This window comes from Apodemus sylvaticus, chromosome X (assembly GCF_947179515.1).
Source record: "Apodemus sylvaticus chromosome X, mApoSyl1.1, whole genome shotgun sequence".
In the NCBI taxonomy this organism is placed as follows: Eukaryota; Metazoa; Chordata; class Mammalia; order Rodentia; family Muridae; genus Apodemus; species Apodemus sylvaticus.
In genome coordinates this window covers 117,754,646-117,898,824 of record NC_067495.1, presented here as the reverse complement: position 1 = coordinate 117,898,824, position 144,179 = coordinate 117,754,646, and the positions used below count along the sequence as shown (strand labels likewise).

At 40.4% G+C, this 144,179-nt stretch overlaps 3 protein-coding genes across 9 annotated transcripts; 2 read left to right on the top strand and 1 right to left on the bottom strand.

The window, feature by feature from the left end:
* The first annotated feature begins 53,240 nt into the window (after positions 1 to 53,240).
* Positions 53,241 to 142,226, top strand: Cul4b (cullin 4B). Of its 5 annotated transcripts, none has more exons than XM_052171738.1 (24): positions 53,241 to 53,337; positions 91,867 to 91,938; positions 105,898 to 105,972; positions 111,427 to 111,600; positions 112,328 to 112,897; positions 114,732 to 114,847; positions 123,434 to 123,537; positions 124,221 to 124,290; positions 125,253 to 125,326; positions 126,089 to 126,251; positions 126,404 to 126,493; positions 126,791 to 126,873; positions 127,579 to 127,646; positions 128,084 to 128,202; positions 129,029 to 129,221; positions 129,741 to 129,845; positions 130,367 to 130,477; positions 131,205 to 131,290; positions 132,442 to 132,549; positions 133,679 to 133,792; positions 134,624 to 134,729; positions 135,874 to 136,046; positions 138,203 to 138,355; positions 141,039 to 142,226. In XM_052171738.1, the coding sequence occupies exons 3-24, from the start codon at positions 105,912 to 105,914 to the stop codon at positions 141,132 to 141,134; spliced, it is 2,937 nt and encodes a 978-aa protein (XP_052027698.1). In that variant the 5' UTR covers positions 53,241 to 53,337; positions 91,867 to 91,938; positions 105,898 to 105,911; the 3' UTR covers positions 141,135 to 142,226. The 5 variants fall into 5 exon arrangements, with proteins under 5 accessions (XP_052027698.1, XP_052027695.1, XP_052027697.1 ...); XM_052171735.1 differs by having other exon boundaries at positions 131,205 to 131,296; XM_052171737.1 differs by lacking the exon at positions 91,867 to 91,938 and having other exon boundaries at positions 131,205 to 131,296.
* C1galt1c1 (C1GALT1 specific chaperone 1) lies at positions 53,249 to 58,428 on the top strand. The gene is made up of 2 exons (XM_052171741.1): positions 53,249 to 53,337; positions 56,191 to 58,428. The coding sequence occupies exon 2, from the start codon at positions 56,196 to 56,198 to the stop codon at positions 57,144 to 57,146; it is 951 nt and encodes a 316-aa protein (XP_052027701.1). The 5' UTR covers positions 53,249 to 53,337; positions 56,191 to 56,195; the 3' UTR covers positions 57,147 to 58,428.
* Positions 70,647 to 83,045, bottom strand: Mcts1 (MCTS1 re-initiation and release factor). 3 transcript variants are annotated; one of them, XM_052171743.1, is made up of 6 exons: positions 82,752 to 83,041; positions 81,461 to 81,613; positions 80,883 to 80,980; positions 77,834 to 77,967; positions 72,428 to 72,495; positions 70,647 to 70,853 (listed from the first exon to the last, which is right to left on the bottom strand). In XM_052171743.1, the coding sequence occupies exons 1-6, from the start codon at positions 82,760 to 82,762 to the stop codon at positions 70,772 to 70,774; spliced, it is 546 nt and encodes a 181-aa protein (XP_052027703.1). In that variant the 5' UTR covers positions 82,763 to 83,041; the 3' UTR covers positions 70,647 to 70,771. The 3 variants fall into 3 exon arrangements, with proteins under 3 accessions (XP_052027703.1, XP_052027702.1, XP_052027704.1); XM_052171742.1 differs by lacking the exon at positions 82,752 to 83,041 and adding an exon at positions 82,127 to 82,323; XM_052171744.1 differs by lacking the exon at positions 81,461 to 81,613 and having other exon boundaries at positions 82,752 to 83,045.
* Positions 142,227 to 144,179: the final 1,953 nt, after the last annotated feature.

Below are 144,179 nucleotides of genomic sequence, written 5' to 3'. Positions count from 1 at the left end.
ATTTGGGTATGGACAACTGTGGCACAGGGTCAGCTCCAAAGTGCAGAAACTGGAAGAATCCTGTCCTTGACTGTTCCTTGGTTCCTGTGTCCTGATGACTCAAGGTGGGTCCCTCTTGGGCCAGGAATTTGAGCAGAAGTAGTGGTCTTACCTATGCTCACAGGTGAGTCAGCACTGCTGGGAGACCAGCTCTCTCCCAGCAGTATTTATGTAGGGAGCGCTGTGACCTACATGGTGTTCTTTTTTTTTAATTGAATATAATCTTCATTAACATTTCAAATGCTAAAACCTTTCCCAGTTTTCCCCCTCCCCCAAAACCCCCAACCCCTCCTCCCACACCCTGCCTCCAAATATATGCCCCTCCACCCAACCCACTCCCACCTTCTCCACCCCCCCTCGATTTCCCTTTGTTGGGGCATCTATTGTGCCTTCACCTGACCAAGGAAAACTCCTCCTATTGATGCAGGACAAGGCATTCCTCTACCACAGTTTTGGCTGGAACCTTTTGTTACCCCTTGGTTTAGTCCCTGAGAGTCCTGGGGCATCTGGTTGGCCGACATCATTGTTCATCCCATGGGCCTGTAAACCCCCTCAGCTCCTCTGGACTGCCCTCCAGCTCCTCCATTGGGGATCCCACACCCAGTCCAGTGGTTGGTTGCTAACATCTGCCTCTGTATTTGTAAGGCTCTGGCAGGGCCCCTCCAGAGACAAACATGGCATGCTCCTTTTGGTATACACTTCTTGTCATCCATAGTAGTGTCAGGGTTTGGTGACTGTTTATAGGATGAATCCCCAGGTAGGGCAGCCTCTGCATGGCCTTTCCTTCAGTCTCTGCTCCACACTTTTTCTCCTTTATTACTCCTGTGAGTATTTTGTTCCCTTTCTCAGAGGAACCAAAGCTCCTCACATCAGTCCTCCTTCTTCTTGAGCTTCCTGTGGTCTGTGAATTGTAACTTGTTTATTTTGAGCTTTTAGGCTAACTTCCACTTACTAGTGAGTGCATACCCCACATGGTGTTCTTAAAAGAATGATTCTCTACCACCAAGAGAGTAGCCCTGCTCTAGAGCTTAAGAGATCTATCTGCACTGTGAGTTTCTTATGGGGGGTTAGCTGAAAGTAAATCTAAGCATATCTGCTTGTAAGATGGTCTAGAGACCTGCTACAGAAATACCCCTCACCCCTGGCCTCAACTGAACCCATCTAGTTACAAAAAAAAAAAAAAATAGGTCAGGACGAGTCAGAACTCCCATCATTACATGCATTGTATATAAACTGCCAAATGATAAAACACTATTGTACCTCTTTTGCAGTGGTCAGGTGTGTATAGTATTTTGGACTTAACTTTAGAGTAGATTTTCTACCCCAGACTTCCAAACCTATAAAAATTCTCATCTATTCATCAATATAATGAGTTAATATGATATTTTGTGGAGTGTCAAGATGGTCTTAAACATATTAATCAAAAGACTTAAAATAATGCTCAAGTAGAGAGTATGTCCTTTTCATGTAAACTATCCATTAAGTTTTTGTTGATATATGATTTACATACAAAATATGAAGAATTTGTGGTCTTTTAAGATTTATTTACTCTATATTCATTTTTGTCTGCATCTATGTGTACCACATGCATGCAGGTGCCCATAGAGGCCAGAAAAGTGCATCTGACCTCCTGCATGTGAAATTACAGACATGTGAACTACCATGTAGGTACAGGGAATCAAACTCAAGTCCTCTTCTAGGGTAGTAAGTGCTCTTAATTGAATCATCTCTCCAGCCTCAAGAATTTAGTTTCAGCAGTTGTAAATGTCAATGTTACTAATATGTAAAACTACATGTACAACTATCACCCCTGAATGTGCATTCATAGTTTTTTTTCAGTTAATCTCTTGCCATTCCAAAAGCTAGAACTTTCTAGTTTCTTTCTACATAGATTTGCACTTGCCTAAATCTTGGAAACCATACTAGTGGAATCATACATCATTCATTTTTATATACCTAGGTTCTTTTGTGCAAATAGTACAAAGGGGCTTGATATGGTAAGCTGTTTTCAATTTTCCCTATGAATAAGCACTAAATAATATTCAAGATCTGGCTCTTACTATTTACTTGAAGGCAATAAGGAGAGTGAGATAGTACTTGAGGAAGAAATGCCATCCAAGACAGCAGTTAGTTGAAGTACAATCACCATGCAATGTTTATATAAAAGAAAGTGATTCTCTAGAAAAGGAAAAGGGTTAGTGTGCCATCAGGAAAAGTTGGTTGAACTTGGCTTCACATTATTTGGATTTATCCTCCCGAATAACAGCATTGATTTCTGTGTTACATTATTTCCCTATCTGATGTTGACATAGTGAACAAGGCAATATTGTAGTTTGTGCATTTGGTCTTTTTAATAGCCAGACCACACCTATCATCAGGTCATGAGCCTTATTTTTAGTGCTATCTGTTCAACAACTTTAGGATAAAGATCTCCTTTAAGGCTAGCATAGAACAGAGTTTCTACTCCAGTCAAAAGCAAACACTAGGCTCTAAAATCTTTATGACAAGTATTGTTTGTATGCCAACTACGTATGATAGCCACATGATTTGCCCACATCTTATCTTCCACCTATGTATCATACCAGAAAAATAGCACATACCATGGGTAAAAATTCAAGTGATTGTATAATACCACTCATAGGGAGGGAATTACCACACCACTTACCATATACAATATAGTTTCTATTGCTTTAGGACAGCTGAACAATACAGCCCTAAAACCCCTTCATAACCATTGGATTTCAAAAACTAATTCTTGACTGGTGAGATGGCTCAGCAGGTAAAATACTTGGTGCACAAGCCTAATAACCTGAATTTAATGTCTAGAACCCTTAGTGAAAAGAGAGAACCAGTTCCTGAAAGTTATACTCTGGCCTCCATAGCCACACTATGGTGGACATACACTAGTAAGCACATGTGCACACATACACACAATAATATTTTTCCATTAATTTATTTCTTTATTCACTTTACATCCCATTTGCAGCTCTCCTCTCTCCCCAGTTCCCCCCAACAGAGCCCCTCCCTCACAGAGCCCCACACACACACCCTCCAATAATAATACTTTAAAAGATCTAATTCTAATTTCAAATATTTTAGCCAGAATCCCTTCCAAAACAGAGTCTGGGTCAGAAATCTAGCATTAATCATCCATTTATGTAAACCCAAGGATATGTAAAATCAAGGATAAAGAAAAGGAAAGGGGGTTATTGTAGAAAGCAAAGACTTCAGTGAGATGCAATGCATGGTGTTACCTTTCAAAGCTGGAAGTCACACACACACACACACACACACACACACACACACACACGTACATGCACTGCAGACAAGTTTGTGAAGGGAGAAAAAAAATGTATCTGCCTGGCTTTCTACGTCTTTATTTCCATCACTCAAGGTTTATATCTCAGGGAGCTGATACATCTTTCCAGGATGCATCATTTAGTTCTTTGACAGCTTCTCACAGATCTAGACACCATGTCTATAGCGTGCAATTTAATTCAAGTGTCCAGTGAATGAGAGCTTAGCACTAAGAGACTCAGTATGTAAAACATGAGGACCACTCAAACATAGGACTCCAATTAAAACTACCATGTGTGTCTGGGTGTTCAGAAAATATGCCAAACCAGAAAGATAGGAGAACAATCTAGAAAGTGAACAGCATCTTGGAAGAGAATCTAAGAAAGCAGAAAGTTTGTGCCCGATATGGAAGTTTGGACTACAATAAGAAAAGTAGGGGGTGAAGAAAAGACGACGAATTTAGGATGTATTTTAAAGAAAAAGCCAACAAAACAGTTTAATGTGACAACAAAATTGAACTAGATGTGAGGAATCAGAGACAGGGAGAATTCGTGGGTAACTCCCACATATTTATAAGCTGAGTAACTTGACAGAGTAATGTATCATTTCTGAGACATGAGATATGAAAAAAATGAACTTGGCAGGAAGGGAATCAATATTTAGTTTAACAAAGACCAAATATTTGGTTGGCTTATATTTTTTAATTAAAGAATTATGTACAATAACCAAGGGTTTATTCTTTGATTCAGCCAAAGGCCGTTCTTGCACATGGATAAGACCAGCCACCACTTACATGATATTGTTGGAAATACATGGAATATCCCCCCCACCCACCAAGATCTCCCTCTACCTACCGGTCCAATGTCCATCATCTATATTCTCACAATCTATTGTTATTTAGCAAACCATTCAAAATTTAGCAGCATTTGTGTTGGTCACTGACTGACAACATGAAGTTGAGCCCAGTGGATAGGTCTTTCTATCACACAATGACAATTGGGCAAGCCCAACTGGAATCTAGAGGACCTACATCCAAGTCAGTGGTTCATTTATATTGGCTGGAAAGGTTGTGTTGACAATATGCTGTAATTTCAGCCAGGCCTGAAGACCAGGAAGCTGAGATCTTTTCCGTAGAAACCTCTGTATATTCTGACTTTCAAAAAACATAACAAGCCCAGAAATAGGAAATTGAAACCACTGGTTTCCTAATAATAGGCCCATAAACTGACATATACTATCACATTACATGGGTAAGCATATTCATAGACCCTAGATACAAGGATAGATAACTAGATATCATCATTTCTCTATAGAAATAATGTCAAAACATTAGGAGGGATTATTACTTTGAATGACATGGATTAGAAAACATACCCTGGTGATAGCTAATTTGCCCTGGTAATGTACATCTGAGGCACATATGGAAGACAGCTAAACCATTTGTTCTCGGTTTATGGTATTTATCAGTTGAGTGTCTGGTGTTCATTAGCTTTCTCTTTTTATATATAATATACAACTGGTTTTATTTTTTTCTATATTCTTTGTTTACATTCCAAATGATTTCCCCTTTCCCGGTTCCCCCCTCCCCATAAGTCCCATAAACCCTCTTCCCTCCGCCCATTCCCCAATCAACCTCCTCCCACTTCTCCTTCCTGGTAACCCCTACAATGCTGCATCAAGCCATTCCAAGACCAGGGTCCTCTCCTTCCTTCTTCTTGAGAATGATTTGATATGTGAATTGTGTCTTGGGTCCTCAGAGCTTCTGGGCTAAAATCCACTTATCAGTGAGTGCATACTATGAGTGTTCTTTTGTGGTTGGGTTACCTCACTTAGGATGATATTTTCCAGTTCTAACCATTTGCCTAAGAATTTCATGAATTCATTGTTTTTAATTGCCACATAGTATTCCATTGTGTAAATATACCACATTTTCTGTATCCATTCCTCCACTGAGGGACATCTGGGTTGTTTCCAGCTTCTGGCTAGTATAAATAGGGCTTCTATGAACATAGTGGAGCATGTGTCCTTATTGCATGCTGGGGAATCCTCTGGGTATATGCCCAGGAGTGGTATAGCAGGGTCCTCTGGAAGTGTCATGCCCAGTTTTCTGAGGAACCGCCAGACTGATTTCCAGAGTGGTTGTACCATCTTACAGCCCCACCAGCAGTGGAGGAGTGTTCCTCTTTCTCCACATCCTCATTAACACCTATTATCTCCTGAGTTTTTAACCTTAGCCATTCTGACTGGTGTGAGGTGAAATCTCAGGGTTGTTTTGATTTGCATTTTCCTAATGATTAACAATATTGAAAATTTCTTAAGGTGCTTCTCAGCCATTTGAACTTCTTCAGGTTCTTTGTTTAGCTCTGTACCCCATTTTTAATAGGCTTATTTGGCTCTCTGGAGTCTAACTTCTTGAGTTCTTTGTATATATTGAATATTAGCCCTCAGGGTAGAAATGATAGTAGTGATAATACCATAGCTACTCTTTTATCATATTTACCCCATGTCAGAAATTATCCCCAGAGCTACGCATTAGTTCCTCAGTCTTCCTAATAAACCTACCAGGTAGCAATGTGATACTGTCCTTATTTTATGGATGCCAAAATAAAGTCATAGGACAGTTAACTAATCTTCCCAAAACCATAAAACCAGGAAGCAGTATAGCTTAGATCCCAATCCAGATCTATATTACTCAACATGTCTATCCTCAGAACTATGATGCCATGTTGGAAAAGTAGAGGTGGGCTTGCCAGAATCAGTCTACCAGATTACAGTCCTCAAGGCCTCATCAAGACTTCGTTGGTAACAACCTAATAGGAAAAGGTATATATAAAAAGTCAGAATAGGTGGGATTCCCCATGTCAGAATGTTCCTGGCCTGTGACAGCATGGAAAGCAACAATATTCAATGTAGAGTTCCTCTTATTTTCAGAATTACTCTCTGTGTTTTCTCTGCACCCATCTCTGAACAACTGTGTAGCAAATTATTGCTCTTATTACCTCTTACAGTTGAGGAAGCTGAGATGTTAAGTAAATCACACAATGCCTTACATGTAGTAACTAGTTCTATCTCAGAATTCACTGTAAACCCTCACTCAACCATTATAAGAGTGCTGTGTATAGCTAGGTAAGTTTGGCATGGAAACATCTGTGCTAAAGCCCTGGGGGAAATACTGCTGGAAATTTGAGGGGATATCTAAAGACACCTCAAGTCCATGTAACCCATTTTATTGTTCTGAACCAAGTGTCACCCCCAGTTAGTAGTCCATTTTTAGAGTATATCCCTTCAGAGCTACTTCCTTTCATCATCTAAGGCCTCCTTAATAACCAAGAATATTGATTCTACAAGGCACAGGATATCTGAGCAAATCCATCTCCAATTATTTTCCTTTTTATTCCCAGTTAATTAATAGCTAACTATTGAGAGGAGATTTAAAGAACTGACTTCCTGATGACACTGAGCCATTAATATTTGAGCTCTCTTCACAAGTTTAATCACTGCCTAAGTGGAGATTAATAGAGATGGATCCCTTTTCTATCAAATTCCTATTTTGTAACCAACTACCCATTGAAGGCTTCTGACCTTACCAAGATGCTTTACTAGAAGCAAGTTTAAATCTTGGCCCAGTCAAGCGAACATTTACAACCAATTAACCTATTGTTAATGACAAAACAGCTAGCTGTCCAAAAATGGGGGATAGTGGCATAAGGGAGCCTACATTGCAACATGCCAGCTGAACTACTTATTCTTCTTAGAAATACTGCCAAAGAGATTATACACAGACCTTCCTAACTCTCTCTTCTGCATTTTTTTGCTTTCCACATTGTTTTATTTCCTTTATTTTTGAGATTATAATTATATAATTTCTCACTTCCTTTCCCTCAGTCCAATCCCTCCTTTATACCAACCCCTTGATCTCTTTCAAATTCATGGCCTCTGTTTTTGAACTAATTCCTGCAACAAACGCTCAGGGATCACTGTGGAAGAGAAGACAAAGATTGTAAGAGCCAAAAGAATGGCAAGTTTGCTGTGATAGTGTGTCTCCAAAGAATGTCAGAAGCTACACCATAAAGCCTCACCAACATAGTGCCTAAACATGAGTGGAATAAGGGCAACAAAAGGCCTGCTAATGTTAATGTGAGGAAGTGCATGAGGCACTTACATATTTTTAAAACCTGTCTTTATTCAGCTCCAGTCCCTATTTATTATGGTTGTTTTGCCTGCATATATGTCTACATACCAATTTCATGCTTGGTGTCCATGATGGATAGAAGAAAGCATCAGATCCCCTGGAACAGGAGTTCTAGGCAGTTGTGATATACCACATAGGTCCTGAGAACCTAACCCAGTTCCTCTGGAAGAACAGCAAGTGGCCTTAACCATTGAACTATCTCTCCAACCCAAGCCTCTCTCTATTTTAACAGAGTACACCGTCTCTAGTCTTCAGCAGGCAAGAGAACTCAGAGGATAAAAGTGCTTGCCTCCAATCAAAGTTCAATGGCCACACAGTGGAAGGAGGGAATCAACTCTTACAGGCTGTTCTCTGGCCTCCACACATATGCCATGACAAAGACATGCCAAACACAAAAATACTTTTTAGAAAAATATATGATAACTTTTGAAAAATAAAAATATATAGCCTAGAGAGGAATAAAAACCTAAAGAATAAAAATACATCACTTTGGGCCAATAATAGATTCTTAATGTAAGTTTCCAGACTGATACCCTAGTGTTAAATGTGCCTGCCCTTCATCTAACAAGTACCTTGGGTAATGCTCATCAAGTCTGTCTGTCCCTGGACATCAATGTGCCTCTAGACAGATGTTTCATGCCAGAAAGGCTCTCACAGGCCTGTTATTAAATGCTTTACTTTTTGTAAATTTGATTCTACACACATACCTGGAGATCTGAAAACTGTATTCTATCCTGGCTTAATTCTGCCTATGACCTGTACCAAGAGTAGCAGCACAGCCTGCCTTCTCTATACCCACAAATGACAGCTTCATGTCTTCTCTACTTGGCAAATTCTTTCAAAACTAAAAATCAGACCTTGTTTCTCAAGGGGATAAAGTCACACATCAATACGATTATGTATTCTCTCAGTGCAAAAAATAAAACAGCAATTGTATTTGGTATCAAGTTAAAGAAAATGAATGAGGGCTGAGGAGATGACTCAGTAATATTTTGCCATGCAAGCATGAAATCCTGATGCCAAATGCATGTAAAAAATGGGCATGGTAAATGCAAGCTTGTAATATTAGTGTTGGGGAGATACAGACAGGTAGATTCCTGAGATCACCAATCAGCCAGTGTAGCAACAAACCAATGACGGAGCCTGTTTCAAAAAACAAGATGATGGCTACTGAACAATGGCAGACAAGTTTGCCTTCTTGCCTCCATATGCATGCACAGACATAAACAAATGCAAAAAAGAAAGTGATTTACATCAATTATCTTGCTCACAACCCCACCAGCTGGAAGATACACTAAATTGGTTGGACATTAGGGCTGCTGGAGGCTTTTAAAGCCTCATCTTATAGTCTCAAAGACAATAGAGCTTTTGATGCAGAAGTAGATGAGAAAAATTGTATAGAACTTTGTGCTAGTTACTTGACACAGCTGGAGTCAGTTTGAAAGAAGGAAATACACTCGAAAAAAACGGCCTCACTGGACTGGCCTGTTGGCATTCCTATAGAACATTTTCTTGATTTATGATTTATATGGTTCAGCCAGCTCACTGTGGGTGATGTCAATAGTGAGCGCTATAAGAAAGCAGGCTGAGCAGGCCATGGGGTGCTAGCCAGCGAGCAGCACTCCCTCCACGGCCATCAGCTCCTGCCTCCAGGATCCTGCCCTGACTTACCTTTGATGGTGGACTGTGTGTGATATGGAAGTGTTAGAAATCCTAAGACAGACTTCAAAATGGATTTTAGATTCCACAGTATATTTATAGTGTGGTTCAGGAGGCTGATTAAACATACCTGGTTATTTCATTTGAAGATTTTTAACCTGTAAGTCATCTGTAATAAAAGAGTCTGTCACTCCCTAATATATCTTTTTAGACTGCTTTGTTATATTTTATAAAGGTCTTTCATTACCATTAACTAGAGCTGAGGACAAGATCAGTTCATAGAGTAGCATTGGGAGAAAGAGGCCCTTGTGGCCCTACCTACTTGCTGAGGCTCTGTAGCAGTCAATGATTTCTGGGTGCTGGAAGAGACCTTCTCTTCAGTGGAGTGGTAAGTGGTCTATATTCTTGCAATAACTCATCACCCATGCTTCTGTAGGGAACTCTAATTAAAGTTATTGGTTTACCAAAAATATAAGAACTGAAAGCGGCAGGAAGACTGGGGAATAGAAAGAGTTCGAAGGGAGTGGGAGGGGGTGAGGGTAACAAGAATTAAATGTAATGGAAGTACATTATATACACAATACATGTATGAGTACATCATAACAAAACCCATCAGTCTATGGAATTAATATGTGCGATAGAATATTAAAGTATGTTAGCCGGGCGGTGGTGGCACACGCCTGTAATCCCAGCACTCTGGAAGCCAGAGGCAGGCGAATTTCTGAGTTCAAGGCCAGCCTGGTCTACAGAGTGTAGGCCAGAAGTGATAGGTTCTCTGGCAAGTTACAGGCAGTTGTGAGCTCCCTGTATGGGTGCTGGGAACTGAACTCAAGTTAAATTCAAGAGCAATATGTATTCTTCTTTCTTTCCTTCCTTCCTTCCTTCCTTCCTTCCTTCCTTCCTTCCTTCCCTCTTTCTTTCTTTCCTTCCTTCTTTCTTTCTTTCTCTCCTTTCTTTCTTTCTTTCTTTCTTTCTTTCCTTCTTTGTTGTTTTTCAAAACAGAATTTCTCTGTGTAGCCCTGGTTGCCCTGGAACTTGCTCTGTAGATCAGGCTGTCCTCAAACTGAGAGATCTGCCTGCCCTTGCCTCCAAAGTGTGCCACCAGACCTGGCTGCAATATGTGCTCTTAACTACTGAGCCACCTCTTTAGCTCATAACAAAACCATTTTAAGAAGAGCATAAGGCAGTTTTATAATGTTTAGTTGTAAATTATGTAAAACATCATGTGTATTAGCTTGCTTCTCTGTTGCTATGGAAAAACATCAAGCAAACACAATTTGATGGGGCTTGGGGGAATCAGCTTTACACTGCCACTCACAGTCCATCACTTAAGGAAAGTCAGAGCAGAAATTCAAGACAGGAACCTGGAGGCAGGAGCTGATGCAGAGGCCATGGAGGGATGCTGCTTATTGGCTTGCTTCCCCACGGCTTGCTCAGCCTGCTTTATAATAACAGCCCAGAGGCAACAGCACAAACTTTGGGCTGGGCCTCCTACATCAATCTTTAATAAGGAAAATTCCCCTGTAGACATGCCCACAGTCCAGTCTAATGGAGGTAATTCCTCAACTGCAGTTCCTCTTCCCAGATGACTCAAATATGTGTCAAGCTGACAGAAAATAACCAGCACAACTTGTAACTTTTCTTTGCAAAGAATTGTTTGTATGTTGAATGTGAACTTAAGTCATTCCATCATTGAATCAAGATGAGTGTGAAAAGTGACCCCAGGGTCAATACAGTCAGCACTACCAAGAATGACAAATGATCAATATGAAAAATGGATAGGTGATAATTGTTACATGTTTCTATATATATTAATATACAGATTTGCTGGATAGTGATTATAATACTAGAATTGATTAAATGCAAAGAGGTCATTTTGCAATAATATCACCTATATAACAATCCAAGTAATTAATAATTGAGACTGTTAAAACTTGAACACATATTTGAGTAAGCCTTTAGAACCAACCACTAATTTGCAGGAACTACAAAAGTTAAGGAAATGTATTCAATACTATGAGGATGCTTTCAGCAAAATACAAATTGAAAAACTGGTTGATAATCCACCAATTTTCTTTAACAAATAAGCTGCAAAGAATAAAAATATAGTATAAGAACATGATTAGCATCTGATCCAAACATTCAAACAAAAAAATATATATGTCATAAGAAAAATTATCATTCTTCATTATATTAAAAATATTTATAGTGCTAGGCAGGAGAGATGGTTAGGCAATTAAAGGCTCTTACTGTTCAATCAGTGGACCTGACTCAGATCCAGGAATCCACATCAGAGCATCAGGTGGCTCACAACTACAACTGAAACTCCAAGGGTTCAAATATGCTTGGCCCATGGAGTGGCACTATCAGAAGGTGTGGCCTTGTTGGAGTAAGTGTGCCACTTGGGTGTGGGCTTAAGGCTCTCACCCTAGCTGCCTAGAAGTTAATCTTCCACTAGCAGCCTTTAGATGAAGATGTAGAACTTTCAGGTCCTCCCGCACCATGCCTGCCTGGATGCTGCCACGTTCCTGCCTTGATGATAATAGACTGAACCTCTGAACCTGTAAGCCAGCCCCAGCTAAAAATTTTCCTTATAAGAGTTGCCTTGGTTACGGTGTCTGTTCACAACAGTAAAACCCTAACTAATACACAGCACCAGGATCCAACACCCTTTACTGGTTTCTGTAAGGGCCATTTACACATAGGTAGCTCACTATATCTCTGTTTCTCTGTCTCTCTGTCTCTGTCTCTCTGTCTCTGTCTCTGTCTCTCTCTCTCTCTCTCTCTCTCTCTCTCTCTCTCTCTCTCTCTCTCTCTCTGTCCCTCTCTCTAACATACATATGGACACACACACATAAATACAAACAAATCTTTAAAAATAAGCCCACTATTTAAAAGAAAAAATATGCTAGTATTTTGTATATAAGAATGTGGTAACACTTGCTAGGAAAATGGTCCCATAGATAAAAGCACTTGCTATGCAAACCAAATGATCTGAGTTCAGATCCTTGCTACCTATGTGGCTTCACATAACATCTGCAATCCCCAGTACCATGGTAGGCAAAGAAAAGAAAATCTTGGAAGCTTCTTAGTCAGCCAGTCTAGCTGGCTTCAAGTTGAATGAAAAGCTCATTCTTTAGGAAATAAGACAAGAAATAAAAGAAGATATACAGCATCCTCCTCTGGCCTCTGCATATTCCCATGCACACACTTGTACATATGCATATATTACACAAACACACAAAGAATGCCATATAGTTTTAGTATTTTTCATGAGATGCAGTACTGTATTTACAAATAAAATTATCTACAATATCTTAGCTTGCTTCAAAATTATACAGAAAGTTATCTATTCTCATTAGTACTACTGAACAATATGTTGGTGATGCTAAATGTAAAAGAATCTTCTAAGGTGGATACATATGATGGTTAATGAATGTAAAAGTTCAACTAGTTTTCCCACTTCTCAAATTAATCTATACTTTCAACATGATTCCAATCAACATCCCAGCCGGATATGTCGTAGAGATTGATAAGCCAAGGGTAAAATGTATATAAAAAAGTGAAACAAATGGAAATAGCTTTTAAAATTGAAAAAGGACACATGAGGTTGGAAGCCAGTATAGAATTTCAAGGTGTTCTATAAAAATAACAGTAATTAATAGGGGTGTCAGAATAGACACATAGATCAGTGTAACAAAAGAGAATTTAGAAAAACAATCACATAAATGAGACGAGCTTATCAACTGGTTTCTTGGACTCCTGGGAAGTCCCTTTAACAGTCCCTTGTACATGTAGACAATAACTGTCTATGTTTGGTTTGTTGTTATTTTATTTACTTTTGGGGCAGAGTTTTGTTAAGTTACCCAAGCTATCTTTGACTTCTTCTGTGTTTATAAATGGGATCCTCTTGCCTCAGTCTCTGAAGTAACTGGGATTACATGACTAAGTAACTGGAAATACATGACTTGGCTCTACTGAATGTTTATGAAAGTACAGAGACACGGAGTGAAGAAAGTACAGTATATTCTTTTAATAAATAATGTTGGAACAATTAAACATTCATATGCCTAAGACAAAATAAAACTGTATTGACTTAAGGTTCACTAAAGAGTTCTTAGCCATTACATGAAAAGTACAATGAGAGCTGGGTGTGGTGACACACGCTTGTAATCCCAGTACTCGGGAGGCAGAGGCAGGCGGATTTCTGAGTTTGAGGCCAGCCTGGTCTACAGAGTGAGTTCCAGGACAGCCAGGGCTACACAGAGAAACCCTGTCTCGAAAAAAACCAAAAGAAAAAAAGAAAAGAAGAAAAGCATAATGAGTAAAAGAAAAATGGGGTCTAAGGAAATGACTCAGCCAGGCAAATGCTTGCCACTTAGCCATGAGGACTTGCGTTAGACACCCAGCAGTCATGTTATGCATGGCACTATACACCTGGAGTCCCAGTGCCAGAGAGACAGGAAGACAAGGATCCCTGGGACTTGATGAGCAACCACTGTAGCTGAATCAGCAAGTTCTGGCTCACTGAAAGACCCTGTCTCAAAATGTAAGGTAAAAAGCCATTGAACAAGACAGCCACCATCAACCCTTAGCCTCCACATACACTCATACATACATGTATACATACACACACACACAAAGATGTGTACACAGAAGCAAACACAATAAAAGAAAAAGAAAACGGTGTCTAATTGAGACTTAACAAAGTTTTCAAATTCTATCTTATGAGAGGCACTGGTATGCAAATGAAGCCTTTCCCTCAGGGCTCAGGGAATAATGCCTAAGAGCAGGCAGGAAGATTGTTATGAGCCCGAGGGGTGGAGGACTCCAAGGAACAGGTGTCTTCTAGACATAAGACTGATGCACATATGAACTCACAGGGACTGAGGCAGCAGGCACGAGACCTGCACAAGATCAAGCCAGGCAAAATCCCAGCATAGGGAAAGGGAAGTAGGCATTGTCCCATCACGAGCTAAGAAGTTATTTGCAATTGATAGCTGCTAGGAGCAGGAAAATCAGTTTTCCTCAATGAAGAGACACTGGATATATTAACCACACTTCAGAGTAGACCCCATTCCTAGGAGTCATTGGCCAATATAATTCAGACTACATAATTTGCAACAGTATTTTCATGCTGATTTTGTATTTAAGGGCCTGAAAAGAACAGGGAGTTGAGGAATTTTGACAGTACAGACCACTGTTTAAAATATTTTAAGAACAAATGCCTGGAGCTGTTAGGCTAAAGAAGGGAAGAACCAGAGTATGTTGATCTTCTCTCCATTATAAATTATAGAAATAACAGAATCCCCCAGGCATAATACAAGAAGCTACAGTATGCTCTGTTGTAAGTCCAAACTCTTAACAAGAGCAATTGTCTTTTCCACAGTTACAAGACAACAGATACAGGGAATAAGAAACTGGAGATTACATGAAACAGAAATGATCCTTGGGTGCTGGATCCTTAGAAGCTTCATCTCTAAAGTGAGCAAGTCCATGTATACAATGTTCAGGTCAGGTCAGTGTGCTGAGGATAAGAGTATATCAAATACTGACAGCTGAATGTCACTAAGGCATGGAGAGAAAACCTGTGGTACGGACACTTACGACACAACTGGGGTGGTCACCCATTCAAACTGTGGAATGCTTCTACAGATCATGCTTAGAAGTATAGTACAGGACTCACGGCACCATACCTACCACTACCTTGAATACATCTAGGCCCCACAGGAATGTAGCTGTCTCTAGGCATGAAGGACCTGAAAGCAGGGGTTTGTTTTTTAAAGGAAAAAGAGAGAGAAGAAACAAGGAGTTCTCCTTGTTTGTGTAGTGAAATAAAATTCAACCTGCTTCTTCTTTTCTGACAGCAGGAGTTTACTAAAATTGACAGGAGCCAGGGATGAACTATCTATTCAATACTCAAGGACTAAAATCAATAATAATATGAATCCAGCAGAATTGTGAGAATTGCTTGAGTAGTAGAGAAGGGGTTTATTAAAGTTATTCATCAGGCACTGCTACCACCGCTAGTAAATGAGAGGGAGCTGAATCTGTTTTCTGGCTTTTTGAGCAAAGTTTTCCTGGATTCATATTCTGGTAGGAAGTTTTAAAAAAAAACAGGCCCTATAAAGCCAGAAGCCCTGCAGACAGAACCTAAAAGAAAGATAATCCTATACAATAGATAGAAGACAAGCACTAAACCCAAGGAGGAAGTATGGGATGTGGAACAGAGGGTGGACTGGGGAGGGGAATGAAATCTGGAGTGTAAAAAATAAATAAACAGACAGTTGTGAGTTGCCATGTGTGTGCTTAGAATTGAACACAGATCCTTGGAAGTGCAGCCAGTGCTCTTAAGCTCTAAGCCAGCTCCTGAGAAGCTCTGCCAGTGCCTGACAAATACAGAAGTTGATGCTTTCAGCCAACCATTGAACTGAGCACAAGGTCCCCAATGGAGGAGCTAGTGAAAGAACCCAAGGAGCTGAAGATGTTTGCAGTGCCATAGGAGGAACAATGATATGAACCAACCAGTACCCCCAGAGCTCCCAGGGACTAAACTACCAACCAAAGAGTACACACGGAGGGACCCATGGTTCCAGCTGCTTATGTAGTAGAGGATGGCCTTGTTGGACATCAATGGGAGGAGAGGCCCTTGGTACTGAGAAGGCTCAATTCCCCAGTATAGGGTAATGCCATGACAGGGAAGCAGGAGTGGGTGGGTTGGTGAGTAGGGGGATGGAGGATGGGACAGGGTGTTCTTGGAGGGGAAACCAGGAAAAGGGATAACATTTGAAATGCAAATAAAGAAAATACCTAAATAAATAAATGCAATTAATTCATGAAATTCTTAGCAAATGGATTGAATTAGAAAATATCATCCTGAGTGAGGTAACCCAATCACAAAAGAAAACATACATGGTATGCACTCACTGATAAGTGGATATTAGCCCAAAATCTCAGAATACCTAAGATACAATTCACAGACCACATGAAGCTCAAGAAGAAGGAAGACCAAAGTGTGGATGCTTCAGTCCTTCTTAGAAGGGGAACAAAATACCCACAGGAGACAAAGTGTGAGCAGAGGCTGATGAAAAGACCATCCAGAGACTGCCCCAGCTGGGATCCATCCTATATACAATCACCAAACCCAGACACTATGACACTATTGCAGATGCCAAGAAGTGCTTGCCGACAGGAGCCTTGAACTCCTCAGGCTCCCCTACATTTAAAATTCTTAACACACACACACACACACACACAAACATGCACACACACACACACATACACACACACACACATATACACACTTAATCATTAAGATACAACAGCTCGGCCAGGCAGTGGTGGCGCACGCCTGTAATCCCAGCACTCTGGAATGCAGAGGCAGGCAGATTTCTGAGTTCGAAGCCAGCCTGATCTACAGAGTGAGTTCCAGGACAGCCAGGGCTACACAGAGAAACACTGTCTTGGAAAAAAAAAAGATACAACAGTTCCTCTCCATTTAAAATTCTTAAAACACACACACACACACACATACACACACATGCGCACGCAGTTAATCATTAAAGATACAACAGACATCTTTCACTGGGGTCAAATAGCAGAGAGGCAACTTTTATGGAAGGAGATAGTGATCTGCAACTGAGGAAGGACAGTTTTAACCCTTTGGGAGGCTTAGGAGGCTTCAGTCTGAAGTGTGTCTGCAGCAAGGCCAGAGGGGAACAAATAATATACTGCTCTGTCGCATGGACTCAAGTATCAGAGACATTTTCATATTTGGGAAATATTATGTTGGTATTTATAACCGTGTGTGTGTGTGTGTGTGTGTGTGTGTGTGTGTGTGTGTGTGTGTGTGTAGTCTTTTAATTTTATTCCAACATGAGGAGTCTTTGAGGAGTTTGGTGTAGTTTAGACTGTCCTCAAACTCACCCTGAGACTGAGGGTGATTTTATTATTTTATTTTTTCTTTTCTTTTATTGGATATTTTACTTATTTACATTTCAAATGTTTTCCCCTTTCTCAGTTTCCCTCCCAGAAACCCCCTATCCCATCTGCCATCCCCCTGCTTCTGTGAGGGTGTTCACCAACCCACCCACCCACCCACCCACTCCTGTTTCCCTGTCCTGGCATTCCCCTACACTGGGGCATTGAGACTTCTCAAGACCAAGGGCCTCTCCTCTCATTGATGTCCAACAAGGCCATCCTCTGCTGCATATGCAGCTGGAGCCATGGACCCCTCCCTGTGTACTCTTTGGTTGGTGGTTTAGTCCCTAGGGGAACTGGGAGGACGGGTTGTTCTTCCTATGGGGCTGCAGACCCCTTCAGCTCCTTCAGTCCTTTCTCTGGGGACCCCAAGCTCAGTCCAATGGTTGGCTACCAGCATCTACCTCTGTTTGTCAGGCTCTGGCAGGGGCTCTTGGGAGACAGCTATATCAGGTTCTGCATAAGATTTTAAACTAACACACACACACTCTCTCCTCTGTCTCTCTCATCTTTTTTTTTTTTTTTTGAGACTGTTTCTCTCTGTAACAGCCTTGGTTCTCTTGACGCTCACTATGTAGGCTAGACTGGCCTTGAACTCATATTACATCCAATTCATTCTTTCTATTTTCTGCATGTAGTTAAAGCTATTGTCCTCAGCTTCCTGCTCCTTCTACCATGCTCCATCCGCCATTAAGGACTCTCCCACTGGAACCATAAGCCAAAATAAACTCTCTGTTCCTTACATTGCCTTTGGTCATAGTGATTTATCATAGCAAGAAAAAGTAAAACAGGTGTCCTGCTCTATCATCCTCCACTGTCCTCTTTTCAGGCAGAGTCTCTCACTAGATCTGGAACTAGGCTGGTAAACAGCAAGTCCCAGTGATCCTCCTGTCTCTGCTCTCCATAGAACAAGGGTAACAAGCATATGTACAACCACCTTTACCTTTTTACCTGGGTGCTAAGGATTTGAACTCAGAGCCTCATTCTTACACAACAACTGTTCTTACCTCCCAAGTCATCTTCTCAGCCCTGAGAAAAGAAAAATATGTTAAATGCATAAAAGAAAGCACAATGGAGTACAAAAAAATTATTTTACATGTGATACAGTAACATGTGTTTCCTCACTATAAGTATGTATAACACTATAAGTAGCAATATCTACTGGTGAGTCCCAAAACTACCATAATTTAAAATCAGTAGTAAGAGGCATGTAGCTCAATAGGAGAATACTTGCCTAGTAAGCATAGGGCCCTAGATTCTAGTCCCAGCAACAACAACAAAGAAAAAGATTACTGATGTGTATAGAAGGTATTTAGAACCTCTGTAACTTCTATCATTTGGTTAATAAAAACATGTTTACCATTGGCAGTTGCTCATGTTATAGAAGAAAATGGTAGACATCAGAGAAATCAGAGAAAATAAAGCAGTTTGTTTCCATACAAGATTATAGAACCTGTTATTGTTTGGATGTGGAATACCATCCAAAAGACTTGGTCCTTGCCTGGTGGCTATAGTCATTGAAAAGTGGTTGCCAGATGCCGCGGTGGCCCAGTGATGTCTGTAAAAATGATATTTTACAGACAGAGGTGGAAAAGAAATGCCTCCTGGGAATAATGGAACTCTCTGGAAGCTGTGGAAGCTGATTATCTCACCTGGCAATTTACTATACTCTCTTACTTTCTGGCTATTTAAGATGGGCCCTTAGTTCTCAAGTAGCAGTTGGCCCTGACTTCCTCCTTTTCTCTCTTCACTGGGATTCCTAAGGCCTGGCTGATAATCCGGTCTTTGAAGTCAACTCACTGACCGCCAACCCCCCTTTTCAGAATTGTAATGCCTTGCCTCATAGTTGTTTACATAATTACTACCTTCCAACCACATGCAGGTTTTTATGGCTGTGCGTATGTATATGAGGATGGCTCGGGCACTCCGGTACTGAAAGCATTAATTTAGTCAAGAAGTTTTTTGTTTTACAAGGTAAAAGGCTAAATGTTAGATAAGGATTTCTCACAAGAACTTGTTAAGACCCAGGTGGTATAAGAAACTTCAAACTCTTTGAAGGTTTGCTGTAAACTATGAGTGACTCTGTATTCTAATCAGGAAGTTTGATGGCATCTGTAAATTGATCTTCTGTATCTGTTACTTGAGAAACTTTGTTCCTGATTGATATTGCATTTCCTTGTACCAAATGGCTATGATAATTGTACCTGCCTCACTGGCTACATCTTTTGAAATGGTAATACCAACTCTTCCTGTATAAAAATCCTTGCCTTAGAGCTCCAAAATACATTCAGTTCAAACTGCCTCTGTGTGTGTGTGGTTTGTTCTGTCTGTCATCTCAGCCAGACCTGTGCCTTCCTGGACCAGAGGACCCTGGTTATCCCACAGCAGACCCACGGTCTGTAACAGCCAGATATGGTACCATGCTCTGTAATCCCAGCACTCAGGAAGTGGGAAATAAAGATTTGGACTAAGCTGGTTATATATGGAGACCTTGTCTTAGGAAGAGGAGTGGGGGGGACTTTAGCAGATCTAGTGTATATAGTGGCATTACTAGGATGTGGTTGAAAAATAGGAAGTAGACCTAACTAAAACATGTAAGTCACTGGGGACATGCCCTAGAAAGACACCACTTGTCACCAGTTCCATCACAGTGCTCTCTGCTTCCGGGTGGAGGTGAGCAGCCTCTGCCACATGTGCCCACTACCACGATACTGTACCTTGCCTCATGCCCCATGCAACAGCCTCAGCTGTGAAAACTCAAACCATGAGGAAAAATCAGTCTTTCCTCCTTTCAGATTGTTTCTCTTGGTAACAAAAGAAAACTGAGCAAAACAGGCCCCTTGCTATAAATGTGTTCTCTTCTATGTCTGGTGCTGGGGACTGGAATTAAAGACTATGTACATGTTAGCCTGGGTTCTAACTGAACCACTAAATTGTACCACTTACTGTAACAAGATTCAATATAGGTGGTTTGTTTTGAAAAGAAAAGAAATGTATATTTCTTACGGGTCTGGATTCTGGGTAATGCAAAATCAAGGTAGAATATTTTTGTATCTGGGGAGGGCTCATTTCCTGTACTAGATGGAAATTTCTCCTTGTGTGGTGCTATAAAAAACAATCCAGCCCTCTGGGGGTCTTCTTTAATTAGAGCACTAATCTTGTTAATGAAGGTCTATGAGCTAACCATTTCCCAAAGGCCTCACTTCCTGAAAACACCATACTGGTGACAAGGTTTCAATGTATGAATTGTGGGTAAGTGGGAACACACATTCAGACCATAGCACCCACAATGCACTTGTTGGTCTGAACTCCATTCACTTAAAAAAAATAGAGAAAAATAGCTCTTTTGATAACCATTAAAACTGGGTCACATGTTCTTTGCTTTCAGTATATATGGAATGTTTCATACCAAAAGAACTTAAGGGTAATTAAATAAATGCAATTTAATCATCAGAATTCCTCAAATCTATACATTTATTCATTCATCAAGCACTTACTGTTGCCTCTGGCACAATGTATGTTATAAGAAGGCTTTAGTTAGTATATAATATATACCAAACCAGAAGAACCAGTGAGGAGGAGTCCCGTACAGTGTAGAGGGAAAGGAAGAGAAGGGTAGGAGGCGCCCAAGAAGCCAAGTAGTGGCCGGGTGTTAAGTTTTTGAAAAAGATAGGCATTAGGCACCTAGGTGGTGTCCTTCCATGGGAAGGGGAGATCGAGAGGTCCATGGGAGTGAGTAAGTGGGAATAGGGAACTGGAGAAAATTGCTGAAGTAACCACCAACGACAGCTTTTGTGGACTCCTCCACAACTACGTCCAGCCCCGTGTGGAAGGATCTGCTCAATGGTTGTTTTCCGCTCAAAAATGCACTCAAGAAGATGTCACTTAGACAAATTGAAGCAAACAACTTCCATATCTAAGCTTTGTTTCTGAAACATGAAGTTTAAGGCTCATTGTCAATCTCAAAAGAAAAGAATCAATCTGAACGTTTATTTTTTAGAACAGGGCTTCTTAAAGGAATAAAATATGGCTTGGAGCTAATGTAAATCAAATGTCAGGAAGTTGAAATTAACTTTGGTTTGTATTTCATTTCCTCTAACATTTGCTTAATTTGGAAAACAGCAACTAGGTTTCAGTAACACTGGAAGAGCACATATTCCCAGGCTAGAACACTGGAAACACATTTTCTCCCAAAGCCCATTCCAATAATGAGTTGGTAATTACTGCACTCACAGGACTGCTTTAGTAGTGGGCTGCAGGCCTCTGCTGAGAGCCAGATGCCCACATGCCAAGCCCCTCACTCAGTCACAAAAAGAAAAAAGGAAAAAAGAAAAGAAAAGAAAGAGAAAGAGAAAAGAATAAAAATCGAAAAGAATAAAAATCGAAAAGAAACACTATCCAGACTTGGTTTCCTCGGGCAAGCCTTTGGGGGAGCTTGGAAAACAAGGAGAACTTTGTTTCAGTGTCCTTCTCCTGCATTAGCTACTAGCTACAACCCCATCTGACCTTCCTGTGACTCTGTTAACCAGAACACGGTGACTTGGTGACTCGTACTCCTCACTCAGCAGTCAAGTGCCACTCCAAGAGTCCCAACTACATCTGCCAGAACTCTATAGTGAGATGTCCAATCCCTGTCCATAAACACACAATTCAGGAGGGGCAAGGCAATATCTGTAAAACAGCTAATGTCTTAGCAACTTTTATTTAAAATAAATAAATAGAACTCAAAACAAACAGTATTTTTTTCTTTAAAAAAATATCTAAGCAGAGGTAATGGATCTCCTATAAAGCCTGAAGCCCTGAATTCAAACAAGAGAAATTACACCCAAAATTGTTCCTCGAACCTCTCCACAAATTCCATGGCACATGTGTATGCATACACAATAAATGTTTACCATGCTTTAATTTAAAAATTCATTAAACTAAAATTTTAAAGTCTTCCTAATGTCTAAGATCAACAGCAAGAAAAGTTGCATTTGCAGTTTCTGAGGTTCTGAGGTTTTAGATCCTTTGTGTATTTACGAATTGGCCTACCCCGAGGAGGTTAAGAACATAAACTCAGCTGGACAAGGCGGTGTACAGCTTCAACCCCAGCACTAGGAAGGCAGAGGCCAGCAGAGGGAGTTTGAGACTAGCCTGTCCTACAGAGTGACCAGGTCAGCCAGGGCTACATGGAGAAACTGTCTTGGGGTTGGGGGAACCAGGTGGTTCTGGTGCACACCTTTAATTCCCACCCCCATACTCAGAAGAGGCAGGTGGATCTCTGTGAGTTTGACGTCAGCCTTTTCTACATAGTGAGTTCTAGTACAGGACAGCCAATGCTATATAGAGAGAATCTTGTCTTTAAAAAGAAAAGAAAAAAAAGAGAAAAGAGGAGAGGAGAGGAGAGAAGAGAAGAGAGGAGCGGTAATAAGAGAAAAGAAAAGAAGATGTTAAAGCAGAAGGACTGTAATCTCAACACTAAGTTGAGCAGTATAGAAAGATTTTTCCTGGAAAGAGAAGTAAAAGTGAGGTGGGGGAGAACAAGTCCCTGGAAACAAAGTGGTCTTAATTAATGACTCTCTATCTATCTATCTATCTATCTATCTATCTATCTATCTCTATCTCTCCCCCTCCCTCCCCCCCTCTCTCTCTCTCACACACACACACACACACACACACACATACACAAACACATACACACACACATGCTAGTTCTAAGATCATAGACAAGTTACCTCCTCTGAGAGTCCATTTTGTGATCCTTAAATGAGAATAGCCACACCAAGCTATCATAGTATTAGCATGCAAATTCAATGAGGTGTTTTGCTATAACTCCTCCTGTAGCCCTAAGTAACATGGTGACACCGTTCTACTACTCAGTCAGATCCTGGGAGCCTCCTTCCAGAAACATAAATCTGGGGAGGCTCTGAGTATCTTCAAGCAAACCCTAAATGAGCATAAGGAGTCCAAAGCCAGAAGAGAGGATAAGGACCACCTGAAAAGTGGTTTAGCAAAGGAGAATTTCTCTACTCCCACTAGAAAAGATGAGGTAGACCAGGCATCTGAGGTATCAATGAATCAGTACCCACCATAATGTTGACTTCAAGGCAAGTCCCCCAATAGACTTAGAAGAAGGAAGAGAATGCAGAAAAGGAAAGGGGGTAAATGGCAAAAGGAAGGGGGAAAGACTAAGAAAGGGTGTTAAAAGAAATATAAGTAATCTGTCTCCCTAGAAATCTATAAGCTGTTTGTATTGGTTACAAATGTATATATTCAAACCTAACCCTCAATGTGATGGTATCCATATGCAGGAGTCTTTGAAAGGTCGTCAGGTCATAAGCAATGAATCAAATTAGTGTCCATACAGTAGAGGCTCCATTTTCTTCTCTTCTTCCTCCATGTGATATTATAGCAAGATGTTAGCCCTCTACAGGCACTAACCCTGATAGTGACTTTATCTTGGAATTCTTAGCCTTTAGAACTACGAGCAACAAATTTCTGTTATTTATAAACAACTCAATCTGTGGTCTTTTGCTTACTGGCCTGGGTGGATTATGGAAGAATTCTTCAAATTCAGACTTATCTTTCACCAAACACTAGAAAGAACTTAAAGCTGTGTTCCCACACAACCACTATGAAGACAATAAACCAGAAATAAAATGTCACCACCACTGCCACCTCTTCCCAAGAGTGCAGTCGCAGGCAGAGCCACCTCTGCTATGATGCCTAAAATCATACAAGACAGAAATCTCGGCCACAGACTTGTTCACTCCTTCAGACCAGAGACCGGGACCTACACCGAGAGCTGGAGAGCAGAATAAGAAGCTGAATTTGTAGCATCAGATGATTCTAGGCTACAAAATTTGTACTGCCATTGCGGAGTCACTGGCTGACAGACCTGGAGCTCTGTTGTTGTTGTTGTTGTTGTTGTTGTTGCTGCTGCTGCTGCTCTTGCTCTTGTGTAGGTGACAGAGATAGGTAAATCCTGGGAGCTGATGGCTGCCAGTATTGCCAAAGCAATGGGTTCCAGGTTCAATGAGAGATCCTGTCTCCAAAAAAAAAAAAAAAAAAAAAAAAAAAAAAAATGTAGAAAAGACTGGAGGGATGATGCAGTGGTAAGAACACTTGCCACTTCTGTGGAAGACCTTAGTTGAGTTCCCAGAACCCACACTGGGCAGCTCACAACTACTTGTAACTCCAATATGGAGAATCCGGAGCCCTGGGACGTTCTAGGTGCACATAAATTCACATAGTCACAAATATGTACAGATGAATTTAAATAATTAAACAAGTAAATCTTTTTTCAAATAATAAGGTGGAAAGTAACAGAGGAAGACACCTAACATTTATCTATGTCAGGCTTCCATAAGTGCTAGCATAGACATATGCACTTGTACACACACACAAGCACACATGTGTACAGCACATGCACACAAAAGAGATACAAGGGATCTACATGCAAATCTTACACAATAAGATGGACATGTGTAAGCAGAGAAAAGCATTCTCAGAGGACACCAATCCCACTGACACCTTCACTTAAAATTTCCACCCTCTAGGCCTGTGAGAAAATAAATTTAACCAACCTATTCCCCGGTATTTAAAGCAATGTCAAAGACACAGAAGATTATATAATGATTACCCCCCCAGTCCCATTAAAATCAACCAATGATATCAACATTTATAAATCTCTCCAGACGTGTTTAATCCGTGTAAAAGCAATATATAATTTGATACAGTCATGGCACATATTAGAAACCATGGACAATGGGGGAAGTAGAAGCTGTGAACGATGGGAAAACTGTCAGAGCATTTCAGCAGCTAAGTGGCATGACAATGAGCTAGGCACGCCTGACAAGAGGAGAAAGATGAGAGCGATGCTTTCCAGATGGGCTTTGGGTCCAGGACTCTCCTCGGCTAGCTCATATGAAACAGTGTAGTATTTTTCTACCACCTATGTACATCCTCCTGGATACTTTAAATCGTTTCCAGACTATTTATAATACCCATGACAGTGTAAAGACTACATCAATAACTCTTGTAATGTACTATTTAGGAAAGGGGTACAAGAAAAAAATCTGTACATGTTCAGGACAGTTGGGATTTCTCCTAATAATTTTGATCTGGGGTTGATTGAATTCCTAGATATAGGAGACTGCTTTTGCATAAGCTAGTCTTTTTGCTCCTACGCTCACTTCCCAGTCATTTGTTTGAATAACTTTTGCTTACTTTTTAGGGCCCAGTTTAAGTGTTATTTCCTTATTTTCTAGCACCTTCTTTTCCCACATGACATTTTTTTTTATTTTGGGGGTGAAGAGGCAGAAAGTAGGCAGGGTCTCCTGTACCCCCAGGCTGCCCTTCAAATTATTGGATAGCTGACACTGATCTCGAACTCCTGATCTTCTAGCTACCATGTACCAGTGGGTATGCAAAGAAGCAATACATGTGTGCCCTAGGAATGTACAACCCTCCGTGAAATGCCTCGCACTGCAACCACCAGAAACTCTGAATAGGCACGATACTTCACTTGGTCTTACTTTTTCCAAGTCGCTGGTTTTTCCAAAATGTTTAAACTCATTTTGATATCCATACAGAGGTAATGCAGTGCATGAAATATCTAAGATTGCAGTAGACTTGGTAGTACATGCCTATGTTCCCAGGGTCTACAGTAGGACTAAAAGCTCAAAGTTGTGGTGGCACACACCTTTAATCCCAGCACTTTCGAGGCAGAGGTAGGCAGATCTCTGTGATCTCAAGGCCAGTGTGGGCTACATAGTGAACACCAGCAGAGCCAAGTCTGTTACAGAGAGAAACACTGCCTCAAAAAAAAAGGATGAGAAAAACAGAGAGAGGAGAAGTGTAAGTGTTAGTTTAAAATCATCCTCAGAGCCTGATATGGCTGTCTCCTGAAAGGCCCTGCCAGAGCCTGACAAACACAGAGGTGGATGCTCAAGCCAACCATTGGACTGATCACGGGGTCCCCAATAGAGGAGCTAGAAAAAGGACCCAAGGAGCTAAAGGGTTTTGTAGCTAAGTGGAACAACATTATGAACCACCCAGTACCCCCCAGAGCTCCCAGGGACTAAACCACTAACAAAAGAGTACAAATGGAGGGACACATGGCTCCAGCTGCTTATGTAGCAGAGGATGGCCTTGTTGGACATCAATGAGAGGAGAGGCCCTTGGCCCTGAAAAGGCTCAATGCCCCAGTGTAGGGGAATGCCAGGACAGGGAAACAGGAGTGGGTGGGTGGGTGGGTGGGTTGGTGAACACCCTCACAGAAGCAGGGGGATGACAGATGGGATAGGGGGTTTCTGGGAGGGAAACTGAGAAAGGAGATAACATTTGAAATGTAAATAAGTAAAATATCCAAGAAAAGAAAAGAAAAAATAAAATAATAAAATCACCCTCAGTCTCAGGGTGAGTTTGAGGACAGTCTAAACTACACCAAACTCCTCTAAGACTCCTCATGTCGGAATAAAATTAAAAGATCACACATTAAAAGATCACACACACACACACACACACACACACACACACACGCGCGCGCGCGCGCACACACACACATGGTTATAAATACCAACATAATATTTCCCAAATATGAAAATGTCTCTGATACTTGAGTCCATGCGACAGAGCAGTATATTATTTGTTCCCCTCTGGCCTTGCTGCAGACACACTTCAGACTGAAGCCTCCTAAGCCTCCCAAAGGGTTAAAACTGTCCTTCCTCAGTTGCAGATCACTATCTCCTTCCATAAAAGTTGCCTCTCTGCTATTTGACCCCAGTGAAAGATGTCTGTTGTATCTTTAACGATTAACTGTAGAGTAAGCTGTTCCTGGGAAAACGAGTTAAAAAAAAAAAAACAAACAAACATGAGTCATGAGCCTTCTAATCAGTAGCTTCTTCTTAGGTTTCCAGAACCCAGGGCATCTGGTGATACACAGATAACAGTACCAGGATTTGCAAATACCCAAGCACAAACATCCCCCTCACCAAAAAAAAAAAAAAAAAAAAAAAAAAAAAAAAAAAAAAAAAAGCACTACTAACCTACTAACTCTTACTCTGCAACCCCTAGGCAAGTTATTCTTTGCTGGTAATAGCTCCCATGTTTTGCTAGTTTTCCAACTAAATGTTTTTCTTTACCATATAACAACTTTCCCTCAAATAATTGGCCTGTTTTGTTTTGTTTTGAGACAGGGTTTCTGTGTAGCTCTGGCTGCCTGGGAAACTCACACTGTGGACCAGGCTGTCCTCGAACTCACCTCACTGAGCTCCGCCTGCCTCTGCCTCCCAAGTGCTGGGATTAATGACAAGCACCACCACACCTGGCATAACTGGCTTTTTCAATTGGCAAGTCATTAAGTTGAGTTTGGTAACAATAAGAGAAATGGCCTAACTCAGTCAGCAGCTCTCTCACTTTGCCTTCACAGTGGATGTCATCTTGTCAACCTCCCCATCTCTGCTCTAGTGTTTCTGTGATTTTCCCATTTGATTTCTTCAGTGCTGCTAACAGTTGGCTTGTTTTGTTTCATGCAGATGTAACACAGGGCCTTTGAGAGTTCCAAACCCTCTACACTGAGAAATACACTCTTGGTCCTCCCTTTTCATAGAAAAATAATTTATTTTTCTCCTGAAGAGCAGAAATGCCAGCCAAGTTCATGAGAAACAGTAAGTGACTTTCACATCTACTGGATGTGATGATCCTGGCCCTCACGGAGCAGTTCCAGCTAGTCCTAGCAACAAGGAAATTGTAGCTCTGTGTATCAGGATCATTGTTTTCAGGAGAAGTCAGCAATTTGTTGTACAAACTTTCCTGTTTTTGAAAGCTTGGTGGCTACTTTTTGAGGTGCACCTGGTTAGCCAAATGATTTATGTCTCCAGAGTGGGGATGTCCCATATCACTCTTGTCCTTGGTCCTAACTGTAATAGATTTGACTCACTACTATACCAGGAGTAAAAGAAGCATAGCACCTAGGTATAGTGGCATATACCTAGAAGCCCAATCCGTATTGGGTAAAAGCACGATTAGCTTGACCTCTAGACTAGCCTGGGCTATATAGCCAGTTCCAGGCCAGCTGAAGCTCCTGTCTCAAAAATAAAACAAAAAACAAAACCCTAGGCCTCAGGATGGGAATGGACTGGACACATAATGCAATAGTTAAAAGCACTGACTGTTCTTTCAAAGGACCCAGTTTCAATCCTGAGTGCCCTCAAGGCAGCTCACAACCATCTATAACTCCAGCTCCAGAAGATCCAACACCATCTTCTGACCTCTGCATGTACTCAATACGTAGGTTTACGAGGACACAAAATATCCACTCATATAAAATAAAAGTAAATAAATGTTTTTTAACAACAACAACAAAAATAAAACCCAAGGATAAGCATCATGGTACAAGTCATTCCAGTACTTACGAAGCAGAAGCAGGAGACAATGTCCAAGGCCACAGTGAGCTATATAGACCTAGCAAAAAAACTCAAAAAAGTTTTAAAAAATTAAATAATAATAAAAATAAAGGAAATAAAAGCAGCATATCACAGAGAAATAGAATCACAAAAATCATATTGTCATATTTATAAATACATTTTTTAAAAATAGACCAAATGATACTATAACCAAGGCACATTTCTCAAGCCTCCAGCCTTCATTTGAAAGTCCTGACTCACACAGTTTATCTAGCCATAGAACATGACCTGCTCTGCTGCCAATGTTCAGCCTCCTTGATCCTAGCAATAAAATCCAAAGAAATGATGACCAAAGTATAATAAACTTGGGATGGAGCAGTGTTCTGCAGAAAATGAAGTCTACAAAATCTATTCTTAGGCCTTTGAATTTGTTAATAGTTTACTCCTGGGTCTACCTTGTGATTGTAGACATTATTATAATTTCCAATATTGTGCTTTAAAAACCCTGGCCTGAATGAGCAGTGGTGGCACACGCCTGTAATCCCAGCACTCTGGGAGGCAGAGGCAGGCAGATTTCTGAGTTCAAGGCCAGCCTGGTCTACAGAGTGAGTTCCAGGACAGCCTGGGCTACACAGAGAAACCCTGTCTCAAAAATCCAAACAAACAAAAAACAGACAAACAAACAAACAAACAAACAAACAAAAGAACATGGCCTGGGGTTGAAGAGATGGCTCAGTGGTTAAGAGCACTTCGAAATGTCCTGAGTTCAAATCCCAGCAACCACATGGTGGCTCACAGCCATCCATAATGAGATCTGATGCTCTCTTCTGGGGTGTCTGAAGACAGCTACAGTTAGTGGGGCAAGAGTAAGAGCTGGAGGCTGGTGAAATGGCTCAGTGGTTAAGAGCACCAGCTGTTCTTCCAGAGGTCCTGAGTTCAATTCCCAGCAACCACATGGAGGCTCACAACCATCTGTAATGGAATCTGATGCCCTTTTCTGGTGTGTCTGTAGACAGCTACAGTGTACTTGCATATAATAAATAAATCTTTTAAAAAAAAAAAAACCTGACCTGAGTCAGACATGCTGAAGCTTGCTTTTAATCCCAGCATTTGGGAGGCAGAGGCAGAGGCAGATACATCTCTGTGAGTTCAAGGCCAGCCTGGTCTACAGAGAGACTTCCAGGACAGCCAGGGCTACAACAGGGAGACTGTTTCCAAAAACCAAAAAGAAAGTAGGGAGGGAGGGATAAAGAAATGGAGGAGGGATGGAGGAAGGAGGGAGGGACAAAGGGATGGAGGAGGGTCAGAAGAGGGACTGGAAGAGGGAAAGGTAACCTGCCATGATATATTCAAGTTCTCTAATTTAGCAAAAGACTACAAGCAGGTTTTGCCACTTAGTCTTATATAACTCAATATTCTGCCCCTCCTCCAGCCAAAGCACTCCTCAGTGCTTTTTCACTGCAACCGCTGCCCCACGCTTATCTTGCTGTTGGCACTAAGTCATTTCTGCACTCATTATTCATCCGTCCATTTCCCTCAGCTGTAACTCTTCTGGTACCGTCTCTGGGTAGCTCTGTAATTCATGATCACTTTCATGATTTATGTTTGGCAATTAGTTTCCTGGAATACAGTCATTTTCCATAAAAGTCATGTTCATGGCTGCGTCTGCAGCATGCCTTCAGGAAAAGCCATCCACACCTCTATGCCAGTCAGTCCAATGGCTCTCAAAAGTGTGGCTGCTTCACTTTCTCTGCCCAAAACAAAGGGGGCATGTGTTCCTACTTTATAGTGTATTCTCCTGGGGCACATAGAACACCCCCCAACTGCTGTTTAGTCCATGAGTTTCAGGTTTAAAAACTGGTTCATACAGAAACTCAAAAAAAAAAAAAAAAGAAATCTACCCATCTATATTCCCCCTATGGATGCCATAGTTTGAGGTTTTGGTGCGTGTGTGTGTGTGTGTGTGTGTGTGTGTGTGTGTGTATGTGTGTGTGTGGTGTTTTGAAATGGGGGTCTCTCATATAGTTCTGACTGCTCTGAAACTCACTCTGTAGACCAGACTAGCCTCAAAGTCAGAGAATCATATGTCTCAGCCTCCCAAGTGTGGAGATTTAAAGTGGGCACTACAATGCCCAGCCTCTTTTTATTTTGTTTAATATTTATCTACTTACTTTTGTGGCATATGAATGAATGTGTTACTGGGTGTATGCATGAGCACCACATAAATACAGGGGTCCGTGGAGGTAGAAAGAGGCATTTGATGTCTGAGAACTGGAATTGTAGATGGTTGTGAGCCACCATGCGTGTTCTGGGATCAAACCCTGCTCCTCTGAAAGAGCAGGACATGCTAACTTCTGAGCTGACTTTAGCCCAGTGCCATATTTTGTTAACCACCTCTACCTCTCTCCCTCTGGGTAAGGCTCCTCACCTGCTGTTCTCTGTCCTTTTACAATTACTTCTGTCCCCACCTAGAACACCTACTGAGAGCAATCTACTCTGCTGCTTTGGTTTTCCCCACCATCCCTTTTTCCTAGTTGTGACAGGTATTCTTGATTGTCAACTTAATTGCAACTGTAATCAGAAAGGACCTCTTTCTTGATGGTCTGTGGGGACAGTTCCAGGAAGGATTAACTGTAAGGAGAAAATCCTCTCCCCCAAGTAGGCAGCGCCTTCCTGGATATAAAGAAGTCCCAGGGGACAGCAGCGCTGCATATCTGCCAACCTTCACTTCTCATGGGCGAGCTCATCTACCCCACTGCTGCTCCTGTCACCCTTTGATGCCATCAGTACCCAGCTTCTTCTGCTTTCTGATGCGGACTGAAGATCTGTGACTCCTTCAGACTCTCCTTACCATATTGGGACTGCTGACATATCCAGCTGTTTGGTTTTCCACCTTGCCACCATTCAGATGGCCACTGTTGGACTACTAACATATGTCATACAAGTAAACTAGACTAATAAATCTTCCTTTTAACATATATCCATTCTATTGGTTTCGTTCCTTTTGAGAACTCTAATATACCAGCTTTGAGCTCCCACACTGAAATTCTAAATGATGTAACCCCTCTTACTAGTAAGCTCCTTGTGGTGTGGTGAACGGAATGTCCCCATAATCTCTTCATGCAATATCTGACATCTTATCTCTACTGAAACATGCCTGTCTCCCTGTCCTTCTACTTTACTGTCGGCCATAGCAGTTTGGGCAAACATATTTTCCCAGATTCTGGGATGCATCTTAGCAGTGTGCATGCACATCCCAGGTCCTTCATACAGTGTTAGGCCCTACAATTCAGGATAACATTCATATTTTATACATCAATGTGCTCATATCATATTATTTATCAATTATCTTTAATTTTCAAATTTTAATGTTATCCCCCTCTTGGCTCAGCAGTGTCAACTTGCTTGTCTATGCCTAGTTTCTAAATCACCATGATACTTGTCGACAAGGAGTCATAGTTTTATCAGAGGACTTCTGTCTTTTTCTGGTTTTGCTACCATATCATGCTCCCAGTTGCATTACATTGTGATTTGATCCTGTTATCGGATTCTTTTAGGAGAACAGTAGGCTGGATGCCTTAAAAGAGACTGGCCTTCTTTGCATGATTTTACAAGAACAGGATTTGCTAGTTCTTATAGGAGGGCCAGAATCACCTCCACAATCTCAGATGGTTCAAAAAATACTACTTTTTAAATTAGCATTCGAATGCCAGTTTCTATGATACACACCTATGGTAGCAGCTACTCACAAGTCTGAGGCAGGGAAATCACTTAGGTCTAGAAGTTCAGGATAATATAGTGAGGGGTTTTTTTTTAAGAAAAGGAAGGAAAACAGAGGGAAGAGAGAAAATGGGGAGAGATGGGAATGGAGAGAAAGAAAAATAATTTATAAATGGGGAGGAAGCAATAGAGAGAGAGAGGAGCAAGGGGAGAAGAAAGGATCACTATCCTCCCATACTCCTCCAGTGACTGCCATATCCCAGTAGCTGATTAGTATTCCTTTTTACCACTGAAAAGCTGAGTCTGAACTGTGCTGACACCTGTGTCATAGAAGTCATGCATCGTCTACCACCAGTAATGAGATCCTAAATGTAGGGCAAGCAGTGAACGATCTAGGTCCAAATTCCCATTGCTGTACCTGCTTCCTCAGACCACTCCTGCAGACTCTGGTCTCCAAACTGTTAGTTAAGGCCTAGGCTTGGAATGGACCCTGTGGGAAGACAGTGAAGGAAAGAAGACTAGACAGGGAAGAAGCTAAGCCATAAGGCAATCACAGTAATAGCTTCAGCTAACCCCAGTGGGAGGCTCTAAATGATGGTCTTGTATTAACTGGACTGGGCTTTTATGGCCGTACATTGATTAGTCATTGATTGCATAGCCCCTGGTGAGACAGTTTTCTTTACCAAAGGCAACCCCTACAGAAGGTTGATACTTGGGGTTGGAGAGATGGCTCAGCACTTATGAGCTCTGGCTGCTCTTCCAGAGAATCTAGATTCAAGCCCCGGTACCCACATGACAGCTCACAACCATCTGTAACTCAACTCTCAGTGGATCCAATGACCTCTTCTGGCTGAAGACAACAAGCACACACGTTGTGCAGAGATGCAGGCAAAATACCCATTCACTTTTTTTTTTTTTAATTTAAGAGGTGGCCGATACCAATGGTCATCTTCTAGACATGCTCCCATAAACTGGAGGGAAATATCTCTTTTTCTTTCTCCTATTAGGTATGGAAAGTTACACATTCTCTTCAACAATGACCATAAACATGGCTGTGTTACTAAAGATACATTGGACACAGAAGTCACAACCAGTAAAACCATATCATTAAAATGGTATTTTTTTATCAGCTGTGATTCACCTGTATATTTGGGGGACTACATTCCTGGATTAAATAGGTATCCAACAGGGACTCCATTGTGCATTTTTTGTGAGGAGACAAAGGTCTACAGTTCTCTCTGAGATAGACTGTAAGTTGCATTTATTTTCCTACTGCTATCTTAGTGGCATCTTACTGCTATCTTACTGTCTGAGGCATCTACTTGGCTTTTTATACTACAAAGAGCTCTTGCTTCACTGGAAAGTGTGCCAGTGCATGGCTTCTGCCAACTTCTCCGGGTTCCACATCTAGTTGTGTATTTTAGAACCAGAAAAGTGACGTTCAGGAAAATGCTCATGGTGGCCTGCTTTGGGGGCCAACCCACGTGTTACCACTCAAATAAAAAAGGCTGGATTTCTTTGCTGAAAAGTTACTAATTTGCCTTTTTAAAATTAATTTTTATGTGTATAAGTGGTTTTGTTACATGTAGAAATGTAGTGTTTTTCCTACAGCTCTGTGTACCATGTGCATGCAGTTCTAGCAGTGGCCATAAGAGGGCGTCTGAATCCCTAATAATGGCAGTTGTGAGATGGAAAACAAACTCAGATCCTTTGTAAGGGCAGCAACAAGTGTTCTTGTCCTGGAAAGGCTTGATCCAGCATTGTAGGGGAGTACCAGGACAGAGAAAAGGGAGGGGGTGATTGGAGAATGGATGGAGAGAAGAGGGCTTATGGGACATATGGGGAGGGGGAACTGGGAAAGTGGAAAGCATCTGGAATGTAAACAAAGAATTTAGAAAATTAAATTAAATTAAATTAAATTAAATTAAATTAAATTTTAAAAAAAAGAGTTGAACCACTGTGCAGTGGGGATGCACGCCTTTAATCCCAGCACTCTGGGAGGCAGAGGCAGGCGGATTTCTGAGTTCAAGTCCAGCCTGGTCTACAGAGTGAGTTCCAGGACAGCCAGGGCTACATAGAGAAACCCTGTCTCGGGGAAAAAAAAAAAACAAAACAAACAAATACACAAAAACAGTTGAACTATCTCTCCCTCAATTAATTAATTAATATTTTTTTATATTAGGAATAAGTTTTAGAATTCAGGAATATTCTATTTTCTCTTAAACTTTCTCTAAGTCTGGGCTGGAGAGATGGGCAGTGGTTAAGAACACTGACTGTTCTTCCAAAGGTCCTGAGTTCAATTCCCAGGAACCACATGGTGGCTCACAGACATCTGCAATGGGATCTGATGCTGCCTTCTGGTGTGTCTAAGACAGCTACAGTGTACCCTTATAAATTAAATAAATATATTCATATACATAAAATAAATAAATCTTAAAAAAACTTTCTCCAAGTTTTTTAATTTCATAGCTGAGTAACATTTTGCATCATTTTCACCCATTCCTATTTGCTGTCGAACTCCTCCCATCCCCCCCCCCCCACACACACACACTCCGTCTCCTCACTGACCACTTCTGATTGTACAATTTATCAGAGTGCTTGTCCCTAAAAACTGCTTCTCCCTTTCTTAACAATCGGTAATTACTGATTAGTTAAGTAGTTCCCCATCTAGGGGTGAGCCTTTTAAGATTTCCCCATTCACAGTGGCTTATCGACTGTTTTGTTTTGTTTTTTTTTTTCATTATAGAGGTCATTTTTAGAACAACATATCATGATCCTATAGGTATATTTCCTTGTCATATATAGAACACATTATCTCATGGCAAACTGATTTAAACAATCTTTCTGTTCCTTCTCTGATGATGGTTCCCCGACCCTTAAGTATAGGAGTTAAAGGCAAGAGGTAGTAGCACATACCTTTAATCCCAGAATTTAGGAGATAGAGGCAGGCAGATCTCTATGAGTTCCCAGCCTGGTCTACAGAGTGAGTTCTAGGACAGCCAAGGCTACACGCTACACAGAGAAATCCTGTCTCAAATAAATAAATAAATAAATAAATAAATAAATAACAGTGTAGAAGTCATGTTATAAATGAACCATTTGGGAATGGTCTGTTATTGTTTACATTTTTTTAAAAGACTGATTTATTTTCTGGGTCTTCTAAACCCACAGAACCAGCTAACCTGGGCTCACAGGGTTACCCAGAGACTGACCTGCTAACTAGGCAGCCAGCATGGGACAGGCCTAGGCCTCCTGCACCTGTGTTACAGTTGTGTAGCTTGATCTTCATGTGGGACTCCTAACAGGGGGAACAGGGGTTATGTCTGACTCTGCTGCCTGCCTTTGGGACACTGCCTCAATAGGAGAGGATACATCTAGTTTTACTGCAATTTGATATGCCATGGTTGGTTGATGTCTATGGGAAGCCTGACTTTTTTCTGAAGAGAAACAGAGGAGGAGTGGATGGGGGCAAGTGGGAAGCAGGATAAGGAACTGGGAGGAGAGAAGGGAGGGGAAAACTACAGTCAAGATATAAGAAAATAAGCTTTTTTAAAAATATATTATTTTATGTGTATGCATGTGTTCCTGAGTCTATGCTTCATGTGTGTGCAATACCCATAGAGGCCAGAAGAGGGCATTAGATCCCCTGGAACTGGAATTACAAGCAGTTGTCAATTGCTCAACATGAGTGCTGGAAATTGAACCCAGCAGTTCTTCTGAAAAAGCAGCAAGTGCTCTTAAGCATTGAGCCATCTCTCCACCCCTGTTTTCTCTGCATTTTAACAGACTGACACTATTTTCACAGGCTCACTGTGTACATTCTTGGATGCTCTGAATCCCACTATGTAAACCAAGTTAGCCTTGAACTTCTAATCTTCTGAATCAGTCTCTCAAGTACCAGAATTACAGGCTTGTGACACCATGCCCAGCTTTCCAATGATTTCTTCTTTTTTTTTTTTTTTCAGTACTATAGATCAAAGCACTGTATCCATGCCAGACAAGTACTCTACCAATTAAGCTGTATCCCTGGACCTACACTGATTTTTATCAATCTTGCTATAGCAATTATTGCATTGCCTAATAGTGGTTTTATGGGGTTTTTTTTTTTACTTCTTCTACATTAATTATATTTCTTCTATAATCCCATCAATTCTCCTGAATGCCTACATGATTTCCGGGCTCGCAGGGCAGTAACATGCATTTGCTGCAATTTGCAATGAATATGATTCTTCCTGTATGGTTCTGTGTGTCCAGTATTAACTGGTCAAGCAGGTAACACTGCACTGGCAGCTGTTAGGTTAGCATAGCACGTTTTCATGAACTCAGCCAGTAAGAAGACAATTAGCCCAAACAGGTCCAGATCATCTTACAAGCAGTGGACACAGACTCAGCACGGTATCCTTGGTAACATAGGATGACAGTGAATTAGAGAGGCCCAATAACAGATGACACAAGCAGTGGGTTCCTTCTCTGGGGAGTATCCAACTCTAAGCTCCAGCCAAGCAGTTTATACACCAGCTCCAGAAAGGACTGCATCTACAAGGATGAAGAGCTCTGTACCTCAGTGTAACCAGGAGACAGATGAGAAACTGCCTTTGGGAGCTTCCCATGAGATGGAAATATAGATGAGAAAAGACTTTGTAATAGCTTTTCATGATATTGATCATTTTGTCATGTTTCAGAAAGAATGGCAAGGTATTCCTCCAAGACATGAGCAGACTATGATTGAACCTTCGCTGTGTGGCCTAGGATATTAAAGAGGTAGGATGAGCTGTTCAAGGTCACTGGAACACCATGGAAAGAGTCATCCCCCCTATTCTCACAGCTCAAATCCAAGAGCATTAAATGTGTACATAATATAGCCCTAGGACCCTAAAAGGTGTTTGAAACATAGTAGTTGCTCAGTAAATGTTTTATTAATTAATAAGTGGATGAATGAATAAATGAATGAATGAGGGTATGTAATTTGAGTCCCTGTGAAGCAAGAACTGTCTGCCACTCCTGTCTTTTGCTAACTCAAAGTGAAAATTGTGTGCTTTGTTCTGATTCTTCCTTAACTTCGCCCATAGCTGTCAGTTCTCCGGTCTTCCTGGATGAACGCTCTTCATATTTGCCAGAATCAGTCTCTGAGAAAAGCTAGATTGGCTCTTAGATTGTTGGGTCACGGACCTTTCTGCTAGAGCTACAACATGCTTCTCAGCCCTGGTTGCACATTAAAAATTGGCTTTAAAAGAAAAATCGTTCCCTAGACAACATTCCCAGAATCTCTAATATTACTTTGTTGTGGGACCGGAATGTAGGTAATGTTTTTCCTAAATCCCCAAGTGATATTAATGTATAACGGGGCACAGAACCACAGCCTAGAATCCAGCCTTGCAGCCCACAGCACCAAGGGCCTTTTGATGTACCTACTTCTAAGGCCTTAAACACCTTCCTCGGGAACAAAACAGTTCTTTCTGCAGAAGGAAGAGAACCATAAAAATGCAAATATCCCTAGGAGGATCCAAAGACCTAACTGTTTGATCTCTGACCTGGGTAGTAACACAGAGTACCATTTGTCAGTCATGTGATCTTGGACAATGAACTTTTCCAGCACATAAAATCACCTATGACTATGCCTGGCATGAAGCAGATCCTCAACATGTGTGTATTGACTGTAAATGTGAATCTCTGGGCTTCAACTGGAAATTGAGGGTGACAGAGCTGCCTCGCCTCCTCCTCCAAGGATTGCTTTGAGACTAAAAACTGGATAAAGTGCCTGGAGGCCCTCGGGTGCTGAACGGATGGCAGCCAGAAGCATTGCTTGTCTTTCATGGAAATGGTAAATGTGGATACCACTTTAAGAAAACTTTCCTAGGAAGTTTCATGGCTCCAGTCACAGGAAGAGCTCTGCCAGCAAATTGAGTGGCACTTGAGCTGACAAGCAAACTGAGACAAGATAGGTTATAATGGCTTCTGCTGGGCAAAACTAAAAGTGAATTCTTTCAAGGACCATTAACTCGAAGGCAGCCATTCTCTGCAGCCAATGACTGTAAATTCCCTTAAATAACTATGATGGTCATTTGATCAAAGGTCCAGAGTGCACACGTTCCCCTCACCCAATGCAGGTCCAGAGTCAGCCTGTTGCTACATATTCCACTTCACTTTCTGGTTTCCTATCATTTGTTTTCTCTTATAAGCTAGGATCAGCAACCATGCTTTGACCTCACCAATCAAAACCAAAAGAAACCTTCCCAACTCATCATCTGTGCAACAGTCCATGTGTCACTTTCAAAATCTCAACACTGGGGAAAGCATGCAACACTAAAGACTAATAGCCACAAGAGGGCAGAGTTTACCGTTTCATTTGTTTTAGTCTATCATTTAGTCATTCATTCATTCATGCATTCATTCAAGAATTATCTTTGAGCAAAGTATGATAGGATGACCCTGCAATCCCACCACACAGAACTCAAAAGACTGAGGCAGGAAGGTCATGATTTCAGTGACAGCATGGGGTACATATGTGTCAAAAACTGATTTGTGTGTGTGTGTGTGTGTGTGTGTGTGTGTGTGTGTGTATGCGTGTGTGTGTGTGTGTGTGTGTGTGTGTGTGTGTGTGTGTGTGTGTGGAGAGAGAGAGAGAGAGAGAGAGAGAGAGAGAGAGAGAGAGAGAGAGAGAGAAAGAGAGAGAGCTTTCCTAGAAATCAAGAAAATTATAAAAGACATACATACATGTGTTATGTGTTCCAGGTCCTGATAATCTTGCACTTGGCAGAAATGACAAAGCTGAAGACATTTAACTGAAAAGAAAGTCACTGAACGAGGTAACTGCGTGTAGGTGGTTGGTTCCAGAAACCTCCGTAGATATGAACATTTATTTAAACTTCAAAGGGGCATTCCAAACAATACACAATTTCCTGTAGATTTTAAAACATCTATAGGTTACTTATACAACATAAAGCCAGGACCTGGGAGACAGATCTGTCAGTTAAGTGCTTGTCAAAAGAACTTAAGTTCAATTCTCAGAACCTATGGGAATGCTCTGCCTCTCCCTTCACTGGAGACAAGCAGAACTCTAGGGCTCAGTGGCCAGCCTAGACTAATCAGTGAGCTATGAGCCAGACATTCCCTCTCCCTCTCTCCCTCTCTCCCTCTCTCCCTCTCACCCTCTCCCTCTCCCCGTTCCCTTCCCCCTCTCCCACCCCTCTCCCTCTGTGTGTGTATGTGTATGATACACACACACACACACACACACACACACAGAGCGCAAAGTGGATCTTTGGCTCCCACACACCTACTCACACATGAACACCTGCACATAAAAGGAAAAAATAACACAATTCCAAGTCTATAAAACTATTCATCATACTGTACTACTTAGTAAATAATTGAAAGGATAGTAAATAAATAAAGGCTCAAGGGCTTTGGGTGATTGTAATTAATTTTTCAATTATTTTCAGCCCATGGTTGGTTGATTAAATTCACAGGTATAGAATTCATCGATTCGGGGGTTTACTGAACTGGCAAGGTATGAATCACAGGCCAAGTGAGTGGTACAAACTGTATGGACTTTACAATCAGCCAAATATAGAAAAGAGCTGAGATGGGACTTGAAGAAAAGATAAAATGGAGAAAGAATACATCATAACCACAGCAAACAGTTCAGACCATGCCACTAAGTCGAAAACACAAGCAATATGTCCAGGTCAATGATAGGACTTGTTTATAGTAAATGTTGACTGAGATGCCTATAGATTATGGAAATGGACTTACACACAACTGTGAAGGCTAGAAGCTACAGAAACATGAAAAGCATCCCATTTAGTCCAAGTCTGAAGGCCTAAGAACCAGACAAATCAGTAGTGTAAGTTCTGGTCTGAGTCCAATTCCTAAGAACCAGGAACACTAATGCCCAGGAACAAGAGGTGATATCCAAGTTCAAATAGAGTGAGTGTGCTTTTCTTCTAAACTCAGGCCCTCACTAGATTAGAGAATACCTACCCATACCTACTCATATTGGTGAGGAACATCTTCTTTATAGCTGACCTGTTCCAATGCCCTCATGGATCCAAAAATAGTGCTTTACGCATTGTACTGGCTGGTTTTGTGTGTCAACTTGACACAGGCTGGAGTTTTCACAAAGAAAGGAGCTTCAGTTGGGGAAGTGCCTCCATGAGATCCAACTGTGGGGCATTTTCTCAATTAGTGATCAAGGGGGAGGGCCCCTTGTGGGTGGTGCCATCCCTGGGCTGGTATTCTTGGGTTCTATAAGAGAGCAGGCTGAGCAAGCCAGGGGAAGCAAGCCAGTAAGGAACATCTCTCCATGGCCTCTGGATCAGCTCCTGCTTCCTGACCTGCTTGAGTTCCAGTCCTGACTCCCTTTAGTGATGAACTGCAATGTGGAAGTGTAAGCACAATAAACCCTTTCCTCCCCAACTTGCTTCTTGGTCACGATGTTTGTGCAGGAATCGAAACCCTGACTATGATATGAGACCTTGGCTTAAAGGGAAAAAATATTAAAGGATAAAAGAAGGAAATGCAGGAGAAGGTTAGAGAAACTGAGAGAGAATGGGAGATGGGGAGAAAAAGAGAAAACAACAGGGACTAGAGAGTGGTGTGGCTCACTGGTAGAGTTTCTGCCCTGTTTAAGAAGCTTCCCTTAGTCTGGCCTTGAACTCGTGATCCTCCTGCCTCTGCCTCCTACAGCAAATCCTACAGGTGTGCACCAACACAACCGGCACCAATGGGAGGGGAGGCCCTTGGTCCTGTGAAGGCTTGATGCCCCAGGAGAATGCTAGGCCAGGGAGGTGGGAGTGGGTGAGTGGTTCTGGGAGCACCCTCATAGAGGCAGTGGGGGTGCATAGGATAGGGGGTTGAGGAGGAGAAATCGGGAAAGGGGAACACCATTTGAAATGTAAATAAATAAAATAACCATTTAAAAGAAAAAGAAGCATTCCTTAAGAGACCCGAAGCCAGACTTCAGGCAGAACTCAGGGAAATCCCAAGGAAGTAGGGGCGGGAGGAAGGATTGTAGGAGCCAGAGAAGTCAAGGACACCATAAGAACACCGCCCACAGAATCAACTAAGCTAGGCTCATAGGGGCTCGCTGAGACTAAAGTGATAATCAGGGAGCCTTGAGGGTCTAACCTAGGCTCTTTGCGTATATGTTACAGTTGTGTTGCGTGGGATTCCCACAGTGGGAGTAGGGATGTCTCTGACTCTTTTGCCTGTCTCTGGGACCCTTTATTTCTAGTAAGTCTTTTCATCTAACCTCAATAGGACAGGATGTGCCTGATCTAACTGCAACTTGATATTCCATGACAGTTTGATATCTATGGGAGGCCTCCGCTTTTCTGAAGAAAGACAGAGGAGTGAATTTGGGGAGGGGAGGTAGGAAGCAAAGAACTAGGAGGAGAGGAGGGAGGGGAAACTGCCATCAGGATGTAATGTTAATTAATTAAAATGAATAATAAAAAGATGCTTTGCTTAGTCGGGTGGTGGTGGCACACACCTTTAATCCCAGTACTCAGGAGGCAGAGGCAGGTGGATCTCTGTTAGTTTGAGATCAGCCTGGTGGTCTATAGAGCTAGTTTAGAACAACCACTGCTATTATGCAGAGAAATCCTGTCCTATGTGGGGGCGGGAAGGATGCTTCAGGTCTCAGATCCATCCCTAGGACCAAAAAGGGGGAAGAAGACGAAACCAGAAAACTAGACACAATGGCAATTAATTCAAAACTACAGTGTGCTTCACAAGGAGATAAAGCATGGACTGTCCAAGTCTTGCAGATCAGAGGTTCTTCCCCCTCCCCCACTCACCCACCCAAGGAAGGGTAAGCAGGACAAAGAACAAGGTAAAGGGAAGTGAAGGAAAAATGACTGCAAGATCAGAAGGAGCCAGGCCTGTCAGGGACCTGGAAGGCCACTGTAGCCACAGGGACTTGTTGCTCAAACTTTGTACTTACGCCATGAGTTTTCAAGTTCTCCCTGTTCTAATCTAGCCTGAGTAGCTTAGTGAGACATTGTCTCAAAGGAAAACAAAACGACCAAGAACTCAGGGTGCAGCCTAGTGGTAGGGCACATGCTTACTACATACAAGGCCCTGGGTTTGATCTAACACAGCACAGGAAAGAGAAAAACAGAGTGAGTAAAAGACATACCCTAAGAGTTGAAAAGGAATAGATGCCTCAAAAAGATGGAATTATTGATACTTTTGAGGCTGCATTATTTAAAGATGATGGAAGTTTATTTTTTCCTTTAGTGCTAGGCAAAGAACCCAGGGTCTCACACTGTTTGGACAAGTATTCAAACATTAAGCTACATCCCAGTCAAGTTTATTGTTCAAATGGCCCCTGAAAGGGACTGTGGGTTTACAGTGCCTTTAAACCCAAAAATTGTGAGATAATACAGAAACACAAAGTACCTGAAGCTCATTGGCCAGTCTAGTCTCAAAAAGTAATGGTGGGGAACAATCAAGGAAAGACACTCAAGACTGGGGCTAAAGTGATAGCTCAATGGTTAGGAACATGACCTGGGGTCAGTTCCTAGCATCCACATGGTATGACTCCAGTTCCAAAGGCTCCAATGACCTCTCCTGACCTCCACTGTCACTGCACATACATGGTGCTCATGATCACTGAGACATACATACACAAAAAACAAATATGTTTTCTTAATACATCTAATATTGATCCCTGGCTTCTACACACAGTTGCACACAGAACACCACCACACATAATACAAACACAAGTATATGCACCACACACACACACACACACACACACACACACACACCATGTCCCATAACATAAAAATTCCTGTATTTTCTTGTTGAATTACAGCTTTTTAAAATCTGTCTTTGCCCCTTTGCTGTTGTGGTGACTTGAATAGGAATGGCCCCCATAGACTCATATATTTGAAAGCTTGTCCACTAGGAAGCAGCCCTACTTGAGAGGGATTAGGAAGAGTGGCCTTTTGGAGGAAGTGTTAGTTGGGGTGGGCTTTGGGTTTTCATAGGCCCAAGCCAAGCCCAGTGACTCACTCTTCCTGTTGCCCTCGGATCAAGATGTAGAACACTCAGCCCCTTCTTCAACACCCTGTCTGCCTGTACACAGCCCTGCTTCCCACCATAATGACTATGAACTAAACCTCTGAAACTGTAAGCAGGCCCCAATGAAATGTTTGCGCTTATAAGAATTGCCTTTGTCCTGGTGTCTCTTCACAGCAACAGAGCACCAAGACAGCTGTGAACTACATGGAGTAGGGTCTATGAATTGCCTTTGTTCCTAGCTTAGAATAGCTATTTACAGCTAATAGAGTAAATATTTAGAAACTGTTTGGATGCCTAGTTAGGCAGGGCTTGGAGATAGATGTTTCCTAACAAGCTCCATAGACTGCATGGGCAATTGGGTTTAAAAAATAGTATTTGGAGCCAGGTGGTGGTGGTGCACGCCTGTAATCCCAGCACTCTGGGAGGCAGAGGCAGGCGGATTTCTGAGTTCGAGGCCATCCTGGTCTACAGAGTGAGTTCCAGGACAGCCAGGGCTACACAGAGAAACCCTGTCTTGAAAAACAAAAACAAAATAGTATTTGGCTGAACAAATGAATGTATAACAGGAAGTGGGAAGGCTCATGACAGAAGAGGATAGACTTGGGGCAAGGGAAGGGTTGCTTTCTTTCTTCACATAAAGATATTAGCAAGAGACAGAAGAAGGGAGAAAGGAAAGACGGAGGGAGGGCAAGAAAGATGACAGGATGGGGCTGGTGAGATGGTTCAGTGGTTAAGAGCACTAACTGCTCTCCAGAAGGTCTTTTGAGTTCAAATCCCAACAACCACATGGTGGCTCACAACCATCTGTAACAAGATTGGATGCCCTCTTCAGAAGTGTGTGAAGACAGATACAGTGTAATTACGTATAATACATAAGTAAATCTTTAAAAAAGAAAGTTGACAGGAAGGGAGGAAAGGAAAGAAGAAGAGAGAAAAGGAGAGGGAGGAGAAGAAAGAGACAGAGAGAGAAGGGGAGGTTAATTTTCATGATAACCTCAACTGCTTGGTAGAGAAACAGTAATGCTCACAGTTGTCTCTGAGCTGTTATTCAATCTCTATAGGCTGGGAAGAAGACTTAGTCAGTAAAAGACTTACCGTCCAAGCACAAGGACCTCTGTTTGTGTATTTGTTTTTAAAGCAGTAGTCTCTTTTTTAAATGATTTTTTATGTATGAGTGGTTTGCCTCCACATATATATATATATATATATATATATATATATATATATATATATATATATATATATATGTGTGTGTGTGTGTGTGTGTGTGTGTGTGTGTGTATATATATATATATATATATATATATATATATATATATATACATACACACTCCTTCCATGCCTAGTACCCAGGGAGTCCTAAAGAGGTCATCAGATCCTCTGAAACTAGAGTGACAGATGGTGGTGACCTTGGTTCTGGAAAACAAATAAGGATCCTCTGTAAGAGCAGCAAATGCTCTTGACCACCAAGGCATCTCTCCAGTCCCATGACCTGGGCCTATTCCCCCCAAGCCTACATTTTTCAGAAACCCAAAATGGTGGTGTGCATTTGTAATCTCAGCCCAGAAGAGTAGAAGTAGAAGAGACAAGCAGATCCCTGGAGCTCACTGATCTAAGCAAGGCCCAGGCCAGTGAAAGACTCGGAAAGAACCAAGATGGACAGCCCCTATGAAATAACATCTAAGGACAACCTGTGGCCTTCACATGCATGTGCATGCATGTTGTACCCATACACATAACACACATGTGCACATGCTCACACATGCAAGTATATACCACAAATCCCAGATAGGCAACTAGGGCAAAGAAGAGTGATTTCACTGAGAGGCTTTACCTCACTGTGTCATACACTGTTTGCCCCTTGGACACCTTCCAAGACATAAAAAGCAATTGCTGACAAGAATTACCTGGCGGCACTTGTATGACTTAATGGTGTCCCGATAAACCTTAACAAATCCTGTCAGACCCTGACCAAGGAACTTTCCATTCCCCTGAGCCTTGCTGAAATCCGCTGTTGAAACACCCCCTCACTCCCCTTGCCTCAGTCCCCCAATTTGACCTGCATCCTGACAGCCAGAGCAAGGCAGTTTCCGAAGATGAATCAGCTTTGTCTGGACAAACAACTCAAGAAGTAGAAACTACAGCCTCCTCCAGCTGCATTTAATTCCCATTCTCCAAACCTCTCTATACACTCCAAGTACCACCTTACCCCTTCTCAGGCAGTCCCGGTCCTGCAGGAGAGTGTCTACCCATTGCTGTTTGAAATAATCTCTTTTTTTTGGAGTCAGTTTGGTCTTCTGCCTTCTGTCTCTCTACACAGCCACAGACATCTAACGAATGGCAAGATCTCACTTGGCAGAGATTTGGAAGTAAGTAACAGTAACTCCTTATATCATATGCTTGTTCACCTGGAAAAACTTCATAAAATTGTCCCTTGACAGCTGTTGACACTGCCAGAGTTCATGGAAATATATTGGACATGTAATATCCCAGAATAAATCTAGAATCAACCCCGGAAAGATCACTGCCTGGCCAGGACTCCACAATTGAAGGCACCCAATGCATTCAGCAGATAAAATAGAGAGGACCACCAAAGTCAGAAATAAACCAAAAGCCACTTGATTCACCACTGAAAACTGCTTCTAACAGGTTAGGGTCGAGGGCAGGCTGGGAGCTGGCAGCAACAACCTTGAAAGGTCAACCGCAGTCTCCTTTGGAAGCACAACCCCAGGAGCAGATGTTCAAGGGATAATAAAGAAGGAATTCGTAACTGGAGGGTTAGTCCCAAGGTGTGGCAGATTCCAAGGCGGGGCTACAGGCTCAATCAACAATATTCTAAGGCTGAGGCCTTCTCTCAACCTTTATGGGGCTCTTGCAGACCAGGTGGTTTTACGGCAACAGAAAAGAATGTAGCAGGCCTTGAGGACATGCTGTAAGACTGGATGCCTGGAATTACTCTGGGCTCTTCATTCTTGTTTTCTTTTGGTGCTGCTGAGTCTCGAAAATTCCATGGCAGTCCCATCAATATATCACTTATCTGCTCAATTTGAATCACTATGAGCACTCAATATTCCCATTTCTTTTCCTTCAAACTCAAGCAGAAAAAAAAAAAAAACAAAACTCTTAGCAAAGTAGCTTCCGACTCTTTGTTTCCTAGTCTCAATTTTTTCATATTTTAATAAAGGAGTGTGTGCACATGTGTAGGTCAAAGGGCATCTTCTAGGAGTCAGTCCTCGACCTCTAATTGAAGTCATCAAGTCTGCTCTGGAAGCACTTTCATTTTTTTGTTTCTGTGTTTTTGTTTTGGATATTTGTTTGTTTTTGTTTGGTTTGGTTTTCAAGTCAGGGTTTCTCTCTGTAACAGCCCTGGCTGGCCTGGACTTATTTCATAGATCAGGCTGGCCTCCAACTCACGGAGATCATATCTCCCTGCCTTTGCTTCCCTGCCTCTGCTTCTTCTTCTTCTTCTTCTTTTTTTTTTAGACAGGGTTTCTCTGTGTAGCCATGGCTGTCCTGGAACTCACTCTGTAGACCAGGCTGGCCTTGAACTCAGAAATCTGCCTGCCTCTGCCTCCCAAGTGCTGGGATTACAGGTGTGCACCACCACTGCCCGGCCTGCCTCTACTTCTTAAGGCCTAGGATTGAAGGCACTTGCAAGGACCTGCAGCAGAAATGGATGGAAAGCACTTTTACCCACTAATGAGTCACTTCCCCTCTCTCTTTCCCTCTCCTTGCTCCCCCCACAGTCTTTTTCAATCTATCCCTTGGAGAGAATAACTTCTGAGGGTGGATTACTGGTGTTCCCTACTGAAGTTTCATTCCACACTCTCCCCAAGCCAGTAACAACACACTATGGGTGTTCATAGAGTCAGCCCTACATATAAATGGTTCCAAATCCATATAGCCAATCGAGGATAAAAAAAAAAATCCTTGAAAAAAAGAGGTTGTCTGAGGACCAGGTGTAGTGGGACACAATTTTAATCCTAGCATTTGGAAAACAATGCCATAGATCTCTGTGGATTTGAGGCCAGCCTGGTCTACCTTGGGAGTTCCAAGATTCTGTCTCAAAAAAAAAAAAAAAATCAGTGCTTGAGCTATTTTTCTTCCGTTACTCTCTCAACACTACAAGAACTATTTACAATGTATTATTTATTATAGTCAATCTAGAGATGATTTAAAGTTCACAAGAGAATATGAGCAAATTATGTGCAAATAGTACACCATTTTATAAAAATGACTTTACAATCCTCAGATTTGGATATGATGGGCATTCTGAAATCAATGGATAGCATTGGGGAATTTGCCCATGTTTTGTGATGTTAGTATTTCCAGAGGAGAAAATACTTTAATCCAGGGCTCCTACTCCAGTGAACCCCAGTCCAGGGCTCCTACTCCAGTGAACCCCAGTCATTATCATATTTCATTTACATGCCATTAAATCTGCTTATGTAAGTTATCAACATATTTAGCAATGTACTTAAATGTCTACAGGTCTGCCATGCAAGGTCTTCATAATATTTATAAATAGTTTCAGAGCAACAACTACAATAAGCATTTATAGCTACCAGTGAATATAACTCAGCCCACACCCATGAAACTTCCTTTAAGCTTAGTCCACGGAGTTTGAATTATTCAGTTTAATATAGTCATCAATTTAGAGATTTCATTGGGCATTCCTTCCTTTTAGATCTTGTAAAATAATAAGAGAACTTAATATTTTATACAATATATTCCACCTCACCATGTCCCTACGAAATCATGCTTTTTGAATATCAAAATAATTTTTTAACATCCTTTATCCTTTGTCTCCTGTTTCTTTTTATTTTTTTTAAATATTCGGTGTGGGATATTTGAAGTTTCCTATTTTTAAGGCACCATCTACTGAGAGGAAAAGGAGTGAAAATTCTAAGATGTATATATTTCCTTAAGAACAGCATTCAGGGATATGTATGGTGATCCAAACCTGTAATCTTAGCATTTGTGAGGTGCAAGTAGGGAGATCAGGAAGGAATTCAAGGCAAGTCTCAACTTCTTCATATCCTAAGCCCTCCTGGGCTACATGAAATTGGGTCTCAAAGATAGAATGATGGGGGGTTGCATTTCCATTGTCTTACAAGTATCTGAGTGTGATGCCCAAAACTCCATGTAAAAATGTCAAGCCTACTGAGCTGGAGAGATGGCTCAGTGGTTAAGAGTGGTTAAGAGCACTGACGGTTCTTCCAAAGGTCCTGAGTTCAATTCCCAGCAACCACATGGTGGCTCACAACCATCTGTAATGAGATCTGACACCCTCTTCTGGTGTGTGGGAAGACAGCTTCAGTGTAGTTACATATAATAAATAATCTTTAAAAAAAATGTCAAGCCTGTGCTGAATGGCACTTCCCTCTAAAGTGAAGCGTGACCTCCAGGAGGGAGGGAGAGGCTCAGGAGACTCCATAGGTAAACAAAAGGTCATGCCTGGGAGCACAGAAACTAGGAAGCTTCTTCCCATCTCCCACCACTCCCAGCAGTAGAAAAACCAGTAAACAAAGACTGCCGGGAGGGAAGACTCTAAACAGTTGAAATGCAGCCAACAAAGATTTCTGTGATTTCTGTGTGTGTGTGTGTGTGTGTGTGTGTGTGTGCTTGCTAAGTGTGTTTTGAAAGCAGACTTGTGAGTGCATGTGTGCTTTCACTCATGTGTGGTTGTGTGTGTGTGTGTGTGTGCATGTTGTATCTCTCCAGTAAAAGTCTATTACACAGCAGCATGGCTTCATGTGCTTGCATTCCCAGTACTAGAGAGGTGAAGATCCTTGGGGCTCACTGGCCAGCTAGTTTTATTTAATTGGTGACATCTAGGTAAATGAGAAACCTCATCTCAAAAGAGAGGGATAGCATTTCTGAGAATGGCAACCGAGTATGTGCGCGCGCGCGCGTGCACACACACACACACACACACACACAAGGGTGGGGAGAGAGACAGAAACAGAAAGAACACAAGAAACAAAACCTAGAACAACAACAACAACAAACAGTGCTCAGACAGGCAGGGCTCATGCTTGCAATCCCAACACTTGGAAGGCAAAAATAGTAAATTCTGGGCTATAAAGAATTTCAGAACTGGTTATGACATCTTGTCAAAAACTTTCTGAAGTTATTTTAAATTGTCGCTACCAAATGCTTTAACTGTGTTCCCTTTAATAAGTCCCGTGAGTTAGATGAGCATTATAAAGCTCATAGTTCCTCCATTAGCCTTTCCGCTCAGGTATCCTCAACTACTTTCCCAGCCTAACAATCAAACGTCCCAATTCTTGAGTGACCTCCATGTTATATGAATGAAAATATTTAATTATGATTTTCCCCTTGGAGATGGGGGTCTCATTATGAAGCCCTGGCTGGCCTGAAACTCACTAAGTAGAACTGGCTGGACTCAAATGCCCTGTCTCTGCCTCCCAACTGTTGGGATTAAAGGTTGGCACCACCATGTCAGCCCTAATTACGAGTATTTTTAAAAACATACATAGAAACATAGAAAGCAGTGAGAAGTTCAAAGTATCAATGAGTCATCTTTAGTAATTACATTCTGCTGATCTGGTCATCAGTATTTCTCTTGGCAGAACGAGGCTGAACCCAGGGCCTTGCACCCATTAGTTACCCAAGCCCACAGCAAGAATGGTACCCACATCTAAAGGCATGCCTTGCCCTCTTAATCTTATTCTCTCTCTCTCTCTCTCTCTCTCTCTCTCTCTCTCTCTCTCTCTCTCTCTCTCTCTCTCTCATACACACACACACACACACACTTTATTAATCACCTACAGGCTTCTCGGTCCCATCAAATAAATAATCACCACAGACACTTAGTTCAAAGTTTTAAAGTAAAGCTATGCATGTGCACTGGACCTTATGCAAATGAAATGAGAAGAACAAGGTTCAGGCCTGAACCCACCAGTACTGCATGCTGAACTGTTAGCACCACGTAGCCAGTGATGCTGTTCAGAGCACAATATGAAACAAGTCATTTTGTTCCTTACAAATAAGAACTAAAGACTGGACAGATGGCTCAGTGGTGGTTAAGAGCACTGACTGCTTTCCAGAGGTCCTGAGTTCAGTTCCCAGCAACCACATGGGGGCTCACAAGCATCTGTGATGGGAGCCAATGCTCTCTTCTGGGGTGTCTGAAGAGAGCAATGATGGTGTACTCATATGCATAAAATAAATAAATCTTACCAAAAAAGAAAGGAAGGAGAGAGAGAGAGAGAGAGAGAGAGAGAGAACCAAACCTGGTTCTGAGCTAACAGCAGTCTTAGCCTGGTGGTGGCCTTGACTTTGTAGTCCTTTTAGTTGAATAATGAGCCTGACTTATAGAAAGTGGGAAAGTTTGAGAAATCAAAATTCAAGAAAACTAATCTTCTTTTTCCAAGTTGACTTCGAACTCATTGAAATCCTCCTGCCTCTGCCTCCTGACTGCTAGGATTAAAGGCGTGTGTACCACTATTGCCAGACTGAAAACTAACCCTTAAAGAAGGGGGGGGGGGAGAAACAAAAGAAAAAACGGGAAAGCAAAAAAAGAAAAACAAAACTCTTCTGGCAAAGAAATTATCCAGAATAGTGCATTGAAAAATTATAAAATGAGGATTTCCTCTTGAGAGGAAACTTCAATACTGCTTGAGAGTCTTGGTTTTAGGGTTGTTTTATTGTCCGTTCATTTTCAGCACTTGCCGGGGGCATCTTACCTATGCAACATGGCTAAGAGATGAGCAGTAGACAATGTGCCCTAAATCTGGTCTCAACTTCCCTCTGGTGTGGAAATTCCACTCGTTTCACTCTACAAAGGAAACTTTAGTTGCTTCGATTTTTATGAGGCTGTACCTTGTGTTGATTTTCATTGCTCATATTAGCATTTAATTATAACAATCACACAGAGAAGAAAAGAGGAACACTCAGGGACTTTGCAGAAATGAATACAGTCCAATTGGATTATCCTTGTTCCCTGTCAAATAGTGTGCTACCAGCAAAGAATAGAGAGGACAGTGCTAGATATAGAAGAAGGTTATAAAATGAGGACTTTTTTCTAGCCATCTCTGGGACTGAGTCCAGTTGAGTAAAAACTATGAGAACGCATTGGAAATGGATAGATGAAAATTGAATTTACTGGCCCAGCTTCATTCAACACAAATGTAAGTAGATATTTGGCAAAAATAACCCAGTACCTAATTCAAATTAGAACACTGTCACTGTGATGGAAGACAGCTGTTCCTTTGAGTAAGAAGGTCCAAAAAAAAAAAAAAAAAAAAAAAAGGAAGAAAAGAAGAGAGGGAAAAGGTGCTGAGAGCCATGATGCCACTGAGGAGGAATTACTGGAGAGACTGAAACAAAGTAGACTGGCAACCTCTCCAACTGTTCCATTCATGCCTTTCACAAGTCTCTGGACTTCAGAAGGCAGATACTGAAGGGAAAGATGAGGAAAATGAGGAAGATGTGGGCCAAAGAGTTTGTTTGTTTGTGATATGGATAAATTGGATGCCAGCAGTGAAAAGGAAAAAGGAAAGGCATTTAATGTACAGCAAAAAGACAAAGCACTCTTCAAAGGCCTGTTACAGAAAAACCAGGCCTGTATAGAATATGTGCAGGACACAGACAGAACCACTCCATTTCTCTTTGTCTTGTAAACAGAACTGAACCCTGTGAATGTCTTTAGTTCAAACACAAACATGCGTCCCCAAAAAAAGAAAAGCAAGGTTTGTCAGGAATATGGCCCCCAGATTAAGATACTAATGCCAGAATAATAATTTCTTGAAATCTAGGTATCATTACAAGCCGTCTTGAACTTTACATTGTACTTAAGGCATTGCCAGTCACCACTCAAATGTATGAGTTTTCAGGAATTCAGACCCAAGTCACTTCTCAGTGTTACCTGAACCAAATCTAGTGACAGAACATTTTGAAAAGCTATAAGGCTAGCCTTTAACTGTTAATCCTTCTATCTTGGCATTATATGTGTGACCGAACAGCTACAAAGGAGCACTTCAAGAGACTAGGTGTTTATTGGGGGCTCCTGTAGTCCTAATTTGACCTGGAGTCTATTCAGCTCTGCATTTAATTTATTGGATAGCCCTTTGAAAGCAACCCTTATCCTGTACTCGGCTTAATTCTCCATCTGTATTTCTAACATTCATTAACTCCACAAATATTTGCCTATTGCATGCTGGCTCTATGTGCTAGCAATACAGAATGGGATACACGGAACCAGCATTTACTGAACGCTTACTTTACACTTCACCCTTTTGCTAGGGGAGTTATGTACACTAACTGATAACCTGTGAGATAAGCACTACTGTGGTATTTTCCAAACAGAACAAAGGAACATAGGCAGTGTGAAAATGAAGTCTCTTCTCCAGGATATCAAAGAACTTGGCTAAAGATTAGGTAGATACTAGGCTATGTGGCTTCAAAACCTACCACCTAACCACAACCAATTCTTGCTCGCCAAAGCGATGACAATTTCAATGACTTGCATTTTGGTTCCAGACCAGGAATACTGGGAGGAGCACCCTGTTGTCACCCACCACAAGGGCACCAACACACTGGAGTAGGCCAGAGAAATGACGCAGAAATCTACATCAGGTAGGCAGAAGCTCTCTTTAGCAAGGCAGTTTCCACGCCCAGTAGGCAGACCCAGGAAGAGCGCGTGGGCGGGTGTAACATACGCACGCCCCCTCGGGACATCCCATTGGATACAGCTGAGCGTGCTGGTTACGTCAGGTCTGAATTCGGCGCGGGGCGGGCCCTTTCCGGGTCTCGCGGAGCCCATCCCCCACCGAGTCTCCCGCTCCCACCCCGCCCCGCTCCCCGACTCCTCCCGCCCAGACCAGACCAGCCCCGCCCCTACCACGTCAGCTTCCTGTGTTGCTCCGTCATTAATGAAACCAACGAGAGGATACCGCCTGCGTCTAGAGCAGCCTGGTCCAGAGCGTAACTGAGTGGGCCTTGGACGTGAGAGGAAAGCCGCGTAAGGCAGCGCTTTCCTGCCCTGGAGCCATTCTAGATGCGGTGAGTGCCAAAACCTCGGCCCCCACTTCAAGCACAACCCAGAGCTACTGCTCCTCTCCCTCCTCTGGGAAGGCCTGGGCCCTAGTTTGGGCCTAGTTTGGGCCCTAGCCGGTTCCCAATATACTCCACTAGAGACGCCTTGGCAGGTGCGGCGGGAGGACCCAGCGGGAGTGGGGGAAATCAGCCTTCCTTGAGATTCTCCCTTGGCCCTTCAATGGGATACTTAAATCCATCCTGGTACCCAGTCTCCATTTTGATCTCTTTTATTTAATCTCACTTTGTCCTTCTTAAAAAAAAAAAGAAGAAAGTTTGTCTCAAAAACATACTTTCTGCTTTCTCTTGTGTATGCAGTGTAAGTTCCCTCCTCTGTACAAAAATATCCTATCATGCGGATTGTTGGTGTTTCGTTGTTTTTTTTTTTTAATTCCTCAGCGGAGAAAAAAATTGTTAGGATAATTTGTACAAATAATTTTGTGTAGAATTAGTAGACGTTTGAGTTTTAATAGTATTTTTGCCATTAGGAGGAAAAATTCAGGAAATTTTTGACATAAAATCATACGAACGTACTTGTCTGGATTGTTGTGTATTGGCCAGAAATAATGATTATGTGATAAGAACTGTAATTATAACAACTAATATAAAGGTGAAGTTTACAATACTGTTTTGAGGCTTAGCTTTTCTGTTGTTTTCCCTTTCCTATGGGAAATGTTTATTGACCAAGTTCTCTGGATTACACAGGGAAACTACCATCTTGCCTTTCCCCACCCACTTCCCCAAACACTCTCAGAAATTGCACCCGTCATTCAGACAGCTGTCTTTGTGGTAGAAGTCAAAGTTCATTTCATTTCTTTTATAAGAAAACGGTAAGAGCCACACACAAGTAATACCAGCACATGGGCAAATGAAATGAAAGGATCACAAGTTCAAGACCAGCTGGAGCTACATAGTGAGACCCTATCTCAGGCAGAAAAGGAGAAAGAGAGAGGGAGGGAGGGAGGGAGGGAGAGAACGAACTGTCAGTGTGGTATCCTTGTAGCACAGTAAAATTTGGTGCAAGCATCAATTATGTTTACACATGTCTCACTTATAGGTCACTTCTACCACTGATAGCCTTTGTGACTTTAGATCAGTTATTTAACCTTTGTTTCCCCATTTAAAAGAAATCTGTGTGTGGCACTAGAGTCCCAGCATGGAGTATCAGGGTCAGATAAGGGCAGACTTTAGGTAGCCTGCTCTATTAGTCACCCCTTTATACTTCCTAAACCAGGAAATATGCAGAAGGCCAGCAGGCCCTAATAATCTCCTGTCTCCAACCCCACAGTGCTGGGGTTAGAGATGGCTTCCTGCCTTGTCCAGCTTTTTATATGAGCACTGGGTCCAGAACTTGGGTGCCTCAAGCACTCATATCCACTGAACCATCTTTCCCAGACCCATTTTTTTTTAAATTGACACACAACTGGGCATATTCTTTAAATGAGAGAAATGACCTTAGGTAGCTTCTGAGGTCCTTTTCAACCATAAGAGGCAAAGTGGAAGTAGAAGGAACATAGTGGAACTTTGCAGAATTGCAGAGAAAACTGGAGAACATTCAGTCTTGATGAGCAAAAAACATAAACCATAACATTTTCCAGTTGTTTTATTTACATTGGCTTTCTTTCCAGTTTCTAATTGAAAGTAAAACACAGGAGGTTCCCCTCTCCTTTTTTTTTCTTTTTTCTTTTTCTTTTTTTCTTTTTTTTTTTTTTTTTTACCTTCTCAAGGAATTAAGTATCTTTCCAGGAGATAAAAAATAGTCACAAATGTTCCCCCAAATATGCCTATATTGACTTATTTTTTCAAACAACTTTCCATTGTGAGCTTTTATTACATCTGTAATTGATATACTATATAGTAAGAAGAAATTTAGTCTGAGGGGCAAAATGTTAATTATAATATATGATACTAACCACACGAAATGTGTTTTAGATTGCTTAAAATATGTCAAGACATTAACTACCAGTTAAATCAAGCAGTAGATTAAAAGAGAAATTTGAAACTGGTGGTGGTGGTGGTGGTGGTGGTGGTGGTGGTGGTGGTGGTCATGGTGGAGGAGGAGGTGGTACTGGTGGTGGTGGCAGCATTGGTACTGGTGGTGGTGGCAGCGGCGGTGGCAGCGGCGGCAGCAGAAGTTGTGGTGGCTATAGCTGAGGTATGACGGCAGGAAACCTTTAATCCCAGCACTCAAGAGGCAGAGGCAAGTGGATCTATGAGTTCAAGGCCAGCCTGGTCTACAGAGTGAGTTCCAGGACAGCCAGGGCTACACAAAGAAACCATGTCTTGAAAAACAAAAATGAAAGAAAGAAAGAAAGAAAAGAAAAGGAAGGAAGAAAGAAAGAAAGGAAGAAAGAAAACGAAGAAAGAAAACAGAAATTTGAGTTTAAATTGAGTATCTGTTCAACTTACAGGTCTTGATCTTCATAATAGCCAGAAGTACTTACTAACAGTTCAAGTTTGTCATACAAAATTTTTAGAGAATGATGGAAAAACAATTTTTATCACATTAGTTTCTAGGCTAATGCTTTGACTTGCCACTTGGTTAAATAAATGATATACAAAATTACTTGTCTACACACACACACACACACACACTGCATATTCCACTCCATGAATGAGTTTCTATAATGTTGCACTTTCTACCTAATAGTGACCCAATGCCAGTGAAAGGATACTAAGAGTCCTTGTCACAGTATGCTTCTCACCTGATTTTAAACATATGGACCTTTGGTTTTAAACATTACGAACAAATGTAAGTATATAAGAAATAACCACGTGAAATTATTAGACTGTGTATTTGAAAAGTCTCTTTCTTTGCAGGAAAAATGCTTTCAGAAAGCAGTTCATTTTTGAAGGGTGTGATGCTTGGAAGCATCTTCTGTGCCTTGATCACTATGCTAGGCCACATTAGGATTGGAAACAGAATGCACCACCATGAGCATCACCATCTGCAAGCCCCTAACAAAGACGATATCTCGAAAATTTCAGAGGCCGAACGCATGGAGCTCAGTAAGAGTTTCCGGGTATACTGTATAGTTCTTGTAAAACCCAAAGATGTGAGTCTTTGGGCTGCAGTGAAGGAGACTTGGACCAAACACTGTGACAAAGCAGAATTCTTCAGTTCTGAAAATGTTAAAGTGTTTGAGTCAATGAATATGGACACAAGTGACATGTGGTTGATGATGAGGAAAGCTTACAAATATGCTTATGATAAATACAGGGACCAGTACAACTGGTTCTTCCTTGCACGCCCCACTACTTTCGCTGTTATTGAAAACCTCAAATATTTTTTGTTAAAAAAAGACCCATCACAACCTTTCTATCTAGGACACACTATAAAATCTGGAGACCTTGAATATGTGAGTGTGGATGGAGGAATTGTCTTAAGCATTGAATCAATGAAAAGACTCAACAGCCTTCTCAATGTTCCTGAAAAGTGTCCTGAACAAGGAGGGATGATTTGGAAGATCTCTGAAGATAAGCAGCTAGCAGTCTGCTTGAAATATGCTGGAGTATTTGCAGAAAATGCAGAGGACGCCGATGGGAAAGATGTGTTTAATACCAAATCCGTTGGCCTTTTCATTAAAGAGGCAATGACTAACCAACCAAACCAAGTAGTAGAAGGATGTTGCTCTGATATGGCTGTTACTTTCAATGGCCTGACTCCTAATCAGATGCATGTGATGATGTATGGGGTGTACCGGCTTAGGGCATTTGGACATGTCTTCAATGATGCATTGGTTTTCTTACCTCCAAATGGTTCTGAGAATGACTGACAGAAACAAGAGCATGCGTTCAGTAACTAGATTAATACATGGTATCATTTTTAATTGATAACAGATCAAACATAGTAGTGTGTTTCTTTTTCTTATCTGGTTACACTGGTATAATCACACATTGAAGTCTGCTTATACAATGTCAAGTGGAATGCTGTTTTTCCCGTATCATTCGTGAGAAATTTAAATGTATTAAAAATAAATGTTTTAAGAATAGCAATTTTCAAATACATATTTATAAGTACTATATTTATGTGATAAAGACTAAATTATAGACATTAAAATCTGTGGTGTATCTTTGCTTATTGGCTTTAAACTCATGTATCATTTTAGCTTTCTAGTATATGCAAATGAGATCTTTAGGGAATTTGTGATTAAAGAATACTTGTAGCCCTGTGTTTCCTTTACTTTTCTGTGGGAGCCTGGGTGCTTGAGAAAAGTAGGAGCAGGATCTCACTGTAATTCAGACTGGCCTGGAACTGGCAGTTCTCCTTAGCGTCCTGAGTGCTAGTGTTAATGTTGTGTACCACTGTGCTCAATTGTTTCCTTTACTTCTGATGCAGATTTGTACTCTTTAAGGCATATCAGTGCCAGTGGCTTTGCTCTCCCCAAATATATAACCAAGCAATTAAGAGTTCATTAACACTATTAAGACTTCAATTGTTTCCTTGAGAGAGGAAGTGCGATTTGTTTACATAGGTTAAGCAATTAAGTTAATTAAGTAGCATTCCTTAGCATTTACAGTTTCTATTAACTCCAAGCTTCTGCATTCAGATAATGCATTTGGAATGTGACTATAAAAAATGTTGTCATTTAACTGATCCCCACCCTCCCAAGCTCTGAGCTGTACCTTGGATTACACATATAATGAATTCATGCCTACTGGACAGCGAGTTCTGTGCACATCACCTTTGAAAAACTTGGTTTTGCTCATCTGGATGATTTACTTACCTAAGCTAAATGTGGAGGTTGTTGTTGTTTTGGTTTTGGTTACTTTTGAAAGTTCTGAGATTTTTCCCAGAATTGTGATTGTATCACCCATAACTGGTTTGGTTTGGTTTCCGTGTTTGGTGGTTAGACTTTAACCTTACCATCCATGTTGGATTACCATATCATCTGCTTAATTTCAAATGACTACCTATAATGCCTGCCTTGCGGATTCCTGTCCTCCAAAATGTATAATATGCTTGTCCTATAATCTGTCCTATAATCTGCGCTCATAAATTTGGTCCATAAGCCCCTTTAGGACATGAGACTATTTTTAAATATAGTATTCCTTGTACTTGGCCTCATGACTCTAATATCTCCTTCAGATTTAGCAAAGCAGTATGCATTTATTTCCTCAGGAAAGCATTGCATTTCAAATTATTAATCCTGAAGGTAGTATGTCCAGCCTTTGTTTTAAATACTCTCTGGCCTGGCAGTGGTGGTGCACGCCTGTAATCCCAGCACTTGGGAGGCAGAGGCAGGAGGATTCCTGAGTTCGAGGCCAGCCTGATCTACAGAGTGAGTTCCAGGACAGCCAGGGATACACAGAGAAACCCTGTCTGGGGGCGGGGGGGGGGGGGGAACCCAACAACAAAACAGAAATACTCTCTGACCTTGGGATTTTCGCATAACCTGAAACATTATTAATTTCACAGAATCATAAATCCTATTTAATAAGCACAGTATTATGTGGTGGCAGGTGCAATTTCTACAGATCAAGTCATGTTCTGTGTGAGTATAGTGATTTAAAAAAAAATGAATGACTCACTATCCCTATCACTAAAAATTTTCTTTTCTTTTCTTTTCTTTTTTTTTTTTTTTTTTTTTTTTTTTTTTTTTTTTGGTTTTTTGAGACAGGGTTTCTCTGTGTAAGCGAATGTTTTCTTATTTGTATTACATTTATTTTAGTGAGGGGAGGGGTACTATGCAAGCTACAGTGTGCATGTAGAGGTCAGAGGCCAACTTAGGAGAGTTAAGTTTTTTCCTTTCACCATGGGGAACCTGGGGATCAAATTTCTATTGTTGAGTTTCACAACAAGTGCCTTTACCTACGAAGCCATTTATTTTGCTTTCTTTTAAATGTTCTATTTTAGGGACCAGAAAATGTCTCCGTATTTAAGAGCACTTCCCATAGTCTAGAGGACCCAAGTTCAGTTTCCAGTACCCATATTAGGTAGCTGACAACTTCCTTTAACTCAGGGATTCAACACCTTCTGGCCTCCACAGACACCTGCGTATACACGACATAGAAACACACATACAGCAGGGTGGTGGTGGCGCACGCCTGTAATCCCAGCACTCTGGGAGGCAGAGGCAGGTGGATTTCTGATTTGGAGGCCAACCTGGTCTACAGAGTGAGTTCCAGGACAGCCAGGGCTACACAGAGAAACCCTGTCTTGAAAAACCAGAAGAAAAAAAGAAAAAAGACATATACATGTAAAACATAATTCTTTCTATTTTCGTTGTGTCACCTTGCGAGCACCAATGTATTTACATCTTTCAACTTTAATTACATTAGCCTGTCAAGATACTGGAATTACCAGACCCTAGCAGAAACAGGAGGAATCTCTGTGAGTTAAAGGTCAGCCTTGTCTAGGTAGTAAGTTCTGGGACAGTAAGGGCTACATAAAGTAACCTTGTTGCAAAAATATTGAGAAAATTGTTAGTAAATAGATGACAAGGTAAATATGGGCATTTAAAATCAAATTCTTGCTCAATTCAGTTTTTACACATGGTATTGGATTATAAAATGTCTCCAATATACTATGTTGCCTTTTTGATATTATGTATATCCAGGTTTGTAGATTAAATAAAATCACTAACAAAAAATTGTAACACTGCAGTTTTAGATACAGTTTACACTTTATACATGTCAAGTGACTCCATGTGGAAAATACACATTTAGTACACTCTGAGGTTAGGGTGTGAGTTGAGGAAAAGTGGAGGTCCAATGTAAATTGATTATGAACGTGAAAAACTGTGTTAGTCATATGGCTAATAACCAACAGTAGATCCTCCACTTTAAACACTGCAACTGAGACACCTCATTTAGCCACAACTAAGATGTAAATGTTTTCTAAAAGTTATATTTGTATTTATTTTTCTGCTTAAGACACTAGAACCTAGCTTTAGCAAACCCCAGGCCATTTCCTTACATGAAGTGAATCCTGAAAATGAAAACATGTCTTTGATAAAAAGAAATGATACTCCTTGGCTTTGGCTTTCTCTCTTTTTTTTTTTCCCGAGACAGGGTTTCTCTGTGTAGCCCTGGCTGTCCTGGAACTCACTCTGTAGACCAGGCTGGCCTCAAACTCAGAAATCCGCCTGCCTCTGCCTCCCAGAGTGCTGGGATTACAGGCGTGCACCACCACCGCCCGGCAGGCTTTCTCTTTTTGATGTGGCAAAAATGTTACTGTTATCAAATCTGGCTTATGAGACAAAGAGTTTTCTGGAATGCATTTAAGTAAACCCATTTAAGGTTTTTTTTAAAGCAGAACATACCTACATTAGAAAAATTATAAACAGCAGAGTCCAGTAATGTGCTGTCATTCATTTCTGCTTCCTCCATTAAGTATTCTTTGGGTGCAAAATTCAGTGCCTTCAATACATGCATGACTGATTATGTGCAAGTAAGAGCAGGTACCTTTCGAGGCCAGAAAAGAATATCCAGTCCCCTGGAACTAGAGTTCCAGGCTGTTGCGAGCCACCCGATGTGTGTGTGTGCTGGGAACACTGTTCTCTAAAAGAACAGTACATGCTCTTAAACTCTAGGCCATCTCTCTGGCCACTTTGGGGAGTTGTAATGTTTTTATCACATTGATTTTGTGTACTTGCCATGGCACATGCATGGAGGTCAGAGGAAACTTGAAAGAGCCAGTTCTCTCCTACCATACGAGTTCCTGGGATCATGCTCTGGTCTTCATAGCAGCATGCATCTTTACCTGCTCAACCATCTACTCATCAGCATTGTTTGCTTGCATGCTTGCTTGCTTGCTTGCTTGCTTGCTTGCTTTTTAAACTTTTGTTTCATTTTAAACACAGACTTTCTTTAGATGACATCAAACTCAAGGGAATTGTCCTGTCCCACACTCCTAAGTGTTGACTTTATAGACAGGAGCCACAAGGACCATATTCTCAATGAGAGATAGGCAGTTAACAGTCACTGGAAGGGACTCAGGCCTCAGCCATTCCAGAAGGTGGGCAGTTAACAGTTGCTGAGAGTGGGACTGGGGAGGACCATACTCTCAGAGATAGGCAGTTAACAGTTTAACAGTCACTGGAAGGGACTCAGGGCTCAGCCATTCCAGAAGGTGGGCGGTTAACAGTTGCGAGCATGGGACTCAGGAGCTCCTGCCTCACCAAGGATAGACAAGTATCCAAGAGAATGGGGCTCAGGGGGATACTCTACTACAACCAAAGATAGATAGGCCATTAAGAATTGAGGGAGATGGGGGGGGGCTGAGGAGATGGCTCAGTGGTTAGGAGCACTAATTGCTCTTTCAGAGGTCCTGAGTTCAAATCCCAGCAACCACATGGTGGCTCACAACCATCTGCAATGGGATCCGATGCTCTCCTCTCTCCAGAGAATGACAGTGTATTCACATAACATTGACTGAATAAATAAATAAATAGATTTGAGGGAGAGTCAAAGTCAGAAGTCCCCACCCCTCCTAGAGAATAGGCAGTCAGTAGTTTAACCAGGCATAAACTTGTCCATGCTCCTATAAATAACCCCCATTAAGCTCATCAAGATTTTATGGATAAAATCTTTTCTTTGGTCTGTAGTTGGTGCCCTATATGAGGTAAATAGGTATTTGTTCATCTTCCTAGGAAGTCACACAAAAATTAGAATATGGTAGTCCTTTTGCCTTTAAAATCCTGGATTTTGAAGGATGCTATTTCTTATGTGATTCCACACAATAGCCACATCGTTTATGCCATTGCATTATATCATTGGCAAACGTTCTGGCAGAAAGAGCAGGACTTAAAAGCTTTGGGGTTTGATTTATTTTATTCTTGGATCAGGGGTAGAAGAGGTGTCAGTGGTTAAGACCACAGGCTGCTCTTGCAAAGGACCCAGGTTCAGTTCCCAACACCCACATGGTGGCTCACAACCTCCTGTGATTCCAGTTCCAAGGGATTGAATGCCTTCTCCTGGCCTCTTCAGGCACTAGGCATGTGGTGCATGGACATGCAAGCATGCAAAACACTGGAACATGTATATATTTAAAACACATTCTTGGATCTGATAAGACACATGTATACCCAAAATACTAATTAAATGAGAACTGTCAAAACAGGAGTTGAGTACTACCTGAGGAAGAGGGGACAAGTGGACTGGCCAACTGATACTGGTCATTTTTTCCTAAATTTCTCTAAAGTACATAAGAGGAAGCTGAAAGAAATATTGCCTTTTCATAAGCCCATTGCTGTCCATATATTAAACATGAGCATCACATATACAGTTTAAAATTTTTATTAACCACATTAAAGAGCAGAAAGAGGGAAAGTTACTTTTCAGTATTATTTAACACAATATATCTAAAGTACTGTCATTTCACCATGTAATCCACAAGAATAATTACAGTTAACATTCTTTGAAATGCAGAATGTGTTTGACAATTATAACATTTATCACATTTCCAGTGCTCAGTAGCACATATGGCCAATGACCACCATACCATATAGCAGAGGGCTAAACAGTTACATAAATGTGCCAGACAGGTTTAAATGTGAATGGGAGAAAACATCCAAAAGTTGGGTTGGGGTTGTGCTGAATGAAATGGAAACTTGAGGGCTGGAGAGATGGCTCAGTGGTTAAGAGCGCTGACTGCTCTTCCAGAGGTCCTGAGTTCAAATCCCAACAACCACATGGTGACTCACAACCATCCCTAATGAAATCTGATGCCCTCTTCTGGTGTGTCTGAAGATGGTTACAGTGTACTTACATATAATAAATAAATAAATCTTAAAAAAAAAGAAATGAAAACTTGAAGTAGGTGGTGGTGGCACACACCTTTAATGCCAGCACGAAGGAGGCAGAGGCAGGTGGATTTCTGTGAGTTAGAAGCCATCTCAGTCTACAAAGTAAGACCAGGACAGCCAGTGATGTTACAGAGAGAAGCCCTGTCTCAAAACAAAAACAAAAAATTGAAATTGGAACCTTTTAGTAAGCTCCAGGCTTGAGTTCTTGCATGAGTTCAATCTCAGGGCCATCCCCTTCAAAATGAAATCATTGTATTGGTAGCAAAACATGAATTAGATATCTTACACTTTTCCCCATATATAAATGAACCCAAACTTTTTTGTTGTTTTTGTTTGTTTGTTTGTTTGTTTGTTTGTTTGTTTGAGACAGGGTTTCTCTGTATAGCCCCGGCTTTCCCGGAACTCACTCTGTAGACCAGGCTGGCCTCGAACTCAGAAATCCGCCTGCCTCTGCCTCCCAGAGTGCTGGGATTGCAGGCATGTGCCACCATCGCCTGGCACTACGCATTAACTTTAATCTTTAATATTTTCTCCCAGCTATCTTCAAAGCAATTGTTAGACCTGCCCTTGCAGGTTGCACACTTCTCTAATTAGTATGCTTTTTTAAAAAAAAGACAGTAGTGAATAGCTTGGGCTAGCCTCAGAGAGATCCTCCCACTCTCTCTGAAGGAGAGGCAGCCTCCTGAGTATTGGAATTACTCCCACATAACTAGCTATTCTCTTGGATTTTTTTAAAGGACCCAGCAAAAGCCTCTTAGATGCCATAACCTCTAAATTACCATAAATCTCCTGGTTTCAAGGTGACTGAGAAGTAGGAATAGCTTAACTCTCAAAACTGAGCTCAATTTCGAAGCATTCTCCTAGAATATCTACCCACTGTTAGCCTCTTGTGACCCACAGAAATTCAACTGTGGGCTGAAATTAACATGTTACTAAATGTTATGGGAGAGTTTTCTGCAGAAAATATACAAGCTTTGCAGTTGGGTAGACTTAGGTTCAGATTCCATTCCTGCTGTTTACTAGCTATATAACTTTGGGCAATTTAAATATTCTCTGAGCATTAGTGTCCTCATTTGTAAAAATCAAACTCAAAAGCTGCCCACATGGAATCATAAAGATTAATGAAAATATGCAAGGAGAACTTGAGCATAGCGGACACCTGGGGGATGCTATCCCCTTTCCTCTTATTTGGACACATTTAGTACTATAATTATGTACCAATCCTTTGCGTTAAATATCTTTTTTAATTATTTAAATATTTTGTGTATATGGGTTCTTTGTCTACATGTATATGTATACACCAGAAGATGGTATCAAACAGTTGTCAGTTGTCATGTGAGTGCTGGGAACTGAACTCAGGACCTTGGGAAGACTAGCGCATGCTTTAACCACTAAGCCATCTCTCCATCCCCTGCATTAAATATCTTGATGAGAAAAAATATCAAACTACTGATATGAATAACAGCTGCTATTACATATTCAAACTAACAGGGAAACTAATAGTTTTAAGATAATATCTGTATAATTAATCTGTATAAATAGCTTTGCCTGAGTTTTTAAACAAGTATTTTTAACAGTAAGCCATAAATTACCTTTAAAAATATAAGCTCAGATTATGTTTCCCTTTCGCAGTAAATTAGATACTACTGAAGCCTAAATTGCTTTAATTGATGTGGTTCTTATTTCTCATGCTTTATTCAAGAGGTTTCTGTTTGTATTGGAGAAAATCCTGCATAAATGAGACTCCTCCCTCTTTGTAAATGTTCGTAAGTGGCTGGTACTTGGGAGAGGATGCTGTGACATCAGGAAAAGGGCACTAAAACCATGGGCCTCTCATGCAGAAGCAAGAAAGCAGAGTATTTTGTGAATTCCTTTCCATATATATATATGGAAAGTATATACATATATATTTTTTAACCTTATGAAATACAACATAAGTACAATATAAGTACCTAAGTTTCTAATGTATTGTATCTTGTACTATTCTTAAAACAATAAGGCAATATCTCAAAAAAAAGCTACTTAGTAGATATATTAGATATAGCTATTATACTAAACGAAACTATTTTAAATCTGTATTAAAATATATTTAAACAAAACCAATATTCTTTAAGTTGAATTTTCTCTAAATGCTTCATAAACCAGCAAACTTAAAAAAAGAAAAAAACTTTAGGGACTGGGATGTAGCTTAATTAGTATAGTGCCTGCCTAGTATGCAGGAAGCCCAGAATTTGTTCCCCAGCATGGCATGACAACTAGCCCTAATGGTGCACACGTATAGTCTCAGAACTTAGGATGTGGAGGCTAGAGATTGAGAAATTGAAGGTCACACTCCCTACTACTACACAGAGTAAGTTCCATAATAACTTAAGCCTAAGCTTCACTGAAGAGGCAGGTAGGGAAGAACTCAGTCATGCATTGTGCCCTAATTCTCAGTAGGTTAACTTCAAAAAAGCTGCCCAGAAGGTACAAGACAAAAAATACTCCTCACCCAAACCAATTAAGGTCAGAGACATTAAATGAACTGAATTTGTGTTTTAAAATTGAATTTTATAATAGCATTTCCAAAACATTTTTAATTTTACATTTACTTATTTAGTGTGCCCATGGGGTGGTCAGAGAACAACTAGAATAATTTTCTTCTTTCCAGCATGTGGGTCCTGGGGACTGAACTCAAATTGTCAGCCTTGGTAGCAGGTGCCCTGACCTCCTGAGCCATCTTCCCAAGTCCCTGGAGCACCAATTGAATAGGTAAAAACCATTATACAAAGAAAATGTTTCACAACCCTGTCTCAAAAAAAAAAAAAAACAAAAAAACAAAAAAACAAAAAAAAAGAAGAAGAAAAAATGTTTCATATCATGCAAACGTTAGAATGACAATATACAAACATAAGGTTTAAGTCTTAAAGAATAAGTAAGCAAAATTAAACAAGCACATTTTTTACAAGTTGGGCAAAGTACCACTTGACTCTTATCCTGAATTCTGCAGGCAAGAAAGAGGTTTATGAAATCAAGGCTAGTCTAGGATATAAAGCAGCCCTACCACCAGTTTGCCTAGGGGCTAGGAATGAATCTGAAACAAAGGGCTTGCCTACCATGGGTAAAACCCTGGTTGAGACCTTAGGTTTGATCCTCAACCCCAGGGGAAAAGTTTTCTAATTTAAGGGCTCAAGGACTATTAATGTACACTGCCCAACAAGCATGCAGTTTGGGGGACAAAGAGGAAATACCCACTTTCAAGATAGAAATTGGTAAGAAAGATGGGCTTCCAGATCTTAGAAGACATCCCAGTAGGTTTCATTTGATCAACAAGGAAACTGAATTTGTGTTAAAATGGCACTTTCTCCAAACACCTTAGTTCCAACCAATATTTTGCTTACATGCTTGTATAAGCCAGAAGTTACTTATTATACTACAAGAAATTAATAATTAGTTACAATTATCACTGACAAGCTGTATGATTAAAGATTAAAATAGGAAAAGGTACAGCTTTGTATCTTGTAAATCTAGATGTTTTTCGTATGGTAGAATTCCAAGAATACTTAAGTGAACTTGAAGGAAGTAAATAATTTATTATGCCCTATCATTTACTGTTCCCCATTCACCCTGACTGAAATTAAACTACTTGAAAAGTTTGGCATGGTGGTACACACTTGTAATCCAGGAACTCAAGGGGCTAAGGCAGGTGGATCAGGAGTTCAGGGTGGCTTGAACTATACACACACACACACACACACACACACACACACACACACACAGCAAGACCTTTCCTTAAGGGGGAAAAGAGGAATCTTGAAAATGTTTGGATGGTGTGACGGATTTTTTTCCTGTTTTGCCTAAAGAAAAACCAGTGTAATACATGTTGATATTAAAATATGTGCAATGGGTTAGAGACATGGCTTAATGGTTGAAAGCAACTGTCACTCTTGTTAAGAACCAGACTTTGTTCTTGGAACCCACATGGTCGCTCACAATGATCTTAACCACAATTGCAGGGAATCCAATGTCTTCTTCTGACCTGTCTGGGCACCAAGCACATAGGTGGTGCATATACACGCAGGCAAAACACTCAAAAGATTTTTAAAAATAATAATAATTCTGCTAAACATCATAAGCCATTGAACTGGTGCCTATACTTCTGTTTTGTTTGTTTTGGGGTTTTTTTTTGGATTTGTTTTTTTCCGAGACAGGGTTTCTCTGTATAGCCCTGGCTGTCCTGGAACTCACTCTAGACCAGGCTGGCCTCGAACTCAGAAATCTGCCTGCCTCTGCCTCCCAAGTGCTGGGATTACAGGCGTGCGCCACCACTGCCCGACAAATGTGCTACTTCTAATGTTGAATTTAAAATTGACCCTCAGTTTTGTTCATTCACTTCTGATCTGGTATCATTGTAGTCATTTACTAGGAATTAATTGATTTTAATACAATACTAAGCAACTGATGTTATAGTTGGTAAATATCCCCTTTCTTGCCATAAAAAGTATGCTAAAAATAGATGGAAAGCATAAAATATAAAAACATATACCATTCATTTACATGTATCAATCTTTGCAGAGACTGGTATGGCTTCATTACAAACTGTTGTAAGACTATGATATCACAAGTAGTTAAGTTTGATCTAATTTTTGCTGGACTAATATGATTGAGCATGTTTAATATATGTGCTTTACAGTTTCTACAAAATATTTTAATTGCCTACTCTTAAAGCAAATTCTGAATGCTTAAGACCTCAAAAGTGATAGTTATATTGACATGGGATCTCTATGTTTTCACTCTTTTCTTTCATTACAAATCAGTGTTAGTAGATACTCTTTTAGAAAATGAAATCATTTTGAGTTTCCTAAAGAACACTGAGTTTTTCTCAGTATTAAGCAACCAAGATAAACAAAATAAAAATGTTTACATTTTGTTTGGGCATACATTCATTTCATGTTTCCATTAATACATAATCATTTTTTGTTACCATGACCAACAAAAAGAATGAATACCTCTGCAAATTAGTAAATTGCTATTTTATCTTCTTCTGAAGTACTATTTGTAGGAATAGTGTACCCTTAGTTATAATATGTATAGATGGACAACTTACCTGTATAGAATTATTTTTCAACAAATATGATATGATCTGTATTTGAGAAATCCCAAATCCCTCAATTTGGAACTGTTCATAAGATAAATCCATCTGGTTTTGTTTGAAATTAATGCTTTTAACAAAAGTGAAAGACATAAGCTTAACCTGGTGGTGCAGCCCATAATCCTAGCTTCTTGGGAGGCTGAAGCAGGAGGAATGTAGGTTCAAGACTATTGGGTTATATAGTGAGTTCAAGGCCAGCTTAGGTAACTTAGTGAGACCCTGTCTCAAAATAAAAGGACTAGAGAGAGCACTTGCTTAGCACAATGTCTTGGGTTCAGCCTCAACCACCTGAAGTAGGGTAGGATACTAACAGAACTCCAAAACATGAATCTGCAAAAATCAGACTGATTACTCAAGCTTTAAGCCACTGAATATGGGACAACCATCTAACTTGGAATGGTGAATGTTACAACTCCAAGACATATAGGTTAAAAATAATTTCCATCTATTGCGTGTATAGGTGTTTTGCATGCATGTAGGTCTATGCACCATGTATATGCCCTGGAACCAGTTAGAAACAGTTTAGAGCCACCATGTAGTTCCTGGGAACTTTACTCCAGTCCTCTTCAATAGCACCCTGTGTTCTTAACCACTGAGCTATCTTTCTAGTCCCATATTTAGATTTTTTTAAAAACTTCATACTGAATACACTATAAGGGATTCTTTTTTTTTAAAAAAAAAAAGATTTATTTTATGTATATGAGCACACTGTAACTGTCTTTAGATACACCAGAAGAGAGTGTCTAAACGGTTGTGAGCCACCACATGTTTGCTAGGAATTGAACTCTGGACCTCTGGAAGAGCAGTCAGTGCTCTTAACCACTGAGCCATCTCTCCAGCCTGGGATTCTCTTACGGTTAGTTTATATGTAATTTGTAAATTTTCTTTTGAGACACAGTCTTACTCTGTAGCCCTAACCAACCTGGAATTTACTATGTAGTCGAGACTGGCCTCAAACTCAAGAGATATACCTGTCTCTGCCTCCAAAGTGCTAGGCGCCACCATGCCTAACACAAATTTGCAAAATTCTGATGACTAAAATTAGGAAAGTATTATAATTAATACTGACTTTATAAATTGGTCTTGGGGCAATTACCACTGCCTATTTTTCCTTCAAGAAAATTTCTATACTCACTACACTAGAAGCCCTGCTATTGCAAGAGCTTTTTTGTGTATTTTCTCCTCTGTGCCAGTCTATGTAGTGCAGACACCTGTTGAGCTCAACTGACCTAAGGTGAGTAGAAGCCAGCACCATGAGAATAGCTGGAATGTAAATTAAGTTTGACACAGGTTTAATTTTGAAATTTAAAACTAGTGTCACACTGCTTGAAAGGTCACAGGCTTTCTTCTATTACTCTCAGGAATATGGGTTAAGTTTCCTTCAACCATGCTGCATAACGTGGCTTATCTTTCTGGTGGTTTAGCATCTCTCAGTTGGCTTCCATACATGGTTTAATGTTTAAAAGCTGAAAAGGTGCTGGGCGTGGTGGTGCACGCTTGTAATCACTTGGGAGGCAGAGGCAGGCGGATTTCTGAGTTCGAGGCCAGCCTGGTCTACAGAGTGAGTTCCAGGACAGCCAGGGCTACACAGAGAAACCCTGTCTCGAAAAAACCAAAAAAAAAAAAAAAAAAAAAAAAAAAAAAAAAAAAAAGCTGAAAAGGCCCACAGAAGTAGAGCAGGACCACTTATTAAAACTGATAAGATGAAGCCTCAAACTCAGGAGAGAAGCGGGCAACATATAGGCATAGATAATGATGTTGAATATTTTAAAAGTGTTTTCTACACCCACTGTTAACAGTGGTTAGGTACAAGGATAAATTATTCTAGAAATGAGGCAACATAAAGTTTGAACTTCTCCAGTCTACATTCCTGTGTGCCAGGATATTCGTTGTTAGCACCACAGACAGTCTTAGTCAACTAAAATTACTTTAGCAGCAAAAATAAAAGTTCAAAGTCTGGTTTTAGTACAAATGGCACATATATTATTTTTAATAAGCATCAAAATGAGTGCTTCTATCTCAAAATTAGATATAAGAATATGAAATCATAACTCAGCATAAATGAAGACTTTTTTTGAGATAGGCTCTCACTATGCAGACTTGACTGGCCTCAAACTCAAAGCCTCCTGCCTGAATACTGGGATAAAAGGAATGCACCACCGCACCCAGCAAGAGTTTTTTTTTTTTTTAAAGAAACCTCCCTTGAAAAATGATTCCTAAATTGATAGGGATATTTATACTTAATCTACAGGAATAACTATAAACATCAAACAATATAAAATATAACTGTCATTACAAAAGGAAAATATTAGCCATAGAACTTTTTCATGGCCAAGTTTGCTACCCACTTGTAATTGGTGCTTAAGGAAAGTTAAAATAATTTCTGAAACTAAGAATTTTAGCATTCGCAGAATTTTATTCAGCATAATCATAGAGGGCATTGTCTTCATGCTGTCATACAGACACAGACACAGACACAGCACAGTATCCATAGTTAGCCCAAGCACACTCCTTTTGAGGCTCATTTATATGTCTTCATATGCCACAGCCCATCATTTAGATAATGGATATTTTCAATGCCAATTCCTTTATTGACTTTCTCACTGTAGAAGGAAAAAAAAACAAAAACATACTTTATGAATTTCATAGGTTTATGCATTTATGATAAACATAATCCAAAGTATCTTGATACTTCATAATCATTGAGCAACATGTAGGAAATGTATTGTCATTATATTATTGCCTACATTAAATTACAGACTGTGGCAGTTGTAGATGTTTGGATGTTTGCTTGGTCTGATACCTCTTTTAGTTGGCTCTTTGGTTTTTGTGGTGCTACAGAATCAAGCCCAGGGCCTCACACATGCTACACAAGCACTTCACCACTGAGCCACATAACCACCCCTGAAATTCATATTTACAGTGATTCTAAAGCTAGGTGTGCAGCACACACCTGTAATCCCAATACTGGAGGCAGATCAGGAATTCAAGGTCAACCTAGGCTACAAGAGACCCTATCTCAAAATCCTAAAAATTAGCCAGGCAGTGATAGCAAATTCCTTCAATCCCAGCACTTGGGAAGCAGAAGCAAGCGGGTCTCTGAGTTTAGGACCAGCCTACTCTGAACTAGCTCCACGATAGCCAAGGCTACACAAAGAAACCCATCTTGAAAATAACAAAACAAATTAAAATACTAATTTTAGCAGTCTAGCAAAAATACTAATTTTAGCAGTCTAGCAAGCAAACAATAATACCAACAGGATAGGCAAATATCAACTTAGTAAATCTTGAAACAGAATAAAATTATGGTTATATAAGTGGGAAACATGCTACATTTCTTCTATTACCAGATCAGATGTAAAATGGTATATGGTCCTGAACTACGTCATGATTTATTTTTGAAACAGTCTCATTTTGAGGTCTTAGGTAGCCTCAAACTCACAATCTTCTTGCCTCTACCTCCCATGGTAGGATTATAGTCCTGTGCTACTGTATATGTAGTGGGTAGTAATTATGAAAGTACCGGCTCACCAGGCCTCTGCACCACTCCTTCCAAGTATCCTGTAAGGCATGACTCTTAAACTTGAATAGTTAACCAAATATATTTATGGATAAGAATCTCCCAATTTCATGTCAATTTACAATGATAAAGCTTTATCCCAATATTTCTAACCTCTCCAAAACACCAGAAATATGTCTGAAGCCATCTGGATATCTGTCTCCTTCTCTACTCCGCTCTTCCTACTCACCTAGCCTCTCTCCTCCCCTCACTTCTCTTAGCTCCTCCTCCTCTCTCCCCTCCAATCACTGGCCTCTCACTGCCTCAATGTGAATGGATAGGAAATATCTTGCAACAATACCAGCTATGTGTGTGTGTTAAAAACTAGCAGTAAAATACACACCCCTCTATTACCAATTTAAATCTAGATACTAAAGAGAAAATCCTAAAGTATCATGTACATAGGTATAAAATACTTGTTTTAGCATGTTTCTTTTCAAAATGCGTAAGAAATATAACCCTGAAGACAAAGGGCTTCCTAAGCACTAGGATAAAAATAAGAAATGAGCTACTAGCCTGAGGTATTTGTAGGATGTGGTATGAATGACATCAAATGCAACAGATGCTTCGTGAACTACCACTCTTATGTCAGTTAAAGGAGCCCAAAGTGAAACTTACATATCTTCTGCAGACATCTTCATGACGCCCACACATAAAGCATGTTGCTTTCCTTCTGCCATGATTGCCTGAAAACAAGCTAAGAAAACTATTTCTCAATTTGGGGAAGTGTGAGAAGCAATGATCCTTTTGCCATTTGTCCTCTCCTAGGTTACTGACTCCTTGGGAGCAGGAACCTGCGAGTCTGAGTACAATGTAAATATCCAATAAGTCCTAAATGAATCAGTCCCTTTAGTTTCAAGCCAAATATCAGTAGTGCACCTTCATATGTACCAAACCAGGAATCAGGCAAAAAGAAGATAAAACTTGTGGACAAATACTAAAATCTGTAGCATATATAGCATCTGTTTTAGTATTTCTGCCACCAAATAAATGGTGGCTTATAATAAATAACACATTAGATAATAATTATATTCCTAGCTAGGCAAGATACAAGCTGATAATTGCCACACTCAGAAGTTGGAGAAGAAAAATCAAAAATTTCAGGAAAGCCTGGGCTACAAAGTTAGTTTAAGGCCAGCTCTATGTTATATAGCAAGACACTGACAAACATATATTTCCATTCTGTTTGGAAGAGCCCCTCATAACAGTTTCAAGATAAAAGAGTGAACATCATTTAAAGCTACTATGTTTCATACTGTAATGTTTGTTTTATAAGTTCAAATATATACACAATTTCTCTATAATTTTTGTATAATTCCTCTAAATCTGTTATTTCAAATGAGTAAAGCCGCATCTCCAAAGGGGGTAAAGTGTAATACCAGGAAGAGCTTCCAGTCAAGGAAAACTCCAGAGCTAAAAACAGACCACTGTTTAAATCTAGAAACATAAAAGATAACCTTTCCTCCCAGAATACTTTTTTCTGTTGGCTTTCCAGTGGTCCATTCAGTGTAGCAAAACTATTTGAGCACCTACTATGTGACTAGCATATCAATATGTGTGTATAACATACACAACTTATTCTATCCTTACGCTATAAATACCACAAAAGGAGGCATTTTGAGCATACCTTTCATGCCTTTTCTTTTTTGGGGGGTAGTATCACACTATGTACCATTCATAAAGATCCTCCTGAGTGCTAAGTCTAAAAGCATGTATCTGCCACTACACCCTGTTATTTTTGTTGTTGACTACATAACTCAGACTGGCCTCAAACTAATGGCAGTCTTTCTGTCTCAGCCTTTCAAGTACTGGGATTACAGGTGTAAACCACCACATCCAGTTAAGACATACCTTTGAACACATTCCAAAATACTAGATTTTTAGCCCCATAGTGATTTCCTTGTTTCCACGAATTACTATTTCATTTCCCAACCTGAGGCAAATGACTGCTCTCTCTATGACAAAACAGACAGACTCCTGTCCGAATTGACAAAAATCTCTTTAATAGATAATTAAATATTGCTGCGAAATAGAAATATATGGAATCACTTAATACTATCCATGGTATAAATACACCCTTTAAACTGTATGGAGCAGAGGTGCAGTGGTGTACCTCTGTAATAGCAGTACCTGGAAGGCTGGGTCAGGATTGGAAACTCAAAACCAGTCTGGATCCTGAAAGGGGTTTGGGAGGCATACCTGGTGACTCACACTTGTAATCCAGCAGTTAGGAAGTAGACGCAAGAAGATTAAATGGGTTCCAGGCCAGCCTGGGATACATGACACCATGTTTCAAAAACAAACAAGAGAAAAAAGTGGGAGTGGGTTTCCTCCGTAGCAATCCCTAAACAAAGCAGATGATTGGAATCACATGATCATGGCTTAAAAGACCAGCCATAGCCAAATGTGGTGGTGCAGACCTTTACTTCCAGTGTTTAGGAGGCAGAAGCAAGATCTCCAAGTTTGAGACCAGCCTGGTCTACAGAGAAACTTCTATGCCAGCCAGGGGTATATAGTGAAACCGTATCTCAAAAGAATAAAAAATCCAATATAACAAGTTATATTGTACATGAACACTATTTTGATTTGAAGCTGTCTCAGTTTGTTTACTGGATTTTCTATTTCTGGTTTGTTTGTTTTTGAGATAAAGTCTCATGTACTGGCCTTGAACTCATGGCACTTGTCCCATCTCAGCTTACCAGGTGGGGGATACAGGTGCACACCACTACTTACAGCTCCTTGTGCCTTCCTTGAAAGAGCTGAATAGGATATGCTGTTTTTCCCTCTGTAGTTATTACTTATGTAGCTTCCACTTGTTCCTTATTGTTTGAATCTACATTACAGTGTCTCTAAATGCATTTATTTGACCTATTATACTCATTATTAATACCTGCTGCCTTTTTTTCTCCTGAGACCTATAATCATGCAAACTAAGAGTGAAGCTGGGGCCTATAGCCCTTCCAAGTGGGCTAGCTATGCTTAAAAATGCATCCCTAGCCTGTAATCCCAGCAGTTGTGAGGCACAGGCAGGAGGATACCTGTGAGGTAAACCTGGTTCCTATGTGTGTTTTACGACAACTAGAAAACAAAACAAAAATCCTAGTCAGGCACGGTAGCTCGTGCCTGTGATGCAATATTTGAGAGCTGATCCAAGCACATCACCAAGAATTCAAGAGTCTTTCTCAAACACTTTTAAGTTGGATATATTAAAAATCTTAACACATTTCCTAGACAGGCATGTGTCCACAAATGCATGAGTGGTGGTGCTCGCCTGGACTCCCAGTACTTGGGAAGTTGAACTAGGAGAATCACCATGAGTTCAAAGCTAACTTGTGCTGCATATCAAAACTGTCTTCAAAAATAAAGCAAAATACACAGTTCTCTTAGAGAAAATGTTCCCAAGTTCAAACCACCGCCAACAAGTGATTTTTAGAGCGAGTATAACGCATGCTGCCCAGCACTGGGAGGTTGACATAGGAAGATTCACAGTCACCCTGGGCTACCTAGTGAGTTCCAGACTAATCCATGCTACACAGCACAGGATTCACCTCCACCCACCTCTCTCCTTCCTTCCCTCCCTCCTCCCTCCCTCCCTCCTCCCTCCCTCCCTCTCTGTCTCTGTCTCTCTGGCACACACACACACACACACAGACAATTAAAAAACTCCTTTTTTGAAAGAGTTTCTCTGTGTAGCCCTGGCTGTCCTGGAACTCTCAGAAATTCACCTGCCTCTGCTTCCTGAGTGCTGAATCAAAGGTGTGGACCACCATCACCCAGATAGTAAAAGTGAATTTTTAAAATAAATGTTGAGGACTTCTGATCTTTCTCTTAATACAGAGTTGCTTGAGATATAAGTAAGCATCCATACCTGCTGCCTCAATTCAGTTCCCTCTTGAACGCTTTTACTTCACTGTATCTGGATAATCAAACTAAACATTAAAGTGACAAGTCCATGTGCAGAAGAGGGTCCACTCATCCCACTTACAACCTATTTATAATCAAGTTTCAGACTGCTTCCTGAGTCTGATAATAGGGGGTAAACAGGCTGCAATGACACAGGAACTCCTTCATAACTTTTCAATTAGCTTATACAATTAATCCATGTAAAATGAAGCATTTTATCATTAAGAAATTAAAAGGAGGGGCTGGTGAGATGGTTCAGTGGTTAAGAACACTGACTGTTCTTCCTAAGGTCCTGAGTTCAAATCCCAGCAACCACATGGTGGCTTACAACCATCTGTAATGAGATCTGACGCCCTCTTCTGGTGTGTCTGAAGACAGCTACAGTGTACTTACATATAATAAATAATCTTAAAAAAAAAAAGAAATTAAAAGGAAGGTCAAGATTCAGAAGGTAGAAGTACTTTAACACACAGGCCTGATGACCTGAGTTCTATCCTAAGAACCTAGAGTAGAAAGAGAGAATTGACTCCTAAAGTTGTCCTTTTAGGTGTGTACACACACACACACACACACACACACACATTTATTTTTTTAAAGAAATAAAAAAGAAAACAGGCATGATGATAATATATGCCAGTAACCCAATGACCCATGAAGCAGGAGTTCAAGACTAGTGTTGGCTTATTGTAAATTCAAGACCAGCTTAAGATATGTAAGATTGTAGAAGGAAGGAAGGAAAGGAGGAAGAAAAGAAGGCAGGCAGGCAAGAGGGAAAAGCAGATGCAGGATTGTAGAGAAGACAAGGATAGCCTGGGCTACACAGTAAAATCTAAGCGAGTCTGGCATATATATATATATATTATGTATTATGACACATACCTTTAAACACAGGACTCAGGAGGCTGAGTCAGGCAGACCTTCATGAGTTTGAGGCCAGCCAAAGCTACATAGTGAGACTCTGTCTCAAAAAGATAAAAAAATTTCCAAAATAACACGGACAAAAAAAAAACAGAATATAACTGGGGCTTAGAAGAAGAGAATAAGATTATGATACATTGTACATGTGTAAAAAATGCAAAAGAATCTTACTTGCTAAGAAAGATTTTAAAAGGGAACCAAGTCTGGGTGGGGGTGGTGCACGCCTTTGATCCCAGCACTCAGGAGGCAGAGGCAGGCGGATCTCTGAGTTCAAGGCTAGCCTAGTCCAGAGTGCGTTCCAGGACACCCAGAATGAAACAGAGAAACCCTGTCTTGAAAAACAAAAAACAAACAAACAAAAAAGAGAACCAGGCATGGTGGCACATGCCTGTAATTACAGAACTTGGAAGGTAGAGGCAGAGTAGGTCTAGGGTATCCTTGGCCACCCTGGGTTACATGAGACACTTTCTCAAAACAAAAAAGAAAAAATTGCTTGTTTCCAAGTTTCTTTTACATCTTTTCATTGCCAAGAAAGAATATGTCTCCTTTAGTCCACCAGCATGGTGATACACACCTATATTCCCAATATTCAGAAGGTAGACAGGTAGGAGAATTGCCATTAACCTGAGACCAATTTAGGGTAAGTGGTGAGGTTTTGGTTTGGTTTGTTTTGGTTTGTTTTTTTTTCGAGACAGGGTTTCTCGGTGTAGCTATGGCTGTCCTGGAACTCACCCTGTAGACCAGGCTGGCCTAAAACTCAGAAATCTGCCTGCCTCTGCCTCCCAGAGTGCTGGGATTACAACAGGCATTCGCCACCAGTGCCCGGCAAGTGGTGAGTTTTAAACCAGCCTGGACCACATACTGAGTTTGAGGCAATCCAAGGCTACATAATAAGACTTGTCTCAAATAAATAAATAAAATGGAAAGAAAGGAAAAAAAACAGTTGGTTTGAGTTTATCTTTCATTTCTCTTTGGCCAAAATTTAAAAGTTCCCTTCAACAGGGTGTGGTAGCACATGACTAATCCCAGCAGTTGCAAGACTGGGGCATCAGAATCACAAGTTTAACACTAGCCTTGGCTTGTCTCTGAAAAAATAATAATATAAATTAAAAGCACATGTAATATTCTCTTGGATGGCAGATCTTTCAGTAATGACAAGAATACAATGAACGATTTTCAGCAGTTAAACCCTGGGAAGGATACAACAATAGTATCTACTGCAGCAGGATAAAGCTTAGCTCCAGGAGAAGTTAAGCCGGGACACATGATATTTGCTCCGCTCAGTACAAATTTGATGGCTCCTTTATCAACCTGCTGATGTGGCAAGATAAAAGGATCTACAAGAGAAGAAATAAATTATATAAATTAATGTGACTGAAGACTCAAGATAAAGACAAAGAACATAAACAAGTATTTTCCAAAATTACAGTACTCTGATGGTTGCAAAATAAAAGCCAAACCACTCTTTTTTACTGACAAAGTTGATAAATATTTTCAAGAAAAAGAGTGTAGCAATAAGCATTCTCATAGAGCGCTATAAGGCTTGTAAATGAGTATGGGCCTCCTTTAGGATGACTTAGCAGCATGCATTGAAAGCCTTGAAAAGAGATCCACCCTTTGACCCAATAACTCTACTTCTATGAGTCTGTCCTAAAGAAAATGGATGGCTATGCAATATATTGGATAGAAAGTTATTTGTTCCAGCACTAAGACGTAAAACAGAAATAAACTGAGATAGATCACAATGTCCAAAAAATGAGATAAGATATAAACAACTTAAGATATGTCAATAAGAGTAATGTAACTAGCCGGGCGGTGGTGGCGCACGCCTGTAATCCCAGCACTCTAGGAGGCAGAGGCAGGTGGATTTCTGAGTTTGAGGCCAGCCTGGTCTACAGAGTGAGCTCCAGGACAGCCAGGGCTACACAGAGAAACCCTGTCTCGAAAAAACCAAATCCAAAACAAAACAAAAAACAAACAAACAAAAAAGAGTAATGTAACTATAATAAACCATGCTTTTAGAGAATACTTAATGCCTGGAAAATATTCACAATATAACATTTGAATGAAAAAAAACATAAATAAAATACTTTCAAATAGATAAGGGGTCGTTAGGAGGAGGAGGAGGGGTGACCAGGTAAACCGGGTGGATATGTTCAAAGAGTAAATTTATTCTGTATGATATTGAATAGCAGACACTTGATATTCTGGGTCTGGCAACGCCTACAGAATCATATAAAAAGAAATTTTATGACTAATAATATCATAAATAGTGATTCAATAACTAATTAACTTATCAATGTAAAATCTTAATAGAGAAAAAAGAACTAAGTAGCATAGAGCCCAATTTTAAAAGAACAAAAAAAGGGTTGTGCTTAGCAGTATAGTGATACATATCTAGCATGCAACAAAGTGGAAAAGAGTATACCAATGCACTAAATATACTTAACTTTGATTATAGAAACTCATGTGTTCATTAGTTTCTTATTCCTGTGATCTCCCAGATTTATGTGCATATATTCTTTTTGTAATCTTAAGAAAAAGTATCTGTGTGTATGTCAGTAACTTATAAACTAACCATTAAAGGATCTCTAGGGCTGGAGAGATGGATCAGCAGTTAGGAACACTGACTGCTCTTCCAGAGGTCCTGAGTTCAAATCCCAGCAACCACATGGTGGCTCACAACCATCTGTAATGGGATCTGATGCCCTCTTCTGTTGTGTGTCTGAAGGCAGCTACAGTGTACTCATATACACAAAATGAATAAATAAATCTTTAAAAAAGAGGAATCTATAGAGGCTTTCACAGGATAACTAGAGGAGTTGTTTGCTTGTTTTGTTATTCTGAGATTTATTTAGGTATGCACTTTACCAGTATTTCATCTACATTTATGTGCACCAGAAGAGGGAATTGAATCCTATAGGACCACAGTCAGACAGTTGTGAGCAACCATATAGATTCTGGGAACTTAACTCTGGAAGAACAGCCAGTGCTCTTAATTGGTAAACCATCAATCCAGCCCCTGGAGAAGAAGTTTTTAAGTTTTTAAAGGACCCTAAAAATAATGGCAGTAGCCAAGTATGGTAATACAACTTTATAATCCTACCACCTGGGAGGTGGGAGCAGGACAATTAGAAATAGAAAGCCAGGGCAGGCAGTGGTAGCGCACGCCTGTAATCCCAGCACTTGGAAGGGAGAGGCAGGCAGATTTCCGAATTTGAGGCCAGCCTGGTCTACAGAGTAAGTTCCAGGACGGCCTGGGCTACACAGAGAAACCTGGTCTCAAAAAAAAAAAAAAAAAAAAAAACCAAAAGCAAAAAACAAACAAAACAAACAAACAAAAAAAGAAAGAGAAAGCCAGCCTTGGCTACCTAAATGTTTATCTCCTTGTGATTGAATGGCTTTGGTTTTTACAAGGAGATAAATTCATTCAATCACCAGTACTCGTCATCAATAGAGCCTATAAGTTACTACCTTTCCTTTTGCCTCTTGGCAAAAATACCAAACTGAAAAGGAAATATTTGTTTCCATTTGAAAAGTTCTTGCTCATTAGATTATATCTTTCTTCAACAGTTTGTAATATACTCAAACTAACAATCTCTAAATGTATATATGAAATAAACATTATTTAGTTTCAAGACATCTGTTCATGTACTCAATTAATAATAAATAGGATTTTCCTATTTACCCAATGCAGAGATAATTACAGAACTCTAGTAACAAACTTAAACGAAAATGCTCAAAGCCCTTTGTAGTTTATGCATATGCTTACAATTACTTACTGGTCTACTCTTCCAACTCCAATAAGGACAGGAGACTGTCTGTCTTTGCTTACAACTGTACTTCTTAGTAAGTAGCCCAGTGCCCACCACATAGAAAGCTCACTAAATAATTATAGAATTAGTATTTCTGGGATCTTTGTTGGGGGAAATGCATCACCCTATAGCTCTTGCCTCAGTTTCCAAAGCTCTGTGATTACATCTGTGAGCCACCACTCCAGGTTTTTATTGAATGGATGAACTAATGAATGCTTCCTTATGTGTGTGTATGTGTGTGTGGGGGTGCTTTCTCTAAAGCATAAGAGAATTTGCATTTTTCAGACTTACCACAAGATGAGGAACAACTTTACCTTTATATTTCATATTACTTGGCACTAATAATAATCTATTAGCAGTCACTTTCCATTCCTATAGTTTTCAACTCCTTTTGTATATTTTTATATTCCAAAATGTGTATTTCTACCAAGACTTACATTTATGAAGTAATCTTAAGGTTGGATAAAAAGGCCCTTCTCTTTGTCTAAAAAACAGTAATTCTCCATTTACTGTAAGGATTTCTATGTGTTCATGGCTGTAAGACAAATGTCACAGAGAACAAAGTTAGATCCTTTCTTTCAAAAATGAATATAAGTCAAACATCCTATAAAAATCCTAACATGAAATATGCACATACAAAGATACATTAAGTTTAAATATTCTGACCAAAAAATACCTGTACAATACAGGGAAAAAAGAGGAAATATGACTGCTACAGCCAATTTCATTTTACAATACATTTTATTATTGTAATTCCATTGTCAAGTATAAAATAAATCAAGAGCAAACTGAAATAAATCCACTTATAAACAAAAACAAGTCTTTGATAAAACAGTACATAAAGCCACATTTTCATATATGTAGATGAGAACTGGAAATAGAACTACAACTTTTAGAGTTAATTCTGTCTATTTTCATCATTGCTCTATCAATGATCATTCCATTTAGAATGAAAACAATCTAAGCTTTGATATTCACCTACTCTAATCTTTATGTGAGAAAAACAAGGACTTACCATCGGACAATTTTCACAGGATCTTTCTTAGGCATGATTTGATTAAGCCATGGTTCAATACCTGGAAATTGCTCTAGCAATTGATTTTTAATACCCTTAATAACCGAGGTTTTCAACTGGATGCAGTTGGACACATTTTCTTTTTCATCAAATCTGGCAAATGATTTTTTTGAGAAAAAAAAAAGGGCATTGCTAAGCAGAAGAATCAGAAAATCTAAAAGCAAGGTTCTAATTAATCATCTATTCCCAAGCAAGTACTCATGCTTAAAATAATTATGAAATAAATTGTTTTTAAAATATCAATTTCCATTTGCCTTATACAGTACAAAACCAATGTTTTAAAAACAGTATTAGAATAAACTGTCATACATACTGCAATTAATGGGGGCAGAGAAATTGTTATGCTAGAATATGTTATCAGCTAACGAAAATGCCTTTTACTGAAAATTTCTGCTCAAAGAAAAAAATACACCCATCGATAATAAAAATCTGTTTTTTAATCTAAAAGAAACCTCACACATTAAAATACAAAAGACCAACCGAAGCATAACAAAAGAATGAGCCCCAGCAGGCTACGTAGTCTGTTGATTTTTTGAAAAAAGAAATAGTGGGATAATCTGAAGATCCCTGTCCAGATTTGCTCGTATTTTCATGCACAAAACCCACCTTCCTTTGCCCATGTTCCCCTTTTTTCCTTTTGCGTCTACCAAATCTGGAAAATAAACCCACTGGATAGGTTTCCAAGGAATTTGGTCTTCCTTACACTGACTAGCACACAGGGCTACCACGTTGCTCTCAAGACAAGGTTAATCTAGCAGCTAAGCAATAGGCTTCACAGGCCAGCCGCTTGCTTCCTGTCACCCAGACTCCTTCACTGCCATGACCCAGGAAGTCAAGCCTTCCCTTTTTCAATTCATAACTAATAAACATATGGCAGAGAGTGCAGGGCTCTCTTCACACTAAGGAGGATGTGCCCCTAAATCACAGTGCAAGGATGTGATTGGTAGAAGCCTAGGAATGGCGATAGCACTGCCGGAGGGAGCAGAACAGGGCTAAGGAGAAAGAAAATGGGAGCGGGAGAGCCAAACCCCGAATGGGGATTAAGGCTGGAAAGCTTAAAGAAGTGTTCCAAGTCCGGAGTGAGAGCATACTACTATATTTACAAAACCTTAGGAAGTCAGGATGGCAGGGGCGGGGGAGAGAGAAAGAGGACCTTTGCTCTCTCCCTCTTCCCCACCCCCACCCCCACCGCCTTTGTGAGCAGCCGATAGAGGCCACTGCATGTCCTTACTTCTTGAACATGATCCAAGGTGAAAGGGGCGACGATAGGGAAGGGACCGGAATGGGAAGGAAATTGAATTAGGAAGGGTCCGGCACGAGGAAGGCCTGCACTGACAGTCGGAGCTGCTGTCGTTAATCCGGAAGGCGAGCACACTATCCACTTTACGGCCCTCAGCGAAATCTGACTACTTCCGCTCCTCTCGACTCCACGTTGATGCTTTTGTCGGCTCCTTTTCAGTAACAGCTTAGTCTCCATTGGGGGTAGCTGAAAGGGCGGGACTTCAGAAGGAAGAAGTGATAAAGCAATTCTTTCTGGTTGCTGGAAGAGAAGGCGGGAGGAGGGAGGTAATCAATCAAAGCAGAAATTGTGGCAGTCAGTTACGGGTTCCTCAAAGGGTCAAGATTCTTTGTCACCTACAACTATGCTAAATAGTTTGTAAGAATAATAGGTTTTGCTTCTTATCTGAAGCAACTGAGTGGATTGATGCTTAGCAAGCAGCTTGAACCTAAGCAAGCCTCCAAGCTTCATGTTAAAGTAATGTCAAAGCCATCGGGTTCAGCAAATAAAAATACAAGACACCTAGTTAAATTTAGATTCAGTTAAAGTGAATACCTTTTCGTGCAAGTATACTTCATCTATGTTTTGGGCTTGCTTATGCTAAGAACTACTTGTTTTTCTGAATTTAAGTGAACAGCCTATTTTTTAATCTGGTAGTCGTAATCATTGAACAATGAAGTGCTCTCATACAATCATCAAATAAGTCAGCAGGTTGCTGTCCCCTGCTTCACTCTGATAGTTAAAAACTGAACTATAAAAACTGAACTATAACAAGGCATAGTGGCACAAGCCTTTAATACCAGCACAAGGATAGGTGTTGGGAGTCAGGACAGGCTGATCTCTGAGTTCAAAGCCAGCCTGGTCTACAGAACTAGTTCTAGGACAGCTAGAGAGCCCGTATTGAAAAAGAAACAAAACAAACAAAATTAATTTCTTGAACACAAACAAACATATAATCTCCTCCCAGGCATGGTAACTCATGCCATAATCACAGCACTTGAAGGGTTGGAGAAGGCCCTATCTCAAAAAGAAAACAAATGAAAAAAAGTAAAAGAAGGTAATTTCCTTAAAGAATAAAAAGACCACTGGTCCAGTAATAGTAGTCACAATTTAAATGAAAAGAGAAAGAAATACATTTTGGTTGTGTGGGAGGAGGTTGTTTGTTTTGTTTTGTTTTTCTTTGAGATAGAATTTCACTATGTGTCCTAACTGGCCAGGAACTCCTTATGTTGAGGATGGTCTCAAATTCAGATGCCTACCTGCTTCTGCCTCGATATTACTGGGATTAAAGACATGTGCCACCACATTCAGTTTTGAGGCATTCAAAGGGGCTGGAGAGATGGCTCAGTGGTTAAGAGCACTGACCGCTCTTCCAGAGGTCCTGAGTTCAAATCCCAGTAACCACATTGTGGTTCACAACCATCTGTAATGGTATCTGATGCCCTCTTCTGGTGTGTCTGAAGACAGCTACAGTGTACTCACAAATATAAAATAAATAAATCTTTTTAAAAAGAGCAGCACTACTCAATATGTGAGACACAGAAACACTGGATCTATAAGACAAATACCACAGTCTCTCTAGGGGCAAATATTCTAGTCCTCAATGGGGAGGTGAACCTTTAAAATATTCCAAACAATTGCACTATGCATTTATATTGTTCAGTTGTTTGTGATGGTGGTTACCATGCTTACCTTGTCTTGATTCTATGGTATCAACAAGCTTCATTTAATAATTTTATATTTTCAAATCAAATCTGCATGAACAATTATGTTTGTCTTTATAAATTAACAATTTGGGCCTGGTGGTGGTGGCGCACACCTGTAATCCCAGCACTCTGGGAGGCAGAGGCAGGTGGATTTCTGAGTTCTAGGACAGCCAGGGCTACACAGAGAAACCCTGTCTCGAAAAAACCAAATCCAAAAAACCAAAAAAAAACCCAAACAAACAAAAAAACAATTTGGTATTCCAGTTTATGCACCAGTCTTTTGTGCACATTTGTAGCATGTATCTGCATTGCTAACATTAATCAACACTGAAGCATTTGGAATATTGAGTTTATAAACATGCAAAACTGAAGCTAAGTCGGCCATAGTAGCCCCTAGGTATAATCTTAGCAGTAGCAAAGCATAGATGTCAAGGCAGGAAGGAGGGGATGTCAATGGCAACTTGGATACAAAATTAAAAAAAAATTCATGAGCTTCTTGCCAAGTATTATTCCTCTCCTAGCAATTCTCACACTGATCTATGAGCCTACCGCTTCATAACGAGTACATTTTTTTGTTTTGTTTTTCGAGACAAGGTTTCTCTGTGTAGTCCTAGCTGTCCTGGAACTCACTCTGTAGACCAGGCTGGCCTCAAACTCAGAAATCCACCTGCCTCTGCTTCCCAAGTGCTGGGATTAAAGGCGAGTGCCACCACTGCCTGGCCAACATGTACATTATAAACAACCATTACTAAGTAGTTTAATGTTAGTGAAAATACATAATTCACTAGAAGTTATACAGATGCTCTTTGATTTAAGATGGGATTACCAAGCCATTAAACCCATTCTATAAACTGATAATATCATTAAATTAAAAGCATGTTTAATAAACCCACCCTAAAAAGCAGCGTAACTTAGCAATGCAGAACACTATTGAGAGAGAATTGGTTGTTTCCTTTCATCATCACTGACTGATGGAAAGACATGGACTTTACTGTAATTTTCCAGCCTAGCAAAACAATACGCTACAAGTCAAAAGATCAAAATTCACTGTTTTTACTGAATGCATATTATTTTTGCATCCACCATCAAACCATCAGGGTACTCTGTATCCGGCAACATTGTATGTAAGAAGTATATGTTCTACAAGCAAATCAGAGTTAATTTATTGGACAAAGAAATTAGTAATAAGCCAGATGTGGTTACACATACCTTTAATTCTAGCACTTGGGAGGCAGAGGCAGGCAGATACCTGATTTTGAGGCCAGCCTGGTCTACAAAGCAAGTTCCCAGAAAGCCAGGGCTACATAGAGAAACCCTATCTTGAAAAAAATTAATTTCTTGAACTTTCTGTCTGAAAATCTACTAATGGATCTGGAGAGATGTTTCCCCAGTTAATATGACTGGCTGCTTTTCCAAAGGACCTGAGTTTGATTCACAGAACCCACATAGCAGCTCACAATCATCTATAACTCCAGTCCTGGGAGCTCCAATGCCCTATTCTGGCTTCCATGAGCACCAGGTATGCATGCAGGCAAAATACCCATACATATAAGAAATATATGTATAATTATATAGAAGAATATATAACGTGATATTAAATATATAAAAATAAGTTAGAACTACTTATTTTACTTAAAGTATTATACAAAAAAATCATATTACTAGAAATAATAACTTTTCTTTCCTGATGAAGTCAATCTCTTGCTAGAGTTGGTAACATGTATTGCCAGTGCCCAGTTGGTAGGTAGCATTTTTGCTTTGTTTTGGACTTGTATTTTGGGGACTTTATGTATGTAACTGGAGCTGGTACTCAGAATGGAATCCAAGTCATTGTGCTTGCTAGGCAAAGCCCTCTACCACAGAGCTACATTCTCATTCCTCTTTTCCTAGTTTTTTTAAATTTTGAGATAGAGTCTCGCTAAATTACCCAGGCTAGCTTTGAACTTTCTCTCAACTTCCAGAATATCTGGGTTTATAAACCTCTGGTATCAGACCGGGAATAGTAGTTGTTGCTTGATTGCTTATAGGTTTTTTTTTTTATTGTTCTTTTGTGTACTTTTTTGTTTGTTTGTTTTTGTTTTGAGGCAGATCCTTACTCCATAAACTGACCTGAAAATTCATTAAGCTCAGGCTAACACCAAACATGACAGTCCTCTTGCTCAGTCTTCCAAGTAACCAGGCATCAACCACTACACAATTTAGTGGTATAGCACATACCTAGTATGTGTATGCTCTCTCCTCCTCTCCCCTCCTTCCCTCCCCCTTCCCCCTCCCTCTCCTTCTCTCCTTCTCTCTCTCTCTCTCTCTCTCTCTCTCTCTCTCTCTCTCACACACACACACACACAGAGTGTATCATTAGTTACCAAAACAGACATGAAAGATTCATAGCTTTCTTTGTTCTGTCCTTGTTCCCTCTGTCTGGTATAGATAGAGGTTTCTGTGTATTACCACAGAAAATAAAAATAACAAAACAGTATTATATACACTATAATAATTAAATGTATTCTACTTTTCCTTGTGGATGTGTGTACCTATGAGCACACCACAGAGCATATGTGGGCAGAGAGCTGATTGGTGACTCAACACTTTAATCCCAGCACTTGGGAGGCAGAGACAGGTGGCCCACTCTCTGAGTCTGAGGCCTGTTGTCTCTTGGAATCTATAGCCTGTGACTTCTCCTCTTAGGCTCATATTTCCCACAAACTGAGTCCCAGCTTTTTACTTTTGAGGCAGCTGCAGTCTGCCTTTCTATCCCTTACTAGATCCAAACACACCTAAGAATCCCAACAGTCTCCCATTACCTCTCCACTAACACTCTGAAAAGCTTAAGGGAGAAAGTGCATTAGTATATCTTATCCAGATCTTCCTGTACCAAGCAGTGTGTGTAATGTAAGTAAGATAAACAACTCCCACCTGAAGTCTCAAACACATTTGAAGACTTGAGAGAGTGCCTATCTATCAGAAGACTATCAGGACTCAGCAAACAGCCAGACTGGTGATAAGTCAAACTCACTGTGCCTCATTCACACCGCTGCTGTCTTCTATCATTGCTAAACATGAAGGCACCCAGTTTGACTTGTTGCAACTGCTGGCATGCTGCTCCCCTGCACTCTTTTACTTAGAGGATTTCATACAATGCATTTTTTTGTTGTTGTTGTTTTTCCGACAGGGTTTCTCTGTGTAGCCTTGGCTGTCCTGGAACTCACTCTGTAGACCAGGCTGGCCTCGAACTCAGAAATCCGCCTGCCTCTGCTTCCCAAGTGCTGGGATTACAGGCATGCGCCACCACTGCCTGTCCATACGATGCATTTTGATCATATTCACTCCCAACTCCTGCCCCACACTCTTCCCAGATTCATAACTCCCTCCCTTTTCTCCCACCCCTATGACTTTCCAGTCCTCTTTTTTTAATAATTAGTTAACTCTAATTTGTGCTACCTGTACTCTCGTGGGTGTGGGGCCATCCACTGGAGCATGGTTGATGTATCAAAGGTCACACCCATAAAGAAACCTGGCTCTTTCTCACGAAGAAGCTATCAACTATTACTAGGCCTCAGTTAGGGATGAATCAATTACAGATGCTGTGAGTTCCTGAATTCAGTAGTTCTGTCAGGTCCAGAAGACATGGTTTTGCTCCAATCCTCCCCAACCTCTAGTTCTTATCAATCTTTCTGACCCTTCTTCCGTTCTGTTCACTGAGCTTTCCACTGATGTGTATCCTCTACACAGACCAGTTATTAGTTTTTGTGTTAACCACTGTTTAAGGAACAAATAAACATCATGAATGAGATCTAAGAGCTACATTATTCTATGGGTAAAAAGAAATGAATTTAGGGAGCAGTTTGATACTCTGTCCATTTTGCATGTTCACTTCTAGGGCTTTAAAGGTTCCCAATTGTTGTGTTTTGACTGATGGGGGTGGTTATCCAGAGGCACAGGTACCTTCGACCTATAGGATGAACAAAGAATTGTATGTCCTGGAAAGAATATTTACTTAGGCAGGAAAGTGAAGGGACAATTGGAGAAGGGCCCCTGAAAGAGAGTGACATCTAGAAATCTGAGAAGTGGGGACAGCTTTAATCTCCTGAGGGGAAAGAGTGGGATAACCCTCAAAGCCAGAGGCAGCTTGCTTTCTTAAAGTACCCAGGACCACCAGCCTAGTGGTGGCCCCACCCACAATGGGATGACCTCTCCCACATAAGTCACCAGTCAAGAAAATGCCCTATAGGCTTGCCTATAGTCAGTCTCAATGAGGTATTTTCTCAGTTGAGACTCCTGTCAGATGACTCTAGCTTATGTCACCTTGACGTAAAACTAGCCAGCACATCAGATAAGGTAAACACCCTCCACGTCTGGCTCTGGGTCTCTGTGTCTGTTCCCATGTGCTACTGGGGGAAGTTTCTCTGAGGATGACTGAATAAGGCACTGATGTATGAGTATAGCAGAATATGATTAGGACTCATTCCATCACACACACCCTTTTTACAGCAATAGTATTTGGTTTTCCCATAGGTTCCTGGCTATCTAGTCTCAGGTTCTTGGTTACCCAAGTGTCAGGAATGGGTTCCATCTCATGTGCCTTAGGTGAAGTCAGTTACTGCTTGGTTACTACCACAAGCTCTGCGCCATCATTGCTCTAGCATATCTTGCAGGCAGCACAGATTGTAGATCAAAGGTTTTGGGCTGGGTTGGTGTTTACATTTCTCTTTGGGTAGCCTGCAGAGTACTTTCCCACACCAAAGACACTAGAACATAGGAATGAATGTTCTATGTAGGCACCAGCTCCATTTCTCCATGTTCAATGAGTTGTGGTAGGTTTTGTCCTCAGCAATGTGGCCCCATGGTCAGTTTTTGGAGAACAAGCAACCCATTCTCTTAGCAACAACCTGGGTTGCTTGAGGCTATCCATGGACACCCCCCCCCCCAGTTAAAAACTCAATTGAATGCAAGCCAGTGTTGGTACGAAGCTTCCTTTGGAGAAGCCGCTAGGAGGACTGTGAAGGGTTGATGTGCAGGAGATAAGAAGGAAGTTTGAGAGAGCTGGACAGATGGCTCAAGTGCTTAAGAGCAGTGACTGCTGTCTCACCACCCATATGGCAGCTCACAGCTGTTTGTAACTCCAGTCCCAGGGGACCTGACACCCTCACACAGACACACATGCAGGTGAAACACAAAACACCAATGCACATAAAAGAAAAATAATTTTAAAAAAAGAAGGAAGTTTGGTTTAACATGACTCAGTAGCTGATGTTGGTTCAAACTTCAAGAGTCTGACCATGAGTAGTTTATTTTAGCCATTTTTTCAAGACAGGGTTTCTCTGTGTAGCCTTGGCCATCCTGGAACTCACTCTGTAGACCAGGCTGGTCTCTCTCAAACTTACAGAGATCTGCCATCTTCTGCCTGTGGAGTGCTGAAATTAAAAGCATGTACTATCGCTGCCCAGTAATTTTAGGCCTACTTAAGCACAGTTTCCTGGTGATAGTTAACTCAATGCCATGTGCCCAACAAAGCTTAAAACATGACTTGAAACTCGTAGTAAAGTACAAGTGACATATTTCATAAAGATTGGTTCTATATATTAATGGTGAAAGCAGGCACAAGATAAACAAGCACAGGATAAGGGTCTGGGGGGAGGCTAAAGCCATAGATTGAGTGTGACAAACAAACTCAAGATAAAGGCCCTGGGGATCCAATGAGGCCTGGCCACACAGATAGCGCAAAGGTCACCAGGCTTCTGGAAAGAAAACAGGTTTTACAGCTCTCTCTTTGAAGAGACAGACAACCCTGCCTGCTTAACATTCCTGGTTCCCCAGTGCTTGTCTGTGAGAGCAAGGACCCCCATGCCTCCTACAGAGGACTAAAGAAGGCACTTTGCAAGATGCCACATTAGTTAAGACATGCGTTCCTCTTTTTCCTTGTTCTCTCTTCCCCATTACTTCATTGCTCTGTGCTTCTCTTGGACTTGACTCCCACTTCTACCTTCACTGCCAGAAGCTTCTGTTAGACTACAAAGGGAATTCGGTGCTTGAGCATTTGGCTAGCACACAGAAAGCCCTGTGTTCAACGTTCATGTAGCATTATTTTTAAAGGTACATGCTGATACATTCCTGTAATGTATCAGCATTCGAGGGGTAGAGGCAAGAGGATGACGGGAATGATGCCAACAAAAAGATGTCACTAGTGTCCTAAATACAAAATACAAACATACGTGCAGACATATATGTCCAGAAACAACAAAATCCCATCAAACCTTTATAATAACTGAAAAAAAATACATAGGTGTCTAACATTTTTAGACCGCCTCAAGAACTAATGGCATTTTTTTTAAATAAATCTTTTTTTTTTTTTTTTTTTTTTTTGGCTTTTTTCAAGACAGGGTTTCTCTGTGTAGCCTGGGCTGTCCTGGAACTCACTCTGTAGACCAGGCTGGCCTCAAACTCAGAAATCCGCCTGCCTCTGCCTCCCAGAGTGCTGGGATTATAGGCGTGCACCATCACCGCCCTGCACTAATGGTATTTTTATTTGCCAATCTCCTTTAAATAAATTCTAAAACTTGGTTACCTCATGAACTTAAAAAAAAAATCTCTTAGGCAAATGGATGGAGCTGGAGAACATCATACTAAGTGAGGTAACCCAGACTCAAAAGATGAATCATGGTATGCACTCACTAATAAGTGGATATTAACCTAGAAAAATGGAATACCCAAAACATAATCCACACATCAAATGAGGTACAAGAAGAACGGAGGAGTGGCCCCTGGTTCTGGAAAGACTCAGTGAAGCAGTATAGAGCAAAACCAGAACAGGGAAGTGGGAAGGGTTGGGTGGGAAAACAGGGGGAGGGAAGGGGACTGATGGGACTTTCGGGGAGTGGGGGTCCAGAAAAGGGGAAATCATTTGAAATGTAAATAAATATATTAATAAATTAAAAAAATCTCACAGTTATTCTCAACTATACCACCAGTTCTAGGCCAGCCTAGGCTACATGAGACCTGGTTTCAAAACAAACAAACAGTCGGGCGCTGGTGGTAAGACTTCATGAGTGTAGCTTCTGATAACTGTAAGAAACACAGTCTCACCAGTTGTGGTGGCGCACACTGGTAGGATTTGCTGAAGAAACAGTCTCACAGCAAACTGTGCTCCTCTGGCTCTTAGAATCTTTCCTTGCCCTCTTCCCCGGTGATCCTTGAACCTTAAGTATAGGAGTTGGGTTATAGACGTATCAGTTGGGACTGGATTATACAACTCAGACAAAAAAAAAAAATGAAGTTTTCAGGTAAATGAAGAAACTATAAAAGATCATTGAGTGAGGTAACCCAGACCTAGAAAAAGAAACATCATATGTTTTCTCTCTTCTCAGGTTCCTAGCTCCTAAACTTCAAATGTGAGGATACAACTTGTACAGATTAAAATCCAAACCTGCAGGAAACAGGAAAGTAAAATGGGATTGTGGGGGTGGTGGCAATTGAGAGGGGAATAGCAGGATACAAGTGATTTGGAGGGGGAAAATGGAAAATGGTGGGTGCTAATTAAGGGGAAGAGGAAAGTAATAAACACAGAAGAACGGTGACACAACAGACATAAGGGACCATACAATTAACTATCTGCCTTAAAAAACAGAATACACGTGAGTCTGTGTATAAATATACATATGTAATTTAAAGAAAGACAAACCCCAACAGCAGGTATGAGAAGGCTTCTTTTGAGTTGTTGGTCAGGGTTGTCAATCAGACTTTCTGAACATTACAGGTTATTGTCATTTTGCCTTTTTCACTCCATGGGTAAAAGTCATCTTGGCGATTTCTTTTCTTATCAGATAAGAGAAAGATAGAAAAAACAAATGGATGAGATTTCATTGCTTTGAGTGGCTAGAGGGCATTCCATAATATGTGTGAGACACCATTTAACCAGTTCTCCCACCTTCACTGTCTTGCTCCTCCTCCTCCTCCTCTTCCTCCTCCTCTTCCTCCTCCTCCTCCTCTTCCTCCTCCTCCTCCTCTTCCTTCTCCCTTTTCACCTCTCCTTTCTCTTCTTCCCCCCTTTCCCCCCTTTCCTCTTCCTCTGGTTCTAATTTGATTTGTTTGCTTGGTTGTTTTGAGATAGGGTCTTATGTATCTTAGGCTGCCTTTGAATACACGATGTTGCCAATGGAGACCTTGAACTCTTGATATCTTCCTGCCTCCATCTCCCCACTGCTGAGATGCTATGTACTACCATACCCAGTTTACAAGCAGATAGAGATTGAGCCAAAGGCTTGGAGCTGGTTCAGCACTCTGCCAACTGTGCCAACCCCGAGTCATACCCCATGCCTTTATATCAGCAGTTATTCAAGTCCCTCCAAGACTGGTAGGTGCAATAAAGCCACAAAACTCTAACATTCCTGGAGTAGCCTTTCAAATTCTGGGGTCAGAGCCCTATCCTCTGACACCCACATTGCTTTAGAAGTCCTCAGCTATAGCAGCTGGAGCATCATCAGTGTATACACCATAGCCAATGTTATCCCTAGAGGGGGAAAGTCAAGGAGAAACATGTGTGGGGAAGTGAAAAGCACACTTGTTTTACAGCAGTTTTCTCTGTTCTCCAACTTTTATATTGTTCTTGCTCCTTCTTCCCTGGGCCTTGTGGAGAAGGGATGACAAGGATGTTAAAGCCTTCCCATTAAGACTGAGCATACTGGGCGGTGGTGGCGCATGCCTGTAATCCCAGCACTCTGGGAGGCAGAGGCAGAGGCAGGCAGATTTCTGAGTTCGAGGCCAGCCTGGTCTACAGAGTGAGTTCCAGGACAGCCAGGGCTACACAGAGAAACCCTGTCTCAGAAAACCAGAGGGGGGGGGGGGAGGGAGGGAGCTCATGAATTTCAGAGGGTACAGTTGGGGTAAGGTGGGGAAGAAAGGGGGAGTGGATGAGATCCAAACATATTATATGCATGTATGAATCTTCAATATTTCTTTTAAAAAGATGCTTTGCTGTTCAAGTTTGAAAGCAGCAGTCCAGGTCCATGGGTGTAAACATAAATATTTAGCACCCATGCATGGAGAAGCAGCAGTAATTGGATTGACTGGGAGATTTCAAAGAAAGAAGATATCAAGTTGGGATGGGAAACACATGGGGGTCAGTCTATGGGGAGAGAGAGGGGGATAATGGGAGGTAAACATGATCCTAATGCATTGGTATACATATATATGTGAAATTCTCAAAGAATAAAAATCCCACACTTCCTGGAAGTTCTCCCTTCTGTTAACATCAGCCAAGAGGAGACCCATGCACCTAAAGTATTGTCAGAGCAGAACAACTATCAAACTTCATCAAGCATTTCCCCCTGAACAACAGGCGTCAGAGTGTTGTCCCAAACACTCTCTGCTCCCTATAGCCTCACCATCATTGTTTGCTTTGACTCAATCAGGGGTCATTCTCCTTAGAACATCAGTCTTATGGAAGTAGAAGAGGGACTATTTGTGGAGAGATAGGGGGCTAGCCAGAGGGGGACAGGAGAACAGGAGAGGGTAATGTGGCAGGAGTATGAGAGCCATGCTATATATATACAAAATGTTGTAGGGAACCTGTCACTTTGTACAGTGAATAGAAGTAGAAAGTAAATAAAGAATGAGTAAAAAGAACAGCTGTCTCCAGTCACTATGAGAAGTCCCAGACTCCAAAGCTACCCAACATGTAACCCACATTCATCTCCATTTGACTCTGTACATCCTCTGCTCCATCCCCATCTCCCATGAATCCTTAATTACTGACAATTTTTTCACTCCATCTTCAGGAATTCATATCCAGAATGCTTGTACCCTGTTCCTGCACTACCTGGACCATGGGCTAAATAAACCTCCTTTATCCATAAAGTACACAGTTTATGGTATTTAGGTATGGCAAGAGAAAATGGACTAAGGGACACCCAAACTTACCATCTACCCATTTTGTGTAGGTCCAAGTAGCTGAAAGTGCCTAGAGAAAAACAGCCATGCTGAATGACTTCATTTTAAATTCATAAGTGCAAATCTTAAGTGATCTCCTAATGCTTCCTGGCAGTCATATTATATATCACTAGACTAGTGCCTGTAATTCCAGCACTTGGGAGGCAGAGGCAGGCAGATTTCTGAGTTCGAGTCCAGCCTGGTCTACAGAGTGAGTTCCAGGACAGCCAGGGCTACACAGAAAAACCCTGCCTCAAAAAACCAAAAAAAAAAATTTAATTCCTTAATAATATTAGCCTCATTTCAAGTTTAAAGTCACATCCAGCTAGTGGCTATGTGATTAGACAATGTATCCTAGACAAGCATCTGTACCCATAAGCTCTGTCTGTTCTCTTGTTTATATGTGTGTATGAGTATCATATGTATGTATGTAGATACACATACACACCCCACCCACACATACACACATCAGTGCTTCTCAAGGTGTGATCTGAGGAACACATGTTTGTCCCGCGCTTCCGTCTCGCCAGCAAGAACGACGCGGCACACTCAGGATCCTTCTGCAGAAAGCTTTAATGCATCTTGAGAGGGAGAGCATAAGCTTACAGGGCGGAGACCCCGAGGGAGCACGAACCCAAGTCTTATATAGGCAAGTCCTCTCGCCTTGGACTTGGCATACCCTGGTAGGCTGCGGCTCATCACCCCATGACGCCACGAGGTAGGCAGAGACTCAGTGACGGGAAATTCCGCTTGGGCATGCGCACTCGGCCTGTTTACGGCTCAGCAAGAACAGGATGTAGGCGCCATCTTGTAATGGAGGTCATAGGAGCGTTCGGGCAGCCCCCGACACATGTTGTCCATGAGGCTGATATCTGTCTTCATCCATTTGTGCTTTTATAACCTAATATCTGAGGCATGGTAGTTTTTACGTGAGAGGAACTCCTCATTTATTTATCATTGATGGTTTGTTTATTGTTGGTAAGAGAAAGTCCATTTGTTTGAGCTAATAACCCCACAAACTGGTATGTCTTAAGGAAAACAGGGTTAATTTAACTCACAGCTTTAGAGGTCCAAGGACAATAGGATGCACCTGGTGAAGGCCAACGTACTGCAGGTTATCACATGACAAGAGACAGAGTCTCCCCTTGTAGCCCAGACTGGCCCGAAAGTCTGTGTCCTCCTGCCTCAACCTCCCAAGTGCTGAGGTTTATAGGGATGAACCATCTTGTAGGCGGCACAGATAAATACTAGGGAAACTAGGAATGATAAACATGCAGCAGGGTTGTCTCCACAGCAGGAAAGAAGTATAACCTGTTTTCTGTCCAGAAGGCTGGGGACAGAGATGGTTTATAGCCTGGTGGCCTCTGTAGTATCTGTATGTCCAGGCCACACTGGATTCCCCAGACTCTTCACATTTGTCTCAGTCAGTCTACAGTGCTATTTTACTCAAGACTCTTATGAACATTGTTTGCCTTAAACCTGCTCCCTTAGTTAATTTATAGAACCTACCTTTATGGAAGATATTCCTTGTACTTTTCAAGACTTTTGATGCAGCTTGGCACTAGTGGTGCACACCTTTAATCCCAGCACTTGGGAGGCAGAGGCATTGCTGATCTCTGAGTTCAAGGCTAGCCTGGTCTATAGCATGAGTATGAATTCCAGTATAGCCAGGGAAACCCTCTCTCAAAAACAAAAAGATGTAATCATGCCTTAAGCTTTGTTGTACACATGGGATTGAGTTCATAACCATCAGGAAACTTTTCTCCAAATTGTGCTGTGCTTAAAAATTCCTGAAATAAAATACCAGGTGCCAGCCTCTCAGTGTTTGGACCAACATCAGCTGCTAAGTCATGCTGAACAGGGCTCTCGTCTAGCCTCACACTCTGTCAGAGCGTCAGATAGGCGCTCTGCTGGCTACCTCTTTCTCTTTATAAAAACACATTAGACAAAAGCAAGTTCTACAAATACCATAGCAGTGTCAGTAAAACTGTCAAAATCCATCAACACTGAACCTGTACTATTCCAGTCAACCACCACTCATTTACTGACCTATTTGACTTCACTTTAGGTTAACATGAGTAAGTGCAGGAGAGACAAAGTCTCGGTGGGCCTTGCCTTCATTTCTTGTATACCAACAGTAGAGGACTTTGATGTATTTCTCTCTGATCCAAATGGCATTATTTTGTCTTATACTTTTTTTAGGTCCAGATTATAGAGTTCTGTTTTGGTGTGTGTGTGTGTGTGTGTGTGTGTGTGTGTGTGTGTGTGTGTGTTCTACTGCAACTGAGGACTGTGTTCCCTCCATTGCTCTGACTGCCATTCCATGAACCAAAGCTGGGATTCATAGTGCTTAATTTCTGCTGTGATATTGCCCAGCCCTTTCCCCACGTGGCTGGAATCTCCCCTGGCTCCTCTTTGACAAGCAAGAGACCCAACAGTTTAAAAAGCACGTTGGATCTCTCTAGCAAGGCCAGTTCCTCCTTCATGAAATTCTTTTTCTCTGTGTCTCAAGGTTTGGTCTCCCTGACATGGGTTTACTCAAGTCCTCTGCAGCTCTTGGTGTTTCTCAGCTTCTCCCTTAAGTTTCTTCTAGATCATCTCCGCGTGGTGAAAGCCAAAGGCTTTCAGGATAGGGGTTGCTGTGTCTCGAGCTCTGAAGGACACCTGAACTCCCCTTTCTGGCCCACTTCACTGTCTTCCCTCTGTATTAACAAATCTGTTATTGTTGTTCTAAAAGGGAGAAAGTCTTTGTTTTGGCTCCCTATTGCAGAATCTTTCAGCCCACTGTGGAGAAATAACAAGGAAGCAGCTCAGTTTATGGGGCCACTAACATGTTCCCAAGATGCTGTTCCCAAGAACTATCTGGAAGCAGATCACAACAGGGGAGGAGCCAGGAACAAAATTCTATAAAGTTCGTTCCTAGTGACCTAGTAGGTGACTGGGAACTTATCAATAATGAGTTAGACCCATCAGCCTACAAGTTCTTTTTTTTTTTTTTTTTTTGAGACAGGGTTTCTCTGTATAGCCCTGGCTGTCCTGGAACTCACTCTGTAGACCAGGCTGGCCTTGAACTCAGAAATCTGCCTGTTTTAACTTCCGAGAAGCTTGAGGGGAAGGAAGGACAGATCAGGTGGTGATAGAGGTCACTAACTGACTTTCATTTGTGAATGAAATTCGGTTTTTTAACATTCTATATTCATAATAATAACTATCATTATGCTCCTTTTATTTGGGTATACAATGTATTTTGAGCATATTCATGCTCCACTCCCTCTCTTGTCCCACTCCCACTTCTGCTGAACCCCATCCTTTTCTCAGCTGCTCCCTCTACTTCAAGGTTTGCTTTTTAATTTTATGTTTTGTTTGGTGAATCAATGAGTTTAGTTAAACTTATTCACAAGACCAAGACCATGGGTAAGGAGTTCTTTACAGGAACACTATGCCACTAAAGACAATCTCTCCCCATTCTCCAGCAACCATTAACTGCTTATAGATCCTCAGGGAGGGTTAGGCCACGGGCAACTGTTAACTATCTAGAAGAGATGTCAGTGCTCTGAACTGCTGCTGTGCCATCTCTCAAGCCCTACTTAGTGGTTTGTTGTTATTGTCATTGTTTTGTTTGTTTTTTAAGACGGGGTTTCTCTGTGTAGCCCTGGCTGTCCTAGAACTCACTCTGTAGACCAGGATGGCCTCGAACTCAGAAATCTGCCTGCGTCTGCCTCCCAGAGTGCTGGGATTACAGGTGTGCGCCACCACTGCCCGGTGCTTATGGGGTTTTTTGAAAGAGGATCACACTATGTAACTCCAGTTGTCCTGGAACCAGGCAGGCCTTGAACTCACACAGACTCACACACTGCTACTTCCCTAGTACTACTGGAGTTAAAAGCTTCTTGCCAGTTTTAGACTGTGTTCTTCATTCTCTCTTATCAAAGTTATTGATATTTCTGGCTTGTTAACTCTCTCTCTCTCTCTCTCTCTCTCTCTCTCTCTCTCTCTCTCCAAATCATTGAAATAAGGTCTCATCCTTTACCCCAGGCTTCCTGGAACTTACTTACTATGTGGCCCAGGCTGGACTGTAACTCACAGAGATCAACCTACCTCTGTTCTGAAGTGCTGGAACTAAAGGAGTGTGCTACCATGCCTTGTTCATTATCACTTTTTACACAGTTAAACTAATTATCTGTTACTGTCCTTTCCCCCTAGAGCCCTCTGTCCTTTTACTTGAATACACTGAGTCAGATTGTCTGCTTCCTGTATACCATATCTTCCTCTTTCTTCTTTTAGTCTCTAAGTTTAGTGGAGTATGTCCTCTGGTTACTTCCTGAGAATATGTACTAGAGAAAACATATTTATTATACCCTGACATTCAATTGATATATGGCTATGTTGGAAATTACAGTTACTATGAATTTTAAGGCATGGGTCCATTATCTCTCCTCTTTATTGACTTTAGTTTTTTACAAGTTCAATGTTGTTCTTGCTCCAGCCGGATCTTTTGTATGAAAGTTCTTACCTATTTCCCCATTCAGAAGCATTTTAAAGACTGTTATTTAACTCTATTATTCTGAAATTTAAGAGTGTTGTGACTTTATGGAAGTGTTTCACACTTTATGAACAGAGCATGTTCATAAAGGAAAATTAATCTATAGGCAGACCCATGAAGAGAAAGTTTAAAACTATGTCCATTTAATAATAATAGGTTCTTTTCTGGGATCTATGAGCTTCCTAATCATGAATTCTTGACTAGATTTACAGTACCATATGGAGTGCCCTTAAATCTAATTAGAAAGGACTCAGTTATTGTCATAACAACTGTGCTACTATTTCAACAATGGGCATGGGCAAGATGCTTTTTTGTTTGTTTTTGTTTTTGTTTTTTCGAGAAAGGGTTTCTCTGTGTAGCCCTGGCTGTCCTGGAACTCACTCTGTAGACCAGGTTGGCCTCGAACTCAGAAATCTGCCTGCCTCTGCCTCCCAGAGTGCTGGGATTGCAGGCGTGTGCCACCACTGCCTGGCTTGCAAGACGCTTTTTTATTTAGTTATCAGTAGTTGTTTTTCTGAAATAGTCCTGTAACCCAGAGAAGAATATTTAGTGTGTATGTGTGTCCATGTGTGTGCATATGGGTACACATATGTGTGTATGTGTAAGCCAAGAGTCTATATGCCATCTAGTTTTTGTCAACATGGCATGAGCCAGAGTTATCTGGAAAGAGGAACCTCAAATGAGAAAATACCTCCATCCAATACTTCCCATAGTAAAGTCATTTTCTTGATTAATGATTGATGTTGGTTGGCCTAGTCCATGGGGAGTGGTTGGGGGTGGTGGGACATAGTGCTGCCCTTAGTAAGGTTGTCCTGGGTTGTCTAAAAAAGCCAGCTATGCAAGTTCAGCAAGCCATTGGGGAGCAAGTAATTAAGCAGCACTCCTCCATGGCTTCTGCTTTAGTTCCTACTTCCAGGTTTCTGCCTTGAGTTCCTGCTCTGATTCCCTCAGTGATAGACTGTTACCTGGAAGTGTAAGTTGAAATACCACTATTCCCCAAGTTGCTTTAGGTCATAGTATTTATCACAACAATAGAAACCCTTTGGGGGACTAAAGGCCTGCACCACTATCCTGACCATAAGGCACTTTTATTCATGGTTTTTTACCACAAGAATGAAAAGTACTGTATATAAAATATGAATAGATGCCACTGTGGTGTTTTCATTTCACTATATAATATACTTTGATTGTGTCCATCCCTTATCTCCTCTTCTTTCCTTCCCATTCCTACTGATCCCCTTTCGCTGTCCAACTAACCATTCCCTCTTCTATGTTCATGGCTTTTTTGTTTGTTTGGCTGGTTGGGTTTTGTTTTGTTTTGTTTTTGAGACAGGGTCTCACTATGTAGCTCTGGCTGTTCTGGAATTCACGATATAGACTAGGGTAGCCTCAGACTCAGAGAGATCTGCCTGCCTCGGCCTGTTCCTCCTAGATAGTGGGATTAAAGGTGTGCCACTATGCCCTTATGTTGTTTTATGACTCAGACCTAAGAAGTTTAAAGAGGATTGCCTACAAGGGCATGGGTGATAGGTTATTCACAGTCGCATGAGCAGCTTACAAGTGGCTATACCACTGAAGCAAACCTCTCCTAGTACCCATTAGCTGTCGAAGGCTACACAGGGACAGATGAAAGGAACCTCATGAACCCTTCTCCAATACTCACTTATTTGCATTTTAGTGTATTTTAAAAACTTTTGATAAATAACATGAAGTAAAAAATGATAAGTGTAAAGTTCAATTAATTTTTATAAACAAGATCAGTTGTATGATGAGCATTCAAATGTCTCTGGCTCAGTTTCTACAAGTGATAAACTTTTGCTAGAACAATATACATAAAACATTCAGGGGCCTGGAACTTAGGAGGCAGAGGTCAGAAGATATCTGTGAGTTTGAGGCCAGCCTGGTCGACAGAGTGAGTTCCAGGACAGCCAGAGCTACACAGAGAAACCCTGTCTCGAACCCCCCCCCCCCCCAAAAAAAGAAAAGAAAATGAAATGAACTATCCCCACATTTAAAAGAAAGACGAATCTAGGCACGGTGGTGCACACCTTTGATGCCAACACTCAGGAGGCAGAGACAGGCAAATCTACGTGAATTCAAGGCCAGCCTGGTCTACAAGTCAGTCTAGGACAGTTAAAGCTACATAAAACAGGTCTGTAAATAAACAACAACAATAATAATAAAAGAATGAGGAAGGAAAAGGTACTTATTTGCAGTGATATTATATGCATCCAAAATCTTAACAAGTAAAATTTAATTTTTTTTAAAGTTACAGTTCAAACTCTGCTCAGGCAGGCAATTTGCTCGCCCTATGCCTCACAGCAAGACAGCTATCCCAGTATGGACTAGTCACAGTATTAAACATAGCCTTAACCGCTTCTAGGCACGCTGGCAGTAGTGGTGGTACACAGTACTCCAGAGTACTCCAGTACTCTGGAGGCAGAGGCAGGTGGATCTCTGAGTTTGAGCACAGTCTGGTCTACACAGCTAGTTGCAGGACAGCCAGGGCTACACAGAGAAACCCTGTCTCTAAAAATCAAAAACCACACCAAACAACAAACAAAATGCTGTTAAACCTAGTAGCAACTTCAATGGATAGAGAAGAGACCCAGACTAGAGATATAACTTTGCATTTTTCTAAATCAGAACAGAGAAGTCCTTTTCCCTTGTGTTTGAATTTCTTTTGTTCCTTTTGAAAGGAGGTGTGTAGTTCCCCTGTGCAGCCAAGGTTGACCTTGAACTGCAGCTCCTCCCGCGTCTGCTTCCCACACTCTGCCATGTCTAATCACACCAGCCTTTCTCTTCAGCTTCTGATCTGTAAATTTGAGACCAAAAGGCCACTAGAAAGCCAGTTGTATCTACCATAAATGACTACTAGAGAATAAAGCTATATAGAGAGAGGCTGAGACAAGCGATAAAGAAAGAGGGTAAGAAACAAGATAATACGTGAGCTCTTGTTGAGCTCTAGCTGGGACTGGGTTCTAGCTGGGATTGAGGTTTGCCCTGTCTGGATATAAAAAAAACAATTGCCTTCATTTCTTTCTTAAGCCTATTCAAATTGGGGTCCTGACACTTGACAAAACACTCTCAACAAGTTAGATGTGAGCTACAAGTTAGACATGAGATAAACAGAATCTCATGACTTTCTCCCCTTGCTTTAAAATATATATATGGAAACATTTTACATGCTCCACTAGACTCCCATTTGTGGAGGTCTGAGACTTCCAATTATGTCTTCTTCCATTTTAGCTCTCTTCAGAGACTCTGTAAGGAGTCTGATTCCAGTTTCCTCTAGCCTTGTGTTGTGTCAATAGAGACCTAGCAGGGAGTGAAAACTTTCATTCCTCTTCATTTTTTTTGGGGGGGGGGGTTGGTTTCTTTTGAGACAGGGTTTCTCTGTGTAGCCCTGGCTGTCCTGGAACTCACTCTGTAGACCAGGCTGGCCTCGAACTCAGAAATCCGCCTGCCTCTGCCTCCCAGAGTGCTGGGATTAAAGGCATGCACCACCACTGCCCGGCTCCTCTTTCAACTGTAACAGTGGGCAACCCTCATCTCATCTGTCAGTTTAGGAACTTTGCGAAATCACAGAACAGGTTAGTGACCAATGGGTATCCCGGTTGGAGTGAATTTGGGAATATATCAAATTATCACATTGTGCTGACAGTTTTTATGTTTGCTGGTTTGGTTTTGTTTTTAAGACAAGGAGTATATGTAGCTGATGTAATGTATATAGTTTTGCCTCAAACTCGACAGCCTTGGGCGACAGCCTCGGAAAACTGCCTCGGGCATCAGCTTCCCAGTGAATTCTGGGATAAAGCCTCGAGCATTCAGCAAGGCTGACCAGCTTCATTTTGATTGGCTATGACATCACCCAAGCCGTTTGTTGTTCAGCAACGTGGTCCTTTAGGATTGGTCAGATCTGCTGTCAGTTATCAGAAAGGCGGTACAGTTGGTGGGCGGGGTTAGAAATAACAGACTGGCGTTATCAGTGAGGTCCTGGTTCTAGTAGACAACAGACATCTTCGAGAAGGACTCTGCGATCCATAAGGTTTGAGAGCTCCGTCGTATGAATGTTAGAACAAAGTTTTTGTTGATCCTCTAGTTAAAAGACCTTCTGAAAGAGTAAAAAATGTTTCCTTTAGAAATTAGAAGGGTGGGCCAGATTTAGGGCCTCTTAACTGGATTCTAATTTTGAGATAACTTTGTACTAAATGTCATCAAATGTTTAAAAGGGGTATGTTAGAAGTCATAGTCTTATTAGTGATGTGAAGAAGTTAGGTCAAAACGTGTTAGACAGGGTTAACACAGAAAGACCCTCAAGTACAGCAGTGTCTTGGTGCAGTCAAAAGAAACTTGTGGAAGCTCCAGGGGCTGGAAAAAGGCTGCCATTCTGGAAAGTGCTTTTGGTTTTGGTTTCAGTTTCCATAAACCCATATGGGGGAATCTGAGTTTGGATTCTTGTTCCCCAAACTCTTCCTCTGGGAAGGGGGCAACAAGAGGATCTCTGGGGAGCTCCCTAGACAGCTGGTTTTGTCTAGCCTAATAAGCAGGCTCCAAATCAGACCAGTAGGAAGAACACACTGGGACCTCCCTGAATCTTTCTCTCTGCCCTTCATTTATTCCCGACCCCCGTCCCCACTTCCATGGCTTCCTTCCCTCCTTTCTCTCACCATTTCCTGTGCCCTCAACCTCCCCACCCCTCCACCTCAACCCTTTCCCTCCCTCACCTCTATTTTATTTGTTTGTTTGTTTTTTCTAGACAGGGCTTCGCTGTGTAGCCCTGGCTGTCCTGGAACTCACTCTGTAGACCAGGCTGGCCTCGAACTCAGAAATCCGCCTGACTCTGCCTCACAAGTGCTGGGATTACAGGTATGCGCCACCACTTCTTCTTTTTTTTTTTTTTCATTTTTTTAGTTTCTTTCTTTCTTTTTCTTTTCTTTTCTTTTTTTTTTTTTTTTTTTTTTTTTTGGTTTTTTGGGGTTTTGTTTTTTTCAAGACAGGGTTTCTCTGTGTAGCCCTGGCTGTCCTGGAACTTACTCTGTAGATCAGTCTGGCCTCGAACACAGAAATCCACCTGCCTCTGCCTCTGCCTCCCGAGTGCTGGGATTACAGGCGTGCGCCATACCCAGCCCGGCTCACCTTTCGACCCCTCTACCTCATCACCTTGACCCCTACACCCTCTCCTGACCTAATCTTCCTTCTCCCCTTCTCTCTTCATAGTCCCCACCTCTGCTCTTTACCCATTGGCCGTCCCTGCCCCAGCTCCTCCTCCCTGGCTACTCCCTTGTTACTCTGCTACTCTTATGTCTCCCCTCCATCTTGCCTCCTCCCCCCACTTCTTTCTCTCCCTTTCCCCCTCCTTACCTTGTCCCTTTTCACTCCTCCCAATCCCCTCCTTCAATCCTCCTCGCAGCTCCCTTCTCCCTACCCCTCTCTCAATCCTCCACCTCCCTCCTCATCCGCATGCCCCTCCTCCCAGCCCCCTTCATCCCCACCACGAACCCTCATCCCATCTTACTCTGGCCTCCCCCTCAATCACCTTCCTCCTTTCCCCTCCTCCCACCTGCTTTCTCCTTGCCCCTCCTTCGTTGCAATGCCTCTTCCACTGCCGGTTATCCTCTCTGCCTAGCCCCCAATCTTCAAGCTCCCTCATGTTCATTCTTTATTTTCCTCACTGCCCTTCTCCAATCCACCTTCTCCTTCAACCCCCTTTCTCCTTACTCCTCCCAGTCCACTTCCTCCCTTACCCTCCTCCCCCTCTCCTTTCCTCATACTCCTCCCTCAATTCTCCGTCCTCCCTAAATCTCCCTCTTTTCTCACCCTTCTTGGGTTTTTTGTTTGTTTGTTTTTTGGATTTGGTTTTCCGAGACAGGGTTTCTCTGTGTAGCCCTGGCTGTCCTGGAACTCACTCTGTAGACCAGGCTGGCCTTGAACTCAGAAATCTGTCTGCCTCTGCCTCCCAAGTGCTGGGATTAAAGGCTTTTCTCACCCTTCTTAAGTCCCCTCATCCCTACCTTTCTCCTACAATATTCTCTCCTCTCTCACCTTCTTCCTTAATTCCCTCCCTCCTTCAGTCAACCTCCTCCATCCTCCTCCTCAATCCCCCTCCTCCCCTCTTCCCTCAATTTCTCTCCCCTTCTTTAATCCCCCTCCTCCTTACTGTCCTCCCTCAACCCCCTCCTCCCTACCCTCCCTCAGACTCCCTCCTCCTAGTCCCCATCATGTCTTCCCTCCTTCCCTCATACTCCTATCATCATTGTTCCTTACCCTCCCTCACTCTAATCTTTGTGTCCCCTCTCCCTCCCTCTCCTATCATCCTCTCTCACCCATGTCTCCCCTCCTTTCTTCCAGCCTTCTTCCTTTTTTCCTTCTCCCTCTCCTTTTCCTTAGTCTCCGTCCTCCCTCTCTCCCATACGCTTCCTGTTCCTTACTCTCCTCTCTTCTTCCTACCCTCTCTCCTTCTCCCTCCCTTGCCTTCTCAGTCCCACCCTCTCTCTATTTCTCACTACATTCTCTCCTTCCTCTCTTCATCTCCCTGCTATCCTCTTATTCCTCATTCTATCACAGGGAAACATAATTATCAGACTGGCAAGTGTGAAGACCCTAGAGATGGGGGTGTCATTTAATTTTAAGTTACTTTATTTTTCGCATTCCAGTCAGGAGGTGCTCAAAGCAGTACAATTTAAAAGAGCAAGCTAGATTTGGGCTTCCAGTTTCAGATAGTTAGAAATCAAACATGCTTTATTCTTCAAATTAGCTTTAAATGGACAAAGAAAATTAAATACATGAATAGTAATGTAGGAGCCCCTGGGGTTCATCCCCAACATTTTAATAAAAGGCAATAAAAGGGAAAGCACGGGATTTGTCCATCCAAACATTGAAGATTTTACCTAAAACTGCCTTACTAAATTTTCTATTTTTTTCACAGCCAGGAAAGAGAAGATGTCACGTTCAACTAGGTCTAGAGAAAGAAGAGAAAATGACGCCAACTCAGAAGATAACAGTGAGTGAACTACCAAAACCTAGTCACAGCTACATGATGTACCCATGTGTCTAAACAGTGAGTGAATGATTAAGATAGCAAAAGAGCATTGCCCCAGAGGGACCTGGGATCCTGGGAGGACAGTCAAGAAGACTTTTTTTTTCTTTGTGGTTTCTCAAGACAGGGTTTCTCTGTGTAGCCCTGGCTGTCCTAGAACTTACTCTGTAGACCAGGCTGGCTTCGAATTCAGAAATCCGCCTGCCTCTGTCTCCCAGAGTGTTGGGATTACAGGTGTGCGCCACCATCGCCCGGCAAGAGGACACTTCTGCTGTACTTATTTTATTCTGAGAATTAACTCACATAACATTTTGGAATTTTTAATCTCTCACAAATTCAAATATACCTTTCACTTGACCAGATTCAATTGCAAATATATCCTGTTCAATGTTCATCATAGACTGTTTTAGTTGTGCAGTGTTGAAAACTATATGTGCTTAGATAAGCTCTGCTCTTCTCCAGGTTAAATACAATATAGCATTTGTTTGTTTTGAGACAGGGGCTTGTTCTACATCCCAGGCTGGCCTCAACACTCACTAGCCTCCTACCTCTGCTTCTCAAATACTGTGTTTACTCTCCTAAAGTTTTAGGTATTTATTACGGATATATACAACCCTTAACAAAAACAAATCCTCAGCATGCTTTAAATCACCTCTTTTGTAGTACAACCAAATAGTTTTCAAATCTATTTTTAGCTCTTAGTATATTGAAGTGCCAGGATCAGTATTTTTAATCTCAGGGTTCTAGATATAATTTAGGCTCTGTGTGCCATATGGTCTCTGTCACAACTCTGAACCCTGTTTTAGCACAAATACAGCCAGAAACTATGCAAAGGAATGAGTCTGGCTATGATCCTGCAAAAGTGTATTTACACAGATAGGCAAAGAGCTGGAGTTGGTCTGTTGGTCATAGTTTTCCAAAAGTTGGTTTTGTTGATCTGAATTCCTGATACATTAATAGAATTGTGGTTTTATCAGGTCCTCTTATTTACAGCTAGTAAGATTTATCACTAAGACTTAGTGCTAATGGACCTATGAATTGCTTAGCAGACTGGTGACAGAGATGTTACCTTGCTTCTCCTCTTTAGCCTTCCAGAATCTAGTTATGATGGAAAGCTGTGTGCTAGTAACTTTTCATATTTTGGCCATGCTGTATTCTGTGTCCTGTGGGATTTAAATGTGTTCCTTATACTCTTCCTTGGCAATTTTGGCTTCTTCTCATTCTTGCTGTCTACCTGCTAGGGTTTCAGTTCCTTGTCTTTGACTCCTCCCTCCACTTCCTCTCATCAGTCTCTGTCTCAGGCATGGCTACGTGTCTGGAGCACAGCACCATTCATGACTGTCTGGGAGTAATTGTCTCCCTTACCCACTAGGTCAATGGAGAACAGTTGGAGAGCAAGGGTTGTTTTTGTGTACTCTGTGACCACATCCCAATGGGGTTTCAGGCATGGTTTATTTGTTTAGCATTTACCTAGATTTTTCCAGGAGGTGGAAGAGGAGCTGGAGCTGATTTCTATCTTCCTCTAGTTGAGGGTCCAACCAGGGAATCAGCTGATTCTCTAGAACCAAATACCACTCTTCAGCTGATATGTCTATTTCTAGCTATATTGAAATCTTCTTCACAGGGGCCTGAACTACTGCATGAAGTCTTGGTCTGTATGTTAGTCACTGTTCTCATTGCTGTGACACACACACACACACACACACACACACACACACACACACACAGAGAGAGAGAGAGAGAGAGAGAGAGAGAGAGAGAGAGAGAGAGAGAGAAGCAGCTTGGTTCAGTCCAGAGCATTTCTTTTGTGCTACTAGGGACAAAACCTAGAGCTTCGAACATGTTAGGCAAGTGCTCTACCAGCTCAAGTCTTGAAAAAAAACACAAAAACAAAAAGCAAAACAAACCTCCCTAGGTGATCCTTTTGTGAAGTTAGAGGGAACAGCTGATTTAAATTTAAACTGGCCTTGCTAGTGAGACAAAAATACTGAACCCATCATAAGAGCAAACATTAGAGGATGGGGAGTTGTGAGAAGCATTGATGAAGGGAGCTGACATATATAAATGGGGCCCAGCAACTCCATAGTAAACACGTGTTTGGCATCATCATAGGGAGAATTAACCTGTGCCTGGTCTATCCCAACTTCAGGTCCTCAGGGAGAATGGCCTGGTTCTTTCAGTTCCTAAATCTATGTTCCCAGTGGTCCTCAGTCATGACTGATGCAGTCTCTGAGTTGAGTGTCTAAAGGTTCAAATGTTTGAAGTGCACAGTGCTTCATTTTATTGTTTTTATGCATTACATTTACCTTCTCAGGAGCTTTATCTGAAATAGTGGATTGTGGTCGTTAATTATGTTATTTTTATTTCAACCTTAAAATGTGTTTTAGGGGATGGAGAGATGGCCCAGAGGATTAAGAGCAGCTAAGCTAGATTCCTAGCACTGGCATGGAGGCTCTAGCTCTACATGTCACTACAGCCCCAGGGGGTTTGATGTTCTCTTCCAATATCAGCAGGCTCTTGCACACATGTCATACACGTGTGCAAGAGTAATAAATACACTCGGGTGCACAGACATACTGATAAGTATTCTTTTAAAAACGTATTTGGGCTGGCGCACACCTTTAATCCCAGCACTCTGGGAGGCAGAGGAAGGCAGATTTCTGAGTTCGAGGCCAGCCTGGTTTGCAAAGTGAGTTCAGGACACCCAGGGCTACACAGAGAAACCCTGTCTCAAAAAAAACCAAAAACCAAAAAAAAAAACATTAAAAACCTATTTGGGGCGTATCAAACCATGTTATTCAGAGTCCTAGGAGTAGGGAGGGGCAGTAGAAAGCTATAGGGTAGATCTTCTGGTTTTCTCATAGCTAAAAACAAAATGTAGGACTTCATATTAATGCCTGCTATATATATGTCCCTGGTTAGCTTAGAAATTGCTGTGTAGACCAGGCAAATTCATAGAGATTCAGCTGCCTCTGCCTCCTGAGAGCTTCTATTAAAAGGTGTGTGCCTTAGTGAAAAATGTATTTTAATGTTGAGAACGTGTTTAATTCTGATTGGCAAATATTTTAGTGTGTAGAAATATTTGAGCTATCTCCAGTTAGTTGAGTTTTGACACAAAAGACATTTCATAAAACATTTTTTTCTCTTTTTGGTCTGAGGTTCTAAGAACAAAATTCAGTCTTCTCATGCAACACAGTGCTATTCAAGTTGTTCGACAAAATGTACACTTAAGAAAACATTAAAATTAAAATTCCATGTCCTCATTAAAATATACTAAATATATGAGGGTTGATCTGGCACAAATTTAGATTATGTCAAAGGAAAGATAATTATTAGTCATTTTAAGGAAAAGGTTAGAAAAGGTTATTTTTACCATAAAATTCTGGAATAATTCTTGAAGAATTTCCACAAGCTCTTCCTTCAACACATAAACTGGCTTGGAAGCCTGAGGCAGAATTGAAACAGTCTACCTGAGCTACCAAATAAGTTCAAATCTGGCCTGTTCACAGCTGCTGGGGGTGGGGCTCCTGGGATTCCTCCCCTCCAGGGAGGTCCTGCTGGCAGTTTATCTTTTCTGGGGAAAGGGTGACCTTTAGCAAACACTGCAGGACGTATTGAAACACAAATTCTTTCCCCAGTCACCTCTCTGGCCTACTGTTTCTCTTCTCTCAAGATTGTTTTTCCTCTTCCTGGCCCTGTAGCCTAAATTCCTTAGAGATTTTTTTGCCATGCCATCAACAGCTAGCGCAAAGGTGTGGAATAGTTTAAATTTTTTGAGATAGGGGTCTCTTGAGCCTATTCTGGCTTTGAGCTCTAGGCAATCCTCCTGACTCAGCTTCTTAAGTGCTGGGATTCCAAGTGTGAGTCAAAGTGCCCAGTTTAAAATGGCGACTTTCCAGGAAAATTTGCATGTTAAGGGCTTTTTAGGACACTAAGGAATATTCAATAGAAATGTGATTTATTTGCAACATTTTTATTTACCACACAAAGATGCTCTTAATCTATCCACAAGCCTGTCAGTTCTCTGACGTTGAAAGCCTAGCTTGCTTAGCCTTGCTGTCTACCATTTCCTACATAGTAGACTTCCAAGTTTGGTGTAACAAACATTTGTTATGGGTCCTGGCCATCTTGTCTCTCCTTCCAAAATACTGGGATTACAAGCATGGAGAACCACACTGAGACCCAAGGCACTTTTGAAGTTTTATTTTCCATACTTCAACCTGACATATCTTCTAGTCTCATTGCACTTTACATAATTAGATAAAAACCTTTCATAGCTAAGGATAATACCTTCTCTCTCCACTGGCTTTTTTGAGAATATATATTGTGTTTATCTTGCTCTGACTTCCTCATTTGTGCTTTTGTCCACTGTCATTTATAGGTGTAACCAAGAATATTAGGTTAATTTGTTTCAAGGGTTTTTATCTCTTGATGCCTTTTCACAGGTTGTTATTGGGGTACCATCCGGCTTGCGCACTTCTTTACACAGGCTGTTTGCTCTGTCTGCAGTCACAATGTAGTTTGCAGTTTGTGTCTCCTGCTGAGAATGCCCTAAGATTAATTTGTTGTTGTTGTTTTTGAGTGTGTGCAGCCCAACCTGGCCCCAGACTAGCTGTACTCCAGCCTTGGCCTCCCAGAGCACTGGAATGACGGGTATTTGCCAGTACTCTAAAAGCTGTCCAGCGGGTTAAGTTAAAACACACGCACACGCACACAGGCCCCTTCGAGACTTTACAGAGTTTATTGCTGGTAATTTAACTAAATTCCGAGTTATTTTTTCTTATTAATAATCATATGTAAAACTTGGTCTCATGGAACAACATATCAGTAGGGAAACAGATTTTCGCCAATAGTGTCTCTAAACTGAGAGTTGGTAAATGAAGTGAGTCTTAGCTTTGTTTGGTTTACAGATTACTGACTGATAGGGTGGGAGGAGGGGTGGCCCCTGAAATTGTGCTGGATGGGGCTACTTGGCTTTCGAATGTACCTCTACTCTTGCTAGTAATCTAGAAAATTCTCTTGGTAGAAAGGTAACAGAATTTACAGCTGTTATTATTGAGATAATCAAAATGCGGGCCCTGTGGGATGTTGTGTTACAGACAAAAATGAGAGATTGTGTTGCTGCACTGAGTAAAACACTTTCCTCCTAGCTAACTAAGCCTTCTCAGCTCCCTGATCATAGTGATAGTTCTCTCTAGCAGTGGGCATGCTTACTAGGTTTTCTCTAGTTCGGCTTCCTCCCTTGGCTTTACAAACTCCTCATCTCTTTAAAGTTTCCCTTCTACTTACTTTTCCTTCCCACCCTCTTTTGCCCAGATAGCTTACCCCGCCCCTAGCCCGCACCACCTACTCTGCCTCACCGGAGGCTTCCCGCTTCTTCTCCCGCCCCCCCCAACCCGATCTGCCCGCCCTCCGCAGGTTCAGAAACCTCCAATCAAGAGCGCCGAAGGTGTCGCCAAGGCCCGCCCCGCCCTCCCTATCCACCTCTTTTACCCCCCGTCTTCCCTCCCCCAACCCCCCCACCTCAAGTCCGGCGGACCCGGGGGCTTCAGGATTTGGGAGCTATGAAAAGTGTCTGCCCAGGCACTTCCGGTAAGAGCTATGTGGCGCGAAGCTGCCCGCGGGACCCTTAAGGAACGGGTGGCTGACGGTGAGGGAGCCCGGTGGGAAGGGTGCCGGCAGGGAAGGGGTGCGGGAACCGGAGCCCCAGCGGGCTGCCCTGAGCGAGCGTTCCGGGCGCTTCAAGCCGCCCCACGGTGAGTCGGCGCCCCCGCCTCCCAGGCCGCTCGGGTCCTCCTCTCCACCCCCAACTCCGCGAGGGTGACGCCGCCTCTCCACGGGCGCCGCGTGACCGGAAGTGGCGCCATCTTTAGCCTCTTGTGCTATTGACAATAACAAGCCTTGGCTCGCTCCCCCTCCCCCCTCCAGCCCTGCAGCTCCCCTCCCTGGGAGAGGGAGAAAAGGAGGAGGAGCTGCAAGCTTCACAGGCTCCCTCTCCCCGTGTCGCTCCTGCAGAAAGTGGGGAAGAGAGGACGAAAGCAGGGGAGGAGGGGGGACGGCAGGGCTGTTTACCTGCCTGCCTCCTTCGCCACCCCCCCCCCCCCCGTTCTGTTCACTGCTGGTGTCAGCCTATCCGCCTCCTCAAGCCCTCCCATTCCCCCGGTGTGCCCCCCCCACTTTCCTTCTCGTCCTCTGTGTTTCTCCTCTCTTCCCTTCCCCCTCCAGCATTGCCACCTCTCCCACAAGCACGCAGGCACATAAACCTAGGCTTTTGATGCTCCTCTGCCTGTTGACCCCGCTATTTTCATGTTTCCAACAGGTTTTTCTTCCCCCAATCCCTCTGCTGCTTCTGCTGCTGCTCAGGAGGTCAGATCTGCCACTGATGGTAATACCAGCACCACTCCGCCCACCTCTGCCAAGAAGAGAAAGTTAAACAGCAGCAGCAGCAGCAGCAGCAGCAGTAACAGTAGTAACGAGAAAGAAGACTTTGATTCCACCTCTTCCTCTTCCACCCCTCCACAACCCAGAGATTCAGCGTCCCCTTCAACCTCCTCGTCTTTCTGCCTTGGGGTTCCAGTGGCCACTTCTAGCCACGTACCTATACAGAAGAAGCTGCGTTTTGAAGACACCCTGGAGTTTGTGGGGTTTGATACGAAAATGGCTGAGGAATCTTCCTCCTCATCTTCCTCATCTTCGCCAACTGCTGCAACCTCACAGCAGCAGCAGCAGCAGCAGCAACAGCAGCAACTTAAAACTAAGAGTATATTAATTTCTTCTGTGGCTTCAGTGCATCATGCAAACGGCCTGGCTAAATCTTCTACCACGGTCTCTAGCTTTGCTAATAGCAAGCCTGGCTCAGCTAAGAAGTTAGTGATCAAGAACTTTAAAGGTAACCAAGGCCAAAATCCATAATCACCTACTAAGAATTTGACACTTGAGCAATCACGTGTGTTACTTATGTGAATGTATTGAAAAGTATAGAGGTCGCCTAATGTTTTATGGGTAATCAATGAGTGGAAGGGAGGTCCTATTTTTGGTTGGAGGGTTCTTTTATTTCCTGAGGTGTTTGTGTCCTTGCTGTGAAGCATACTCTTTGAGTGTTTCCATGCAATGTTTTTGAGGTCTGTCTCGACCCATTCTATCAGATCTGCTGTTCCTTACCACATTGACAGTATGGTTGATACAGATTTTACTGGTGAGAAACTTGTCTTCCAATGAAGTCCATTTCAGGTGCATAGTGAGTCTTGGCACTACTGAGATTTTTATTTTTATAGGCCACATAAAAATGTGGGGAACAAGGGTGACAGTTTTATGTTTAAATGAGATCTATGGTTAGGTTCTTAGTGTAGAGTACTGTATTTGTGAAACCAGCAGTGTTTGAAACATCTTTCTGGTTTCTGCAATTCTTCCCAAAGGTAAGGTTGGAAAATCAAAACTGTTTTATATATAAGTAGTGACTATCACTAGTTTAAAGATAGAGTTAACTATATTTCCTCACTAAAATGGGGTCTCAAGTGTTGACACGCAGATATTAGAAAATTTGTGCATACTGTGTGTGTGTGTGTGTGAGAGAGAGAGAGAGAGAAAGAGAGAGAGAGAGAGAGAGAGAGAGATTACTGATGGGGAGTTTGATGTATGTATGCATCAATGAAAATAGAGCCTCTGCATTTAAAATGAATTTTGAGTTAAGTTTTTATCTGTTGAATGTGTTTCTGTTTTTTCGATTTATTTTTTCACCCTCCTCAGCTTGTGCAGGTAATTAGATGCAAGAATTGTATTAAAGATGGGGAAGTGAATGAATGAACTTAAGGCAGGCTTATCATAAAAGTGCCTTGCTAGCTAAATATTAGCATGCAGAGAATTGGTTACGCTGTGCTTGCCAGTGAAATGTTGGTGTGAAAAAGAGCAATGCGCTCCTTGTCTCAAGCAAGGGGTTATAGTATTGTTTATTTTTAACCCTTTTTTATATGACCCTCTTTCCATCCTCATGCTCTCAACAGTGTTATATACTTTCTGATTTATTAGTAAAGCTTTCTAAAGGGAATATGAACCGTATTTACAGATTTTTTCATTCTTTTCCATTCTGAAAACGCTGCATAGGTTATGGAGTCATTTAGGTGTTCGTTTTTGTTTTAAATTTTATTCTGTTCCTTTAAAATTAAGAACTGTTCTGATTCTTTGGTTGCTGCATACATTAGGGAGTCAAACAGACCTGAATTGGAATGCCAGCTTTGCCATTGACTAGTTATGGTGACCTTAGGCAAGCTTACCAAATGAGTTCCAGGCTCAGTTTCTTCAGTTGTAGAGGTGCCAAGATTCCCTGTGGGTATTTTATTGTTGAGACAATTTCTACAAAGTTTCTAAAATATTTTTCATGTAGTGCGGACTCAGTATCTTCCCTACAAGATTCATGTCAGCTTTTTTTTTTTTACACGTTGTAAAACAAGATCAGAACTGCTATTTTTATCTGTTATTCTCTAATTTTTATTTTTGAAGCAATACAATCAATAGGAGAAAAAAATACCTTCAATTTTCATAGGTGAGTCAAAATGACTTAACAGTATTTTGGCATCTTAAATTTTGTTTATATTGAACTTTTAAGTACCAGTTACTTTAATATTGAGGTATTAAAAATATCCTAAAATAGCAGTACTGTTCTATTTTATAGTTCTTTGGTTACTGTATCTTTAATATTTATCTAATTTTGTTTGCATATTCTTTAGATAAGCCTAAGTTACCAGAAAACTATACAGATGAGACATGGCAAAAGCTAAAAGAAGCGGTGGAAGCCATTCAGAATAGTACTTCAATTAAGTACAATCTAGAAGAACTCTACCAGGTATGTATTAGTATATAAAACCACATTTTACATAAGTTGACATGGAATGCATTTGTATTTTCCTTTCTTTAAGGATTTATTTTTGCACATAAGGGCATACACACTCTTGCACTCATCAGTGCAAGTGCCTTCGGAGGCCAGAGGCTTAGGTTCCCTTTAGAGCTGGAATTATAGGCAGTTGTGAGCTGTCTGACATGGGTTCTGGGAATCAAATTTGGGTCTTGAAAGAGTTCTCTTAATTGCTGATCCATTTCTCCAGCCCCCTGTGTTTTCACTTTCTGAAATACATTCTTTAGTAGACTTATTTGGTCACTTACTAGTTAAATGGTGCCTTCTATTTTATGGTCCTAGGACACAATATTACTTGAACTGGGGATACATAATTGGACAGTTTTTTTGTTTTTTGGATTTGGTTTTTTGTTGAGACAGAGTTTCTCTGTATAGCCCTGGCTATCCTGGAACTCACTCTGTAGACCAGGCTGGCCTCAAACTCAGAAATCTGCCTGCCTCTGCCTCCCAGAGTGCTGGGATTACAGGCGTGCACCGCCCGGCTTGTAATTGGACAGTTCTGATAAGGCCTTATTAATATTTTGATATATAGTACAGATATGACCTAGACTAGAATGTTATAGCATAGATCCTAGAAATTTTTCCTGCAATATGTCATTTCTGTTGTGGCAACTCTTGTTTAGTTCTGTTACCCACCTATAGGGAAGGCCTCAAGACATGTAGTTCTTTCCTTTTTTTTTAAAGACTTATTTATTTCTCTGAGGCCAGCCTGGTCTACAGAGTGAGTTCCAGGACAGCCATGGCTACACAGAGAAACCCTGTCTCAAAAACCAAAAAAAAAAAAAAAAAAAAAAAAAATCTTCAGACTCACCAGAAGAGGGCACCAGACCCACATTAGGGTTAGTTGTGAGCTACCATGTGGTTGCTGGGATTTGAACTCAGGACCTCTGGAAGAGCAGTCAGTGCTTGTAAATGCTGAGCCATCTCTCCAGCCCCTCTTTACATTCTACTTTTTTGGGGGGGGGCGGTTGGGACAGGGTTTCTCAGTGTAGCCCTGGCTGTCCTGGAAATCACTCTGTAGACCAGACTGGCCTTGAACTCAAGAGATCTGCCTGCCTCTGCCTCCAAACCCTCTTTACATCCTTTGTTCTGCCTTATTTTTTTCTTAAATTACTTTTATTTGTTCTGTGCATACACTTGTGGGCAAGCCATGTGTGGAGGTCAGAGGACAACTTATGGGAGTCAGTTCTCTCTGCCTTATGGGTCCCAGGGATTGAACCCAAGTTGCTAGGCTTGACGGTGCCTTTACCTGCTGACCCATCTCGCCACCATCCTTCTCTTTTAAATAATGTGATTTTAAAAAACCGCATGTGTAGTTATGAAAGAGAGAGGACAGAAAAAAGACTGTGTGTGTGTGTGTGCTGTGTTCCATCTGTGTTACAGCACACATGTGGAAGTCAGAGGACAACTTGCAGAACTTGGCCTCTTTTTCCACTGTGTATGTCAGGTACAGGGTCAGACTCAGGTTGGCATGTTTGGAGCCTTCTTGTTGGCCCTCCATCATTCTTTGTCTTCTTAAGACATGGTTTCTCTGTAGTCATGGCTGTCCTAGAACTTACTATGTAGACCAGGCTGGACTTGAAGTAACAGAGTTAACTTATTGTGTGTGCTACCAAAGTGCTGGGATTAAAGATGTGCACCACCACCACCCTGCACTTGACTCATTCTTTTTTTTAATTTAAAAGTGTCTGTACAAAGGAAGCTTGTTTGCTTTAGTTTATGTATGTGACTACACTGTAGCTGTCTTCAGACACACCAGAAGAGAGCATCAGATCCTATTACAGATGGTTGTGAGCCACCATGTGGTTGCTGGGAATTGAACTCAGGACCTCTGGAAGAGCAGTCAGTGCTCTTAACCACTGAGCCAACTCTCCAGTCTGACTCTTTTTTTCTTTTTTTGTTGTTGTTGTTTGGATTTGTCTTCTTCAAGACAGGGTCTCTGTGTAGCTCTGACTATCCTGGAACTCACTCTGTAGACCAGGCTGGCCTCGAACTCAGAAATCAGCCTGCCTCTGCCTCCCAGAGTGCTGGGACTACAAGTATGCACCACCACCGCCCGGCAGCCATTACATATTTAAAAATACTTCTGATTCAAAAATTGTGTTGGTTGTGATATATCAGCATTTGTAGTTTTTGTGTTTTTAGTTGTATAGTGAGTTTATGAACAAACTCTGGACTAGGCGTTAGAGGACACATTTGGAATTTAATTTTGACTACTACTGCTATTCTAATCTTTGGCAAACAATAAACACTCTCAGCTTTAGTTTTCTCCTCTATGAAACAGGCAGCCTAGTACCTGCCTCTCTTCCTTGCTAGGCTGCTAATAAAGAATGGAATAAGATGTTTGTACAACAAAACAAACACCTTAATAAAGCACTACGATACATAAATTAAGCTGATGTTAGCATTAGTCACAGTTTTTACAAACCATAGTACAGCTCTTTTTATCTGTAATACATAAAATTGAGATAATTGGTTTCTGTTGCTGTGGAAATGAAATGAGTCAGTGCATGCACCACACTACAGCATTCAGGTGGTAATGCAGTATAAATGGCAGCTGGGCATAATACTACGCTGTTACTTATGGGTCTGGCTGGCTCAGTTGGTTCTTTGGGCACAGTCTAAGCCTGCATCCTGAATTGTAAAATAACAAAAGGAGAAAGAAGAAATTAGAGTTAAGAAAGGTCTTTAAAGAGTCAATGGGGTCTGCATACTATGTATGATAGGTAACCTACAAAGCAGATCCATTTTCTAGTATGTTTAACCACTGTTGAAACTCTTTATTCATTCTTATCTCCACTCCTAAGCAGGAGAGTGAGTCTCAGAATTTAAATAACCCACCCCAAATTATTGGTTGAACAGGGAAGGTCAAACTAAGATGTTTGCTTGCTTTTGTTGAGTTGTATTTCTTTGTCCTAAAGTCACAAGTACCTAGTTATTATAGGGAGACATGCCTGTAATCTCAGCACTTCAGAGGCTGAGGAGGCAAAAGGATTTTGATTTCAAGGCCAGACTGGTTTATATAGGGAGACCTTGTCTCAAAACAGATCTCAAAAAGATAAAGCCACGAGTGCTTATATTTTTCATAGCACCTTACTGCTTTTGTAAGCACATTTTAAAGTAAGTTTGTTTGTTTGTTTGTTTGTTTGTTTATTATATGTAAGTACAGTGGAGCTGTCTTCAGACACTCCAGAAGAGGGCATCAGATCTCATTACAGATGGTTGTGAGCCACTGTGCAGTTGCTGGGAATTGAACCTGCCCCCTGTTTTATGTTTTTTAATTCTTGTTTTGTAAATGTTCCTTGATCTCAAAAAGATTATTTTAAGATAAGTTTAATTTCTAAAAAAGAGCACGCTGTTGCTATTGTGTTTTCAGTAAGTACATATTGTCTTTATTTATTTATTAATTTGATTTTTTGAGACAAGGTTCTTTTATATAGCCCTGGCTGTCCTGGAATTCAATATTATGTTATAATTAGAGTAGGTTGGCCTCAAATTCACAGACATCTGTCTGTTTCTGCCTCCCCAGTGCTGGGATTAAAGCTATGTATGTACCACCACACTCTGCTGTCTTTTTATATTTTAAGTTTATTTTTATTCTAGTTCTGAGATGGGGTCTCATTGTATATATCTAGCTGTTCTCTAACTCATGTAGACCAGACTGGCCTCTCTGAGATCTGCCTACCTCTGCCTTCCAAGTACTAGGATTAATGTGCTCCTGTCTGTCCTATTGTCTTTTTAAAACAGTACTTTAAATGACAATTGTTCCTGAGTTTTAAATTTTCCTTTCTTAAGAAGCTTGAAATCTTTGAGAGTGAGGCTGTGCATCTCTCTCAGTACATAGATGATCATCAATTATAAAATGTGATTATTTAAGTAGTCTGGTTATAGCAGGATAGTGACAATTCTTAGCAGTTTTGATAACTAGTTATTAGTATCTCAAAATTTAACTGCTGTCACCTGTTCATGTCTGTTTTGTTGTGTTTTAAGATTTGTTTTAATTACAATTTATGCTTATATACATTATATTTATATATAATATGTATAATTATATAATTATAATTTAATATGGTTGAGTATTTTGTCTGCATGTTTATCTGTATATTACATGTGTACAATGTCCTTAGACTCCAGAAGCAGCCATTAGTTCCCCATTGGAACTGTAATTACAGATAGTAGTTAACTGTCTTCCGAGTACTCCAAATGGTACCTGGGTCCTCTGCAAGGACAAGAATTACATCTCTCTAGCCCTGTTTTGAGTTTTGAAATTTGATTTTTTTGAGATACCCGCGCTGGTATAGCACTCTCATGGTCTGGTTTCAGTGTAGGATCACAGGCATGAGCACCACACCTGTCTTACTTCACTGGTGACTTAAAAGATCATATTCTGTTACATAGTTCTTTTTCTTTGATTGAATCATTAGTCACCTTGAATCACTAATCATTTTTAAAATGTGTGGACACAAAAGAAAAGTTCTTTGATAATTTTTTTATCTTATTGAAGCATTGTTTGATACATGGTGTTGTGTGAGAATACTTCCTGGTGAGCTGCAATATGTCCATCTACACCCTAAGTAAAGAAGACCAATAGACTAAAGGATAGGAAGTTCAGCTTGGTGAACCAATAAGTTTTATTGGGGTTATTTGCAGGAGTGTAGGGATGAGGGGTTACTTACAAGAGCAGAAATGTCTCAAAGACAGCTGTGTCACTAAAGCCTAGGTAACAGACAGCTCACGAAGCTGGGAACCCGGAACAATTAACTGCACAGGCTGCAGGCTGCTCAACAGGTTGGAACATGTCCTTTCCAGATGCCTCAGTTGCTCCAAACCTCTTCCAGGAAGTTGAGCTGGTATCAGAGTCTTTGTAGCTCAGTGTGTTTGAGAGTCTTTGAAACTCAGCTTCCTTCTGTCTCAGGGGTTTTCAACTTTTACTGTGCACTCTTTTCAGAGAGGGGCCTAGTAAACTGTGATGGTTTTCAGGGACTTTCTAAAGTTATTTTTCTTGCTTAAGGAGCTTCCTGCAGGATGGAATGGAGAAAAGTTAACAATGCATATAAAACAAACAATTTTAAGTTTCATTTTATGATTGATTTCTTTAGTACAAGTTATTATTGTTTTGTTCTATGTATAATTAATATATTGTCTTATCCTTTTTTTACTAGATGTAAAAAAAGATAATTTATATTTTATTGCTATACATTACTGAACTTTTACAGTATATTCTCTCTCTTTTTTGGTGAGGCAAGATCTTAGACTGTATAGCCCAGGCTGTCCTTCAGAGGTGAGATTTCTCTGTCTCATGCTCCTGAATGTTGGTTGGGCTTACAAGAATATGTTACCATATATGCATGGTTTCTTTAAAAAATGGTTATAGCTGGCCTGGAACTCAGTATGTGGATCAGCCTGTCCTAGAGCTCATAGGGAATCCCCTGCCTCTCTGCCTCCCATGTGCTTACTCAGTCCATACTCCATATCCTCACCAGCAGGGTCCTGCTGCTGTAAGTGGACCCACAGCTCTCGCTGAACCTTTAACACCTGCGTAGGGAATCTGGCGCATTAGTAATACCACTGATGCACAGGGCAGCCACAGGACCGGAGTAGCCAGCCCTCCCCCCACCTGGCTGCTTGTTTAGGGAATGAAAGGATAGATGGTGAGACTCTGAGGAGTCTCTCTTCCCTCTCTGGGAACCTGGGCAGGAGCCTGAGTGACATCTCCACTTGTATTAGAGAAGTGTAGGGTGAAGGTTACGAGAAGGTTGCATCTAACATCCAAGCTCAAGGATACCCATGGAGTGGAGTATCTGGGACATGTTGCCTCTACAACACTCAAACTGTCCTTGGGATGTGACTTGTTTTATTGAACTTGGCCACAATGGTGTGCTACCACCGCAACCAGGTCTTTTTTATAAATCTGTTGTTTATTTAACTTTTAATTATGTGTGCTTCTGTGTATGATGGGGGAGAAGCCACATGTCATAGATGCTTTTCGAGGTTAGAGGACAATTTTGTCAGTTTATCAGTGGAGCGCATGTCTTCAGATTTGGCGAGTACTGTTACTCCTGATCGCCAATTGTTTTCCTTTCTTTAACGTTTGAAAATGAGCTGAGTGGTGGTGGTTCATGCCTTTAATCCAGCACTTGGGGTATGCAGAGACAGGTGGATATCTGTGAGTTTGAGGTCAGCCGGAACTTTAGTTCCAGGACAGTCAGGGCTACACAAAGAAACCTTATCTCAAACAAACAAAAAGTTTTAAAAATAATATGTAATTTACTAGGCCTATGACAAAAGTTCAGCACATTGTGGTAATTCCTTATTTTTCTTACTGCTTTTGTTAATGAAACATTTACATTCCTTTTAGTTTTTTTTTTTTTTTCAAACAAGTTGCTAGGATGAGTTGTTTGTGTTTTTGATGTGATATATGGATTTTGGAGGGGAGGGGAGGCCCTGGGATTTGGAGGGATTAGGGTTAAAAACTTACTAAATATTTCTATTTACTACCTTCAAAAGCTTTAAGATCCTGTGTTTACACCCCATCTTTTAGGTTGCTAGGTTGTGAACTCAGGACCTCATGCATACTGAGCAAACAGTATGCCACTGAGCTATACTAGTCCTTCCACTTGACAAGTTCTCTACCGGCTTCCAGTTAAGCATAGATGAGGGAAATGTGAAGTTTAGCTTTGTTTTGGGTTTCTTATTATTCCCATTAGTACTCTATCCATTTATCTCTGGGTCTTTGAGACAGAGACTTCCTGCTTCCCTGTCCTAAAGGCTGTGGTAAGGGGCTTTCTCTCTCTGATTGTGACTGTAAAAAAAAACACTTAGCCCACACTATAGTTTTTCTGATCATGTTTTTCATTCTAGTATGCAGGGTATAATATCATATATACACACTTTAAAACTCAAAGTATTAAAAAATAACTTATGACTGTGCGATCACTCTGTCCTTAAGCAAAATCAAAGAGACAGGATATACACATAAAAAGCAAGAGTATTAATTTAGTGACATATTTGGAAAAAGTGGTAGCCAGTTGAGTAGTAACAGAAAATGTGGTATGTTATGGGAGAAGATAATAGATGTTCAAGAACTGTTTTAAGAGATAAAGGAGAACACAGAAAGAAGTGGGATAATTAGGATTTATTGAAGAATAAGAAGTGGGGAAAGTAAAAAACATGAAGTGTCTGTTATGTCATTGACAACCTAAGCAGGAAATGAGAAATGCTTGAGAAATGAGTTAGCTACTCAAAAAGAACAAGATACAGTAAAAGAAGTGGCATAAAGGGAGGAGGAAACCCCATCTAGGATCAGTGTGGCTAGAGGAGAACATGAAATAAACAAGTGTGGCATTTGTGACCTAACTCCAGGTTACATGGACTGGAACTGAGTCTGTCTCGGGGAATACTCGGATTACCTATTTCTCTATAGCTATTAAATCTGATGGGTCTCTTCTCTCCTGTTGAGGATGGGTGTGTTTCCTCCAGTAGAATAAGGAGGTTCCTCTTTTTAACCTTTTTTAAAATGTGAACACTGGACCTGCATTCTAGCAATGTAACTTCGAGCTACATGTTTACAAAATTTCACTCAGACCAACAGAGTTTGGACTCCCCCAGTCCTTTTTAATGGGATTTTTGTCTTCCACTGTGATGAGAAAGGAAAATTGTATAACACTTGAGCCATTACCAATTGTGATTGATTAACATTAGTGACCACACCTGCTCTTTTAAACTTGAAAGGCTTTTGCTACACATTACAAAAAACACGCAAAATTTGAACTTATTAAGATTTGATGATAAATTCAAGTACTCTAAAGAAGTTAAAATATATTCATTTTGTTATTATTCAGAGTATGGATTCTCGGGCTTCAAGCTCGTTAGGCAAGTATTCTACCTCTCAGCCCAATTTGCTATCCTTATATTTAACTATTTATAAACTGAAAAATTAGAGGAAATATCATGGTGTTCAATTATATCATGCTGCTTTAAATACTGCTAGCAATAATTTCCATTTTATTGTATTCAGGAATATCCAAGAAACTATATTCTGGCCCATCTCAAACATACAAAACAGGCGAAAATTTAAATTTAATAACCTGCTTATGAAAATTATTTGTAACAAGAAAGCTTTTGTATGTAGTAGTTGCTCTGAATTGGATATCGTCATGGGGAAGAACTTCAAATGATACCTTTCAGCCTTTACTTTTAGTATAGCCATCACAAACATATAAATGTGGACTTATTTTTTCACCCATAGTGGTCTATTTTCTTGGTCGGTCTGTGTGTGTGTGTGTGTGTGTGTGTGTGTGTGTGTGTGTGTGTGTGTGGAACTAAAGCTTTCTAGGCTAGCCCAAAACTTGTGATAATCCTGCTCCGGCGGCATCTGGGCTGATGCTTTTGTTTTTTAAAATTGACAAATACATTCTTTCCAATGAGCTGAAACAGTGTATAACAAAATAATGTGATAATTGAGACCCCTGCCCCAACTCTATCCTGTCCTAACGAATTACCTGTTTCATCTTGCAGGCTGTAGAAAATCTTTGTTCTTACAAGATTTCTGCAAATTTGTATAAGCAGCTGAGGCAGATATGTGAAGATCACATCAAAGCACAGATTCATCAGTTCAGAGAATATCCTTTTCAAAACAAAATATCACATTGATTTATATATGTATTTTATGTATGTTCTGCTTAACATGTATGCCTGCATGACAAAAGAAGGCATCAGAGAGAAGAGGGTAGTAGGTTTCATTGTAGATGGTTGTGAGCCACCACATGGTTGCTAGAAATTGAACTCAACCTCTGGAAGAGCAGCCAGTACTCTTAACTGCTGAGCCATCTCTCCAGCCCCTCAAAACAAAGTATCTTAATTTTTTTCATTACTTATTACCTCTTACTACTTAGCGTAGTTCAAAATGGAATGCCTGTGCTGGTAGATTTATTTTTGTCCTGTTATCTCTCAAGGAAAGAACAAAATTTTAAAACTTTTCAGTGTTAGAGTCAAAATCTACATGTTTGGTATTTATTTAAGTAAAAGTTTCTTGTCATTAACGTTCTGTCCTGGCAGATTTCCATTTGAGGGAAATCTTAAATGAAAAACATAATGCTCAGTTATATTTAAGACTGGTTTTAAAGATAGGTTAAGGGGCATCAAATTTGTTTCTGCAGTTTAAAAAATAGAATTATGTTTTATAAATTGTATTTAATATAATCGGTTAGTATATTGGATATTGAATATTTAAGACAAGTATGTTTTTATATTACACATATTACTTATATGAATCATTTTAAAATATCCTTAACATCTGTCTCATGGATTCATTGGATAGTGTTCTTTTCCTAAAAAAGATCGATAGATGCTGGCAAAATCACTGTAGGCAAATGGTAAGTTGGAAATAGCATTCCGTACTTCATTTCAAAAATATTCAGGTGATAAATGTTTTGATAGCTTTCTTGGATGAATTGGAATATAGCTGAGTGGTAAAGTCTATTTATTCTTTATATTAAATGCAAATAGAAATCTTTTTTTGGGTGTTTTGGATTTATTTTTTCAAAACAGGGTTTTTCTGTGTAGCCCTGACTGTCCTGGAACCCACTCTGTAGACCAGGCTGGCCTCAAACTCAGAAATCTGCCTGCCTCTGCCTCCCAGAGTGCTCGGATTACAGACGTGCGCCACCACCGCCCCGCAACAAATAGAAATCTTTGTTTTGATTTTTTTTTTTTTTGGATTTGGTTTTTTCAAGACAGGGTTTCTCTGTATAGCCCTGGCTGTCCTGGAACTCACTCTGTGGACCAGGCTGGCCTCGAACTCAGAAATCCGCCTGCCTCTGCCTCCCAGAGTGCTGGGATTACAGGCATGCGCCGCCACCACCCGGCCACAAATAGAAATCTTAAAATCCACTTCCCACCTCCTAAATGCCATGGGTACAAGTTTAAGATAGCTTTACAAACCTAGCACTGCTGCCAAGGAAGACTAAGTGTACCTTGCATTCCCTCTTTTTTCCTGAGATCTCATTGTGTGTGTAGTGTAGGCTGTCCAGAAATTCAAGATCTTTATGTCTTAGCCAGCTTGAGTGCTGGGATTATAGGCATACACCACATGCCTACTTCCAGTTTTTCTTTTTAGTCAAGTAGCAAAATTGTCAGAGGACCATCTTAATTCTCTGTTCTCTAGAAACCACAAGAAGGATTAATAGAATAGTTTAAAGATAAATATATGGGACATCTTCTCAGCTAGATGTATTTATTTGTAAGTTGGATCCTAGTAGCCATATTCTGACTAAAAGCTAATACTACAGTTTCAAATTTACAAAAATGGCTTGATTCTTTTCTTTTTATTTGACAGATAATGATCAGGAGCATTTTTTTGTTTCTGGATAGAACTTATGTTCTTCAGAATTCTATGCTACCCTCCATTTGGTAAGGATGCCAGAAGATTATTGTGAAAAATTTTGTTATATATCATAGTCTTAATTATAACAAACGAGAACAAGCTGTAATCAGAATATTCCCCTAAAAATTCACATTTGGATTCTAGCATTTGGGGGGTTTTGTTTTGTTTTGCCTACTCTAATACATCAGATAGCTAACTTTCCCTCATAGTGTATGAAGAAATTTTTTCATTAGGTATGAAGATTAAAGTTTACTCTCGAATTTCTGTGCCTAAATCTTACTGCTGATGATCATTAATGTTTTGCTCTTTTATTTTCCTTGTGACTTTATACTAAAAGTCTTGTTTGTTTATGAAAATATGATAGCATAATGGCTTGGTCCTTCAGCAGGTGTTTAGCATATGCCTACAGTAATGAGTGAAATGTACTGATTTTAGAGTTTTGAAGCCATTTGTGAATGACCAAATAAGCTGCTCAAATCCAGTATAGTGGAAAGTATCTTGTCTTTGAACTAATTTTATTTCTGATTTCACAAAGATCATCACCAGAGGAAATAAGACACTAAAACCTAGTTATGGAGGAAGCCAGGAGGAATTCAGCTTCAGCTCTCATTTAAGACAAAATGGATTTCCTATATGCTTTAATAATGTTATTCAAAATTAAATGTGAATTTAATTCTTTTTATAATTACTGCTTCAGAGTCTGAGGCCCCAAACTTTGATAAGTTAACTCAGCCTGTGCGCTTATGGTATTTTCATTTCAGATGATACTTTTTTGTTTTCAATTTTAGGGACATGGGATTAGAATTATTTAGGGCTCATATTATAAGTGATCAAAAAGTCCAGACAAAAACAATTGATGGCATCCTTCTCTTGATTGAGAGAGAACGGAATGGTGAAGCAATTGATAGAAGTTTACTTCGAAGCCTTTTAAGTATGCTGTCTGATTTGCAAGTAAGTTGCACTTAACACTCACTGTGCTACCCTACAAATCTGATTGTTCTTCATAGCTTGATGTCTGAAATCCAGAGTGTTGTTCAAATAGAGTTCTGATGGAAGTAAATAGTTAATGAATAAGCAAATGCTTTTGGTTTTCCCTCTTCTAGATTTACCAAGACTCTTTTGAACAAAGATTTTTGCAAGAAACTAATCGGCTTTATGCAGCTGAAGGTCAGAAGTTAATGCAAGAAAGAGAGGTATTTTAAAATACTTATTGACTCCACTGTCTCTAACAATAGACATTACATTGTAGAGCACAGACTTCCCTTTGTATTTATAGTCCCACTGTTGGAATGGTCTCCTCTCACTTAGCTACTCCTTTCTCTTCTCTCTCCTTAAAGGCCAGAGTTCTGCATCCTAAACTCTCCTTCTAATTTTACATATGATTCTACCCTGTCACATTTGATAGGGCTCTTCCCTGGATCTTTTGGACTTGACATTTTCTGAATGATTTAAGGGGAGGAAAACAATAATATAAAAAACTATCTTTGTAGGTTCCTGAGTATCTTCATCATGTTAATAAACGTCTAGAAGAAGAAGCAGACAGACTTATTACTTACTTAGATCAGACCACCCAGTAAGTATTATGTGCTCAGCCTAATAGTCTTAAAACTGTTGATAAAGCTCTTTAGGCATCTTAAAACTTGTAATTTTCAGGTACGATTTTGTCTTCAACAGTTGTTTTCATAATGTGAACTTCAAGTTATTATCTTTCCTGGCTAATTAGATTTAATCAAGGATTTGATTATTGGTTTGGTGTGTGTTTAGTGTGTAATTTTAAAATAGTATTAGAGGTTGATGGGATCTTTAAAACTTGGTGTTTTTGAGTCAGAGTTTCACTAAAACCCTGGAACTCGTGGTCCTCCACGACAGCCTCCCAAGTTCTGGGATTATAGGCATGCATCACCATGCCCGGCTTTTAAAATCCTTAGACTGATTAAAATTCAGGGAGTGGCTGTTCTGAGAGAAACTGTTTCTGTACTTTCTAAATCTCAGTAACCAAGTGGTTCAACTAAGCAGCATAGAGAACTGTTTCACTTTCTTAGTAAAAAGCAGGAAAACTTGGAAAAAATGCTAGGTTCAGCAAGACCATGGAGATCATTACTTTGAGCAAATTCTGAAATACGTTACTTTTCTTCCTTTAGGCATAATGTAAAATAAGTTTGACACATGGCATAGAAAAGGCAAAATTAATGTAAAATGACATTTTTGCTTTGTCTTTTTCTAGAAGCTTTAAATTTTCAATGTCAAATCTCATTAATTCTGTTCTTCCCCCTTTTAGGAAGTCACTAATTGCTTCTGTTGAAAAACAACTTCTAGGTGAACACTTATCAGCAATTCTTCAGAAAGGTAACTTGTAATTTGTAAATAAGAGGTTAATAGGGCTGGAGAAATGGCTCAGTAGTTAAGGGTAGTTGTTGCTTTTGCAGAGGACTCAAATTTAATTCCCAGAACCCACATGACAGCTCACAACCATTAGGAATTACAGTTTCAGGGGATGTAATACTCTTCTTCCATCCTCTGTGTGTACTAGGCATGCACACAGTGCACATACATGCAAGACAAACACTTAATACATGCTGCTGCTGCTGTTTTATTCTTAGCATGTAGAGCCAAGAATATCTAAACGTTAATGATATTAGAGCATACTCCGAATTTTACTCACATAAGTTATAGTTCAGAGTACTATCACGATAGTAGTTTAAACTTAGCATTTTATTGAAATGCATGGCAATTTTATTTACTTTTTGATTGTCATATTTTAATGCCAAAATATTTCAAACCAGGTTTAAATAGCCTCCTTGATGAAAACCGAATTCAAGATCTGTGTCTCCTGTATCAGCTCTTCAGTAGAGTTCGCGGCGGCGTTCAGGTTCTCTTACAGCAGTGGATTGAGTATATCAAGGTATTGACAGTTTGCTTGTTGACTTTTCTCTTGACTGTTTTGTATATGTACCAAGAGTATCAGAAAGCATTTCTTTTTTTTTTTATTCGATATAATTTATTTACATTTCAAATGATTTCCCTTTTTCTAGCCCCCCCACTCCCCGAAAGTCCCGCAAGCCCCCTTCTCTTCCCCTGTCCTCCCACCCACCCCTTCCCACTTCTCCGTTCTGGTTTTGCTGAATACTGTTTCACTGAGTCTTTCCAGAACCAGGGGCCACTCCTCCCAGAAAGCATTTCTTGTTGGGAGGTTTTTTTGTTTGTTTGTTTGTTTTTTAAAGTGAAAGAATTGAAATGTCATCCTGAGAATGGCAGCTGTGTGGCATATCAGCAGTAAAGCTTGAGTGATATTTGATGGGATTTCTAGCTCTAAGACTTAAATCAGGGGGGTGGGAAATTAAAGGATTGTTTGAGCTCTCAAGCCATTGGTTAATAAAGTGTAGGATCTGTTCTAACAAGTTTGAACCATAAATCCTTCCTTCTCTTCCTCTCTCCTTCTACCTTCCTCCCTGAACATATTGCTATTTTTAAAAGTACAGATCTGACTGCCTTAACAATGAAAAAAAGGTCCTGGAGTCTTCTAAGACTGTCCTAATAGGATATCATCTACCCAATGATGACTTTTTTTATTTATAAGTGAATATTATCTGTTTAGGTTTTTCATTTCCTTAGAGACAGCTGTACCTTTTATGACTGTTAAGTACTTGTGCCAACTTAGAATATGACTTGGTGAATATTTTCACTGTAGAAAGTCAATTACCATAAAATTGCACCATTTTCATTTTCAGGCTTTTGGAAGTACCATTGTTATTAATCCTGAAAAAGATAAAACTATGGTTCAAGAATTATTGGACTTTAAAGATAAAGTTGACCATATAATTGATACCTGCTTTCTGAAAAATGAAAAATTTATCAATGCCATGAAAGAAGCATTTGAAACATTCATTAATAAGAGACCAAATAAGCCAGCTGAACTGATAGGTATGTCTCACATTCTTTTCTGGTTGTGTAATGTTATTTTATTGATAAACTCTGAGGTAATATCTTATTGTACCCATTCCTGGATTGTTTGATGTTACTTAGCCAGTAATAAATACTAAGTCTAAGAAATATGTGTAAGGATATGGATGCAAGAAAGAGTCTGTCAAGCTGAACAGCATCTCATAGTCTTCATGTCCAACATGATATAAACTCTTTGTGAGGTAGAACATCGGGCCCCCATTCACTTTTAGTGAGTAAGCTTGGTTCTGTGCTTTCCAAGCTTATAGTAATTTAGATGTGGGACAGAGTGCTGTTGTCTAGAGGTCTCCAGTTATAGCTACTGGAAAAGGGCAGCATGAAATTCCAGTGCAAATGAATAAAAAGTGTAGGACGACAGTAAATCCAGTGATACAGGCTCACTGAGTTCGAGGCCAGCCTGGTCTACAAAGTGACCATGTGTAGTGGTCAGTACATTTCAGATACCCGTGGTCACTAAACTACAGTTTTTCTCCATTTTAGCTAAGTATGTGGATTCAAAACTTCGTGCAGGTAATAAAGAAGCTACAGATGAAGAGCTTGAGAAAATGTTGGATAAAATAATGATTATATTTAGATTTATCTATGGTAAGTGTTGATTACTGCTTTCATGTTTTTATTTTAAAACAAAGCCAGGCATAGTGATAGACATCTGCAGTCAAGAATACAGGAGTCTGAGGCAGTATTGCTATGTAGGTCAAATATATATTATCAGACCAGCTAGGGCAACCCGGAGAGACTTTGAGAACTACAGGTTATATTTTACTTATTGCATATTTTAGATCCTTAAGAATAATTCCTCAACTAAATTGCCTTATATTTTGACCTTTCCACTATTAAGAACCTGGGATTTTGCTGCTTGTTTTAATCTCTTTGAGTATTAGTGCTTAAAAGTAGTTAATACAGTTTTAATTTTTTTTATACTAAAGAACTTTTGAAATGTCTGGCACAGACATGTACCTCCAGTGTTTACGAGTTTAGTAAACCTGGCAAAAATGTATAAAATTAAATAATTTGACATGTAATAAGCTTTTTAAAGCCATTTTCTTACAGCTTTACTTGTCATATCATTAATGTCTTGGTTTTTTTTTTGTTGTTGTTTAATACAGGTAAAGATGTTTTTGAGGCCTTCTATAAGAAAGATTTAGCTAAACGCCTATTAGTTGGCAAGAGTGCATCAGTAGATGCTGAAAAATCAATGCTGTCTAAACTGAAACACGGTATGCTTGCCATTTTTCTTTTAATAATCAGTATTTTTTTAATATTTGAGGCAAATAATGGCTTAATTATACTCGTTCCAATGGTTGCTTCTTTGGTTGATCATTTTCTGTACACATGGAAACATAAATTGAAGGCATGGGGAGGATAGCTCAGAGGGTGAGAGGATTTTGTGCACAAGCATGAGGACCTGAGTTGGAATCCCTAACATCCATGCAAAAAAAAAAAAATCTATGTAAAACTCCAGTGGCTAGGGGTGGACTAGAGGCAGGGAACAGGAGGATCTTTGCGGATTCCTGGAAACCAGCCTAGTCTGGGTTCAATGATAGAGACCCTATTTCAAAGGAATAAGGCACACTCTATAGAGCAGTACATCCAATGTCCTGTGACTTGCACATGCATGGTGTCCAATACACACACACACAGACACACACACACAAAGTGAGTTATGAGGGTCCTAGCCTCTTGCTGATAGCCTCAATTATTGGCTTGTTTAAAGATAAAGAATTATTCTTTTGTTTATTTGTATAAAAATTCCCAACTACCCTATACCTGGATTAAAGAGTTTACTTCTGAATTACTAGGGCACGCTGAGAGGTAAGACTTTTCATTCTTACAAGTGGTTACAGATTATATTTTATGCCCAAGTTAAGTTTTGCATTGTATTTATGATTTAAAGTTTTTGTTTGTTATACTACTGAAATATGAATATGTGAACATCTTTAACAGAATGTGGAGCTGCTTTTACCAGCAAGCTTGAAGGGATGTTTAAAGACATGGAGCTCTCTAAAGATATCATGATTCAGTTCAAACAGGTAAAAGTGAGTTAACCTCTTACTTAATTCCTTAAACTTAAGGATACTTAAGTTATTTCCTTGCTGCAGTTTGTATTGAAGAAGATAAATAGAAACCTATTTTTTTCTACAAATTCTTCATTACAGCTTAAACAGTGCAATATAGGGAAAAGATCATCGATGAATTTTAATATTTAACCTACTTCAGGATTTAGCTATAATTAACATCCAGAATAAGACAGAAAAATAAGTAAAATGTATTAGACTAAGGTTAGTATTAAAAAAATTATACTTACACAGTAAAAGCAGGGCTTTTCTAATCAGTTGGAGGATTTGCATGTACAAAGCTTGTCATGGGGATAGAGGTGAGGTGATCAAGAACGGGTGGTATATACTATCTCTGTTGACATTTCAGATGAGAATTTGGATCTGTAGTTTTGAGGACATATATAGAAGGTTGTATGTAAAAACATAAACGACCAAATGTAGTTTGTGCAACTGTAGTCCCAGCATGTGATGCTGAAATAAAACTTGGGCAATATAAGTGAGATCCTGTCTCAAATAGCAGAGGCAGTGATGACTAGACAATAGTGATGGCAAGTTAGATTTTACTCCTCAAGGGTTCACTAATGACTTCTTGGTAAATGAAAACAAAAGACTCAAAGTTCAGAAGTAGGAGGATCATAGATCTTATAGTAGCCACAGAATAGGATTTATTTCCCTTGCCCTTTCCCCTTCTTTTCCTTTCCCACTTCAGGTCACCACCTTAACAGGGAATGAAGCATTTGAAAAACCAGAGACTTAGGCTGGCTGGTGGGGTGAGGAATGGGAGTTGCTACAAGGTGTTCCCATCCATGTAGGGTCTCTAAAGGTGGGGATTCAAGGTAGCATTGGGGGAAATGGAGACCGGATGCTATAACATCCCAATTATGTGTGAGAAGTTGAGTTGTTAATACCTAGGATGTTTTCAGGGGATTTTTGTATGCTACTATATCAAAATGGCCACCTGTGTATTTTTCTGCTGCATTTTGTGTGGCCTTCATTTCAAGTCTTAATTGTTTCTATTTGCAGGATGGCCATATATTTTTAGAAAAGGGAAATTCTTAATTTAGTCAGTATTATGGTGTGATATATACACTTTCATAATTTCTGTGTATGTGTTGATCTTATAGTATATGCAGAACCAGAATGTACCTGGCAATATTGAATTAACTGTTAATATCCTGACAATGGGTTACTGGCCAACATATGTGCCTATGGAAGTCCATTTGCCACCAGAGGTAAGATAAACTGTTTCAGAACTAAGGTATAAGCTTAGAAATCATATTTTTTTCTGCTTTTTGTTTGAAAATATATAAATTTTAAAAGCTTATGTCAAACAATATAGCAACAAATTATGAATGTTAATATTTTATTCTTTTACTTCATTTTTCAGCTATGTTTCTAAATTGAGTGATGTTTTTACCAATTACTCTGTTTCTTAGCTTTGCAGCTGTTAAAAAATCTTGCCCATATTTCACCTGAAGGCAGGATTGGTGAATGTTATGAATACATGAGTAGCCCTTCATGCCTTAGAAACTGTACTACTAGCTGGGCAGTGGTGGTGCACACCTGTAATCCCAGCACTTGGGGGGCAGAGGCAGGCAGATTTCTGAGTTGGAGGCCAGCCTAGTCTACAAAGTGAGTTCCAGGACAGCCAGGACTACACAGAAAAAACAAAACAAACAAAAAGAAAGAAATTGTACTACTCAGGACCAAAACCTAGAATGTTGAATAAAGATACTGAGAGTCTGTGGAAAGAATCATGGGTGCCCAAAGAGTAGATTTCCCTCAATAAGGGAAGAATATGGTGGAGAGGAAGAGAAAGGGCAAAGCCTCCACTTTAGAAAAGGCTCACTTTTAGGAGATGGTAGACAGGGGAACCTATAAAGAAATGTGGGCAGAAGCGGTGGTGAGAGAAAGGAGTCAGTACAGTATAGAAGCAGCCCAGGTCACCAGAGTTGAAGGAATGATTAAATAACAGGGCAGAGAAGATCAAAGAGTGTAAAGGCCACCAAGTGCTGTTACATGGGTAGTTAGATTCTCACCTTACATTAATGGGATTGATAATAGTCATGGCAACTGTCAAGCGCTATTCCACATGGTCTTAACGCACTGAGGGGGGAGGTCATTGAGGTGGCTCAGGGGTGAAGGAAGGCACATGACACCAAGTTTGGCCTCCTAGCTCAACCCCCTGAACCCACATAGTGGAAACAGGGTAACTGTCTCCTGAAAACTGTCCTCTGACCTTCATGAGCACACGATGGCATGCACAGCCCACTTCATACATTCAGTAAGTAGTTTAAAAAACCAGTGCCAAGGTTGGCGGCCTTGCACATGCAGTGGAAACACTTACTTTATTTGTTTTAGATGGTAAAGCTTCAGGAAATTTTCAAGACCTTTTACTTGGGCAAGCACAGTGGCAGGAAGCTCCAGTGGCAATCGACCTTGGGACACTGTGTACTAAAAGCTGAATTCAAAGAGGTAAGTGGATAGTTGCAAATTTTAAGTTCTGTCTTCATCTTTAATGTGGCTTATTCCTTGGTTTGAAGGTTCAACCTGCTATTTTATAAGTGTGTCCTTGACACCTGTGTAACAACAGTGATAGGTAGTTACAGCTTTGTGGGTTTTTTAGATGGTTACTTTTTCAACAGTCTAGTTAGCCCTCGTGTAAAATTGAAAGTGCCCCCTCTCTTTCTCTTTCTCTGTGGATGCAGAGTTCATACTGTCTTATCATGTAGCTAAGAAGTTAGAGAATAGAGTGAGAGATATAGGCAAACAATATCCATTGGGGAAAAATATCTGTATCTGTTCATGAATGATCTGAATCAAGTCAAAATATATTTGAAAGTGGGGCATAGTGACACAGGGCTATAATCCTACCACTTGGGAGATAGAGGCAGGAAGATTGGAGTTCAAGGACATATTTGGCTACAAAGGAAGTCTAGCTTGGGCTTTGGGAAACCCTGTTTCAAATAAATGCATTCAGAATGATAATTTCTTACTGCTTATGGTGAATGTCTATAACAATACATAGGGCTGACTTATTTTCATTACTTTGTTCTGTTTTAATAAGGATTATAGAAGACATATTACTAGGCTAACTAATCCTTCACCTCGTTTTCTGTAGACTCAATCTTGCACTACACATCATACTGCCATCTAAAGCAGCACTTAGGATAATGTTAATCATCTGAGGCTAACTCACTATTTCAAAATGGTTTTCCTATAAGATATTATTACTTTTGATTTATTTTTTTATGTGTTTTAAAAACAGGCAAAAAAAACCCCCACCCTCTGCTTTTTCTCCAACAGGGCAAAAAAGAACTTCAAGTCTCTCTTTTCCAAACCCTGGTGCTGCTAATGTTTAATGAAGGAGAGGAGTTCAGTTTAGAAGAGATCAAGCAGGCCACTGGGATAGGTTTGTATTGTGTCTGTCCAGTTGCAAGATTTTGTGTAGTCACTGTGGTCAGAGCTCTGATCACATAAGGAAATAATCCTCTCCTCTGTACTTCTTAAAAAAGATGCATTTCTTTGTGTATAGCCTATAGGTGTGTGTGTATACCACACATGTGCACGAGTGTTGGGTCTAGAAGCGGTCATCATATCTCCTGGAACTTGACTTATGATTTACCATGTTAGGTGCTGGGAACTAACCTCTGGTCCTCTGAAAGACCAGATATTACTCTTCAATTGTGAGATGTCTCTTCAGCCTCCTCCTCTATATTCATTTCAAAACTAGTCCGTACCAGTGTGTAGTGCTAACAAGAAGTGTGTGTGTGTGGTTAGAGTGAAGTGAAGTGAGTAATGATTGTGGAAGGAAGTAGGACTTGATTTGGGCCTTCAAATTTTTTGGTTGGAGAGAAGGCATATGAAATAAAGGAGATAATGTAAGAAAATACTTGAAAATAGGAGTGGCTAGTATAGGTAGCAAACATCGAAATGTTAGGTTGTAGCTTTGAATGGTGAGCTGTAAAATCCAAAGGTAAGATAGGTAGACTGACATAAAAGAAATAACCTGTTTGGACAATTTACTTGGTATTGATAAAACTAGCCACCTGGAATGTGAGAAGATTCTAGTCTAGAAGCTATGAAGATAATTCTGACATGAAGTCCTAAAGAGGCTTCTGGTAGAATGTTTCCAACAGCAATGGAATTACTAGAGATATATAGCACAGTGAAGGAGAATAAAGACTTAAAAGATGATTCTAGACTTTTCATAGGTTTAGGTTAGTTTTGCCATCATGAGCAATGGAGCAGGGGGTTAATGGAGAATGTCAACATCCTCAAGTGATAGTAAAACAGCCAAGTTGAGTGTCCTTTTAGTGACTGATTTGAGAGAAAGAAAATGTTGCCCTATAAGTTTTGGTAGTTGTCCCACATGGATGATAATAGATGCTTTTAGAAGATAAATAAGAAGAAAATGTTACTGGATAGCACAGGAGCAGGTGTTGATGACAGTGGGGAAAACAAAGCAGTTTAGTAGAGAATCAGAGTTAGAGTGACATTGAGTGTGGTGCTCATGCTAATAAGCTACAAACAAATAACCATTATTTCTTTTTCAGAGGATGGAGAATTAAGACGAACACTGCAGTCACTAGCCTGTGGCAAAGCTAGAGTTTTGGCTAAAAATCCAAAGGGCAAAGATATCGAAGATGGTGACAAATTTATTTGCAATGACGATTTCAAACACAAGCTATTCAGGATAAAGATCAATCAAATACAGATGAAAGAAACGGTAAACCTTTTGCTTTCTCCTAGTCCTACTATATTGGGTTAAATGTGTTTATAGTAGAAATTTACAGATTAAAAAGTTATATGCTTGAGTGTTTTAGCTGCATGTATGTTTGTGCACCCCATCAGGGCTGGGGCCCACATGCAAGAAGGGGGCATTGGATCCATTGGAGCTGAAATTACAAATGATGTGAACAGTCACATGGATGCTGAGAATCTAACTCATGTCCTCTTTAGCTGCTAAGCCATTTTCCAGCTTCAAAACTTAGTTTATTTTCTCAATGCTACCATTTCATGTAACATTTTCTGTACCTACATCTGGCCTAATACATTTCAGTATTTGATGATATATTTCTTTTTGTCAAAAAGTAAGCATAATATGGTTCACGGTCAGCATAGTTATTCAGTTGTATTTTGTTTTGTTTGTTTTGCTTGCTTTGGTTTTCTTGCATTGCTAGGGATGAGGAATGTAGGACCAATTGAGTTACTTGGATGCAATTTTGTTTTGTTGTTCTTCCTTATTACTTTATTTTCCATACATGTAGTGATCCTTGCTCATATTCAGTTCCTCATTGTCCTGTACCACCATCACTTGCTGCTGTCCTTTCTCCCAAGTAGTTGCCCTTCTTTAGCATGTCTGCTCTTGCACAAGTACACACTACACATAGTGCATATATAATTAAACCTAGATTGTATATATGAGAGAAAATCGAACTATTTTGCGTTTTCCACTTTAATAGTATATGTACTTATTTATTTATTTATTTATCTATTTAAATTGTGTCAAACAAAATGTGGTATTTGTCTTAAGTTTGGCTTATTTTGCTTAAAAGGGTCATTGATTATTCTACAGATTATATCATTTTATTCTTTACGGCTGAATAAACTTCTATAGTGTTAATCATTCATCTGTTGATGGATATCTAGAATGGTTGTATATCTTTATTCTTTTTTTAAATAAGAGTCTCATTCCTGTAATCTCAGTGATAGGAAATAGAAGTCAAAGTAGAGTAGCTCCTTGGAGGCTCATGGACCAGGTAGCCTAGGCTATAGGACAAAGGTCCAAGCTGATAAGGGACCCTGTCTCAAACAGAAAATGAAAGGCTCCAATGCCCAAGGTTGTCCTCTGATGTCCCCAACCACACCCCTATAATAGACATACTTATACACACACATTAAAAAAATCAACAGAATGCTATAAATAGTCCTATAATATATTCTTGAACATACCTAAATCTTAAACTCTATGATAATCTTTTCCTTAAAATGACTTCATGTCTGTTCCAGAGAAACCAGGTTCCTAGTACCCACATGGTACCTCACAACTAACTGTAACTTCAGGTCTAGAAGATATGTTATACTCATACAGACATATGCAAGCAAAAGACACATGAAATAAAAATACGTTTGCTGTTTTTGGTTTTTTTTTTTTTTCTGAGACAGAGTTTCTCTGTGTAGTCCTGGCTGTGCCACCACTGCCTGGCATTAAACATTTTTAAAAAGATGTATTTATGGAAGTAAATTTTTGGATCAGTGGTTATAAACATTTTAAATTTTAGAGAAGGCCAGTAGACAACCTGCAGTGTTATTTGGACTATCTACCTTGCTTCTTTTCTTTTTTTCTTTTTCTTTTTCTTTTCTTTTTTGGGTGTTTTTTTTTTTTTTTTTTTTTTTTTTTTTTTTTTTTGAGACAGGGTTTCTCTGGGTAGCCCTGGTCACTCTGTAGACCAGGCTGGCCTCGAACTCAGAAATCCGCCTGCCTCTGCCTCCCAAGTGCTGGGATTAAAGGTGTGTGCCACCACTGCCCAGCTGACTTTGTTTCTTGACATGATCTCTCACTTGCCTAGACCACACTAATTAGCTAGGCTGGAGGGCTGTCCATCAGGTACTAGGAATCTTGTTTTTACATGAGTTCACAAAAATCTAAATTTAAAAAATAGATCCTCATGTTTGCAGGGAATCTACCTCCCAGTGCTCAAAGGTGGTATTTTCTCCTGTATTGTGTCACTATTGGTACAGGGCTGTAGTGACAACAGAAAGGAAATATGTTTAAGGTTTTTTTTCTCATTTAGATATGTTCTTTATAACAGTAACATTGTTATGTTCCTAATACAGTTTGTGTTCCTAATTAAGCTTGACTTCATTTGAAACTTGTTTTAGGTTGAAGAACAAGCAAGCACTACAGAAAGAGTATTTCAAGATAGACAATACCAAATTGATGCTGCGATCGTCCGAATTATGAAGATGAGGAAAACACTTAGCCATAATCTTCTTGTTTCAGAAGTCTACAATCAGCTTAAATTTCCAGTTAAAGTAGGTGTTTCTGTATCTCCATACCGAACATGTTATAGATAGAATACATTTAATTTTTAGACACTAATCTTGCAAATATAGATGGAAGCCTTAAAACCATTTGACACAACATCTGTTCATCTTCTATATTTGGACATGTGATTCACAAAAGAACTTTGTTTAGCAAAATTGAGAACCAGTTTACAAAAGCTACTCCCTGTGCTTGAAAGTTTAGTGAGTAAGTGGGACTTTGAAATTTTTGAAGTTAGTTATTATATATCTTTTGAATCTTACTTCTTTTCTGGAGATACCTTGGCATTTGACAGATTTGATTATTAGACTAAGTTATATCTTATGCTTGGTTACCTATATAAATATTTACTAAAATCTGTTACAGCAGCTGCTGGCTATATCTTAACGGTAAACCACTTTTTGTTTCTCTTGAAAATGTCTAGCAGTGGTTTTAGTAAACTTGAATTGGTCAATATGGGCATGATCCAATACAATATCTAGTAGCAAAAGTCCTTAGACAATGTGGTATTGTGCTAGACTATTATTCAAAATGTCTTTGATAAGCATTTATTAGATGTTGCCTAGATGCCTGACTGTTTGGATTCCTGGCAGCTTGAACTTTGATGAGTCAGTTTTGCGGAGTTTGTTTGGAATTGATAAATATACTTACCTCCTATTATTATTATTAATTATTTTATTAATTTACACTTTAATGGTATCTCCCTTTCCAGTTTCCCTTTCACAGACCGCCCCCCCCCCATCCCATTTCTCCTAGTAGTGTTTTGAGGCTTACTGAGATAGAAGTATAAAACACTTGATATTGAGCTTAGTATATTTTGAGGTTTTCCTTGTAGCTGCTCTTCCGCTATTATAAGGTAGGCTGCTTCTTCAAACTTGAAGCTGCCTCCTCATTACCATACCTGCTGCAAACATACTATGCTCACCTAATCATTTCTCCTACAGCAAGATTGCTTATTAATGCTAGAACATAAGAAATAACTAGAACTTCAATCTTAATTGAAACCAATTTGATACTTAACTTGGGGCTGTTAGATGGAATTTTACTTGTTGTTTTTTTTTTGGTTGGGTTTGGTTTTGGGATAGGGTCTTACTGTGTTCAAAGGTTGGCTTCAGAATCAGTCCTGCATTTTTATCGATTCCATATCTGTGAATTCAACAAACTGAAGGATGAAAACACCCTTTAAGAATGCAGTAGCTGACTGGGAAGCAGAGAAAGGCAGATCCTTTGTGAATTGTTGGTCAACCTGGTCTACATAATGAGTTCCAGGCAGGACTACAAAGAGATACCTTGTCTCAAACACGCCTGTGCGTTCACGCACGCGCGCTCACGCACGCGCGCTCTCTCTCTCTCTCTCTCATACACTCTCTCTCTCTCTCTCTCTCACACACACACACACACACACACACACACACGTGCACTCTTGCTCTCTTGCTCTAGCTCACACCCTTGCTCTCACCCTCGCTCTCTCCAAACACACATACTCCAAACAGATGCATTAGCTGTGTGGAGGGGCTGTGTGTTCTAGCTACCAGCTTAGGCAGCAATATTACTTGAGCTTCCCATCTTAACAAAAAATTACATCTGTATTGAATATTCAATTTCTTTTCCTTTTTATATCAGGATTTTGAGATACTTGGTTATGTCAGGGTCATTCCTTCAAGAGATAAGTATTATTATCAATGCACGAGAATTTATTAAAAGATTGTATTAGTAATTATGCATCTCTGTGGGGCATTTCTATGTGTGGACAGTTGTATTCGGTTCCACCTGGAGCTGGAGATACAAGCAGTTGTGTGCCACGGGCATTGATGCTGGAGCCAGACTCTAGCAGTAGTACATGCTAGAAGCCCTGAACCATCCTGTAGCATTGAGACTTTGTTGGTGTTGTTTGTGACAAGGTCTAATACATTCCAGGCTGGCTGGCCTTCAGTTCCCTTTGTAGCCAAGTCTGAATATAGGCATGCTCTACCATTCCCACTTCTAATGTCACAGTGAAATTTTAACTGCAAGATTCAGAGATCCAAATCACTTACATAGTTGAAATTCATAGTAAACCAGAAATATACAGGTATGAATTAATGTTATATTTTCTTAAATTTCCTGTAGTTGTGAGTGTGTGGTGTTGGGGAATAGAACCTAGGCCCTTCCATATGCTAGACAAGTACTGTACCACCTGGTCAAAGCCTTAGCTGCCCAACCCTTTTTTGTTTGTTTTTTGCCAACTTCCATGAACTCACTATTGCCATTCCTAAAGCTACCAAAGTAGAAAGGATTACATAAGCTTATATAGCTCATACAGTAATTTCTCTTACACATTTTAATTCATGTGTTAATTGTTTATTTACTTCATTTCAGGTTTGTTTGTGACATAGAGTGTACCCTAAGCACGTCTTACTTTGAATCCTCTTAGCTCTGATCTCCCACTTGCTGGGATTTTAGAAGAATGCTATAATGTTCCAGCTACATTTAATTTAAGTTTATTTAATTTAGAGACAGGGCTTGTCATTTTCTCTGACTGTCCCGGAACTCACCATGTAGACCAGACTGGCCTCAAACTCAGAAGTGCCTGCCTCTGTGCAGTCACTTCTGGCCTTTATTCTCTTTTTAAAGGGATGTTGGTAGATGCTGATGCTTTTAAGTTTTGCATTGAAAATATGCTTTCTCTTACAGCCTGCTGATCTTAAGAAGAGAATAGAATCCCTAATTGACCGGGACTACATGGAAAGAGATAAAGAAAACCCGAATCAGTACAACTATATTGCATAGAATGTTGGCCTTGGAACATTTGTTGTCATAATGCCGTAGCCAATGGATAAACTAACTTGTTGAATCTCATGTTATTTGACTTCTTTTATACTTCCGATGACCAAATGAAACAGTGTAATGGGAATAGTTGAGTGGACTTTTCTCCGTGGTTAACATACCTATTTTAAAGAGTAATACTTAACCTTTAAAAAGAATGTTGTTGAACTCTATGCATGTTATTGAGTATGATGTGCAGAAAACTCTTTAAGAAAGTACATGGGTCTTCATGATTCCTTTTGGAACTGGGGAAGAGATCCCTATGGCCATTTAAAGGGGGAGGGTGATTCTTATACACCATCAATAAAGCAAAAGGTTTATTTGCCTAAAAGTCATTTAAAGATACTTAAACTGCATGCAAATTTTATTTACTGTACAGAGTTCTGGATGTATTTATCAAATAGAAAAACCACCCTGGACTTGGTTATTCACCCATTTTGTGATTTCCCTTGGAAAAAAAAAGTAAGTCTTCATTGTTGTTGGCATTCTGTTACATTGAAGGGGAAAAACCTTATTTGGAAGCACGTTTTTTCAAGTAGGGTAACAGTTCCTTCCATTATACCTTATATATTCACATTCTCAAGGTTTCCCATTATGACTCTGGGATGTGTACATAAGACTTAGCCCCAAATTCACTGTGTTGATTATAGGAACTTCTTAAAATAGAAGAAAAATGCTGATCATCTTGTAATATAAGAACATAGTAAGAGGGGAAAACCCAGTACTTTTTATTAAAACTGAATACAGTATGAAAATCATAGGAGACCAAAATCAACAAATAAGTTTTGTGAATTGCAGGAGTGAAAATTTACCAGCTGCTTTTCATCATGCTTCAATCTTTAAATGTTTGGATTGTTTTGTCTCTAATTTGGGTGGATTTTCAATTGTCAGAGGTGTCCTAGGATTTGCATTCCATTTTTTTCTACTATTTTTTCTTATTTTACTGTCATGCTCCTCCTGACTTGGAGAATTCAACCTGTGATTCTCCCTTGTCTTCCTTACACACTCCCTATTGAAAACTTCAAGTTCTGGAGTCCTTTTTTTTTTTTTTTTTTTGCTTGAATGTAAGAGTTCTCAAAGCCATTGGACACCTGCTTTTCAGGGAAGTGTCTCCAAATTGGTCACACACAGAAAATAAGCGAAGTACTGCTTTTCAAATTGAAACTTTAAGTAAAAAACTTTTCTTCATCACCAGAGGATTTTGCTTTGCTTCCTGGTTTCTCTTTCCTTGAAGGAAATGGATTATGACAGAGAAGCAGACTGTATTGGTGTTTTCTTTTAAATTAGAACTTCTTCACTGCTTTCTGCACTAGCATATATCTTTGTCTTTATGGAGCAATTAGGGAGACCTTCAGTTTAGGAGACTTGGGGGCTCTTATGCTATTGTTTTCTTGAATTCTCAAAGACCTGTGACCAGCTATCTGTATGTTTTAAGTTGCCTATTTCTCTAATGCATCAACTTGTACACTGTTTGACCATGTATAGTATTTAGAGTTAACTTCTCAGTTCTTTCTGAGCAGCTATTTCGTATATTTTTTCCAGCTCCTCCCTGATTTCCTTATAGGAGCTCTTCTGACAAAGAATGTGGCTGTTAATGTTTACTGGACCATCAACATCAGTGTTCTAATTCATCCCTGTTGGTCTCTGAGATATGGAGACTATTACACCACTCACTAGTTACTACTCTTTAAATAATTTTTAGGTAGATTTCGTTCCTACTAGGATGCTCTTGATACCACCTTCATTATCTTGAAAGCAGGTCCCTGTCCTGAAGTTCTCTTTGAAAACTTGGTGTTTCAGCTGAAAAACTAGCCAGACTACTAAGGGAAACTGTTTATGAAACTGAAAAGTAATGGCAAACTACATTGGGTTCATAGGAATGTCAGTTGTCCTGTATCGGGTGAAGTTTTGTGCTCTTTTCCTTGTGTATGTGTGGTGGTTCTATTTTTCTCCAATAAAACTTTTATTTTAAAAAATGTTTCTGGGGGAAGCTATTTAAACTCCAAATATTGTGAAAAATATAAAAGTAAAATACATAAAATCTTCCTAATTTCTTTAATTCACATTTGACCATTCATATTTGATTATACTTACTCTGTTATTTTGCTGGCAGTTTTGAGATACTGTGGAGTAGGTTATGGTAAAAAGAGTAAATTTTCCAGTATTCTCAAAGTAAGCAATTATTTCTACTTTAGAAAAATCAAGGGCAAATGTAAATATTTTTCATTCAAACTTCCAAAGTCAGCAATTTCATGTCAGTATAGAAGTAGTTTAGATTGAAGTTGGAAGAAAAAGAAGACATGTTTATTGTATTGTGGTGATTGGTATTGTTAATTGTTCTATCCTGTCACAGATGTTAATGTTTTCCTGAGTCTACTGAATGGTGATTCTTTGCCATATACTTGACATCTTTGCTACCGTGTGTGTGTGTGTGTGTGTGTGTGTGTGTGTGTGTGTGTGTGTGTGTACAGGAAAGGAAATCAGTTTATTCTATGTAGCCATCAATATCTAAGGATTTACAAATTTATGTTCTAATATACAGAAATTGTTTTTCTCTTTGGGACAGATTCTTGCTTTGTTGCCCAAGCTGTCTGTAATTTTTGTGGTCTTCCTGCCTTGGCTCTAAATGCTGTCTGTATGTATAGTATTTAGAGTTAACTTCCCAGTTCTTTCTGAGCAGCTATTTCATATAATTTTCCCAGATTATAGCTGTGTGCCACCATGTCTTGTCTCACACATCTTTAATTGTATGATTTTTGTCTGTTTTAATGACTACTCTGTGTAGTGTTATACATTTGGCAAAAAGTTAAATATTTTATTTTTTCATTCACATAAAATTGCCAAAACAAATAGTTTTAAGAATAAGATCCAAGGATACCAGGACTATATATAGCTGCACTTTTTTTGGATATTTTCTTTATTTACATTTCAAATGTTATTCCCTTTCCAGGTCTCCCTCTCTGAAACCCCCTATCTATAACTGTACTTTTTAAAGTAATTTTTCTAATG

Excerpts from the sequence above, each read along its gene's own strand:
- Mcts1 (XM_052171742.1), bottom strand. Across the intron at positions 77,968-80,882 it reads CTTAAGATTACTTCATAAAT|ATCCTTTTATCTTGCCACAT; the intron begins GTAAGTCTTGGT and ends CTTCTCTTGTAG. Across the intron at positions 70,854-72,427 it reads AAGATGTCTGCAGAAGATAT|TGAGAAAGTCAATAAAGGAA; the intron begins GTAAGTTTCACT and ends TTCCTTCTACAG.
- Cul4b (XM_052171737.1), top strand. The coding sequence starts at position 105,912 with ATGTCACGTTCAACTAGGTCTAGAGAAAGAAGAGAAAATGACGCCAAC. Across the intron at positions 129,222-129,740 it reads TAAGCCAGCTGAACTGATAG|CTAAGTATGTGGATTCAAAA; the intron begins GTATGTCTCACA and ends TCTCCATTTTAG. Across the intron at positions 131,297-132,441 it reads TTCAGTTCAAACAGGTAAAA|TATATGCAGAACCAGAATGT; the intron begins GTGAGTTAACCT and ends TTGATCTTATAG.
- C1galt1c1 (XM_052171741.1), top strand. The coding sequence starts at position 56,196 with ATGCTTTCAGAAAGCAGTTCATTTTTGAAGGGTGTGATGCTTGGAAGC.